The 103,788-nt window shown below is 57.7% G+C and overlaps 14 protein-coding genes across 14 annotated transcripts in view; 8 read left to right on the top strand and 6 right to left on the bottom strand.

The window, feature by feature from the left end:
- BESB_026580 (calcium-dependent protein kinase CDPK4A) overlaps window positions 1-1,545 on the top strand; it is a gene marked incomplete at both ends in the record, with an annotated part of 11,325 nt that extends 9,780 nt beyond the window's left edge. The window contains 3 exons of the mRNA XM_029361338.1: window positions 247-354; window positions 503-602; window positions 1,473-1,545. Coding sequence (XP_029215693.1) covers window positions 247-354; window positions 503-602; window positions 1,473-1,545 — 281 coding nt within the window. The remainder of the gene's footprint in view (window positions 1-246; window positions 355-502; window positions 603-1,472) is intronic.
- A 3,132-nt stretch (window positions 1,546-4,677) lies between these two features.
- Window positions 4,678-12,884, bottom strand: BESB_026570 (uncharacterized protein; the record flags this gene model as incomplete). Its single annotated transcript, XM_029361337.1, has 4 exons — window positions 4,678-5,690; window positions 5,823-9,505; window positions 10,114-10,723; window positions 11,336-12,884. The coding sequence occupies 4 exons, from the start codon at window positions 12,882-12,884 to the stop codon at window positions 4,678-4,680; spliced, it is 6,855 nt and encodes a 2,284-aa protein (XP_029215692.1).
- A 2,985-nt stretch (window positions 12,885-15,869) lies between these two features.
- BESB_026560 (uncharacterized protein) lies at window positions 15,870-27,580 on the top strand (the record flags this gene model as incomplete). Its single annotated transcript, XM_029361336.1, has 5 exons — window positions 15,870-17,787; window positions 18,272-18,930; window positions 19,285-19,371; window positions 20,068-22,071; window positions 22,361-27,580. 5 exons carry the CDS (start codon window positions 15,870-15,872, stop codon window positions 27,578-27,580), a joined length of 9,888 nt encoding a protein of 3,295 aa, XP_029215691.1.
- Window positions 27,581-27,943: 363 nt separating this feature from the next.
- BESB_026550 (cyclic nucleotide-binding domain-containing protein) lies at window positions 27,944-30,498 on the top strand (the record flags this gene model as incomplete). Its single annotated transcript, XM_029361335.1, has 6 exons — window positions 27,944-28,059; window positions 28,393-28,502; window positions 28,765-28,833; window positions 29,298-29,445; window positions 29,821-29,878; window positions 30,451-30,498. 6 exons carry the CDS (start codon window positions 27,944-27,946, stop codon window positions 30,496-30,498), a joined length of 549 nt encoding a protein of 182 aa, XP_029215690.1.
- Window positions 30,499-32,482: 1,984 nt separating this feature from the next.
- Window positions 32,483-34,934, bottom strand: BESB_026540 (ATP-dependent Clp protease adaptor protein ClpS protein; the record flags this gene model as incomplete). The annotated part of the gene is made up of 5 exons (XM_029361334.1): window positions 32,483-32,721; window positions 33,050-33,195; window positions 33,853-33,993; window positions 34,216-34,501; window positions 34,784-34,934. The coding sequence occupies 5 exons, from the start codon at window positions 34,932-34,934 to the stop codon at window positions 32,483-32,485; spliced, it is 963 nt and encodes a 320-aa protein (XP_029215689.1).
- Window positions 34,935-37,821: 2,887 nt separating this feature from the next.
- On the top strand, window positions 37,822-43,483 carry BESB_026530 (uncharacterized protein; the record flags this gene model as incomplete). Its single annotated transcript, XM_029361333.1, has 7 exons — window positions 37,822-38,997; window positions 39,632-39,894; window positions 40,186-40,852; window positions 41,156-41,414; window positions 41,722-42,002; window positions 43,081-43,187; window positions 43,252-43,483. The coding sequence occupies 7 exons, from the start codon at window positions 37,822-37,824 to the stop codon at window positions 43,481-43,483; spliced, it is 2,985 nt and encodes a 994-aa protein (XP_029215688.1).
- Window positions 43,484-48,544: 5,061 nt separating this feature from the next.
- Window positions 48,545-48,940, top strand: BESB_026520 (KRUF family protein; the record flags this gene model as incomplete). The annotated part of the gene is made up of 1 exon (XM_029361332.1): window positions 48,545-48,940. The coding sequence occupies one exon, from the start codon at window positions 48,545-48,547 to the stop codon at window positions 48,938-48,940; it is 396 nt and encodes a 131-aa protein (XP_029215687.1).
- Window positions 48,941-53,022: 4,082 nt separating this feature from the next.
- On the bottom strand, window positions 53,023-56,985 carry BESB_026510 (uncharacterized protein; the record flags this gene model as incomplete). The annotated part of the gene is made up of 5 exons (XM_029361331.1): window positions 53,023-53,170; window positions 53,901-54,180; window positions 54,355-54,980; window positions 55,149-56,084; window positions 56,504-56,985. 5 exons carry the CDS (start codon window positions 56,983-56,985, stop codon window positions 53,023-53,025), a joined length of 2,472 nt encoding a protein of 823 aa, XP_029215686.1.
- Window positions 56,986-59,839: 2,854 nt separating this feature from the next.
- Window positions 59,840-63,149, bottom strand: BESB_026500 (putative ubiquitin conjugating enzyme E2; the record flags this gene model as incomplete). The annotated part of the gene is made up of 4 exons (XM_029361330.1): window positions 59,840-59,901; window positions 60,185-60,343; window positions 60,704-60,896; window positions 61,473-63,149. 4 exons carry the CDS (start codon window positions 63,147-63,149, stop codon window positions 59,840-59,842), a joined length of 2,091 nt encoding a protein of 696 aa, XP_029215685.1.
- A 3,620-nt stretch (window positions 63,150-66,769) lies between these two features.
- On the top strand, window positions 66,770-68,310 carry BESB_026490 (uncharacterized protein; the record flags this gene model as incomplete). Its single annotated transcript, XM_029361329.1, has 2 exons — window positions 66,770-67,389; window positions 68,070-68,310. The coding sequence occupies 2 exons, from the start codon at window positions 66,770-66,772 to the stop codon at window positions 68,308-68,310; spliced, it is 861 nt and encodes a 286-aa protein (XP_029215684.1).
- A 3,738-nt stretch (window positions 68,311-72,048) lies between these two features.
- On the top strand, window positions 72,049-74,786 carry BESB_026480 (uncharacterized protein; the record flags this gene model as incomplete). The annotated part of the gene is made up of 5 exons (XM_029361328.1): window positions 72,049-72,117; window positions 73,083-73,297; window positions 73,703-73,913; window positions 74,390-74,625; window positions 74,753-74,786. 5 exons carry the CDS (start codon window positions 72,049-72,051, stop codon window positions 74,784-74,786), a joined length of 765 nt encoding a protein of 254 aa, XP_029215683.1.
- A 2,502-nt stretch (window positions 74,787-77,288) lies between these two features.
- On the bottom strand, window positions 77,289-87,289 carry BESB_026470 (uncharacterized protein; the record flags this gene model as incomplete). The annotated part of the gene is made up of 15 exons (XM_029361327.1): window positions 77,289-77,387; window positions 77,736-77,824; window positions 78,261-78,393; window positions 78,648-78,718; window positions 79,140-79,251; window positions 79,556-79,677; window positions 80,043-80,186; window positions 80,518-80,596; window positions 81,045-81,514; window positions 81,871-81,979; window positions 82,410-82,763; window positions 83,094-83,565; window positions 84,037-85,021; window positions 85,299-85,481; window positions 85,876-87,289. The coding sequence occupies 15 exons, from the start codon at window positions 87,287-87,289 to the stop codon at window positions 77,289-77,291; spliced, it is 4,836 nt and encodes a 1,611-aa protein (XP_029215682.1).
- Window positions 87,290-91,616: 4,327 nt separating this feature from the next.
- On the bottom strand, window positions 91,617-97,555 carry BESB_026460 (uncharacterized protein; the record flags this gene model as incomplete). Its single annotated transcript, XM_029361326.1, has 4 exons — window positions 91,617-92,252; window positions 92,497-92,740; window positions 92,902-93,430; window positions 93,697-97,555. 4 exons carry the CDS (start codon window positions 97,553-97,555, stop codon window positions 91,617-91,619), a joined length of 5,268 nt encoding a protein of 1,755 aa, XP_029215681.1.
- Window positions 97,556-101,925: 4,370 nt separating this feature from the next.
- On the top strand, window positions 101,926-102,660 carry BESB_026450 (uncharacterized protein; the record flags this gene model as incomplete). Its single annotated transcript, XM_029361325.1, has 1 exon — window positions 101,926-102,660. The coding sequence occupies one exon, from the start codon at window positions 101,926-101,928 to the stop codon at window positions 102,658-102,660; it is 735 nt and encodes a 244-aa protein (XP_029215680.1).
- Window positions 102,661-103,788: the final 1,128 nt, after the last annotated feature.

Here is a 103,788-nt window from a genome sequence, read left to right as displayed (position 1 = left end):
ATATATAGATCGATGTAGGCCGCTAGGAAGATAGGTAGATATATCGATAGAGACTTAGACACATAGACAGGCATAGACAGATACAGCCAGATGCGCGCGCCATACTCGCAGAGTGTGTGCATAGAGGCTCTGTGCATGTTCTATATGAATATATATATACATATATGGAGACGTAGGTGTGGTTTCCCGCGGGCATTTGCAGCACTGGTGCGGGCAATGCTTGCGGCGCTGGATTGTCTTTTACAGGCTACATTTCACTGGATGACTTGCGCGTGCTGCTGGGCGATCGGTACCGCGAGGACGCGCTGGAGGAGATGATGCAGGAGCTCGACGCGAACGGCAATGGCCATATCGGTGCGTGCGCGCCTTTTCTCTTCACACATGTTTTAGGTCGACATGTTAGACATTTTCTGCTGTTGTTTCTGCGAGAGAGTCGCGGTGGGGCGGGTGAAGCGGGTCGGGCTTGACGGCGGCCGAAGCAGGTGCAGCGGTGTGTTTTCAGATCTCGACGAGTTCATCGCAGCTGTCTGCGACGACGACTTCGACTCCGAGAGCCGCGACGATTCTTCCGCGTACCGCGCAGTGGGAGCGGGCGCGCGGCGGTAAGTCTCTCTTTCCTCGCTCGCGTTTTTTTCGCAGTTCATTGTTGTGAGTCCAATGTGAAAGTCTTTCCTCGTCGTGGTCACGTTTAGGCCGGTGAGGGAAAGACGGTGACTTTGCGGTTTTTCAGTTAAGGCTTCACGCGCGTTTCGCGTAGCCAATGAACATGCTGCTGACGCGCGGGGACGGGCCCTGCTGTTTTTCACTTTTTTGACGCCGCGGAGGAAGAAGCGAGAATATGAACACGGCTAGCTGTGTTCTCTTCTACGCACACTGGATCTCATCGTTTGCCGGCTCGAGACTCTGGGCGTAGGGAAGGCGTGAGGCGGCGCCTTCCTGCAAAGCAGAAAGTCATTTTTTGTCCTCTTGCGTTGTGGTCTCGTGCCTTGTGGCATTCTCTGTGCTGTCTATTTTTTCTCAAAGAAACACCTGCTACGGAAGAGCGTCTGCTTCTGTGTGGCTCTCTCCCGAAGTGGCATCTCGTCGTCTCGTTCGGCTGCATCGCGTGTATACTCAGGGTTGCATCTGCGGCTGCGCTTTCGTCTTCTTCCCTTCTTGATTTTTCTGTGCTGTTTGCCTTGTGGTCGTCGTTAAGCTCGGAGGTCTGTACGCTGTCTGCTCTGCGAGACGGAAGGCACTGTTTGCGAACTGTGTATGCCGTTTTTCTTCTCCCTCATCGCTTGAGTGACCTTGCGTGCTCGGTTTCCTCGTACCTCCCCGTCGAGCCCTCTGAGCCGTCGCGGCGTCCACTCTTCCTGCAGTGCCTTTGCTTTTTTCATAAAAAGAAGATACCTACGGAGACTGTCTCCTTTCGTGAGCCTGTTCGCTCCTCAGTAATCAGCCAAGTTCGTTTTTACTCTGTTTTTTTCTAGACCGATCCTGAACATCAGCGCGTCAGCGGAGAAAGCGCTGGTGCAGTATCACAGAGGGAGGCGACGTCGCTAAGGCCCGGCGCGTCGGCTTGAGTCCGAGATGTTTTCCAGAGATTCGAAAGAGAAGAGAACGCCCCGGTGAAGAAGAGAATAGACGAAAGCGACTAAGGGCAGGGGACGCATTCCTGGTCAAAAGACCACCACACGAAGTCGCCTTCCTTTTTGTGCGGCCTTGTGTCGCTGGAGGGCGAGCTGTATGCGCATTCGGTTTTAAAAGGCGAAACGCTTCTTGGCGAGTGCAGAGATTTTTTACTGTGTGGATATAGATGTTTGTATATCGGCTTTTTGTCGTGTTTCGTGCTTTGACAATGTATTCGAGGGGAGGGTGTATCCTCGGCTACGCGACAAGGCGTTGGCTGTCAACGTCAGGCGTCCACGATCCCAAGGGGCCCTCGGCTCGGCGGCGTCTATCTCTGCAGCCGGCGTCTTGTAGCCGCGTGTTTGTTCGGAGTATTTTGTCTCTAGTAGACTTGTGCGCCTGCGCGATTTGCTGCGCCCGCCCGGGGAGCCTGCCGTGAGCGGTGTATGTCGTTGCTAGGGGTCATTTGTCACAGGTCGACCTAAATTTTTACATTTTGGCTGCCCGCGCGCTGCAATGCATGCGCCGGAATCCGGTGAAGGCCGAAGTCAGTTGCATGGTTGTTTGGGACGGATGCGCTTCCCCGTCCTTCATTCTGAAGTGTTGTTCGAAAACGCGTGGGGTCTGTAGATGGCGCTCCGAAGCCTGTTTTGCTTCACTGAAAGACGAAATCGAAGCGAACAAGGGACGGTACCGCCGACTTGCTCTAGTGGAGGGCAGCTTGCCCTCCGCGCGTCTTTTTTTTCCCGAAGGAGGGCTCTGCGTTGTAGCAAGGGACGATCAAGCTGCCCCGCCGGCGTGGCTGTCTGCTTTTTGGTCGCCACGCACTTTGGAGAAGCGACTGTTAGTCGCGGGCTTTGGGCGAGGCGTTGAGGACGAACGAGAAGAAGTGCTGCCGCCTCTCTTCTCTCATCGCTATGGCAGGCAGTGCGTCACGCCAGCGCGCGCCTCAGCCCTCACGCACCGCAGCGGCGGCGCCATTCACTTTTTTTCGAGAGAAAAAACGCACTCGGCGGAAAGCTGAGAGGCCAGGCCTGCCGCGTGAAGCGTGGCTCTCAGAGACATGTTTCGCCACAGCATAAACAACAGGGGGAGGGAAAGGGAGAGATCCGCCGAGGATGGGGCGCACTCTTTGGCTTGCCCCATTTCTTTTTTTCTGATTTTCGTTTTTATTCGCGAACTGGCGAGGCCCCCGCACGCACCAGGGCCAGCCGGGCAGGATGCAGAGAGCAGCCAGAGCGGCAGCGGGTTCGAATTTTCTTTGGTTCTGGATCGGCAGAGGAAAGGGATTTCTCCCCCGCCTGCCCAAGGCAGGACGCAGCAAACTGGAGGCGCCTGCTGAACTGAAGGCATGCGTGTCGTTTTGAGAGCGTTTCGGGTTCAGGCTAAAGCCGGCTGCGAAATCCAATCCCGCACATCTTCATTAGCTAAGAGAAAAGAAAGCTGGTAGCAGGCCAAAGGAGCTTAGTCCACAGCTGCCTTCATTCAACGAAAAAGTGTATGGCAGTGGCGTGACAGCGGCTTTTACCGGAGAAGCATTAGAGAAATCAGGCTTTCCGGACTGGCCTCGTGTTTTTACGTGACGCTCGAGTGGGGTCAGGCTCACATGCATGAATGTATTAAAATATACGTTGTATCGGTATAGATACGTAAATATGAAAATGAAATGGATGCAAATAGACATTCAGATGGAGTAGTGAGTAGGTAGGCAGCTACTGAGAGGCAGAGAAACGTACGAGAGTGAACACCTTCCTTTTTCGGCTCTGCTGAAGGTGATGATGGAATTATGTTCATACTCGAAGTATCCATCGATACGTGCATGCAGCGCATGCGCGCGACTACCGTGAATATGTCTTTCCAGCGCTCTGATACAGTGGGTCGGTCTACTCTAGTTACACTGCTTTTTTTTTGGTCATGTCTGCTGTTGGGTCTCCTGCTCTCTTTCAACGTATATGTCCTTGTGGCCTTCGCCTGTGTTTTGCTTTGTATCTGTCTCCGAGCCTTGTCGTGCCTGCCTTTCCAATTTGTCCTCTACTTTACAGTCGCCCTCTTGTGTCGCAGCCTGTTCTGTGTATCGTCATTGCGTTTTGTGCGCCGGTGTTCACAGATCAGACACCACTACCAGCAGCTTCGCCTTCACAACGCTGCCTCTGGCTGGCAAGAGCGCAACCTTGAGGCCACAGCTGAGAAAAGGAAGAAGTCGAGTAAGACAGTGAAGCGAAGCGAAGAGCGAGGGAACGGATAGCGAACCGAGAATGGCCGCAGGCGCCCACAAACCGGATCGCGGAAGATCCGACGAAGGCGTGCTACCAGATCGAACTGCCTCCCTTTCGAGAGGACGAAAGAGGCAACCTTTCGCGCTTACAAAAAAGGGCGTCCACTGCTCGGTGTCAAATGTAAAGAATTATTGTTATATATAAAAGTATGTGTATTGTGTGATGTGGATGGGAGTCTGTCGAAATTACTGCCGCCGCACGACCCGGACATTCAGCTACGTGGTGTGAATGATCCCTGTGTGCGTGCGCAGGTATATATGCAGATATACATGTATATACATGTATATATGTATATGCATATGTACATATGTATATGTATATATATGGGCATTGACCGGATTGTGCTGGTACGCGTATGACGGGGTCCGTCGATATATATACATATATATGAAAAACTGTTTCCGTTCAGATTCGAGGAATTATCTAGTCACAGACCGCAGCGGGTGAGAGGTCGCAGAGACGCTTCATCTTAAAGTGTTTGCTGATGGACGCCAGCCCTGCTTCAGCGCGAGTTGATCCGTGGCCTGAGTCGCTGTTCCGCGGCAGAGTGAGCTGAAAAAGAATTAAAAAGAAAATTTGATCGTTCAGAATCCGCATATAAGGAACCATGCAGAGCCCCTGTCTGGGCTTTTCTCTGCGGGCGCGGGCCTGTGAAGAGACAACAGTGGCGATGCACCCGCCAGAGTACTGTCTCGCGGCTCCCTCTACCCTAGACTCGAAAATTTTTCTGTCGATCCGCAAAGAGAAATCTTCCGCTCTTGAGCACGTCTCAAGGTAGAGACTGCGGCACCTAGCCCGCATTCGCTGCTTCCGCCAGCTTCCTTTTGTAGAACGCAAACTTGGCTCTTGCAGAGTCCAGGTGAGATCGAATCAGGCGCTCTTCGAGCTCGCTGTCGCGCAGGTCGTCTCTTGTCTCCGCCCTCCCGTTTCCTTCAGTTTCTGCTTCCCTCATCTCGCCGTAAACGGTATTTCCACCCGTGTGTCTCTGCAGGTTGCACTGTGATTCGCGTGTGCGCTCGTTCGGCCGCCATGCAGAGAACTGCGCTTCGCTCTCAGGCGCCTCTCCGGCGAGCGGCTGCCGCGGCGCAGCTCTCGCGCGCAGCAGGTTTTCCATCATGCGGCGCTCCTGAGCGCACGCAGCGAGCAAAACGCCATAGGCCTCCTTCTCCCAGACGCGCTGCTGCACGCCGCCGGAAACCCCCACAGCGAATCCGTGCCTCTGCCACGAGGCCAGCGCCTTCTCCATGTGGAGCCGGGCCTGCAGAAAGAGCCGAAACACGTTGCACGCCACCGAACTGCCAATCAGGACGTGCATCTGAGCGATGCGCGGTGTACGTGCACCCCGCGAGGTCTCCTCCTCCGCTTCGCGGCCTCCCAGGGCTTCCTCGTCCGTCGCCTCTCCTGAGCGTGACGTCGGAGGTCTGCGTGGACCGAGCGGGACGCGAGAGGCGGGGAGCGACGAGGAACTCGACATCCCCGGCTCTGAAATCTCTGCCGAAAGCGCCGCTGCGTCGCCCGCGGTAGCAAGCAATGAGGAGTGATGAAACGACACAGCAGTGTCGCTGGAGTTGATTCCTCTCTCCGCTTCATTGAGAATGGAACCCCCCTTGGCTCGCTTCCTTCGTCGCGTGCTGGAAGACAGCACAGCCTCAGGCTGCAGTCCCCCGCCCTCCTGCGCAAATGCTTCTCTACCTGCATGGCTGCCCACACGCTCTCCGTCCTTCTCGTCGCCCTGCAAAGACGCCAGCCAGATCTGGCGGCTGCCGCACGCCGACGGCCGTTTGCGCACGCGCGTGCGCGGGCCTAAGAAAACCGATTCGCAGAGAGAGAAGAGAACGAACACGGAATGAACAGACAGAGGGGCTGAAGAGGGCTCGGAACAGCAACGAAGAGAATATCTGCGCTTCCTCGACGAGTCCATGGAGGGTCGCTTACCCGGGCTGTCTGGCTGCTGCGTGGCATGAGCGCGACGGGCGCCCTCTGCTTTCTGCTCAGCCAGGGGAAAGGCGAGAGGGCGCGTCCCGTGTGCTGGCGAGTCAGGAGACACCACAGAGGAAGCGGAGGAAAGACGCGCCGCCTCCTGCGCGTCGCCCTCTTGGTTTGCACCATACCTCGCGTCGCACACTACTCCCGCCTCGTGGCTCTGATGCGAAGGACCTGCTGGCGCGTCCTCGCCGGAATGGCTGCGCACGCCGCCTGCGAGACCTGCTGCTGTCAGGCCTCTCTCGCTGAGAGTTTTCTTCTCTTCGCTGGCGAGGTGCGCAAGAAGCATGCCCTTAACGAAGCTGAGCTCTCCCTCCCCCTCCCACGCTCCGCGCCGCCCCCTCCTCGCCACGCACGCCTCCAGAGGGCCAAGGAGAGGAAGAAGAAGAGGAAAGAGTCGTAAGTGCAGCAGCAGAAGAAGTAGCCGGAGATTCGCAGCGATAGCAAAGCACTCTCTGTCTGTCTCCCCTTCGTCGCCTGCGCCCTCCTCACCAACATCTTCGCAACCTTTCCTCTCTGGTCCGTCTTCTTCCCCGTCGCCTTCTGCGGCGAAGGCCAGCAGCCTCTGCAGCGCGGGGAACGCGCGCAAGAAGGAGAAAGAGTTTTCTCTCTCTTCGCGCGCCGGACGAGAGAGCGAGACACACCGAAGGTCGCTGTCGCCGCCTCTCAGCGCCAGCAGAGAAGCGGAGGACGCGAGAAAAGCGTCCATCTCTCTATCGGCAGCAAGGAGACAGCCGCGTCTGCTCCCCTCTCCCCGTTCGGTCCCGCAGGCGTCCTTCTGGCAAATGGAGTTGCGCGCCGAGGAGAGGATCTGCGTGAAGACGCTGACGGGCGCAGCAAACTGGCTAGAGACGTCCAGCGCCGCACCTTCCACCGCAGACTGTCTATACGCCGCCCGCAGACGGAGGGCCTGAGCGAGACTACACCCCGACGCCGGCTCTTCTTCGCAGTTCGCGATTTTTTTATCTCGTTCCCGAACGCCCGCCGAGGCTCCTGCGCCCGGTGCGAGGTCTCTTTGTCCTCTTCCTGCGTGTGGGACCCCGGGTTCGTTCCCCCGATCGCCTCGCGTTCCTTCGAGATCCTCCTCTTTCTTCGCGCTGCAAGGCCGCGCCACGCGTGCGCCCTCTCCTCCCCCTTCTCCTCGCGGCGATCCCAGCGAGCTGGTCCGAGTCGACAGCACCCCCGGCAGGCGCCTGTTGCGCGCGGCCGCCTCGCAAGCGTTCACGAGTCTGTCGAGGGAAAACGTTAGAATGAGGGCATCACTTGTTTCGTCGTCCGCCGCCCCCCTTTCTTCGGCGTCTCCTTGTGCTTCTTCAGGGTTGAGGGGGAAACATTCGCGCGCGAGTGCGAGGATCTCCAGGCCTTCCTGTCGACTGAGACCCGCTACGCGCGCGGCCGCCCAGAAGGCTTCGGGCTGCAGGTGAAGTGCATGCGTGTGGCGTCGGTTGCTGCCCCCTCCTTGTCGCCCGCGTTCTTCCTCAAGAAAATCGCTGAGAAGGGCGAAGATGTCGCCGAGAAGCTCAGGCTCCGTGCAGAGGCACAGCGGCGGCCGAGCCGCAGCGAGAACGTCTTCTTCTTCCGCGGAGACGCGCGCATTCTCCGCTTCCTCGCTCGCGGCTTCGCGCTGCGCCCGCGCCTGCGAGACGGCAACCAGTGCGACGGTCAGGCACTTCAGATGCAAGCGCCGCGCAAGCAGCTGGGCTGCGCTCGGTCGGAGCAAAGACAAAACATCTGCGCGCGGCGGCGCGGCAGAACAAAGAGAGAAAGCTGGCGGAGACTCACACGACGCAGAGGCGTGCATCGCGCGGGACAGGTCCAGGAGCTCGCAGCAGCGACAGCCGATCGTGAGGAAGAGATACGCCGCGACGGCCCCCGAGAAATTCCGTGGAAAAAACCCAGAGGGAGCTGAGGCGTCCCACTGCGACAGCGCGTCTTGCCGAGCTCCGCAAGATCTCGAGGTCGCTTCTTTTCCGCTTTCTCGTTCGCCTCCTCCGTCGTGTGTCGCGCTCGCCTGTCGCGCCGCTGCCCTGGCCGCGCGCAGCAGAACGCGCCTCGCGTTTTCTCTCTCTCGCATGACCTCGTCTAGCGCGACGGTCGCCTCAGCTTCCTCTCCCAGCGCTTCTGCCTCTCTTCGGTTCTTGCTTCCGGGCTCTTCGCAGTGTCTGGGCTGCGCCGCGCACGCTCCCTCGCCCTCCCCTGCGGTCTTCGCCTTTCTTGCTTCCTCCAGCCTTTCTCGGCGGCCGCTCGCGTTGGCACGTTCGCGTTTTCGCGCCTCCCGCCGCTGCGCGTGTCGCAGGAAGGCCTCGAGGGCGAAAGGCTGCAAACTGCCATACGCAAGGCTCGGTGCCTTTCGCAGCGCCTCCAGCCGCCGTCTCGCATACGTCGCGCGCATCTCGGCGAACAGCGCCGGGAGAGAGGAATCCGACAAAGCGACGAAGGACGACAGGGCCTGCCAGGACGGCGCCGCGAGCAGGCGGCAACCAGGAGACGCCTGAGACGACGGCAGATCGCCTGCGGCGCATGGGGTCTGCCCGTGGCTCGAGAGAGAAGGCGCGGCGGCGACCGCCGTCGCCCCCTCCCACAGCCCCAGACACTCAGTCCCAGGACCTGCGGACGCGAGCCTCGCGCAGGACTCAACTGTCTGCTCTATGCGACGAGTCTCCATTTTCCTCCTCTTGCACACGGGCAGCGCCTCGCCGCTGTGAAGGAAGCTCAGCTGCCGAGAGAGCGGCGCCAGCGCCGACGAAAGTGCGGAGGCCCGCGCCGCGTCCTCCTCGCGCGTCTCTCCTCTGACCGCCTCGCCTCGCGCGTGACGGTGTGCGTCGCCAGGGGCCTGAGCGCTGGGCGCGGCTGTCGCTCTCCCCCGAGAAGACGAAAACATGCAGGCGGCTGTCGAGAGATTGCGAAGAAGTGGAGATCTCACGTCGCCGGTCCGCGCCGCCAGGCTCCTCTCCGCTGCAGCGAAGGACCCGAAGGCCGCGTCGTGGAGAGGTATCCGGAGCAGCTCGGTGCGGCGCGTCTCCTCGTTATTTGTCTCTCCCGCGGCGTCGCCCGCAACCCGCAGCGCGTCGGGGAACAGAGGCAGGCAAGGCAGGCGAGGGAGGGAGCCCGGCGGCGGATAGAGGCCGAAGAGCGTGTCTAGCGGGTCGCACGAGAGAGAGGACAGTTCGCCAGGGAAGGCGAGGAGGAGCCGCGAAATGCGCAGACTGACGAAGCCGAGGACGAAGAGGCTCAGCGCGGCGGCGGCGGAGACGGGTGTCCCGCCGCTGAAGACACCCCACACCTCGCTCGCGCCTCGCTCCTCGCCCCCCCCGCCGCCTGCCGACTCCGGAGAAGGCACTCGCGGCGCCTCCAACGCCGCCAGAAGCCGCACGAGGAACTTGTTCTCCGTGTGCCGCGAAGCGGAGACCAAGGGCGCGCTGGCGACGGCGCCGCCCTCGCCCGACTCTGCACGCTCGGCTCGCGCCGCAGAGAAGGGAGAGAGTGAGAGCGACAGGAGCAGACAGGCGCGCCCGAACGCGAACGAAAGGAGCTCCAGTGCGTGGCTGTTGTCGCCCGCGTGCACGCCGACCTCGCTCAACGCCATCGCGTGCATCAGCTCACCGCCGTAAGAGGCGCACGACTGGAAGGCCCGTCTGAAAGCAAAAGAGAAAGTAATCCTTTGAGGACAAAGTGGAAAGTAATCCATTTGACACTGAAAGGGAAAAGCGCCTGGCAACGAAGCCGTTGACTTGCAGGCGATGGAGAGAAGCGCGACAAAGACGCGGACGCAGGCGGCTGAAAGACGCGAGAAGACACCGAGCGACGGGCGACGCAGAATCTGTCGCGGCGTCTGCGGAATAACGAAGCAGCCACGGACTGGCAGCGAGAGCAGAAGGGAGACCGGCCGGAAAAAAGAAGCAGAAAAGATTGGAGAACTCCCCTCTACGAGAAATTCTCTTCGGAATATGTGAAAATATTGATTATGCACCGGTCACATATCTTCAGCTATCTGGCTTTTACGTGCTCTATCCTGCATGTGCTTGCGTGCTTTTGTATCCCACCCCCGACGGCGCAGACCCACGCACATCGTTGCCTCCACATATACGTCTTCATATACATATATATACGTATATAAATTTATATATATATATATATATATATATATCCGCATATGAATGCATGTGAACCGATGCCACATGGCGGTGTGCGCGTTGCTTTGAGGCTGCCTTCGTCTGCGTCCATTTCTGCGCGGCGTGCCTACCGGACAAGTCTGGCGGCCTCTTTGAGGCGTCCGCGGCGGAGGGCGGCGGGGAGTCTGCCGAGAAAGAACTTCTGGCTGAGGACGGCGGCGCGCCCGATGAGTCGTCTAGTCTCGAGGCGCTGCGCGTCTTCGCCGTCGTCCTCGCCACAGAGCCAGCCGAGTGTGGAGACAGCCAGCGGCGGCAGAAGGCCCTCCGTGGAGTCTTCCGCGGCGTGCGAGTGCCCTCGTGTGCAGGGCGGGGAGGAAGAGGGAAACGCCGCCGAAGAGGGAGGCGCTGACGCGCCGAGCGTCACGCCCGCCGCTGCCTCGACGTCGCCTGCGCATGCAGCCTCGCGAATCGCAGCAACCGACGCGCGCCGCGCCGAAGAAACGCGCGGCGCGGAGAGGGACGAAGAGGAGGGCGAGGAGGCAACCGGAGGCCCGCGTGGCAGAGACAGCGCAGACGGGCGAGCCAAAAACACACTGGGGAGGGAGGAGGAGGAGGAGTCGGGGGAGGGCGCCGCTGCGACAGCAGGAAGGAGGAAGCGGAGAAGCGCCTGGAGCTGCAGAACGGCCTGAAAATCCGCCTCAACGTCGCGAGCCAGGCGCGGGAGGACCTCCACGCACCAGTCTGAAATCGAAAGAAAAATTTAGAACCCGGAAAATCGGCGAGGGAGAAAAACAACACCGGACGACACGCTCCGCCCCGAGCGAGGGTGGTCACTCCGGGGTTATCCAACTGCGATTGGAAAGGACTTCCTCGCGCTCCCCAATGCAAATTGAGAAAATCAAGAAAAATGCAGAAGCTGGCTCTGCGCGAAGGCGCTGGGCGGTGGCGGCGCAGGTGGAGTCAGACACAGTACACTCACAGAGCTGGAGACATGAAGCAACTCTATCAAAAAAGACAATGCTCAGATGACTCGAGTTCGCAGAAGATGCAAATAGATGATTATCTACACATATGAGTACACAAAGACATGGATACAGATGCCCGACTGCGCCGCTGCTTCTCGTGGCGGAAGTGCCGCGGCATGCAGCTACACCAGAGGGGCATTTAGATTCCGGCAGAATCTAAAGGCGAAGAGGAGATACAGAAGTAAACGACGGAGTCACTCATGCAGAAAGCAACATACGGCGCCTCTCCAGTGCGCGGTGTCGCGGCATACATACATACATACATACATGCAGACATTTACACATACAAATATATCTATGTATATATAGACACTGCGAAATCGCTTACCTGCGAATGTGAAGCCCTGCCGCGACCAGGTGAGTCTGTCGAAAGCCTCGCTGCCTCCCTTCTGCTGTCCGCTGCGCACGCCTCGCCTCGCTCGTGCCCTGCGGGCGTCGCGTGGGTCGTCTGCGTCATCCTGTAACTGGCGCGCGCCACGCCGCCCAGCGAGGCGCTCTCCGCGCTCGCGCTTCACCTTGAGTATGTCCTCCTCAAGCCCGCGCCGCCCCGCCGCACCAGGCGTCCGCCAGTCACTCAGCACACAGACGAGATCAATGACGACAGGGGAGAGGGCGAAAGCCGACGACGGAGCAGACTCGGCGCCGACGCAAGCGTTCAGGAGCGAGAAGGCGTCGCGAAGCACCGAGAAGAAGAAGGAGAGGTCCCGCGAGGCGCGCGAAACTGAATCCGCCAGCCGCCTCCACGCCGACGCGCCGGCAGCCGTTCGCGCCAGCACGCGGTGCAGCAGCGCAAGCGCCGGCGTGCACACCTGAGGCGAAGCAAGAGAGGGAGAAAAGGAGGACGACAGCGCCAAGGACGGCGAGCGAGACGCGCGCGAGGGGGCTTTCGCGCGCGCGCCTTCTGCGTGACCGCACGGGGGGAGGCCGCCCGCCGGCAGAGGCGCAGACGCCGAGGAAGCCGCGGGCGGCTGCGGAGATAGCGAAGGAGGCCACCGATGGAAGCGGCAGGCGCCGCAGTGAGAAGGCGAGCGGGCCGCGTCGCAGGAGTCATCCTCCTCCGCGTGGTCGGCGTCGTGTTCGTCTTCCGAGTCTTCTGTCGCGCTCGCAGATCCAGCCGCGCACAGATCGTCTGCGCCGAACAGAGCCGCGAGGCCGCTGCGGAGGGCGTCGAGCAGCGCCGCCCGCCGTGGAGGAGGCCCGCGCAGAGGGGAAGCAACGGGAGGTCCTGCGGGGGATTCGCGGTCTCCTCGGCGCCTCTTGCTGCCCGGCAGGCGTCTCGCCCCTCGTGGGTTCTGTCTTCCGAAGCCGCTGGAGCGCGAGTCCCCTGGGGTGTCTCCGCTCCACACATCCGCCTCGCGGGGGTCGCAGATCCCTGCTTCCCTAGGCGCACAGACAGAAGATGCGGATGCGGAGGAAGAGGAAGACAAGCGAGGAGATGAACAGGAGAGAGAAGAAGAAGCAGCCGGAGGGGCGCGGAGAGGCGGCGCATCTTTGCTGCAGTGAGATGCCGCTTCCTGAGACAGAAGAGGCTCCCCTGCCTCTTCGTCGCTCCCTCCGTCATCTCCTCCCTCTGTGAAGGCCTTCACGAGACAAAGCCGGATGAAGAAGAGCACGGACAAGTCATCTAGGCGCTTCTCGAACGCGGCAGTGGTCGTCTCATCCCAGCTTCGAGACGCACAAGTCAAGGCACGCAGCCGCCTCCTTTCGCCGTCGCCTGCGCTGCTCTGGCAGAAGCGGCTGCACGCGGGACAATACGAAGAGGACGGAAGAGAAGAAGACGGAAAAGACAAAGAAGAGGGAAAAGAAGAAGAGGATGAAAAGGCCACGGAAGGGAAGAGTGAAGCAGGCGGCGCAGCCTCTTCGACTTCGGGCTCCATGGCGATTCGTGGGGGAAGACGGCGCGAGACGAGCAGGAGGTGTATTCGCTGCGAGGCAGAGAGAGGTCAAGAAGAAGAAAGGGAGGCGAGCATACGTAGGGTCGCACCCGCGAAAGCGACGACATGGATTCTCGGTGAGGAAAAGGGGTACGAGGTTGAAAAAAGAAGACGCGTGCGACGGAGGCCCTCTCACCCCTGTCACGAAATTCATAAGCCTTATTTTCTGCTTTTCTCTTTTGTTCCATCACGTGTTGTCTTCGGATCTCGGCGCGCTCACTCCTTTCACGGCTCCCGCGTGCGGGGGGAGCTCGTGGAGGGGCTTGGTCGTGTCGGCGTCAACGATTAACAACGATAAGGAAGGAAGAAAAAGACAGAGAGCAAAAGAACGTTTTCTCTCCACTCGAAGCCTCGTTTCTCTCGTGCGTTTGCACGGTATAGTAGCAAAGCGTGACAGCTCGCTGTCGTCTGTGCGTAAAGTCGCCGCCCTCCCACCACCTTTTCGCCCCCCGTCGCCGTGTCCAGAGAGCTCATTCGCGCGCTAGAGAAAACGCAGACAGGTTGGAGGCACGAAAAGAAGAAGCCAGAAGGATTCACCAGTTCTCCTTCTCAGCGGTGCAATGTGCGGGGGCACGGGAGAGAACAGAGGCCTCTGCACACGCAGCGCAACCGGCAAGACAACGGCAGACTCACAGCAGAGGGGGGATCCTTCCCATGGGGCCCCAGGCGTGTCCCCTCGCCGTTACACAGCCCGCCAGGAGGTCGAGATGAGCCGCATAACAGGCTCGTAGACTCTCGGTTTTCAGCTGCAACGGAGAGCTGAGGAGTGGAGTTGCGTGCTCGTAAGTCTGTCTCGTCTGTGTCGATCTTCGCTGCGCTTCGCCGCCCTGGTCGCGCGCGCGAGGGCGCGGCAAGGCGCGACAGAGGGAGGTTCGCCGTCGATGGTGATGCGGCGAGCCAGGAGATCCCCGGCCTGCTGTGAAGGCCACGGGCTTTTTGTGTCGAAAAGCTCGTGCGTGTAGTTTCCTATTTCCCTTTCGCAGCTCTTAAAACGACGCAGGCGGTCAAAGAGACACCGGGCGTCGCTAGCGCTGCGCTCAGGCACCTGGAGCCCTGCCGTTGCAAGTTCGGGACGTGGAGCCCTTCGTGTTTCAGAACTGTCGTTTAGAACTCTCTCTTCTGTTTCCTCCATCTCCCTGTCTCTCCTCATCTTCGCCGCGCGTGTGTGTCGTGTGTCTGTGATTTTCAGCGTTTCAGTGCGTTTCTGTCGTCCGCGCTCTGGCAGATCCCTTTCGAGTCTCGTGTCCGCTGCCCCCTCAGGAGCCACTCGCCTTCGCTACATGAGATTTGTTTTTATCTTCCAATTCTGAATCGGTAGGGTACGCGGCTCCGCTTGCATTGGCACTGCGCATGCGAAGGCCTCCAAAATCAAAAAGAAAAGTGACGACAACCCTGCCGTGCGGACTCGGCGCACGCGTAGCAGACATCAGGCTGGTTCTGGGAGCTTGTCGAGCGTGCGCGCCTGCGAGGCCGACTTGTGAAACCCGGAGAAAGAAATCGACGTGTCGAGCTCCTTTCCCTCGTCTCTCTTCGGTGTTTATTTTTTCTATGATGGAGTACTCAGTTCCAGTGTATGTTTCTGGGGCATTCGTCCCCTTCTCCTGTGTTTTCGGGGAATACGGAGAGAGTGAGTCCGCGGAGAATGGACGTCGATGTGCGCGGCGTGACTGCTAGTGGTGTATGTACACTGCGCGGGACGAGGGATCTCGATGCTTGCGCAGGGCTCCCGATTCGCCGAAGATCTCGCGGTTGATTTCCTTCCTCGGGCGTTCTTTTTTGACTGAAAACGAGTGGACGGACTCGAAAAGAACAGGTCAAAGCGTCTTTTTCGTTCCGAGGCCCGGTGAGGAAAGGGGGAGCTCTAGCAGCAGGCTACGACTCAGAAGGTCCGACTGTGTCTAGCTTGCTGCAACACGGGTGAACGCGGGCTCTCCTTTCGCAAAGAGAGAAGACAAAGTATATTTCCACCGGAAAAAAACCGTGAACAGGCTTCTCCTGTACTCGGGAAGAGGCAGACTTGAGAGAGGAAGGCAACTTGAAAGGCACGGTAGCTTAGCGTGTCCCTCTGAGGTTTGCGCCAGTCAGAATCGACAGGCGGCGTGGTTTCTGCCTCTCTCCCTTTCCAAGTTTGTCTCGCGCTTTAAGGCTTGAGGGTGGTGTCTGTCGTTCTTCTATCCTTCATCTGTGTAGCTGTTTTTCTGTAGGTTTGCTCCTGAGATCCAGGAAGGCGTCCGACCTCATTCTGTATATCTTAGATCTCTGCCATGTTTCGTGGTTCTTCCTTTCCAACGGATACCACGCGTCGGGGCTGCTCAGGCGACTACTTCTGTTTCTTGCTTGTTCACATAATGTGTGCACTTCTCGAGTGAATATGCCCAATGGCCTTTGAGCCTATCGAATTATTCCGTTCTACACACACGAGGCGTTGGTGTCTGCTTTACACGCGCGTGTCGTGCGCAAATACCATTCCCGTGAGATTTTTTTAACGTAATCTTTATTCTTGATCCCTTCGCATCTCTTTCGCTTTCATGTCACGTTTTATTGTGGGCATTTTGTTCTGTCTCACCTCGATTGCGGTTTTTCCATTTGAAAAAAGTCGGGAATCCACTTCGCTCAGTTGGTGCGCTAGCCTCGTCTCGCGTAATGTGCTCGCGCCCCTCGCGGCATGGCTGGCTACAGATTTAAATGTGAATTCCTCTCCAGAAGTGATTGCTGGCTGTGTTTGGTGTGTGGGCTGTCCGTACACTCCAGACACGTACCACGATAGCGAGAAGCAAAGTCCGCCTCGCAGCTTCACACATACGTCTGCATAGTGTGTACTCGTGTGACGCTGTATCTCTGTCGTGAATGGGCTGCTGTTGAATTCTTCTTGAGCCTGCTTCCCGGCGCCTTTTCTGTCCCTTTCTACCCGTGTGCCCGGTTTTCGTGATGTCTTCGTCTCGGACGTTAGAGAGGGTTTTCTCGCGAAGCCGAGCGGATCTTTTGCAGCAGATGGATAGCGGGGACGGCGAGGAGCTTTTGTACGAAGCTTCCTCTGTCCAGCCTTCGGAGCGCGAGGTGTATCTTTCCTATTCATCTTGGTCCAAGCCGTCGTATTTCCAGACGTTTTCGCCTCCCTTGGATCCCTCCTCTCATCCCTCCGCGTCCGTTTCTTCTGCGGCGTCGCCTCTGCCTGAGACTCTGATCGCGCCTGCGTCGTCGCCCAGCTCTCTATCGCGTCCTCCCCTCGAGAGTCCCCGCGCCTTCGGCCCGTTCTCTCCTCCCTTTTCGTTTGCCGCCTCGTCCGCGTCCTCGTCTTCTCCGTATATTAGCCGATTGGGCGTCCCCCCCGCGGAGGTTTCGGCGTTCCGGCTCGAAAGTCGCGCGGCGCCGGCGCGTCTGCCGTCGCAGCCCTTTCTGGGGACTCTGCGCAGCATCAGCCCTGCGCCGAAGGAGGAGCGACGAGGCGCTCGCGAAGGCGGGCACCAGTCGAAGGAGACGCTGAGGGGCGGGAGAGTCCCGCCTCCAGGGAAGAGGCCGCCTCAAGGCGGAGCGAAGCCGCGCAGGTCTTCCTCGGCCGACGACCTCCACAAGGATCGTTCCTACGCGCGTTTCGCAGTCTCACCTCGTGAGGCGAGGTGCGCTCGGTCCCTGACTGCTGCGTCTCTCGAGAGGGTCGCAGAGAAAGACGGCGAAGGAAAGCGCGGCAGGGAGGGAGAAGGCCTCGCGGTGGAGACCGTCGACCGGCGAGACAGGAGAAAGTCGGCCGCTGAGCTTGAGAGCGACGCGTCCTCGCGCGGAAGCGAGAACTCACCGCCGCTCAAAGCGTCCGCAACGCTGGCAGAGCGCTTCTTCCTCATCTCTCCGCGCACAGCGGCCCAAAAGAAGAGGGCTGCGGAAGAGGCGAAGGTGAGTCGCGGAGCGGCGGAACAAGGCGAAGCGAGGCAGAGCGACCAGAGAGCGCGGCAGACGAGCGCCGCGCCACCTCGGGCCGCAGACGCGCGAGCCGAGATGGCTGTGCCTCGGGAGCCGGCGTGGGAGAGAGAGGAGAGGGAGGAGACGCGCCCAGGCAGCGCGTGGGCGCGTGCTGCTCCGCCCCTCGAGGAGACGCGCGACGAGGGCGCGCCGTCGTTGGCTGAAGCGCGGCAAGTAGAGGCGCAGGAGCTGTCGTGGGAAAAAGGCGAAGGCGGCGCCGAAGCGCAGAATGGGTCTGGCGAGCGCGGTAGGAGTCCCGAACGAAAGAAGAAAAAGCGACACTGGTGGGCAGGGTTGGCCTCGAGTCTCAGCCGCCGGAGCAGCTCTGCGGAGCCTTCAAAGAGCGGCGCGTCCGCGCCTTGGTATGGAGCGGGTGAAGAGGCGGAAGCCCAGCAGGAGCCGCCGAGAGAAGACGCGAAAAGCGAAAGGCGTGGCGACAGGACTTCCAGTTTTCTCTCTGACGACGCCAGGCCTCGCCGCGACGAAGGAGGCCCGTCTGGCGGCGCGGGAGGAGGCTTCGGGACCCATCCGCGAGGCAAAAGTGGCGGCATCGGGGGAGAGGAGAGAGCGCACACGCAGCCGGGACAGGCGCGCGCCACAGATCTCTTTCTGCGGCGACAGCAGGACAGCCACGAGGTGCAGGACAGGTCGCCGACGTCCACGGCGCTTGACCTCGGGACTGAAGGGAGCGAGGGCCCACAGAACGGAAGACGGCGGGCGGACTCCGTGGCCTCCTCACGGGCGAGCACGAAGCGGAGCTTGGGCAAGACGCTCGGAAAGGGTTTGTCGCGGCTGTTCAGAGGCAAAAAGAAACCGAACTGCGGCGAACTCGAAGGCGCAGCAGCGGAGGAGTTCAGCGACGGCGCCGATCGGGGCGACGATCTGAAAGAAGGTAGGCGTCTCCGTGAACTGCGTGAGTTTGAAGGGAACACGAGTTCACAGAGGGCCAGGAGGCTTCTCTCTTTCTCTCCCTCTCCGCGAACCGTAGTCGCGGCGCAGCCGGTGGACGAGGAAGGCCTCCGCCTTTCGGTCGCGCCGCGGCCTTCATTCTTCTCGTCTCTCGCTCGCCACGAATGCCCTGTGCGCCAGTCTCCCGCGTTCTTCTTTGCGCGTCGTCTCGAGTTTTGCTTTGTGCTTCTTTCGCTGGCTGGTCTATCTCGCACTGTCTAGGCTCGAGTGGCTAGACCTCTGCTCAGTCCTTCTTCTCGCTGCTTCTCGGACTCTCGTTTTTCGTCCTCTCGCCTTCGCCGTCGCACCTCTGCGCGTTCGCCGGTCGTCTCGCGCGTCTCGTCTCATCCTGCCTGCGGCTCGTTCCCCCTTTGCTCTGTTTCGTCTTGTGGATTACTCCCTCGTCGTGTCTGCGCGCGTGTTCTCAGACCTCGCCTTCACTGCCAGCCAGGCCGCGGCCCCTGGGCGTGCGACTCGAGGGGCAGCCGGGCCTCTCGCTTCCCTGTACTCTAGAGACAGCTCTCCCTCCTCGCGGTCTTCCTCTTCCTCTTCGGCCTGCTTTTCGGCCTCTCAGTGGGAGGAGGCCTTCGCGTCGCTTCCCGCGATCCCGCCGGGTGTCTCCTCGCTCTCGCTCACCTACCAGCGTCTGCTGCTGCGCCAGTTGACGCTGATGGAGCGAACCGTTCAGAAGGTCTTGACTCTGAAGGGCGACAAGTCTCTCCTCCTTTCTTCGCTGCTCGAGGACGCGCAGAAGGAGGCGGCGCTGCAGGCCGGCGGCCTAGGCCAAGTCTCCGTGGAGCCCGAGATGGGGGCGAAGGCGGGCGGAGAGAGACGAGGAGAAGACTCGATTTTCTTCTCGCCTGCAAAGGCTGAGGAAATCTGCGCAGACCAGCAAGTCCCGCGGGGCGTGGTCCGCCTGAGGGCGGAGCTCACAGAAGCGAACGCCAGGAGCTTTCAGCGGCTGAGCGAAGAGCGAAGTCGAGGCGTCCTCAGTCAACTTCTCCTGGGCATATCCCAAGTGCGAGGCCTCCTCACGACGCTCACAGACGTCACGCGGGAGGAAGAATTTGAGAGAGAGGAACACCTGGTAGGGAAACGAGCCAACTTCCGCCGGGAAAGGGAGTGGACCGAGCAGAAGCGAATGGTAGTGCGCGCCGCGGCAGGACTGCGCATGCACGTCGTATGCATGGTGTCAATAGAAATGTGTAACTGTATGCGTATATGAACTTGTGCTTGTAGAAACTCCCTGCAGGCCTAGGTGTGCATCGGGCTACGTGCGTTCGCGTCTCTTGGTAGCTCGAAAGACAGACCTGCGGCGGAGAGCTACGTCGCAGCGTCGTTTTTTTTCGCATTGAACGTCACCTGCGCCGTGAGCCTTCTTCGAGAGTTTAAGCGCGTGTCTGATGGCGAGCGCGGTGCTTTTTTCGATTCTTTTCTCCAGGCGGACGCCGCCCAGCTCCAGCAGTGGAGCGCGGCACACGGCGAGCTTGCCCAGGGGCGGGACCTTGTTGAGTACTACTACAGACAGGTACGCGAAAGCGAGGCTCTTCACTCGGGTCTTCCTCTTTGGTGGCTGGCGCGTGCATACATATCTAGGTGCGATATATCCTAGTCCGGACCCCAGATGCAAAGTAGCGTATTCGGACTTTGCCATGCGCGGCTGCTGCCGCTGAAGGGCCTTCCACGCTGCGTGCCGGTAACTGAGCAGCCGCAGAGGGGCAGCTCGACGTTGTTCACACGGTGCTCATCCGAAGCTCAAGGCACTGGCAGATTGGTAGATGAAGCGTGAGAGGGAGGCAGATAGATATCAGATATAGATAGATATAGACAGGTAGATAGATACACAGACAGATATAGATAGATAGATAGATAGATAGATAGATAGATAGATAGATAGATAGATAGATAGATAGATAGATAGATAGATAGATAGATAGATAGATAGATAGATAGATAGATAGATAGATAGATAGATAGATAGATAGATAGATAGATAGATAGATAGATAGATAGATAGATAGATAGATAGATAGATAGATAGATAGATAGATAGATAGATAGATAGATAGATAGATAGATAGATAGATATAGATAGATAGATAGGGCGTTGGGTTGTGCACCGCGTGTCGCTGCGTGCTGAATCGGTGAGGAACCGAGGATTCGGCGGGGTTACCAGGTATCTCGCGTGCCTGCGCACGGCGTTTTGTCTGTTGCGTATCTCCAGATCGCTGAGTCTGCAGACAGCGTGATCCGGGAATACCACCGGCGCTGCGTGTCGCTCAACTCCGACATTCAACTCATGCGTGACCATATCCGTCGCGTGATCCACGTGGCGTTTTTGGCTGTCTCGCGGCCGCCTCCGCTTGAGGACTTGTATTCGTCTGCGCCTTCTGCGCCGGCGTTCCTGTCGGCGCGTCGCCTCTCTGAGGCCTTCGCGACCTCCTTCTCCTACGCAGGCGACCCCCGAGTCTTCCTCGTCTCGCCGCCGTTCCTCGCGCAGCTGCAGCTCTACGCGGTTTCCCACGGCGTGGACGCTTCGCGTGAAGGACAGGAGGGAGGCGAGGCCGCTTTGCGAGAGTCGTCGAGCCGCACAGTCATCGCGCCGGTGTCTAGCGCGGCGTTGCTGTCGCGGTCGCGCTGCGTCCGCAGCATCCCCCCGGGGCTCTTGCTCCGCAGCTCGAAGGAGGACCTGCTGACCCTCGAGAAGAAGCTCGAGGGCAAATGGGGCAGCTTGAACTTGTACGAAGCCTGGCAGAGTGACGCCATGAAGTGGCAGTGGCGGGACGCGTTGATGCAGCGCGAGTTTCTCCGGGGCGAGGATCGGATTGAGCAGTGGCGCCGCGACAGCGAGTCGCGGATCCTCGCCGCCGTCGATCTGCGCCTCCAGCAGCTCTGGTCTGGCCGCATGCGGGAAAGCAAAGCTGCCGCGCAGCAGGCTCTCGAAGAGCACTTCATCGAGACGCTGGTGCGCCGAGTGCCCTCCGCCGCGGAAGTTGTGCAGCGCCTGGTGAAGCATCGGGAACAGGCGCAGGGGCCGCAGCGGCGCGCGTCCTTTCTCTCCGCGTCGCACGCGGCCTCCTCGCTCGCCTGTGAGGTGCGGAACGAGGAGGTCGAGGCGGCGTTCATGGCTGCGGAAGACATGCGCTCGCGGCTGGTCGCCGTCGGCGCGTCCGAGGTGTATAACCAGCTGGTGCAAGCACAGGCGCTCTTTCAGCGCCACAAGAAGGAGAGGAACCGCGGGACGCTCCTGCGAGTTCTCGAAGAGCAAGTCGAGAGCCAAATGCGAACTGTGAGGCATCTCCGCGAGCGGTTCGAGGAGGAAGTCGACCTCGCAGCGCAGCCCGACGTCGTGCGAGACGAGTGCGGCAAGACGGAGGCGGCGATCTCCATGCTCGAGGAGGAGCTCATCGCGCTGCAGGAGAAACGGACGCTGCGCCAGCAGAACCTGCTGGACCTCCGCGCGACTGCGCAGGCAAAGTTGAAGCGCATCACCGACCTCTTTGACGCCGAGCAGACCCTCTGCCGCAGCCTGGCGGAGGAGCGCGACCAGGAGATACGGCATGTGGAAGCAGTCGAGAGGCTCTGGAGAGAAATCGGCGTGGAGCGACTCGAGGAGATGAAGGCGGATCTGGCCAAGCTCCGCGAAGAAAAGATCGCCGCGCGCGCGGAGCTCGAGGCTGCGCGCGACGAACTGGACGCGAAGAAGAAGAAGGAGGAGCTGAAGCGCGAAGAGGCGCGGAAGCGCCAGGAAGAAGCTGCGCGGAAGAAGGAAGAGGCGAGGAAGCAGCGAGAGATAGACGAACAGCGAAGGCGGGAACTGAAGGAACAAGAAGCCGAGCGGAAACGCGAAGAGGCCGAGCGAAAGAAGGCGGATGCCGAGCGAAAGAAGGCGGATGCCGAGCGAAAGAAGGCGGATGCCGAGCGAAAGAAGGCGGAAGCGCAGAGAGAAAAAGAGCTGAAACTGTCAAAGTCGTCTTCTCTGCTAGGACGCTGGCAGCACGCGTTGACTGCGCCAGTGCATGCAGTCCCTGAGGCTGAGCCGCGCGGAGAAAACGACGAAGAGGCCGGCGATCCCCGGACGGGGGCTGGGCACGCCCAAGAGAAGAAAACGAACGAAAAGTGCGAAACGCCTACAGGTTCGGAGCGGAAAGGGCCGCGCGCGTTCACGTCTCTGTTTAAGTGGCGCAGCGGCAAGCGAAGCAGCAGCACGCCCGCGGCGATAAGGACTGTAAGCGTTGGAAAATATACGAGAAAGCAAACAGACGTCGACAGCCAGGCTGAAACACAGGCGATGACTCTGGGGATCGATGAGGCGATAGGTATGTACACACTTAGACGCATAGAGAGAGAGACTGAGATCTGCTTGCATGTGAGAGAAGCAGTGTAGGCTGCTGTCGCTGTCGCATCGAGACTCCGGTGCCTCGGTGCCTCTTCGTTCTCAACGCGCGGCCTTTTATGGGTTTCTTCCTTGTCTTTCTTGTCCCCTCTTCTTTCTTGCGACTTTTCTTTCTCTTCAGAGACTGAACGGGCGGAGTGACGGCAATCGCGCAGATCGCCGCACAAACGAAAAACGGGGCCAGAGGGAAGCGGACTCCGATGCCGAGTCCAGTCCGGATCAGCGGTCTTTTTTCCGTATGGCGTCTGAAAGTAGATCCGCGGCGACAGAAATGCACCAGCGCCCAGCCAAGCTCGATGTGACTTCGTCATCTGAGCTGTCAAGAGAGCGCGACCAGAAATGGGCGCCACGCGATGATACTGGCGGCCTGGACGGCCTTCGGTTGGACTCGCCCGCGAATGCGCCCTCCTTCGTCCGGGCGTCTACGGCTCCAGAGTCCCCTCGCGACTCTGACGAGGCCGGGAGCGAGAGCGACGCCAGGCGCACAGGGGTTTCTCCTGAGGCGCCGCGGAAGTCCTCGAGCAAGCAGCCGATTCGCCGCCTCTTCTCGGGAGCCCCTGGATGGGCGACAGGGATCCGCTCGCGGTCGTCGTCGAGGCGGCAGAAGGGCGAAGACGAAGCGACCTCGAATGTCTCCTTCTTCAGCGAGGGTGGGCACGTCGTGGACGGAGGCGAGTCCCCGGAGCAGGTAAATCGCGAGCAACGCGACGCGCGACGACGGGAAGAAGAGCGGGCGAGAGAACGACTAGGAATAAAGAGCGCTGCCTCTCCTCCCCGGGGCGGTCTTCCAGAGGAGGAGCAGCCAGGGGACGACCCTTTTCGACAAGTCGAGACAGCGCAGTTCCCGCAGAAGGGAGGCGCGGCAGTCTTCCCAGAACAGGACGAAAGAGGAGACGAGCGCTCAGACAGCCATAAAGAGGAGAAGAGAGACACGGACTGGCTGTATCACTCATCTTCGCTCTCGTGGCGGAACGCGGAGGTCCCCACTGTCTCGACGCGGATGATCTCGGCAGAAATCGCGGGCTCCCTGGCGGACGCGTCGAGAGGGAAGTCGCCTAGAGAAGCGCTCCGAGGCCCAGAAGAGCTAGGCGGCGGCGAGCAAGGGCCGCAGAAAGGCCTCTTTGTCCTCTCGTCTTTCTTGTCGACGCCCGAGATGCATCGCAGGCACGGGCCTTCCCAAGATTCCGGCGCGCCGAACCGCGTAGCGTCGCACAATTCTCGGCGGAGGTCGTCGGGCGTCTCGTCGGTGTTTCAATTCTCTCTCGCACAGCCGGAAGCGTCGGCTGAAGTCCAGGCCCGCGGTCACGAGAAGGAGGCGCGGCCAAAGGGCAGGCTGCTGGTCGCGTTCCCTTCAGCGTCTCGCAGGGACAAAGAGGAGGCCTCCAGCGCAGGCGCCGAGCCCGACGGCGACGGAGAGAAGCCGCGGCGGCGGACGGTGTATTCCAAGCTGCTGGAGTCCTTCTCCATCTCGCCACCGCTGCACCGCGAGCCTGAACGGAAGGTGGAAGAGAAGGACAGGCGCCCGGCGAGCAGTCGAGATCACGCCCGCAGCGACGACGAAGAGGGCAAGCTCTCGTCTCGGGCGCGGTCGCGCTCAGCCTCGGCCTCCATAGACAACCAGGCGCCGTCGGTCTCTGGCGAGGAGGGAACGAAGGTAAAGCACGACAAGTTGGCGTCTCCTCGCTCAAGACGCGAAGGGGCGATCGACGTCTTTGCGCTGAATTCCTGGTTCAGCGCGAAGCGTGCGTCGCTCATGATCCCAAAGTCCTCGCAAAAGCCGCAGACGAATGCCCGCGAGGGCGAAGAAGCTGCGAGGGAGCGAGCGGGGCGGCAGGAAGCCGGGCAGAAGGGCGACGGCGAGGCGAGCGAGCGAGGTCTCTCGGGCGAGGAGAGAGGGCGGGAGACGCGGGGGAGAAGTGAGTCGTCCAGCGCGCCCTGCTCTGCGCTGCCCTGCTCTGCGCTGCCCAGCTCCCTTGGGCTTCTAGGCAACGTGTTTGAGGAGGTGGATGCGCGACGTGAGGAGAGAAGCTGGAGCGACGTCTGTGTGGGAGGTGCGGCAGCCGCGCGCGAGGAGGGAGGCATCCGAAACAAGAAAGCGGAAGCAGAGGCCAGCGCGTGCACGCGGCCCGCAGTCCCTGATGGTGGCGCGCACGGCGGCAGCAGCAGCGAAGGGGAGCGTCTAGCGCCAGGGGGATCGGCGGCGCTGCGTCCCCAGTCAACTCCTGGCCTCGACTCTTCCTCTGAAAAAGAGACATCTCCAGAGCAAGAAAGTGAAGGTGGCTCCACGCCGGTGTACGCGGAGCCCCCCCCGAGCTCTGAGGGCGAAATCACGCCTCGCGCGCTTCGTGAGGCGCGAAGCGGCAGTAGCGTGAGCGAGGGCTGCGAAGGCGACAAGGTTCACACTGCGAGCAGAGGAGAGAGGAGTGATGGGGGAGAAGCCTTGGCGAGTCTGGGCGTGCGCGGAAGCGAGCAGCGTGGCGAACGATCCGCGAGCGACGGCGGGGAGGGGCTGGCGGGGGTCGAGGGATGGCGGAGAGAGGGCAGCGCAGGCGAGCTGGACGGCCGCCAGCGCCGCGGAGACACTCTCATGGGCCTCCAGGCTCTGTGGAATTCAGGCTCGCGTTTTTCAGGCAGTGAAGGGTTCCGCGCGAGCGGCAGCAAAAGCGACGAGGGGGCCGTTACCTTTGAGCGAGCACAGCGGGAAGACGCGTGGCTTTCGAAGCTTTTTAAAAGCACTGAAAGCAGCCGGGGGGGAGACGCGGCGGTCGCCCCAGCGGGCCGCGCCTCAACGCCGGAAGCCGACTTCATTCCCCCTCGTGCTCCAGAGCCCAGACCGCAGCACGGCGTTCCCTCCCCCGCTGGGGAGACTGAGGGTCGAGCTCAAGACGAGCCGGGGTCGCCAGCCCTCTCTGGGGACCTCTCCGATATCTCGCTGCCTTCTTCTCCTCAGGAATCCGCTTCTCCCTCTGTTTTTCCCGCTGCGGCCCACGCCGGAGGAGATCAGGCAGTGCTGTTCTCGCCGGCTTCCTCGGCCTCGTCGTCCTCGCTGTTCCAGGCGCTGTCTCTGCTGGGTATGAGTGACGAGAAAGACAGCCCGGCGAGGGAGAGCGAGAGGGAACCAGGCTCGGAGAGCGGGCGGCAGTCCGGCGTTCGTGCACGCGCGTCGGAGCAGCCGGTGAAACCCAGTTCTTCCGGCTCCGCGTTTTTCTCTCCTCGCTGCGGTTTTCGTCTACACTCTCCACAGACCTCGCCCCAAGGGGCTCGAGACGCGCGGTCGTCGCCGCTGCCGGAGGGGGGGGCGCGGACATCGGGCTTTGCGCCGGCAGAGGAAGGCCCGCGGGGAGCAGGCAGCAGCGAGTCGAGCGTGCATCCAGATTTGCTGGGCTCCAGAGTGGGTGAGAAAGACCAGGGGCCCAGAGGAGACCTGATGGCCGCATGGCACGCGGGACCAGAGCCAGCAGGTGCGACGCGCCTGCCTACGGAGCGGGGGGCCGGGGGGAGAGGGGGAGACGACACAGACGGGGCAGGGAGCAGTTGGCAGCGGGCTGGAGTGGAGACCGCGAGCAGAGAAGGCGGCGCAGCCGACAGAGGGACACCTGTCGTCCCTCTTCCTGTCGCCAGTCACGCGTCACCCCTGGTCTCCGTCGCAGCGTCTTCCGCGGCCGCCCGGTCCTTTGAGAGGGGTGGCTCAGTCGAAGGGAGATGGAGAAGAGACGACGGAGTCCTAAGGAGTCAGTCGTCCTTTGCGCCTTTCTCCTTCCCGTTTATCCGAAGCGGCGACTCGAAGGAGGAGACCCAACTCGAAGCGGCGGTTGCGGAAACCCCGAGCGTCCTCTCTTTGCCCCCGCCGTCTCTTCAGACGTCTCCTTTCTCTCCCTCTACGCTGGGCTCGGGTCCTGCGTTGTCGCCCCTTCCTGAAGAATCAGCGACATGCGTACAAGAGCGCGGAGGCGGCGGCCGAGGCGGCGCGGTGCTTCACTCCGCAGCGTCCGACGCGGAAAACGCCCCACCCAGCCAGCGTCTGCAGTCGGCCTCTTCTTCGTCTCGGGGCGTTTCTCGAGACTCCTATGCTGCGCCGCTTCTGCGTGCCTCGTCAGAGGATCACGCGTCCTTTTCGTTGGCGTCTCTGTTTCCGCCGTCGTTCTCCTTCGGGGGCGAAGGAAGCGACCGAAGCGTGCCGACGCCGGAGGGAGCGGAGCAGCAGTCTCCGCCGTCCCCCGCGATCGTTCTGGCGGAGGACCCCGTGGTGCAAGAGACGCTGGAGCAGGACGACGCCGCGCCTCTGCTGTCGGCGCCGAAGGCCCGCCAGAAGTTGGGCGACTACCGCGCGCTTTCGTCCGGATCTGAGGACAGCGATTCGCGGGAACCGCCAGCCGCCTCCGCGTGTCTGCGTGCACCTCCCGCCCGGGAGGTGCACGCAAGCCTGGACGACAGTGTAGAGACAGCCGTGAAGCGTCGGCGGCGAACGGCGGACTGTCCCTTCTCGGCGGCGTCCACTCTGAGGCGCAGCCTTCAAGAAGGCACTGCCTTTTTCCGGAGCTCCGCGCTCTTCTCCCGCAGAGGCGGCGAGGACAACGAGCGCGACGCAGCCCTCCAGCGGCGAGCGGGGAGCGTGGATGCCTGCGCGCTTGCTCAACGCAGCGAGAAGCGGAAGCGGCCCTTCTGGGCTCCAGTGCATCCAGTGCCGGCCACGGTCGACGCGTGGGACGGAGCAGAGGACGGAGACCTCATCTGCGAGGATGCGAAGGTCGAGACTTTCCAGGATTTTGCGGCAGGTTCGTCGGGGCGAGAACGTGGAGACCTTCGGCGCGCGGTGATGAACAGCCCTGTCTTTGCGTTGTTTGAAGCAGACGAGAAGCAACAGCTTTTCGATTGCATGTCCGTGAGCATGATTCACGTGCCGGGTGACTGCGTCCTCTTCCATCGCGGAGAAAAAGTCGACGTCCTTTACTTCCTCGAGGCCGGCGAACTGGCGGTGACAGTGGAGGCAGGCGCAGACGGCGCCGAGAAAAGCGACGCAGAGCGTGAGGGAGCTCCGAGCTGGACCCGCGAAGACACGAAAGGTGACAGCAAAAACGGAGAGCGTCTCTCCACTTCATCTGCCTCGAAAGCCCTCACATATCTGCCAGGTTCGTTTGTGCTTCCCCGCGCCTTCGTCAAGGGGGGCACACAGCCCACAGCGTCAGGGCTACCAAGCCCTCGGCTCTCTACAAACTCACTGTCCAGTCCTTCCACTCGACTGCAAACGGTAAGTCGCGGCGCGCATCCAGAGTCGCTTCTACAGGAGAAGTTCCCGCATGCGCACGTATACTCGTACATAGACATACGCAGGCGTGTGTAGAAATCCACGCGTGGATCTCGTTCGATTCGCGGTTTTGGAGTGCCTGGCCGTGCGACCCTGGGCTCCAAGCCCCATGTGTTCTACGTCTTGCGGTGGCTGAGCCCGTTCAGTCTTTACGAATGCAAATATATGTGGGAGTAGATGCGTCCGTGTGCGTGTCTGCCTGCTTCAGGCGGTAGGGCAGTGTGCGCCACTTGCAGATGATTCGCACGCAGGGATGCGGCGTGGGCAGTGTTTTGTGCGTGTTCCAGCTTCCTGCAGTGTGCGTCTTGTCAAATGACTTGTGAGATAAGGAGTCCCCGAAGCGCTCCCTGAGTCTGTTTGCTTTCAAATTTTGTCTGCGGCTTCTCTCGAAGCGCGGCCATGGGCTCGGTCTTTCGGCGTTTTCTGTCTGTGCGTCTTTCAGGCGCAGTCTTCCGGCGGGCGTCTGACCTGCTAGCCTATCTCTCGCAGTGTCCTATTCTAGATGCGCTCTCAAGGTTAGTCGGCGTTCGCGACAAAAACACTGTGTGAAAAGGCGGACCTTGACGCAGGGAAGCCTGAGTCTGCGGCGAAATTCTTTTTGACCTTTGAACGGAAGTGAGAAGCTGCGGAGACCAGACGAGGAGCGAGAATGGCGGGAAGGGAGGCGTGAGAGCGTTTGCAGAAGAACGGACGAGCAGCGCAGCATCCGACAGAGTCAGAGAACAACTGTGGTGGCAGGAAAAGCGTGTTAAGCTGCAGTTCCGCTCCTGGCTCCGCTCCAGTTCGGTCGCTGGCGGATCATCTGTTGCTCGACCGGCGGGTGGGGGTTGTCTTGTTTCCCTCGACAGGCGCGAAGCTGCGCAGGTGGCCCTGTTAATGCGTTGGCAGCAGTTTCTTCCCGACGAGGTCATTCTGCGGCAGAACGAAATGTGTTCTTACCTGCTGATTGTCATGAAAGGTGAGGAAAAGCTGCCTGGAAACCTGAGAGAGCGCGAATGGGAAATAGATTCTCCGCCTTCCTCGTACTAGTCTTCGTCTTACTTCGATTAGGTGTCTCAGGTATGCCGTCTAGACCTCGGCTGCGACAGAACACCCTGCCACACACTGAAGGAGAAAAGCTGAAGCAAGATGAAAGTGCTTCGTTGCAGACATGACTTGCCCTCTTTCCGCGCCTTCTCATCGTCTGCTCCGGCCGCAGCGCGTTTCATTTTCTGTGGCAGGTGGAGCGCGCGGCGTGCGACAGCTCTCTCGTGACGGGCCTTCAGAGACTCTCGAGCGCTACGAAGAAGGTGCGGGAACAGACGAGGCGTTGATAGAGAAACGGGAAAAGAGAGGCAGACACGCGGGTGGAATGTGGCAGGGTCGGGGGCACGTTCGAACCCCCGCTTGCCGCTCCTCTCGGCCGCGCCTCCGTTCAACTCCACCGAAAGCACCGCAGTATCCTATATGTGTATACATATATGTGTGTGGGTGTCAATTGACGGCCTGAGCTCAGTTGTTCACTCGCCGCGTGCATGCGTCCGCTTCTAGTCAGTCATAAATATATGTATATATACATAAATATATTTATATGTGTTCGCACGGATGGGGACAGTAAGACTTACCAAGCCATACAGGGTGGGGGTGTTGTTGATAGACAGAGAGATGAACAGATGAGCAACAGGGTCGAAGCAGGGGGCAGAGAGTCGGAGGTCAGCGAATATGGTGTGGGCGACTGCACTCCGTCTGCCGTGTGTTTTTCCCCCGTGTGCAGGCTCCTGCATGAACTACCTCTGCCTGCTTCAGGATCTTCCGAACTCGATGTCGGTAGTTGCGGAGCCTCCCCAAGGCTGTATCGTGGCCAAGCTGTCGCGGTCGCGTCTCGAAGGACTCCTCGGCAACGTTGAAAGCCTCCTTGACCGGTGCGACAAAAGTTTTTGATGTCTCTTGTTTGCCAGCTGCAAAATCGGCCGCGGGTGTATCTGTTCCCCGCTGACGAGGGACATCCTCACCCGATGAGACGTGAATTTTCGTGTGGCGTACGACAGCGCTGTCTCCACCAGAATCATTTGTGTTTTGTCCTGTTCAGTCGGCTGGGAGTCCGGCCTGGTGGCTCGCAAGCACACACTAGTCGATGTCGCACGTGCTTGGAAGGCGTTCCTCAAAAATGTTTGCAGTTGTCATGTTTTGTGAATGCCCACGGTACCGATTCCTCTACACGCCGGCGGAAAATTGCTGTGATCCCAGCTTGAAATATATTTGCGTCCGTCTTCCTCTCCTGTCGTGGTTCGCCTCAGACATCAGGGGGACGACGACGACAACGGCAAGGGATACGCCGAGCGCCTCGGCAGCGAGGTACGTGCCTTTCTATGGCGCGAGTGGGGACTACTGGAATTTCTGCTTCACCCGGTGTTTTAGTCCGCTTGCTCGCTGGACATCGAAGGCTTTGTTTCTTTCTTAAATTCGAGAAGGCGAGAGAGGTTGCCGAACGATATGTAAAGGGGAGGGGGGCTTGGGTATAATGTGGCGTTTCTAACTCTCCAAATGCGGAGTAGTACGGCATGTGAGCCAGTAGGGCGAGCAGCTGGTCCCCCACTCCCTTTGAGTGGCGTTTTACTGGTTTCTGTGTGTTTCTCGGCATCTTTGTCTGCCTTCCGGACTCTGTTGGTGTTCCCTAGTATGATCCTTCTTTTTTTGTCACGCGAAGTCATCTCTATCACGCTTCCGAAGAGCCGCGGTGTGGCATCTGCGTCGCATCAAGGCGCGCCCCCCGGTCCGAGGTCTATGGGCAGTTTCTGCCCTTGTTCTCTGAGGAAAGTGTTTTGTTTTCTTGTTTCCTTTGCAGCATCATGTTCTGAGTCCGCCGTTTCGTAATTCCGCATTCTCGTCATTGCTCTGTGGCATTCCCTGTTGTGTTGTGCCTTCAGGTCAAGAAAACATGGGCGAGGATGGTGAAGATGGCGGGGTCTCGATAGGGGCGACGCCAAGCAGCAGAGCGCACGTGGTTAGGAGCAGTTTTGTTGGTGTTACGGCTTTTTGTCTTTGATGCAGCATGCATATGAGTTACACTCGTTCAGAGTCTGGGTATTTATAGGGCAACCGTCGGAGGATGGCAAGAGCGAAGAGTTTCTACGTCGTCCGCATCGAGGACAGAGACCGCGACGTTGAGCGTGTCTCTTCCGAGACTCCTCCGTTGAGGTTAATCATGTAAGATTCACTAAGCGACAGTCCGTGGATATGATCAAGCGGGGGAATTCGTCATGGAGGGAGAAACGAGCGGAGCAGGGAGAGGAAGAAGCATTTGTGTCTTGTGTGTTCGGCCGTATGTTTGTGTTTCCCAGCTGTCATCTGCAGAAAGCGCTTTGAGTTATTCTCCCGTTGGGCTAATCTGCAGGCGTAGATCGGGTTTGTGCGATGCGTATTTTGTGAGGCTTTCTTCTTTTATCGAGATGAATCCGCTCTCGCGTGGCGTGTCGTGATGGACTCGTAAAGTCCACCCTATCTTTTGTTTCTCCGGCCTCGCCACGGCCGGTCCGCTTTGCCCATTTTCTTTTAGAATGCTTTGACAATGTTTAGTACCTGTACGCACACGGCTGATTCGTCTTTTCGAATGTGCGACAGCTTGCGCAAATACTGCGCTCGGTGAGTCTCAGCATCCGGTTTGGTGTTCCCTTTCCTGGCCTGCAGGGCCGTACGCTCTCAGAAAAAAAAAAGAAAAGGCTTCCCGTCTCAGTGTGGTCTCAAGTAACAGCGGCCTCTCCTTAAGCAGCGTTAATATGCAGGCCGAAAAGGAAATCATTTCCTACCAGTGAAACGCCGGGGCTTCGGCACATATACGTGAAGTCACGAGTCGCCACTTAACCTGGGGGAACTCCGACCCAACACAGAGGTCGTCTTTCCAAAGAAAAAGGCCCAGGAGTGTGTGCAAGACAAGACGATCAGGGAAAAAAACACTTAGAAAACGCTTCAGCGTAGAGATGACACAATTCTCGCCGTGGAGTCTGTATTGCGCGGGCGCCCTCCCAAACGCCGCGACCTAGGGAGGACGGAACGAACAAGGAAACGGTTTGACCACGGGTCGGCGAGCTGTCCGCATGTTGGATAGCGCTCTGCTGGCAGCATTGGGAAGCACAAGCATGACCCTAATCGCTATACCACGCCTGCTGCCATGAAAGCCACTGTTCAGGCAGGAGCGTACTTCACCGATGCCTGCAACGAACAGTGCCGTCCCTCCGCGCCTCGCACTCCGCACTGAAGGGACAGTCAACAGAAACAGTTCGCGTGCGAGAGCAAGGCAAGTCCACGGGCTGCGCTTTGCTCGCCCTCGCACCTGCTGGCATTCCTCGGCACTCTTGTCTACACACTCTCCTATATATATATATATATATATATATATATGTACATATACGGATATTCTTGGATAGACACGCGCATGCAACGAAGCTGGTCAGTCGTAAGAATCGACCGAGAAGGTTGCGTATTTCGATGAAGAACCTGCGAGCAGCGGGACTGAGGCTCGAACATCACGACTCGCGAGGTGAGCCTGCAGTTTTACGTGCCCGCGGCTTTTCGAACTCGGCCTAGGCTATCCTTACTGGCACTGCGCCACAGCAAAGAACAGGCTGAGTCTGATTCAAAAGCCGCAGCTGCGCCCGAACTTGAAGGCACGCGTATCTCTCAAGGGACTCCGAGAGAAACGAAAGACAGTCGCAAGCAGACGCGGTAGAGAAGGACAGCAGAAGCACGGCCCGCGAAGCCGCCTCGCGTAGACGTGGAAACATGCGGGCGTGTCCGCGCGCGCGAGTAGACCCCCCAGTCAAGTCGAGGCAGCCAAGGAGAGCCAAGCAAAGACACACGAGTCCCTAGGGCGACTCCAAGGCGGGTTTTTCGGACTGCAGTTCTCTCTCTTCTTCTCTGCCCCCGTCGGCTCCCCCTTTCTTGAGGATGGCGCTGCAGGGGCTATTCGTGGTCCCTGTCGCTGTCAGATCCGCCAACGTCTTCGTCATCGCCTCCTCCGTCATCGCCTCCTCCGTCATCGCCTCCTCCGTCATCTCCTCCTCCGTCATCTCCTCCTCTGTCATCGCCTCCTCCGTCGTCTCCTCCGTCATTGCCTCCTCCCCCGTCGTCATCGCCAGCTCCGCCGTCCTCCTTTTTCTTGCTAGGGACGAGCGAGATCGTCAGTCCGCTGGACTTCAGTTCTGAGGGAGCGACGCAGATAGCCAGACAGAGTCTTCTACCCGTTCTTCCTGCCGCCCCAGCAAAGGCACAGTAGGTACCGCAGGTGTGTGGGATCACGAAAAAAAATCAGGTTTAGGATTTGGCGGGCCGGGCCCAACGACGGCGACCGCATAGCGAAGCAAAGTGCGGCAGAGATGAAGGACAGAATCCGTCGTGAGAGTGGAAAGCCTGAGCTTTCCGAGGGCGCCAGAGGCAGTCCTGTCTCCGCGTCTTCCGCCTGGAAAACGCTGCGGCCCGGGCGCCCCCGCGTGTCCCTTTCCGCTTTCGGCTACACCCCGCGTATCTCACTTTGTTGGATTTCTTTCGCCTTTTCTCTCCACGTGCGCAGGATCAGCGCGAGGCCGGTTTTGTGGGCGTGCACAGTGATCGCGTGGGCCTTGGCCTTCGTTAAGGAGGGCACTGCAGCCACCAGCAACTCCGTCACGTGCCGAATGCTGAGAAAGAAACATCGACAGAAAAAAAACTAGGCTCAGACGACACACCCGTCTGTCTCAGAACGAGGGGGGGAGGAGGAGGAGGCGCCTCAGGCGACGCCGCCAGCGCGCGCGCCGATGAAATGGCCTCGCGCTCGGCGAGCGTCGCGCCAGGGCTCTGCGCCGCAGGCAGATGCTAAGCGGAGAGCGACGCTGAAAGCTCAGCGGGAAGAAACGCAGGGCTGGGCTCGGGGCTCAGGCGTTGGGTTAGCAGGCGAAGGGGCGCCGTCTTGAGGAAGAAGCGAGTGGGCGTGAGAAAGTCGGGAAACCAGCGGAAGCAAGAAACACAGAAAATTCAGCTGCGCCCCCTGCGTTGACGCTGCAATCATAAAGAACTTGGTTGTCTGTATCTCATAACCGGAGTCATCTTCAGTATTCTAGGAACTATAATGTCTTTGTTTATTCGATTTGAGTGAGGCGAGCTCCAGCGCGGAGACAGTCTACGCGCTCGGCGGAAGCTGGTGCGATACGAAGCAGAGAAGGGAAGAGCAACTGGAGTGAGCATTCAGCGACGAGCAGCACAGAAGGCGCAGCAGAGAGAACCTGCAGCAAGGGACGAGGAGAAACGAAAAGGAGCCGCATCCGTTCACCGTTCGTTCCTCGCAAACGAAGTCTTACGCGTGAATTTCATCATTGTGGAGCACAACCTGCCAAGCTTTCAGGCGTTTCCTTCTAGCATCCTGCTTCTTTTGATCTTCGCTTGATTCTTCCTCTTCCTTTCTCTTTTCCTGCCTCTTGTGCGTCTCTTCGTGTGTCTCCCTGAGAGAGGGCACAGGCAGCGGCGCCACAGAGTCTCTGGGTCACAGCGTTGCTCGACAGAAGACACAAGCACGAGGGAACGGAGTCTTTCCCGCTGATTCGGTGCCAAGGAAGTTGCCTTTGTCTATCCTGCTGTGGGCTCCCTCGTCTGAAACCCACACGAGCTCCGCTGCCGTGTCGCATGCATCTCTTGCGTCTTGAAAAGAGATTTCATGTGCGTACCGTTCCTCGATGCGTTCCCTAGCGGTCGCGGCGTCATCCGTGTCGGTGAGGTCGTGACCGTCTCCAGATGCGAAAACGCAGAGTTCACTTCCTCGCTCCCGTCCGCCGTCTGCTTTCCATCTTTCAAGGCACTCGCTACGCCACAGCGACGAGTGCCCCGTGGAGAGAGGATCGCTTCTCCAGCCAATCTCAGGAGAGAGCAGATGTGCTTTCGAGCGACCTCCGGCTGCAGGCACGCCCACCGCTGCAACAGCGGTCACGTATGGCGTCTTTTCTCCGCCTTCCCCTATCGAAAGAGGAAAAAAAGGCGCGCAGCTTCTCGAGATACGAGCGAGAGGTGGGCGGCGCTCGGAATGGACACGCGTAGCACGCCACCGCGAGTCGTGGAGGCGACCAGCTCCGGAGAGGCCACAGTGAGACAGCGGGACGAAGGGGCGATCTTCACAGGACGAAAAGCAGCGATGACTTCCACCTGGAGTAGGGCGGCCAAAGATTAAAGGAAAAAAAGACTGTGAGGGCGACCCCTGGAGGGCCGGCATCACAAACGCGAGGTCAGAGTTCTGCGCACCGCAGGATAGAAGGCGCGCAGATGAGACAGAGGAACTGAAGCGGAGAGGCTGCATGTGGAGGGCCTCAGACGGCTCAACCGGGAAGCAGAGCAGTAGCGCGGAAAAGCAGGCCAGCAAGAGTCCAGTGCGTAAAGCGTCAGTGTGCCCCATTTTCCTTCGAGGGGAGGAGACATGGGGGATCCGAAGCGAGTAAAGCGGAAACAAATGGAGAATCAATGTCCCGGTTGGGGACGAGGCCGCCGGAGGGCAGCCGATAGCCGCGTGGTGCGGAGGAATTCCAGCCGAGGGTGCCGGTAGCAGCCGCAGTAGTCTCTCTCGTCGCACAGCCGGAACTATGTACCGCGCCTAGAGCGCCGAATGGACTCACAGCGCTGTCCCCATCGTTCTCAGCGACTTGCAGGCAGTGTTCATGCATTGTCTGGGGCCACGTGAACCCTCGAGCTAAGTTGGAGCATGGGCGCCTGGGCAAGGGTGCTTTTCAGCGGCATGTCCGCTGATTTTCAAACAGTGCCTCGACCCAGGAAAGTACTGCACAAAAAGAAACCTGGCAGACGTTTTACAAGAGGAAAAACGGAATACCGTTTTCGTGAGAAGACCCTGGGTCCTGCAGACAGCCGGCACGAGCAAGCAGACAAGAGGGGACCTGGGCGCTGCACACAAACGATCCCTACCCTCTTCGCTCGCCACCGCCATCAGAGCGCCTCGTGAGGAGCGAAGGGAAAATGGCGGCAACCAGTTTTGTCAGATTTCAGCGGCCGTCAGTGCCAACAACGGCTCAGAGGACAAACACGCTTACCGCATGCAGCACGGTGTACCGTGTAGCCGCGTGCACGTAGCTCAAGAGAGACAGTAAGACGTGAACTAATCAGCGAAGGGGTAGGGGTACGCGATACGGCACAGCCCAAAAAGAAGCACCGACACAAGACAAACCCGAATGCGAGTCAGGCAAATCGTCTTTTAACGCCGAAGGTTTTCGCACCTAGTCCAGCGAAGATCGGTATGTCACCCGGGGAACCGGCAGTCACACATGCGCGACTAACCCAGAGCAGCACAACCGGAAAATCAGTGAAGCCGGACTTCCGCAAACCAATACATGAATTACACAATCCGCTAAACGAAGACACTTATCTGACCGGAAAGGCAGATCTCACGGAAACAATCCGGATGCTGGATTAACACGCCGAAACTACGCTTCGGTCATAGATCGTTTTGTCTCCATATGCCTTTCGTCAGCCGCAAAGGTAGAGGCCCGCAACACATCAAAATAATCATCGCAGCGGTTGTCGCAGAACGCATCAATCTTTCGCCTTTTACTAAAGATTGCCGTGCGACTTCCGCATTTAATGCGACTGTTGTAATTTTTGCCGGCGCTTCGGTGCCAACGAATGAAGGGTCCGCTACACCGCAGGTCGCCTTAATTCTCGGAAAAGCACGTCTGGGCGCGAAATTGGGTTGGTGCCTCTCTACCCGCTTTCCTCAACAGTTGTTTGTCAAACGTGCCTATGCATCCAGAGCCCGTTCCTAGAGGTAGCCATAAATGCGGACTTGCAGTCTGCTATATATTGTTTTCGAGTTCACACTAACGCTAAGGGCTAAAAGTCACACCCTATCACAAAGAAGAGTCCCCCCAACTACTACACAAGAGCCCTATCTTCATAACTTAATGGTGTGACACTCTTGATAGGTCTCTCTACAACGCACGCGTTTGGGCCAGCTTCCTCTAGTGCACGTTTCCAGCTAGCCTTACCACTTTACGCTAAATTTCGAACTACGCGAGAACATATTTGTATGCGCGAAAGATCACTCACTGTCCATGAGAAGGCGCTGCTCGTTAGCCCCAGGGGGCCCCAGAAATTGCCGCCGTCCCTTTCGGGACGACGAACGGGAATTGGAGTAGTTTTCAACTAGCAATCATCGCGCATCCGCTAGGCGTCACTTGCAGCGACATTGCCCCTACCGCAAGGATGTCATTTAGGTGTTGACATAGCGCCCCAGGCTTGCCTTGGGTGTCTGAGGCATGGGTGTGGGCGACGCGTAGCCGTTATGTCTCCACAAATTCTTGCAAAACAGCGTCGCCGGGGATATCCTCCCATGGAAGTAGGAAATGGGCTGTCATGCTTGTTTCTTCTTTGTGTCTACTTGTGTGTCTTATTATCAGTTTGTTGGGGTATGCGATCGACGGGTGGAGCGCAGGTTGCAGTGCAAGTAGTCGTTCCGCATGCCGGTGCGCGTCGCTTCTAGCGCGTAGTCTAGACAGGCACGGGCGTGAGAGGCGGGCGTCGGGGTGCCGTCGTTGCGGTACCACCATATCTCAGGAAATTCGTCTTGGTCCTATGCTGTTATGGGCCTATAGGCGGATTCTTTGCTGTTTTTGTCTATGACGACTGCAAACCCGTTGGGGGCGGCGGTGCGTCCCAGCGCTGCTACTCTGCTGAAGTTACGTCCATGCGAGAAGGTTCAGCGAACTGCCGCCTAGGCTCGGATTTTAGCACGGACAAGGAAACCTTGCTTCCTTCGCCAGTTGTTTACTATTCACCTGCTCTGGTCGAGAGTTTGCTCTTCCACGACAAAATCCAGACAGAGACTGAGGATTCATTCGCCAGATTAGTCGCCACGCACTGGTGGACCCGCCGTGAGTTCCGTGCAATCTGCGTCAGCCAGTTTGCCGTTTTCCGATTGCCGAAAGACTATGGCTTGCGATTTGCATTACATTCAGTGTGCCACGTGTGGCGAGTTTTTTTCAACTGCTTTTCCAAAGGCCTTCTTACGAATTCGCCACAGAGTTACCTCCAATGTTTTGTTAGCAAACGTGACGGTGCAGCTCTCTAAGGACCGCAGCTGCGTAGACTGTTTCTTTCAAACTCCTCTCCCACGTAGCGCCGGTGATCCACAATAGCTTTCCACATGTTTAAGCTGCTCACATAGTTCTCCGAGTGCGTCTGCCCCAGTGCTCGAATTCAGGCGTGTCTGAGCCAAGCGAGGCGAGGCCGTCTGTGCATCGCGGCACCCAGCTCATCCGTTTCAAACTTCAGATAAGATGCCAATTCCTGTCCAGTTTGAGTGGTCACAGTGTCCAGACGCGGTCGTATTCGCTCTGCGTATACCGTCGCTGTCTGGCTCTAAGTTGGCTCGAGCTCATAAAATAGTGTCACCGACCTATCTACGGGTTAGCGCGCCGCCGTACCTTTTTGAAGTGGATCTGTTTGACGAGATTGACGACACAAGCGCAGAGACGTCTGTATCCTGCGACCAGCTTTTTCTGAAACTGAAAAAGAAGACGCCTAAACTATGGAAGGCACCCTGCGCCAGCGACAACTCGGAGCTGAGCCCAGAGGGCCTACGGGAGAGAAGGGAGAACTCCATCCGAATTTACGAACAACGGCAATGCGAACGAAGAAAGCAGCAGAGAAACCTGAAGTATGAAAAACAGCGAACAGCGCAAGAAGAACAATGGCGCTTTGACCGTGAGGCTTCCCAGTGGCTCGACTCTCAAACAGAGCTAGAGAAAGCTCGGGCGCTCCAGTTAGTTTACGGCGCAGATTGCGATTATGGCCAGTCCTCGCTTGCCCCTGACGTAGAAAAAAAGGAGGATTCACACCGTACCACTGATTTTCAGTCCCAGCACACTCACAGGGTTGACGATGTGGAGAACTGGCCACACACTTTAGAGATTGAGAATGAAACGGAAGATTTTGTCGCGGGCCTAGTCAACCAGTCTTCACAAGTGTCATCTGAAGCTGGGCAGAAGCAGCAAAATGGCCACCACTTTGACATGGAAAACGCGAGTTTGGAACTCACTCCACAAAGTCAAGCGGAAGTTACCAGCGATGAGCAGCGCCGCTCCAACGACGCGGACACCGGAGAGTGCTGCAGTTCTGCTGGAGCAGAAGTGCCTGGGTCAGTACAGGAGAAAAGGAAGATTGTTCTAAGTTTCACATCTCGCAGGGATCCTCGACTTCCTGCCCGGGGCGACAAATTGCCTCCTTTTCCAAGAGACAGCGGGCATTCTGCGGCGCCAAAAGGGCCACCGCATGAGAAACCCCCTCGGGAAGGGGACCCGGACTGGCTGAGACGGAAAGGTGATAAGCTGCTGAAGAATGGTGACATCCCAAGTGCAATGGAAGCCTACAGTGAAGCACTGAAGCTCGCACCGAGTGCACGGTGTTTTGGCAATCAAGGTTACTGCCATCTTCTTCTAGGGAAAGTTGACGAGGTACGTACCAGTCACACGCAGTTTCTAGAGGACGTTCATCAAGCCGAAAGTTCGTGCGCTGGTCTCAGAAACCGAGAACGAAGCAGGCCACTCCCCCCGGCATCAAATGTTGTTTCGGCCCGAGATGCGAAAAGGAGCGCGTCCGGAAATGTGAGGAACACAATAGAACAATACCTTGAGATTCATGCAGACCGGGAGCACTGTTACAGCTTCCTTGTTTGGCTCTGACAGGAGATGCGTCTTTTGCACAGCTAAAGACGTAGACATCATAAATGGCAAAAGATATCTGGTGCGAAGACGCACACTTAGTTAAGTCTTTTCGACTGCGAGGGAGACTTCCGATACGAAGAAACAAGCCGCACGCACGTTTTTCACTTACAGGGGGTGCAGTGCAGCCATCAGCACATCAGACTATGGTCTAAACAAAACGGTTGGTCTTCGCATCCATTTGATTTGAAATCGTGTAAGGAGGCGTGATGTTGCTGCTCGACAGAAGGGGGAGTACAGGGCAGTCAGCAACATGTTGCATAGTCTTTAAGCCAGACCGACCATGCCTCTGTTACGCGCGCCCCACGAGGACCCGACACGAATACATGTTCGTTTTTTCTGTCCATTAACCTCAATAAACGAATAGGCAGACACTCAGAGCGTCGGATATCAGGGTTGGCTCATGGCGGCACTAATCATCCAAGCAAATGCCGCACGGTTTCGTGCTGTTGTTCCTCGAGGTCTCCAGTGTATCGAAGACTGCAAGCACGGCCTGAATGTTCTAAGCTCCACTCAGCAGGTGCCGGAAGGGGAACTCGTCCCGGCTCTGACACGTGAGGACGCCCGACTGCGGGCTATTCTCTATAACAGAGTTGCAGTTTGCTTCCTTGCGAAAGGACTGCTTGACCGGTACGTCTTCGAATGCATGCTGAACGGGCGAACGGCGACACGGTCTTGCAAAAGAAACGCTATTTCGCGGATACTGCACAGGTTCGTAGTACAAGCAAGCAGCATAAGAATCCCTCTCCATAGTGGACTCTTGCACACGCCTTCACCGCATTTTTCCCATACAGCGTCTCTCCGTGACAGTGGGACGCATGCTGGTCAGACGATGAATGCCCCGTGTGCGGCTATTTCCGTGCCGCAGACCGACTCTGCTCCCCTCGGCCTTCGCTTTCTGTGCGCATGTGTTTCTGACAGAGCAGTTTCAATGCTGGACGAAGCACTGAAAGACGTATCAGGGATATCTCTGGACCAAGCGAAGCTTCTTCAGAGCGATAAAGACCACATACACAAGTATGTGCAAACATCGTCTCGCGTGGCTGGCTTATCTTCCAAGCGTGGCGATGTCGCTGAATTCCTGTGCGTCTTTTCCTGCATGACGAATCGAGCAACGGGCCGCTCCGCGTGTTTTTGGACTCATGGCATTCGAGATGCCTTCAGGCTACAGCATATTGTCGGAAAAAAGAAAAGAGCCGATGGGTTTCTCCGCAGGGCCATCCAGTACAACAGGCACGCGGGGTTGGCTACTTGGGCATCGAAGGAGAGCTCAGCCCCGACCGAGGAGCCTACTGCAGAAGAGGCAGTTGAACTCTACACACAAATCATCGATGCTACAGAATGCAACGCCTTCTACAGCCTTCTACGTGCACTGCATTTCAGCAACAGATCCCTCGCCTTCCTGCACAGCAGAGATGCCAAAGCGTGCCTGCTGGATTGCGAAGCGGCCGCGGAGATCCTGAAAGCAGCCGGCATCACGCCAGAGCACTGGCCTCGACGCAACACCACACAGAAAGGGACTGCCGCCGTCGGGCGTACAAGTCACTTGAAAGTCCCTGGAAACTCAACACCAGTGGCTTTCGCTCCAGTAAGCAGGTCCTACATCGCTGCTACGCATCGTCTGTGTCCATGTGCGCAGGCAGCCAGGGAGTTTCTGCGGACGTTTGCAAGTCTGAAGGCCGGATTTACTTGGGGTGTCGAACGGCTGCGGTAGCCAAGTGTGCAGACGGCGCTGCGCCCCTGTTCCCCTCTGCCCGCGTCCCGTCCCCCACGATACCGTCCCCGGACGGCTCAACAGAGCTCGCGTTGGTCAGAGACAACAAATGCGTCGGCAGTTCTTCGCAGGCGTGCAACAAAAGTAGTTTTGCGTTTTTCTCTTTTGCCTCTGCAGGCGAGCGGCGACGTTCTGAAGTCCCTGTGGACGAAAACGCGTCTTCGAAGAGCTGCGGCTTTAGAGTTCCTCGGGCGCATGGAAGAGACGCTGGAGCAAGTGTCGAGTATTTTGAGTGCAGACGCAACGCATGCAGAAGCTACGGCTATTCTGACCAGGGTAGAATACAAAATGCGTCTCGCATCTTTGCGCTCCGGCGCAGGGCCAGCAGGTGCTGACGACACCCCGTCGTCCAGTGGAGGCAACTCGGGGACTCACGGTAAGTGTTACGTGCAACGGGCCTCAGTCACCCACAGCACGACTATGTGCGAAATTCCACGATTTCAAGTCGCCTACCCCGGAAGTTTCCACTCACGTAGTGCAATCTCTTCCGCGGTTTTTGGCTGCGCCGTGACTCAATGTATAGGTCTCGGTGCTGGGGTGCCGCGTGTAGTGTGAGGGAAGCATATCCCTCGTGTTGACAACTTGCCGGATTTCTGGATCAGGTCCAAAATCACGAGCCGGATAAAAACGAGTCCCAAACCAGTTTCCGTGCCGGTTTTGACCTGCTCCTCCCATTCTGTCAGGTAAAGAAGATGGCGCACCGCGGAGCGCCTCAACCCTGGCGCAGATGGAGTGTCTCGTGGCTGCCGCGGGAACTCACCTGCGGAGACACGAACACGAAGCCGCACTGGAGCTTTACAACCGTGCAGCCGCGATGGGGCGTTGCCAGCCCGATGCAAGCGATCCCAAGTCGTTGACAAGCTCCGTCCTTATGCGTGTCGAGCGCATTCGTGCTCTGGCGAACGCTGCACTCTGCCACCGGCACCTTGGTCACGAGGAATCTGTGGTCGACGTCGCGTCTCAAGTGAGCTCCAAAACGGGGGGAAGTCAAACCACAACTCAGGAATCAAAACCGAAAAGAGGAAACAAAACACAGTGACCCAGAAAGACTCTGCGGTTGTTGATATGAGATAATTCGCCGCACTTTGCGACTCCTCGGACACTATCGTTAGACTACTAACTACTAACAAAGTCTCTGTAACCATGCATCTAGCAGGAAGTGCTGTTTGGTGTTTTAAAGGAAAACCCTAAAACTCTAGCCTTTCTGAAAACCAAATCCTCCACATGAAGCAGCAACCGTAATTTTGGTTTTTGAGAAATTTATATCCGAGTATCTTAGGTAAATTAGTTTGTAGCAGTAAGCATGTAACCCTCAACAAAAAAACAGTGATCATCATGCAGTTGTCGAAACCTTTAGCATGAAGTGAGGAAGGAGGAGCTTAATCCTGGATCTGCTAGAGATGACCAGGTATATATAGAAAAACGTCGAGCCTATTTTATGATCGCCCGCCTGAAGCCGTACATGATAGTGCAACTAAACTAGTATAGGTATACCTTACGAGCACTAACTAAGTTGATAGTGCATTACTAATATTAGTAACAACATGCAGATTTTTCTGGTCTGCGGCGTTCACGTCCCCTCACAGGCTACAGTTGCTGCAAACACTGTGACAGGAAAAGTGCCAGAGCCCGTCACGGGCGAGCGACAATGGTGGGACAGCCCGCATCGAAATAGCTTTGTGTAGCTATATTTTCTTAGCTAGTAAACTTCATCGAACAGAGACGGTTCGATAAGGAACAGCTGTGTACATATATTCTGGATTCATTTGAATCCTAACCTGTGAGCAGCTTGTCAAAGAAGCGTTTTCATTCGTTGCCAGCGTATGACGATAGAAATGATCTAGAAATGCGGCAGTCGGTTGTCGTCAGTTCTCTATCTATGAAAGCTCGCTGATGGTGTCAAAGGAACCTGAGCGATGCCCACGGCAACAGGAGGGCGGCGTGGCAAACGCCAGCGCCCGTAAGGTGACATAACACGACACCCCATGCTTCCGTGAGAACCTCAGTGCTCGCAGGGCTCTTTCTCGAACATGGTGTTGCAGGCCCTTCAGGAGATCGGGGAGCTGAAAAACGCGAACAATCCTGAAGAACGCGTTTCAGTTCCTCACAGCGAACTTCTTAAAATTGAGTGCTCATGCCTGGCGCGACGGTGAGTGTAGACTGGACGCCATGGCCTGAAGTATACCACTGTTGCTGCCGCTCGCTGATGACAGCACGCCCTTAGTGTTCCCTAGGGAGTCATGCGCGCTCGGCTCTGTGACGGCCTCCCCTCAGCTTTCAGAAGAGACACAGAAGAGCAGTCACGTGAGCACAGGTGCAATCCGCAACGTTTTCATCCCTACGGGGTCTCCCCTTCTGCGCGTGCGCTGTTCAGACATGTGGCACAGCGTTCCCTCCGGCGTGGGACGCAGTCTAAAGCGACTGGGTAGCAGCCCCATCACGTGATCCCTCGGGTTGTTAGGATCGGCAGGACGGTCGCTCTAGAGCTTTTATACTCTGTTCCGTGCCTGCCGCCGACCCGGCAGTCGACTACAGACGTTCTCTCAAGTGCTCAGAGTGGATGAGGGGAACTGAAGACATAGCAAAACTCTGCCTCAGATCTTCCTTTATAGGTGGCATATGCGCCGGGCGGGCATTGCCAGTTCAATTGCTGCTGCGCTATTGATGTTGCTGACCCAACGCGACATGCCCTACAATATCAAAACTGCACGGCCACGTCGTCGGCACTTGTGAGCTGTCCTGTCTGCTCGATTGTGAGGCTCTGATCCAACTCATCTGATGTGCTCATTCCGCGTAGAATTGCTCTGTGCAAGCGAGTCTCGTTTATTCCGAGATTGACCGGGTGTCTCGGGAAGGAATATCATCTAATTCACCGAGAACACGATTCTCCAGTAGTCTCGACAAGTCCGCCAACAAAAATCATGCTTACAAACAAAGATGGGGTTCCATGGTTATTTCTGTGGGATGGACGTAAAAAGAGCGGACACCATCCGTAGGGCCGCTTTCGAAGAGCCCCTTTCCTTGGGATCGAGGAGCTCGAAACAAAGAGGCTCGCGCTCTCCAGTATTGCTGCACAAATCACGTGAACTAGACAAACGACAACGAGGCCGAGCTCACGATTACTGCCCAGCATTTTTGATGATAGGCGCGATGCTACAATTGCAGAGGTGGGGTGAAACAGCAGTCGTAGACTGCCTTTCCTCTGTGTGTATGATCCTCAGAACGTGCTGCTCGTATCACCTCGCAGCGCATGACCGCCGAGCTTATATCGCGTTGACCCACGTGTTGGCGGAGAATGACGTGCACCACCTCTCCCCGGTGCATTCCGTCGGATTCTGATACTGTGTGCGTATCTGTTCTAGATCCCACTGTGGCTCAGTTGCGGTATATAAACATGCACCGCGGTATAAAGACCCACTGGTTCTTACCGGTGCACTATAGTTTCTCCACCGTACACTCCTCGTTAATGCCCTCTCATGCGTGCCACTTTGCTTTGCTAATGCCCTTTATTCTTGACGGCCTGGGCCAGTGCGGCACGCTGGGTTCTCGGGCTCCCCAGTCGTCCTGTCAAGATTCTGCGCTTTCATCCGCAGATACCTGCCACTCCCGCCTCTGGCTTCGACGTAGCGGTATTCGAGGCCGTCCAAATCTCTCTCGCAGGGGAATCAAACGCAGGAATGGGTCCAGAACTATGTGAAGGGGACCTTGTCTAGTCGTCACGTTGGAAAGAAATGCGCGGCAGTAACTGCTGTGTATAACCGAAGAAACCTCCTCCATTGTTGATGAAAGTTGCGCACCCTTTGAAGGGCATTCCGCTGCACGGTCGATACGTAGGTGCAAGCAATTGAAGCTGTTTTTTAGGAACAGGTTTGTTGTTGTCGTCTGGCGTGTGAGCGCGAATGGCTGAATATCCTCTGCCGCATTACCTAAACTTTGTGGCCGGTCCCGCGGGTGAAGAAAACCGTCGGATTGATCCTATGAAAATACTCTCTTTGTTCAGATGTTGTATACGAGCAGGCAAGCATGGATTTGGGTACACCTGTTTCGAGCCGCAGACGCGCCTTGATGATACGCGAGTCCGTTAGCAAAGATAGAATGCCGCGCGTGCGCTGCGCCAGTCCAGTCAGGGGCGCACGCGCTCGACAGACTGTACAGAACTTTTGCATTGGCACACGCAAGTCAAGAAGGCAAGCCAAAAGCAGCGACGTATAATTGACGGCTTCGGGGGGCGGCTCAGCCACGGTTGACGTGTGCGTGCCTGGGGATTCGTGGGAGCCAATAACGAGATGTTTGTTGCGCGGAACGAGGTTGCGGGAGTTATGGGCGGAGGCCTTTGGTACTTGACGTACTTGACGCCTTTTGCTGGCAGCGCGGTGATGCCTCCGAGCCAGCCGGTTCCGAACAGGTACAATTGTGCCCGACGTGTCGTGGCGTGCTCCTCTGTATGCCGAGTTGCCGTCAACTGCTTTCAGTCGCGCACCGGTGCCCCGCTAGTCTATTCGCAGTAGAGTACGCATGAACGCTGGGTTAGCGTGGGCACAAGCCGATTCCTTGTTAACACCAAAATCAAGCATGAACCTCCAATAAACGGCGCAACTCAACTAGGGATTGTGTCAATTGCTGACCAGAGGCAGGCTCTAGACCTATCCCGCGGTGCGCCCACCTGAAATGGCAAGAAGTGATTGGCGCACCGTCAAACGAGGTGCCATAGATTGTTGTACCTGGTCAGCTTCATGACTTGATAGAACTCACGATTGCGGGCTCATGCCTTACCGTTTATACGTGTCCTGCTCACCATAGTGCCGCTGCCGCTGGCGACTTTCAACGCTGTACGCGAGCTGTGGCCGCGGTATCTCCAGGCGCGGCTCACTACGGCCAATTCGGTTACGTCGCCACATGGCGCCACATTTAGACTGGAGGCAGAGGCTTCAGAAGCCGGTCTGTATGAATATCCACAGCGACGTGACCTCTGCTGTGGGCCAGTGAATCGGTTTCACCTCCCCCATTATCCGAGGTCCTCCCGAATGGGGAGCGATTCTCGTGCATGGTGGGCTGCCTGGTTCAACGTGTGAACCCCATGCTTGAGGCGACCGCCTCTTCCGACACGTTCCTGCTGTTCGCCTGCGAGACGGTGGCAGTCTGGCATCTAAGGTTCACACAGCGTCGGAAGGCGGCAGTGACAGGCACGAGCACATATCAGATGCGCTACTTCTGGCCTCCTGGGACGTGTCTTCGTGTGGGAGGTCATCATTGCCACGGGACCGTAGACGATAGTTTCTGCATGATGCCTGTGGAGCGATGCATCCCACTGAGAAGTTTACCTCTCGGTCACCAGCTGGGTACGCCTCTATATTTGGTGTGAACTTGTCGTCGTCTGTTGTCTTCGTCTTTACTAAACGAGGAATGCAGAGACCGGGAGAATGAAAATCCGTACATACGCACAAACGCGCAGCCGAGAAGGCTCCAATTGGGAGGTCCTTCGTACCAGGCTTATAATTCTACTATACACGCTTTGCACGTTTCCATGGCTTGCTTTTCTGTAGGTATCTCTGCACATCTCACCGACTGCACATGCCTTCCGCCCTTCGCCTTCAGGATTGACAAAGGAAGGTAGTCCCCCGGCGTCGGTCACCGGACGGGTCCATAGCATTCCCACCGATATTTTGCTTGCCACAAATCGCGTGCCCAGCGGCGCATAGAATGCAGCTGACAGTTTTCCTATTCGTCAAAGAGGACCCCTTCGGCTGGAAGGCTGACCTCTTTCATTTGCGTTTGCTCTTTTTTATGGGAAGCTGACACTTCACCGGTAGCGTCATGTCATGTGACTGCCCGGCATGCTGCTTCCATTGAATAAGCGGCCTTCGGCACTGCTGTGGCCAACGCAGCCAGCTTCGTACATAACGCTGGTTCCCAGCGCCAGCCTCAGAGCCGTCCACAGCGTGCCGGCTGTGACGCCAGGCAGTGCCATGCTGTTTTCCCCTCGAGGCTAGTTCCATGTGAGCTTCTGTTAGCGTTGGGACGAAAGCCTGCATGGGGGACAGGAGATCAGCGGTGACAGGCCGACGGCCCCCCGTATTCTCCGCTCTCATGTATTCGCCTGCGTACTCTCTCTGGTTCACTTCAAGCGGTGTCCATGCTTGTGGACTGCTGCTGATGTGCAAGCCTTCTTTGCCAGCTGCCGATATTTCTCACTCAGGAAGGATGGCAACAGGGGAGGCAGTCAAGAGTCGACCATAGTCACCTGACTTATGCTGGTTGGGACAAGCTTTGCCGGCCTTTGCTGCTCCATAGATCAAAACGCGTTGTATCCCGTTAATCCGAGCAACTTCTTGGGGGCTTCTGCTACGAGCTCAGAGCCAGGCAAGTTGGCGCGTGCCGCTCTCATGTGCGTTGTGTCCTCATTCTACTTCGTTTCTGCTACCCATGCGCCAGCGCATAAGGAACCAGATGACTAAGGCTGATGCGACGCACCGTCGGCATCTATTCCGTAACAAGGCCTCTGTCCGCAGGACGCCCCCGTTGCCAGCAGTTGTATACCAGTTGTGCCGGACGGCACTCCGGGAGGCGCCTCAACCCATTCCTCAGATCGTCGAGCAGGCACTCCCTATTCGCGCAACAAATCGCCCCCGACCATCGACCCTATCGATTGAAGCTCGTTTGTGCATGCAACGGAGACGGACAGTTTGCGTATATGCCTGTCTAAACCCGCTGGGATCAGAACTACGGAGGCTTAGTCTCGTACCAGGGGAAACACCAGCGATCGTGCTTGCCCGTTCAGCGGCAGACGTAGAATCGGGTACTGCAGGGTGGAAGGCACTGCATTAAGGGTAAACAAAAGCCGCCAGGCACTTGAAATTTCCTATGAGACGAGCAAGGTGTTTGCTCTTAGACCGCGTAAGTATGCTGCCTTGTAAAGTGGTTTTATGCAAGGAGCACTCTTGACTTCGGAGTAGCCTACAGGGAAAGAGAGAGCATATTGTATTGTGAAAGTTTTTAAAAGCCCCGCGCTGGGCACTGCTAGCTCCCGGATCTATAAATGGTCGAAATCTTCTCGTGGATCAACCACGGCCTACTGCGTGGCGGAAGCGATGCGCGCGCCTGATGATCCGAATGTCCAGCTTAAAGTTCCTGACCCGATCTTTTGGGTAGATCCCTACGACTCTTTGTTTGCGAAGGGTTGTTCATTCGAATGATTGGACTATATCAGGACATTTCGAAGTCAGTTTCGGTCTTTCATCCTCGGCCAGGATTCGACTAGAAGCCAGAAGATAGCAGTACGGCGGGCTTCTCCCGCGAGGGGCACGTGCCACGAGTTTCGCCGCAACTCAGCAAGTCTCAGATATATTAGTTGACAACAGAAACGATTCGACCAACAAATCTGGTTCTGGGGAAGTGCAGTTGCTTGGGTATGCATAGCAAAGAACGCTCACCTGGCACAGCTACGGGCGCCTAGGCGATAATAAAGATTCTAACGTCCCCCTGTTTGGGATACCGAGGTGGCGTGCGATGGCAGCTTCTTCCTTCCAGCCAGCGTCTCCGTCACGCGGATGGGCTACCACACGTGAACCACAATGTCAGTATGCTCGGAGAAGCGCTCTGCCAGGACCGTTGGGATTCGCGCGTACTGTGGAACTTCCTGGCCTCGGTGTTGTAACTTACGGACAGCTTGTGATAAGGAGCATGCAACAACAGGTCAAAGAACTACGGGAGGACTGGGCGTCTGAAGCTCTGTTCGTGGCGCAGTCTCTAGGAGTCGAGATGCTACGCCGGGGGACTCCTCTATCAGCGGCAGAGATGCAGAAAGCGAGCTCCCTTGCCCGCAACAAGTTTCGGGCGCGCTCAGGGAAAGGCTGCAACTCGCCGCCAAGTTCGAGGGGTGGGCCGCCCATGTACGAGAACTGATCCAGGGTACCGATTCACAGCGGCAAGTTCCGGGAAAAAGCAGCGAACACGGGCGAGGCACCTGCTGCGGTGGTCGACCTGGTTGATAGGAATGAAACAGCTGATGAGCGTCGTATTCCAATGCGAGGTACGAAGCTTTTTATGCCGACACGCTCCACTCGTGAAGGGCAGTGCCTGTGGAACTTCACGCCGCATCGGAAAGGAGCGGGTTGCCCTAGAAGGACTTTGGTTTGCCAGTGCTGCATCTTCGGAGGATCTTTGCATTGAAGCCACGTGGAGATGGCATTGCCGCACAAGGTACTTTCCCATCTGGGCGACACTCGTTTGTGCGACATGTTATCAACGCATGCTTGGTCCGCCTGGGGCGGTCACGAGAAGTCAAGACCCACCCCATACATTTGCTGCGCTTAGCCCTATCCCAAATTCCAGTCCGGGTGTAGTCCCCTACACGCTCGTCAGAGTGCTGCGTGGTGTTGCGCATCAGGCGCCGGAGACGTGGGCGTCAGTGGGCTCAACTCAGTCGCGTACGTATCCTATCTGCAACTCGGAGTTGCGAAAGCTATAGAGGCCCGCTCCTGGAAGAGGGAAGCGATAGGGTGACCCCACGCGTATGTCCACATGGCATCTGCGGATTGTCTGGCCCCCTCTGTGGATCCGTGTGGCAAGAACAGGCGAAGACAACATTTCGGGGGAATGGGCCAGAACGCTCAAGACAGGCGACAGAGCTCGACGCCAGAGCGAGAATAGGGGAAAGCCGGACTGCAGCCAGAACGAATGACGGACACGGTCCAGCCAAGAGTGGCGTCCTCCAAGAAGGCACCGCGCGGTTGTCTGCTCCCTCCAACAAACACGCGGCGGCTTCTGGTGAGTTAATGCATGAGTTCTTCCAACACTAGCACAGCCGCGCAGAGGGGTCGGGAGTGAGGCAGCGGCAGCCATCCAGTGGCCGATGGGACTGACCTTTCCGGCAGAGCGAAATATGACACCGAGACTATAGGTTAATGCATAAAACATTGCCGCTGGGTGATCGGATCGGAACCGAAGGTTGAGCTCTACAGTGTTTTCTGATCAGAAGTGTAATTCTGTTTGAGTGTCGGTGAGGCCTGTTAGATGTTAAAAGAAACGAATGAACTAGGAGCAAATCCGAACTTCTGAGGCTGTGGCTTTTTTGTGACATCTCGGGAGACAGAGAAGGGACACGCGCGGCAGTGGAGGAGCATCTGACGTATTTCGTTTTTCGTAGTAGCTCGTGATTCCTCGTGCAGAGGCCCCAACATTGTAGTTCCCTGTCCAACCGAACTAACGTGCGTGTTTGCTTCGACAGTGAAAAGTTGTCTAACGTGCCGCGGTCGCCCGTTAGCCACGACACGCAAGGTGAAATTAGACACAACACGAAGTGCGTAGCCGCATATTTACCGAACAGCGCGCTTCCAGAGCGGGTTCAAGGCGTAAATGGAAAGCCAACGCAAGGACGAGAAGGGTGCCTCAGGTCAAATTGTTGCCTATCATCAATGGGGCGCACTGGGTCTCGTGTGGGGCACCGGCGTGAGGCCATTCACCTGGCTTCACCTAGATGTTTCAGGCGGCAAGAGAACACCAGAGGGCAGACGTCACGTCCGAGCCCCCGGCGTAAAGATATACACCATCATCCACTGGAATCCGCTGCAAAGTCAAATATATATTGGCACAACGCGAGCGGCAAGATGCACGCGTGCACACATATGATTCTACACATCAGCCAGTATTGTACATGCGAACAAGTCCAGACAACGTTGTAGACAGTCAAACAGAAGCCGAGGCCTTCCTAGCAAGGTGCAAGCGCGACCTTCTGTCACCAGTACTACAGCGGCATTGGATCGGTATTCTCGGGTCTTCCTCAACGGCGGAATCGATCGGTGGCAGGTTCCCTACATGTTGATGTTGCCACTTGCAGGTTGATGGCTGGAAAAGTTGGAGTGGGGCAAATGTGCTTTCATCGGCACGAAAAAACCAGCGTGTTCTCCGGTCTCAGGGCAGGTCGTTCAACTCTGACATCGCAGGCAGACTCCGGATGAAGAAACGGGCCTCCCGTCCTAGGCAGGTAGTCTCTCGCGCGTTGAACGATGGCCTCCGCTCCCAGCAGTACATACAATATCGGCAAGTCAGTCTGGCCTTCTGCTTCCACTTCGTCAACGTTATTGCAGTCGGGTACAGAACATAGATATGAAGTTAGTCACACGAGTGGACACTTATTCTCATCTTCTGGCCAGCATTTTCTCGTTTTTCTGGAAAGGAGCTTTTCGCCGTTCCATGAAAAATGCAGCACGACTGGCATGTGAACAGTGGCACGCGCTACGAGATGCAAGGGATCCACCAGAAACCCGGACCACGACGAAAGAAGGCCGTAAGTCCTGTTGCAGGGGAGCAAACGGAGAGAGGACAGTCTCCTCTACTATTCTTTCTGGATATTTTCTTGCAGGAAGCCGATGTATCTTAGAGAGAACCACCAAACCGCAAGAAGCACAGCACCGCATAGCGGTAACGGCTGCGGCTCGGACGAACCGTTTACGATACACCATGAATGCCAGGACTACAGTACAAAGGAAACAGAAAGAAAGCGGGAATCTGAATTCACCGCTTGCGAGTGCGGGGAGGTGGTCCTTGGTGGAGCGCTTGAGGAATTCGAAAGTGTGAGCTGAAGCAATTGCGCTCCGGAGACGCAACGTGTGGAGCTCTCTAGCGTACCGGACTGCGAAGTTTCTGACCGAGTCGTGGGGATCGTCTGGTAGACTGGCAAGAGGCGGCAGACTGGTGTTACTCTAGGCGCGCTCTTGGAAAATCAGCATGAGTCTGCTAATCTGTCGGTCCGTCTCTCGTTCAGACGTCTGCTTTTCTCTCACACGGTTTCAGCAACAAAGCGTGCCTCGCAGTCGAGTCGATGGTTGGGTTGGAGCGTTGCATAGACAATGTGCGCGGCCATCTGCTGGCGGCTATCTCATTCAGAACAACTTGCTCGAATGCATAGCGCAGTCCTTTGCTACAGCCCACCCTGAGAAGCATGCCGGCAGGTTCTCCATTTGATGTGGTATCTGAGGCTGGTAGCGATGATGAGGCACCCTAGGAAGTATAGAAGTGATCCTTGTCTACAACTGTTGTCTACCGAAGGATCCGTAGTTTCTCAGTATATCTGGAGTACTGGTGAAAACTCGGTCCAGGCGGAACGCAGAGCTTGCTTTGTACCGCGTCTGCTCGCGCCGTATCAAGGATGCCGTCGTACCGCTCCTTCTCAAGCACTGAAAGAAGCTCCGCCCGAAGCGGTCACGTGAGCCCTCCATCGGCGGCAAGAGTCCTCGTCCAACTACGTGGATGCGAACTCGCACAGCCGCTGCCTGCATCACTGTGTTTGTAGCTGCAGCGCCCGCTCTTCCACCCCTTCTCATTTTCCCCCTTCCCATTTGTAGCTTGACACTCTGACGCGCAGGGATATTTGTTCCATTCAACAAAGTGCAGCCACCTCCCTCCTCGCCTTGCGCACCCTGACCCGCCCGGCGTCAAGGCTCGACAGCCGACAGTCGGCTCCACCTTCTCACCGCCGGTGGATACAAACACTCGTTGCTCTTCGGGGGCTCTGCACGTAGGGGTCACGTACCTCACACACAACGGTCGCCATCTCCGCATGCAAAGAGTGTAGGCCAACGAGCGATGCGGTCGTGGCTCGGGTCTTCTGCCCGCCGTCTGCTACTTGGGCGGGGGCAGCGCGAATCAAGATCCCCGAGCCTCCGCCGCGCCCAGCAGCCTGCTGTTGCCAGCAACCTCGTGTGCAAGTCACAGGACAACCTGCTGAGCGGTGAGGGGAAACAGCGGAGAGGCGCGCGTGTGCTCCGCCCGCGCCCTTCCGCCACGCCGAAACGCTGCGCCTCCAAGAGTGATGCACGTTGAGATTTCACGTCGAGATTCGAAGGAGAGAGAGTGAGTGAGAACGAGAGAGTGAGAAAACGAACAATCCATGAGGGACGATAAGGGGGACTTTGGGCGGCTTGTCTGCCTGCCTCTCTCCTTCGCCTTGCAAACTGTCTAAGACGCGCACTGCTGGGGCACGCAGGTCAGGTCCCGCTCAAAAACGTTTGAAAGGCAAAGCGCGCGCGTGCAAATCTCCGGTGAGCTTCTCTGAGGCCAGAGAGACAGAACCGCTGCAGGAAGAGCAGAGGCACCAGGGCGAGGAGCAAGTACGACGCTGGGCCGAGAGAGACGCTGCGCACGCACAGAAAGCAGACGCGCGGAAAACCTAACCCTAGAGCGAGTAAACCCTGGCAGGACAAGTGGCCGCGGAGAACGGCAAAGAAGGAGGGCTGCCACGAAAGGACAGCGACAACGCGAGCGAGCCATCAGGAGACACAAACCAGGCGTAAGGTCGAGGGCTGTGCAGCACTGCAGCGCACTTCCGCCCCCGCTTGCAAAGAGAAACACGCAGTCCCAGTTCCCTTCTCCTTTAAAAGCTGGTGCACAAAAAGCTACGCGGCCGCACGCCCATCCAGCGGACCATGCACAGACAAAAAGACTCGCGTCGTGTCTCACACTGGTTTTCAGTATCAAGAAACGACAGTTTCTGCGCACTGTCGCAGAGCGATCAGCATAGACAAACACCCCACTTCGTCGCACAGCGAACCCACAAGGGTACGCGTATAACAGAGAAACAGGTAGGCACAGGCGCGCTCGTGGCTTTCATGGACACTCTCGCACGACCTTTATGAAACTCATTTTTGTTCGCTCTCTCCCTGCGCGCCAGGCTCGCAGCACTGCAATGAATCGTGGGTACTGCATCTCTGCAAACGGAAGCTCACGCATGTGCACGGCTCGCCTCATTCGGCCCGAATCCCTGAGGGCCAGCGTCTTTCCGCGGGTCACATGTTGCGCAGTTCTTCGAGCTCTCCTCTACGGACTCTCGAGCCCCGCAGGGTTGTTCGCGCGAGCTAAGACTTACCTGAAGTCCGTGAAGTTCTGTCGCGGCGCCTTTTGGGCATTCAGGAGGTCGTTCAGTCCATCCCTATACTGCGCGTTCGTCCCGCTGTCTCGAATGATGTTTCTGAGCATGCAATACTCGAAAACAATCATGCTCGAGAGATTGCATGCATTCAGGAGGCCCATGGTGGCGACTGTCCGCGCCCGGACAATCCAGAGCGTCAGCTGTCTGTCCTCGCCGCCCCGCTCTCCTCCGTTAAGTGCAGCAGCTTCACCACCTCTCCCGCTGCGAGTTCTTCCCTCTGCCGTATGCTTCTGCAGGAAATGACTGAAACGACCGCCGCGCGGCGAAGAGTCTTCCGCTGGCATGCTGACGTAGTGCGTGGCGTCGGTCTTCGCGTCGCCGGGGTGTAAAGTGATAGGCAGAACCGCGGAGTGTTTCTCTCTCGGGAACCAACGCGAGGGCAGAAAGTCGCTCCAGCCCCCCCCACTCGAGCAAAATGAAGGTTTCACTTCCCTTGTCGCGAACGCGCGCGACAGCTCGTGCTCACGTTCCGTCCCGAGCTCCGATGCGGCAGGCCGCCCTCCTGCGTGCGCCGGCATCATCACGGCAGCGTGCAGGGCGAAGGCCGGAGGAGCGGAGAAGGAAGGAGATGGACAGCTGAGTGGCGCAAGCGCCTGGAGGGGCGGCGCGCTCTGCGGAGCGGCGTAGGCGCACTCGCCGTCTCCCTGCATCGTCTGTCCTCGAGGCTGGCACGGGGCGGTCGGGGGCGGCGGCCGCAGACACCGCGAGGACGCCGAGAAGGGCTCAGCTCCGCGCGACTGGTCGCCAGAGCAGGCGTCGCGGGTCATCCCAAGTTTTCGGTCCGCGGGACAGGAGCGCCCGCCAGTCTCGCGCGAGGCCTTGCGCGTCTCCCGGTCTTCCACTTCCTCGGGAGAGCGGTAGACCGCAAAGAGGAACAGGAAGCCGCACATGGCGCAACTGCCGCACACCAGGCAGCAGAGGTACGCGCTCACAGTAACGTACGCAGTGCCCCCGACGATGAAGCACGGCGAGACGAGGAAGGACGAGAAGCACGAGAAAGAGAAGAAGGACGCCAACCTGAACAAAAAAAGAGACCGAAGCAGCGCGGACAGAAGGAGCCCGGTCGACAGGGCAAGCGCGGCGCTGTGCCAGGAAGCGCAAATCGGGCGAGCGACGCAGCGGCGGCGACAGGCCTACGTAAGAAGAAAGCAGAAATGCAGGGCACTCGGGTTCTGCGCCTCTCACCGGCCGTCGTCGCATGTGAATGCCTTGCACGCGTGGTACGAGGAGAGCAGGAGACTGACGCTTCCTTCTTGGATCTCGCGCTGGTGCTCCAAGTCCAGCTTGGAGAGTGAAGATGTCGGAGAGGAGGAGAAAGAGGACGACTGGTGGTGCGCCGCCTCTTTGTCCGGCGCCGGGTCAGTTGCCGAAGGCCCAAGTGAGGGGGAAGGAACAGGCAGCGAGAGCGACTCGCCTCCTGAAGATCTGCCTGCTTCTTCTGTGCTGCCACCGCGGGCGCTGCCACCCTCGCTGGAGATCGGCGACTCTCCAACGGCGGCTGAGAAGCCCGAGGACAGAATCGGCTCGTCCGTGACTACGCCGTCTGCGCCTACCTTGCGCAAGAGCCCGGGGCGGCTCTCTCTCTTGTCGGCCTGCTTCCTCCCTTGGAGGAAATTCGAGGCAGGTTTGGCTTCGTGCTCGGGCTGCGGAGCCTTGGGGAAGGCCCGCTGCCCTCCCGATTCACGCTTCGCGTGGTCGCGGAAAGGCGCGGCCGCCAGGGGCGGCGAACGAGAAGAGAAGTCGGCTGCGGCAGAAGAAGACGCAGCCGCGGAGGCAACGGAGACAGGAGACTGAGACGCAGGGGACGCGGCATGTGAAGCGCCTAGAGGCTGCTGAGGCTGCGACGAGAGAGCGGCCGCAAGTGAGGAGGCGAAGGAGGCAGAACCAACCTCGACTGCAGACAGCACACCCGGCGGCACCGCAGGCAGGCGAGGCCAATCGCTGGAAGACAGCAGGCGGCCCGCCGCGGAGGCGGGAGGCGACAGAGCGCGCGAAGAGGGAGCGGAGATGCGTGTCCACTGCGCGTCTTCAACTAGGGCTTGCCGACGCCAAAGCTTGGTGTGAAAGAAGGTCACGGTGTGGTGTTCCTGCGTAAAGACGTCGCGGCCGTCGATGACGAACCTGTGCGAGCCGCGCAGCAGAGGGCACAGACGGCGAATCCACCTCACGGACACGACGAGACAGCGAAGCAGAGAAGGGCAGCAGCCTCCAGCGGGGCGCTGCCCGAGGACCCATCGGCGTCCGCAGACAGGAGTGAGGACGGAGACACAAAAAAAAGACACACAGAACGGAAAATCCAAACGACGGGACAGGGGCAGGTGGGGGGAGGGGGGGACAGCGCCGCCGAGCAAGCACGAGAGACGAGAGATCGGACGGAGAGTAGCGGCAGTCGACGGGTGAGCGCACATCCGCCTTTCACACTGCAGCACCGGCTGCATGCCAGAAAAGTCTGTCTGTCTATCAAAGGAAAGGAGGCACAAGTTTCTGCCGGCAGGGGTCATCCGTCTTCTCTCGCTCAGCCTTCTCTCCGCTGGCCTTACATGGCATCGTACTGGAAGAGCAGCGCGAAGAGAACGAGCCCGAGAGTGGTCGCGCACGCGCCGCAAAAGACCTGAACCAGCCGTCGCTCTTCTCCCTCCGCTGTGGCGAGGGTGCGGCGGAGCTGACGCTTCGCGCGGGCGAGGCTCTCCGCCGCGTTTGCCGGCAGGGCTTCTCGCGGCGAGCGAGACGGCGGCGGATACCGCCCCGGCGGGGGCGAGCAAGAAAACTCCGTGCTGTCCTCCCGCGAGCCGAGAAAAGGTTCCAAGAACGCAGAGCCCTCACCCCGCGACGGTCTCCGCGGCAGTCGCGTGTACACGCCACCGCCGCGCTGGGGGTACGCGCCGGAAAAACGGCCGAGCGCGCCGGCGTCAGGGGGATGCGGTACGCGGAACGAGGGATCTGCGCGGCCCGCGCTGTGAGGCGGCGGCACCTCAGAGCTCCCTGGTGCGCGCTGCTGCGCAGCCAGGGGTCCCGGCGCCATGGGGATGGGCAGGGGGGGGAGGGGGGAGTTGGTAGGCAGGGTAGCCGGAGGCCAGTTTTGCGGATCGAGCCCGAGACACGCTACTAGAAACGAGTCAGCAGCCCAGTGCGGGGCGAAAAACAGGGCAAGGAGAATGCGAGACCAGTTCACCACGAAAGTTTGGGACCGGAGCCTGCAGGACCCGCCATGTCCCCTGGCTGCAGCAGGCGGCAAGCGAAGCTCTGCGAGAGAGGCAAGACGCGAGAAATCAGAGGAGAGGACGCTCGCGAGGCCAAGGAGAGGAGAATCGCCAGAATGTGTCCGGCAGGCGGTGAACTCCTGAGGCCCTGCGGTACGGAATTCGAAGGCGGCGGGTTACTGCCAAAGGCACTCTAGTGTCAGGAGAGGCCGCCAGCCAGTGCCGCACAACTTCCCAACGCACAAATGCAATAGACAAGCAGAAGAAAGGATGCGCTCCATAGGCATGCCGACAGTGGCGAGGAAAGGAGCAGCGCGGTAGGGTCGAGGTCCGGCGGGCGGGCGGCTGACGGCGCGCACGTCCTGTTGGCGCTGTGTAGACGGAAGGATTAACCCTGCGGAGTTGCAAGCGTGTAGAGGTGGTAAAACGGGAATAAATTCATCCGTGACGACCGTGAAAGCTCTCGTAACCCGTGAGAGTGCCATTCAGCACCGCCAGGTGTGCTGTAGCCCTGGGATCAGGGCTTACCGAGTGTCTGGCGCCCCGAAAATCAGCCGCGGTCACTCAAACGCGGAGTCCGATGCCTTCTGACAAAGGGAGGCGAGAATATGAGATTGGTGGGGGATTTTATAACAAGGGAGGAATATGACGAACGAGTTTTCTTTCTGCACCGCCAAGGGAACGTGGACGAAGTCATGGCCTTGTGGCGAGGCCCCAGTCTGCATGCGCTTGGAAAAATTGAGCCAGGCGTTGCATGCGTGCGATTCCGACCGCATCTTCTGTGTATTCACAACATATGAAGAGAATGTTTCTTGCAATCGCCAAAAGGGGTGACCGCACGTCCGTCGCTGTCAACTGTAGTCTGTAGAGCTCATACCGGGAACTGGCAGACTAGCCGTCAACCGTGGCAGTGCCAGGCAGCATGATGCATGTGTCCGCTTTTGGCTCAAAACGCTCCCGTTTCAGGGTCTGGCGCGGGAGCCGTCGCTCGCGAATTTTCCAACGACAGGCCAGCATTTGCTTCGAGCCTCTCCAGTTCTGTCGAGCACCTACAGATGCCTAGACTCGTAAGGCGAGAGAGCGAGGCCTCTGGTCTGTACGGACGCTAACAGCGAGATTTTGAGCAAAAGGTCACTTTCGAGCGTAAATGTGAGGCGACTAGGGTAGTCGAGAGAGTCATGGTGCCGCTGGAGGCTTCCGCTACCGCGCAACGCGAGAGTCCTGCCAGCGAGAAGTTGAGGAAAAGCATCGCAGATAGCACCACTATGCCACGATACAGGAAGCGAGGCCCCCCGGAGTCACATCGTCAGCGCATGCAAACGAGGTAGCATTCTTTATATAGTATGTGCATAGAGCGGCGCCGGCCGATGTCCATGCGCTCAGCGTCATTTTGGTGTCGTAGTTTGGGACAAGTGAGCCGGGAGTCCTTGTGCGAGGCTGATTTGATGCAGGAGCTAAGGAAAGGGCACGCTATACACTTCGCGAAGTGAATGCTGCGTTGCGTGTTGACAAAAGGTTAAGCCCTCCTCCTTCCGTTGCAGGGGATTTCTAGGCAGCCAGGTCTCGCATACTAGCATTACACATTGTCGTCCTGCAAAACACAATTGACAAGGTGTCAAGCCTTCTACTCAGAGAGGGTCGTGACAGTCTGTTTGCACGTCGTTCGAACATTTGAGTGTCGAAGCGAGTGTCTGCGGCTGCTGTCTGGGGGCGCCTGCGACAGTGGCGCGGTGGTGCCTCCGTTCTAGTTTGTGCCGTCGAATATCTCAATTTTCGGGTGTCTTTTGCATATCTAGTGACACGAGGGAGAATCAGCCAAAAGAGCTGCTGGATTTTATCTGCCACCAGAGAAGGCGGCACTCCGGAATCAAGTTTGCTGGGGCGCGGCCAGCTACGCAGAACTATCTATTTCGTGCGAGTTCATCGGCTGTCCCCGAGCGACCTGCTTTCGCAGGCCCACGGCAGGGCCTCCAGCGGCTGAGTTGTGAGTCGAGCTGATCTAGTTCGCCGAGCCTGGCACGGTGTAGGGGCTCTCCGCTTGCGGCGTGTAGCTTCGCGCTCAACTGAATTGCAGTCCAGTGTTTCTTGCCTTAATCTTTCTTAAGTAGGCTCCTAGGCTCGCAGCCACAAGAGTACGGAGTCAACAAATCGCGTGCCCAAGCTCAGCAGTTATCAGCAGCTCCGTATGAGGATATCAGCGTTTCCGCTGAAACGCGGTAAACCAAAATGCCGCGTTTCCGAAATACCTCTGCAGTAGAGTCGCACTCGAAAAATCTGTAGCTGCCTCAGCACCGGCCGGATTCTCAAGGGAGCCGACGGGCAAGGGCCTCACTGCGGCCTAGAGGGGGTTTTTCGATGGATTTTCCAAGTCTATCCTTGAAGGATGCGTCCACAGAGTACCGCGGCCGCCAGGTGCGATCCGACTGAGGACCCCACAATCCCCCTTTGCAAAAGACTCACACGCTGTCTCTCGCGCATTCGTTCCTCCGTTCTCCTTCCCCTCTATGGGTGTACCTGTCCCGCCCCCCTCACCCCCCCCCCCCCGATCCGCCCTCTCGAGAGCAGGGCACCCTCGCGCGGCAGCGCCACGAGACCGGCATCGCCAGAGTGGCTTTATTCTCTAGGCAGTCTTTTTTAAAGGTGGAAATGCAACTCTGGCCTCTGCGAGATGAGCACTCACACCTTGTCGTCGTGGTAGAGGAACTGGGTATCGCGGTGGCCGGCTGGGACATCCACATCTGCGTCAGCAAGCGTGTAACACCGAGACGGCAAGTGAAACGCGAGATTCAGCACTGTAAGACGCGCCGCAGAACCAGAGATACGAGCCAACGCTAGACTGGGCTTCCCCGTGTTTCTTCGCTCCTTGCTTACTCCTGTTCCACTTGTCTCCTTCTACTCTTCAGGTCTCTCCACGGCACACTGTTGCCCTTCGCAGCGACCTCTGCTTACTGCTCTCTACGTTTTTCGAAGTCTTCTTCGGCTCCCTCCCCGCTGCCCTCCCCCCCTCCCCCGCTGGCTTACGAGCAGCATTGTCCATGGGAAGTTGCTTCTGCTTGGCGCTGGTAAGCATTGAGAGGATCGCCACGGCGACGGCGCTGATCGACAGAGACGGTCTCCAGTCCGAGCCCAGGAGGTTGAGACAAATATCCCCGTTCGAGTACACGTGAGGATGAACAGGGGCTGAAGTCGCACCGAAAAGAACGAAACGTGGCACAGATGGGACGCAGGCAAGCGAATATCCGCAGGGCGACGACTCATGACTCGCGCAGTGTGAGCGGCCGCGCGAGCAGAATTCCCATGGCGCGCGGCGACAGCCGCAGTCGCGACAGCTTCCGAGGAGAGGTGAATGACGAGGGAGAGGGATCTGACAGCGAATGAGGAAAGCCTGCCGACGCGCGACGAGGGAGGGGCAGTGTGTCACTGACGGAAAGGGGTACCGTTGAATGTGGCTCCAAAAAACTCTGTGGCAGAGGCACACGGCTAAGTCTATGGTAGGTGTCCTGCGGTGCTCTCAAAAAATCGGGGAGCGCTGTTTCTTACTGGGTTGCAGGAAAAAGCAGGTGGGAGCCTTGAAGGGGTAATCGGGAGGAATCACAACTTTCAAGCGATATGTTTCGTTCTCGTAAGGACTTCCCTTTATGCCGGTCATCTCTATCAGCCACACGCGAATGTTCGAAGGGTGTACGTACACCCGACAGTTCGGCGGCGGGTTGGACAAGAATGCCTGCAGCTCCTGAAAAAGTTACAATGATCCAGAAGGCGTTTGGGTTCACAGAGAACAAGGCATCAGGAGGGACGGAGTGAGAAGCAAAACAGTGATGCAAAACTCCTGGACAAGCAGTAGACGTCACGCACTTGTATTGGGTCCATGTGAAAATATCTATACACGTACAGGAGGGAACACACACCGAACCGGACGCTCACGCCCAAGTGACTCTTGACTGTCGCCCCACCCCCCCCGTCCCCCTAAACCCAGCCTTGTGTCGGTAGGCACCAACCATACAAGAGGGAGCACGACCCTGATGGCAAGATCAGCGGAAGGAGAAGGAAACTGGATTCTTAAAGTCCAGAAAGCAGCCGATATCGACCCGAGACGCGTCCCGCCTGCAAAGCCATTCCTCGCAATTCGTCCGCGTGTACGAACTCGCCCATTCGACGCGGGAGACAGGCGCCTCCAGAGCGGCCGCAGGCGGGACGCGGCACCCCAGCACTTCGCCACATCAAGAAAAGCATCACGGATTCGTGCTTTATTTCCGCTCGGCTGGCGCCTTAGCACGTGCCTTTGAATGCGGTCTTTCCCTCCTCCTACCTTCTGAACGCGGTAATTTGCGTGACCAGGGCTGAAGCGCCGCTGAAGGTGACGCAGAGCAATCGCCTGTTGAGCTCCGTCGGCTTTCTTCTTTTCTTGCGCCAGACGTTCGCGGCCTAGTTCACCTCGCGCGTCTGCCGTCTCCGCCTCTTGTTCTCGGTCTCGCGCTGAGTCTTCGCCTTCGCCTCCTTCTCGCAGGCGATCTTCCCGCTGCGCTTCCTCGACTGCGTTCCCGCCACCCTCTCCTGTAGACTGTCGCCCGTCTCTGGGTGGAAGTGCGCCATCTGCGAGGCTTTTCCCAACTTCCTGCTTCCCGTCCCTCTCCTCAACGTAAAGCTCCCTTTTCTCTTTTAACTCGCGGTCAGCTGCTGCGCTCTTCTCACTCTCTTCTCTTGTGTCTTCGCGCTCCCCTATCTCTCCAGCCGTGGTGTTTTCGGTTCCACGTGCCTCTGAAGACGCGATCGGCGTTCTCTCAGCCCTCTGCTGCTCTGTGCAGGCAGCCTCCACGTCCTGCGAGTGTAGAGATCCAGACGAGGAAGGGATTTGCGGCCTTCCACCTTCTGTCTCCGTTGTCTCTTCGGCGCCCCGCGAACTGCAACAGGGCGGCTGCGCAGCAGCGACGCACCCAAGTGTCGGAGGCACGCATGCGGCCTGTAAAGGAGGCGCCCCAGAGGGCGAAGGTGCTAAGCGGGAAACCGAGGATGGAGGCCAGTCTCGCACAGAGTTGGCATCTAGCTGCGCGAGGTCGTCTGGGCTTCTTCTCATGGCTGAACCCGCATAGCTAGAGGGCGCGAGTCCCAAAGGACGCGAAAAAAAAGGCCCTGAAGCCGGCGCAGACGGCGACGCGAGGGAGCCACCACGCGGGAGGCCAGAAGAAAAAGAGACATCTCCCCCCGATTGGCATGCGGACGCGGCAGGGAGGGGCGAACGCGAGGAGGCAACCGGAGACGAGGCCGCGCCGCAAAACGGCGGGATGCTCTTGTCAGCCCTGTCCGTTGCAGGTAAGAGAGTTGCTAAGAAGAGAGATGGAGACTGCGATAAAGACCAAGGTCCAGTGCGGCTTCCAGTCCTCTCCCACCTGGAGACAAGCGGAAAAAGATGTGCATGGGGCGATGACACACAGGCGAGGTGCGTCACGTAGAGACGAGAGAGGGAACCTCTCGCTGCAGACGACGTTGCAGGCGCGCCAGCCGCAGTGGAAGCCCAGCGCAGAGCGCGCTGCGCAGCGGGGCTCGTGCGATCTCGCGGCAAAGAGGAAAACGAGGGCAGTCCTTCTCGACGGCCGACGAGCTTAGAATACTGGGGTGGAAGGGCGGCAAGGGCTCTGCTGGCCCTGAGAGCGGAAAACGAAGACATGGCGCACCGAGGGACGAAAACGCAGCTGTCAACTGTCGCGCCTTGATGACGAATGCAGAGAGCTTGAGAACGCAAGAGACCGAACGAAAGATACAGTGGAGAGTTGAGGGCACTGCTGGAGACAAAATGGAGAAGGACTAGAGACAAGAAAAAGACAGAGGAGCGGGCCTTCCAGAGGGATCTGGGGCGCGCCGGCTCCCCCTGCTCCATGTTGGGCCGCTTGCGGCGCCAGGGCGGAGGACGAAGAACGAAGCACCCGCCTCCCCGAAAGGTGTAGAAAGCTTTTCTGATGGTGAGCCCTGTCTTGTTTAGTCCCTCCATGGCGATGTTCCCCTGTGATTCGTTAGATAGACATAGAGAATGGCGTTCTTTTGAAGCTTTATGTTAGAAGTGCCAGAGCTTGTTGAGAGCGCATTATTCTTGTCCCCGGTGTTGGACTTTCCTGGCATGCGCAGGGAGGAAGAAAGACGGGCGGAAAAGCAGCACCCGCATGCCAGTGGCACGCTCCATGCGCGTTGAAAAGAGGAAACTGGATCTGGCGGAAGGCGAGGGAGACGAGGAGAAAGACGGAAGGCAGGAACAGCCGAGGAGAAGTGAGAGAAGCGAAGCCTAGGTCAGTTGGAGAGTGACGAAAGAAGTGAAGGGAATAGAGAAAAGCCGCGGATATTGTATTTTGCATGAGGAAACCTGGTATTCTGGGCTCGGTTGGGAGTGCGCAAGGCAAAGAGAAAATTCACCGGACAAGGATGAAAGCGAGAGATGAAAGGGAGAAAGAACAGCAGGCAAAAATACGAAAATTCACGGCGACCGGCACATGTCCTCTTTTTTTCGCCGCCCTCAAGCGCAGATGAACGCAAGTCAGAAGAAAAAAGAAAAAAAGAGACGAGCTGCTTGGAATCCGCAGAATCCGAGACATAACGGCCGTGGACGTCACACGCGCGGCAAACGCAGAGACAAGCGAGCTGCTTGATGCGAGAGTCGAAGGATGCAATCCGTCAAAGTTTAGCAGTGTCACTCGCTTGTAGAGGGAAGAGAATACTTTAATTCTACCTGCTTTACACAAGAGCCGGAAGGGAATTCACTACGGGTCACCTCAGGGACCGTACCTCCATCGTGTGCGGCAACGCATGCCTTCTGCGATGCCCCCCTGCGGAGACACCGACCGGCGCGCGCGGGTCCTCGCTGGAGCCCAAGGCGAGTGCGTCGGTGCGACTTTCCGACGACAGTATCTGTTCCGCCCAAAGTAGAAATGGAAGACACGAGGAGGCGACACTCCCCCCCCGCAGTCTGGTGTCCTGCTTTGAAGCTCGAACACGTTTCCAGTGAACCCTGCAAACCCGCGAAACAAGGTCAGCGGCGCTCAGTATGTCTGTACAGGGATGCACTCGTAGGATGCACAGTCCAGCAGAGCGGCCGCTTATCTGTGTTGTCTTTTCTCGAGGTCCAGTGGTAGTGTTGCGAGTTCCTGTGCCCTTCTCGCACAATCTGCCGTTGCGCTACCATCACTCTGAGGCGTGGCGGTCAGAGCGCCGCAGAAAGAAGGTCGCCGCTGATGGCTCACACTCAGAGCGGCATCACACAAGCTATAGGTCAATCCCCCACTGAAAGATATGTCTGTCGTCTAGACCATGCTGGCTTTCGCCGTGTCCGCCCCGCATTCTCCATGCCGGCGCCCCGGGACCACCTTCTGGAAACGCTCGTACGCCCCCGCCTTTATCGAATCAGCGGATGTTACAGTAGCTAGACACCGTCTACGTGGTGCACGCACCGAAAGTCCCCTACATGAGCTAAGGCAGACGCAGGTCCGATGCTCACCCGGTTGTCCCGCCGCACCCCCTACAGTATTGCTGTACAGGGGTCTCCAGTGTAGGCGAGGCCCCGGGTGAACAGCTGGTCGCGGAAGTCGGAGCCAGACTCCGCTTGCCAGTCAGCTCACAGCGTGAGTCTCAACAACGAGACGAGAGTGCTTGTCATAAACAAATGCACCAAAAGAGGGGCCTCGAAGCCATACGCCTCCTCTGTAACTGGGCGTCCTACGCGCTCCATCTGTGGCCAAATCTCTTTTGAGGTCTTGGAATTGAAATGTCTCAGGCGTCTGTTGCCAGAGGAGTACCGGAATTTTCTGCGCGTGGAGGAATGCTAGCCTTCCATTTACCGACATTCACGTTCGACATGAGTATATGAGTCTGTCGGCGACGATGCAGCCTCTCAAGAAGACTCGTAGCTTCGTCTGTCCGGGCCTGCATGTGGGTGTGGAAGTCACTTTGTTTGACGTCATGAGAAAAAAAACACAGGGAGAGCAGCCCTCGTGGTGGATGAGGGTCGATCGCTCCCCCCTTTTTGTGCCAGCGAACATGTGTCTTTTGCTTGACACTTTTTCTTCCTTCCCCGTTTGGAAGTTAACTTTCTGGCCTCCAGTTACCTTGAGCGGTCTGGAGTGTATGAGCTGTTCTTCGTCTCCTTCTTTTTTCGCATTTTAGTTTTGCGCTGGAGGCACAGTAGGCACTAGGACCCCGCTCTCGCAGTGACGGTAGCAGACTCCTGCAGGTTATGGCTCGCGTATTCTCTCTTCCTGTGCATTTTTCGAAAGGTCTGACAGGATTCTTCATTCCCATTGATGCTCTAGCGTCTCTGGTTCCTGTGTCTGAACGAGTAGCCCCCACATCGTCCCCAGCTTTCAGGTTCCGTCTGCCACCGACCAGCAGGCGAGCATCGCCCGCAGTAAATGCCACTTTTTGTAGCCTTCGAGTTCGGATCGTGTGCTCCAAGACATGCTCCCGCTTCTTCATAGGATATGAATGATTGTGAACGCGTTCCTCTGTATGAAACTGCGGCGCTTTCCGCACCTCGTACAGTCCGTCTAGAGCACCTGACACTCGGTGTTGGATGCGTTCCTCGCACGATCCCGCTCCCTCTAACGCCCTCAACAGAGTTTTTTCTCCACAAAACACACCCGATCTGCTGGGCCGTGGTACGAGTCTCCATTTTATGAATCGACAAGGAGTCCAACCCTACCAGCAAGTGAACTTGCTACGGTGAAACTCGATCGAGCATTCTCACCAGCACAGGGGAACCCTACAAAGATACTTCCGCCTTTCGTCGGCGACTGGATGTTGGTATCGGAGGAAGCAGCATTCGGGAGCTCAGTCGGGTATGGAAAAGTAGAAGGAATCATCAGTTGTCTTTATTCTCACATAATGTGTGGAGAGCAAAACTTCAGGTGGTACACTTGCATGCGGACGGCTGAGGTACTTTCTCATGGGCACCACGTTCCCGGCACATCGACTTACTGTTTCATGATGTGTGGAGTGTCGCTGTATGCACACACAAAAGTGGCAGTCACGTTGCTCTCTCTAGTCTCCATCTGTGCTTGCAGCTCCTGGGGACCTCTAGTCTCCGACACATTCTCCACTACCGCTCTGCATAGAGCGTGGGCCCTGAAGTTTCTCGCATTTTTTTCCACTCCCTTCGTCGCCTAAAAGCGTTCGGTCAAGCAGGAGCACCCGCTAGACGGAAGCGGGCTTGGCACGCGAGAGTACAGCGAAAGGTACTTGGCGTTGAGCAGCGACTGCGACGGTGATGACCTCAAGACGCCCTTCCAGTTTCACAGGGGCCAAATAGCCCGTATAACGGAGCCAGAAAGATATCTGTCATGAACAGAGGAACACCATCACCTCGATATATGCTTTCACAAAGGATGCACGCATATATCCACGGATACACCGCGATACCAGTTAGCCTCGCGTATAGTATCTGTATGTTTTTGTGTACTTCGATGAGCTCCGCTGTCTCGGCGCTCAGTTTGAAGTGCTACAGTATCTGCTGTCTTCGCGCCTGAAACGAGAATCGCTTCGAGCCCTGCGTGGGATCTGAGGCGTTTGCGCAATATCGTCATGTGCCCCGTCTCTCTCGAGCTCAACAGTTGCGGAGAAAAAACAAAGATGGAGGAACGGTCCGACAGCGATAGGGGCCAGGTTTACTCGTGTGACACAGAGGCAACAGCAGACACGAGTATTGCAAATCCTTCTCTTCCCCCTGTTTTGTCTCTTCCTCTTCCTTCTTCATCTGTGAGCAAGCACAGTCCTGCGCGTGCTGAAACAAAGTCGAAAATCGTAAGCATTGTTTCCTCGCCCCTTCCGAATCCAACTGACAACCGCCTCGCTCTGAGCGAGGATCTCCCGGCAGACGTTGAAGCGCAGGCGCATCCAAATGCAACGAACGAAACGACGATCGATCCGAGTCACACAACTTCCGTTCTATCTTCCTCGTCTCGGGAACGAGAACTCCCTCCAGATGCAGGGAAGCGCCTCAAATCTGGCTACGTGCCATACAATCCCTACAGCCTCTCTCAGACGACGCGGCAGCTGCTCGAGTTCACAGAGCTCCCCTTCATGATTCTGTGGGTATACTTGACCTACTTCATCGTCATTGTGGCTTTAACGGCATCAAAGGTCAAGAAACTCGTATGGGTCAGCGCGGTGGTCGCCGGCACCCTTGTTGGAGTTGGCCTCAACGCCAATGCGTACCGCGCAATCATGTACAGGGGATATCCGGACGTTGGGTAAGGACGCGGAGGGTCAACGCCAGAAAAGCGGTTTGCAAAGCAGTGTTGATTTCGACTGCTTTCAGCAAGCCCCCCGAAGCGGACTCGTTTACACACGCACTGCGCAAGTTTCGGCGGCCGCCTGCTAGATGCACGGGATGCCACATCGTAGGAAAAATCGAATGCGGTTATGACGTACCGCTTGCAACCGTGCCGAAAGTGTACGTTTTTCGGTCTGCTACCCTCAAATAAGAAGTTCCCGGCTGCGAGAAAGTCAGCGCCAACCGGGGTATGGGGTCAGCGCTTGCGTGACTTCCCCCTGCACCTCTGTGGAGGCGATCACTTTCGCATGCTTGACTAGTTCTCGTTCGCCCTTTTCAGAAGCCCGTATCGGTTGTGGAAGAAGAAAGACACGCAGTGTAACGGAAAGGGGGGGGGGGGGGACGCTCGCACCAGAGAGGTTCAGATGAGGCTAGTAATCTGAGTGGTTGACGCAGGCACCTGTCTCAGCACCACGACGCAGAATTCCTGTTTCTCCATACGTAATTTGCGTACATATGCCATACTCGATTAGGTTGATCAACCGCCATATCTGTAGGCCACGGTCAGGGGGCGGCTCCGTTTGCAACTTCCTCCCCCACACAAAACTCTCCTGTCTTGGCATCCCCCAGGCTGCAATGTGTCTCTTTTGCGTACAGGATGATTGTCCGTTTCTTCCTCATTCCTTTCGGTGTTTCCGCGCTCTCCGGATTAACAAATAGCCTAAGAGAGAGGTTTATGCTGGTGTTTCCGAAGGATCCCGTGGAACTGGTTATTGCCGTGGCATGCCCCACGGTTGTCGTATGTACTCTAATGCTGAGTCGCATTATCATTTTGCGGAAACACCGCGTGCCTATCACGCTGAGAAATTTTCTTCTCAATGGAAGAATTTACTATTAGGAAATCGTCTCCCATATGGCGCGTTCCTGCCCAGAAGAAGGGATCCAATTGTAGAGATGCATTTACGTGTATTCAACGATAACCGGCACATTTACATTATTATATACATAGATGTAGGTTAGCTTCACAAAAAAAGAATAAATCGGGCTGTGTTATGATACTTATTCAACAGATGTTGCAATGTGCACACCTACATGTGGAGAATGATATATGTACATTCTTTTTTCCCTCCCTGTGTCGGTGTCGAACCGATATCCTGTCCTCCAGAGGCTGGCTCTGATCCGGCCCACTGGAAGGCTGACACGCTACGAGAAGAGGCCTTAGAACGAAAGCAGATTCCTTCAGGAGAGAGAAGCACGTTGCCGGGGGAGCAGACGACTGTCGCTACCCCTATAGGTGGAACAGGGCTTCCGGCTGAGGTGGCCAAAAGGTGGTCGATCGTCGTATACAAGGAAGGGAAGGCACGAAGGGCAACGAGAGCAAGTAGGGACAAGGAAAAATTGGAAGGGACGAAAACTCCTGGTGCTCCGTTTTCGTTGGGCGACTCTTGGTTTTCGGGTGTGTCAATCACAATATTGATTCGCAATGAACTGTAAGTTTATTAAGAGTGCTTGGGCCCGCGGGAGGATGAGAAAGCTGTTTTTCGACTATCGGGCTCGACACGAAGAACCGTTTCAAAAGCTAGCGTACCTCCGCAAGCTGAAACACCTGAATCGCTGCTTCTTTCAGCGGATGGCCGCGGGCCTGCTGCCACCATCGTGCTATCACCAAAAGAAAAGACGCAAAACATATCGAATGCTAAATGTATCACGAGCAAACGGGGTTGAATGACACCTTGTGAGACAGCTGTATCCGGATTTATATGAGTGTTTACATCCGTGGTAGACTCTACGTCGGTTCATAAGGGACTTGCCCGGGCCCGCGTCTATCCGCGAGATATCGCTGCGACCCTGGAGTTGAATTTTGCTGTTGAAGTGAAGGAATTGAACTCTTTGTGAACTACATTGTGTCGTCAGAGGAAAATCAGAAAACGGGCGCGACTACGCTACTTCTTGTCCCTCACGCCACTCTTTGCCTTGCTGTATAGATACCATGCGAGGTACAGACGCCTTATCCCCAGGAATACACAAAAAATGCACCCTTCTGGGCATCAGGAGCAGGGCGACAAGGACCCATCAAATCCCAGTTCACGGGTAGATACCTCTGTCACGGGCGCAACAGGCACAAAAGCGGTCCACATACGGGCTCACACACGAAATAGATCAATATGAGCATGCTAGATAAATCGTAGAAGGCGCTAGCCCACAGCGGAATCAACCTGGTGATAAACAGTGGGGATTACTGGCTCAGATCTTTGTGTCAAAGGGGCACTCCCCGATTAAATCGGGTCCCTCCGCTCCGCAGGTGAGTACGGAAGCAGCACTCCGCTGTTCGATGGTCAGGGGGAGGGAAACACGAGGTCTTGCACATACCTGATTCAAGTTAAAGGCTGAGCACACGTTATTACCTTCCAGCGTAGTCGAAAGGGGGTAGCAGTCCTCCGCTTCAAAGTTCAAGCGCAACCCCGTATTCTCCACCACTAAAAATAACACCTCAACAATTCTGTTAAGCGAAGGAATTGCCGCCCCTAACGCCCGCTCCCTGCACACGTTGCGGAACTATTCCGCCACACAGCCAGTGCATGCTAGATCGAAGTCCTTCGTCCTATTGTTCCTTAAATCAATCCTGAAATTCAGCTACGAAAACTAGAAAAAAAAAAAAACTCCCTCCACTAGAACCAGGCTAAGACACCAACTGTTGAATGCCTGGTGTTAGCGGCAGCGCAAGCACTAACCGCTGATCAGAAATTGAGCTGTGGAGCCACCCACTAGGGACGGGCCTAGCCCATTACAGTCCACGGAATGCAATGTGCCGCTCCGAGCTACGACAGGGCGATACCGGAGCCGCCCCGAGCGCCAGCCAAGTAAGTTTAATGGACGCATAAAGAGGTGCCCCTCACCTCTTGCTGCGAATCACAAGCGATAGGCCTCCCCGCACTGCCCATTATCGCTGCCGTAGTAAGCGAAAGGATATGTGAAGTACCGAAAGAAGATCTCTGCAAAACAAGGCCAAGCGACTGCATTCATTTCCCTAGGGCTATTTCAAAGTGTGGACCGGCTGAAAAGGAGTTTAGCCTTCGCGCTGTCGGGTTCATGTCTGCATTGCACAGTGTGGCTTTGCGAAACAGCAACCTCTCGGTGCGCAGCAGCTACGCGTGTGACGCTGATGTTTCATAGCAAGCCAACTTTGTTTCTATTTGAAAAGCTTATTGTTCGAGGTCGCGTGATTATAACCATGTGACTCAACTTCTGATTCGAGATTGTTCGGGCGGAACCCATCTTGTCGATCCGTTTTGTCTCTATCTCGCCGTAGCGGCGGCGAACTGATGCGTAACGAGGGTGTTCACCGCATGCGTAAATCGCACAGACATGATGCACATGAAAGCGCGGGCGTTTTCTCTATAAAGCAACCACATTCACGGAACAATTTTTTCATCCTCCCCTCCTGGCTTCAGAATTAGTCTGTCTGCTTGTGGAGGTGCCACTGTAAGTTATCTCAGACATCGACTTGATGACCAGACATCCGCGCAAAACCGAGTGTGAAGCAATTCGCCGGATTTACGACAGACAGAGAGGCGACCGACGACATAATCGTCGACGCTAGTAGAGGACAACAGACAATCTCGCGAAGGCACGACATTTCCAAATGGTGTTTCTCTGCTGACATTCGTCGTTGCAGGCGTTTCGCGAGTGCGGGCCAGCATCGGCAAAAAGCCCGTGCCGCTCATTTGCGCGGTTTACCACCAAGCATCCGCTGCACCAAAACGAGTTCAGGCAGGACAGTAAACGAAACGGAGAAAGAGAGCACTTGCTATCCCGTTAAGAGACCGAGGACACTGCGTTCGCTGTGAACCGAATGGAACCGCATTTTGTGGCAGTAGGCGTGAGGTAATTCCGGTGCGTGTCTCCCGTCCCCTTCAAGTTGTGCAAGACCGCGCGGTGGCACTTTTTGCACTTCCCCTGCGCACATTAAGGCTGCCGCGGCGCACCGGAAATGCGGTAACAGTACAGGTGCGCGGTCGCCGCCTGCGGAAGGGGAACGAAACCGCGCAGAGAAAAGTGACGAAGCACGGTTGGGCTTCTTGTGGGTGAGGTCAGGAGATCAGTGAACGACCTTGCGCAGCAGCGGTACACTGCCAACCCATGCCAAGCGACCAAAAATTTTGGCAGATCGGGAGATGCTCACGACGAAAATAGATTCCGGAGCAGGTATGATGTGGTGCGACAGGATTCTACGTCGCAGGCTTCCCCTACTGGACTAGGTGACGTGTTCTGGAGGGTTTAGGGTTTATTTACCGCATTAGCTGACACCTGTAACAGGTGGAAATACCAACGGCCGCCGCAGCCTGCGAACACAAACGCAAGGGCGTCCTGACTACGCCCTAGGGAGCCGTCACTCGCCCCCACAACCACACGTGTACTGCCATTGTCCATCACCGGAAGGAACCGATACACTACACGTCTTTCAATGGCACATTCGTGTGGGGTGTCGGGGCACTTGACACAGTATCGTTTCCGATGGGGAGGTTTGTTGCCGCCTTTACCTGGCGTGGATTGTTGACGAGGCTGAGTTCTCGTGGACACTCCTCGTCAGCTGTCAATTCCCCTCACACACCTGGATTTGTTCGCGACAGACACGATGCTCTGGATATGGGGGAGTACGCGGGACATTGCAGAGTTTCGCGACAGGCCTCGGTACGCTCATGCGGTGCGCCAGGCATCCGCGAGCATGCAGCAGGACGCGTTGCTCCACGTGACACGGGCACTCTTCCCTTGGAACTCGAACACCCGTTTGGGACACCGTATACGTGAACTGTGACCTCCTCCTACTGCTATTCGACAACGAAACGGTACCGGCGGTCTGCAAGACCCACCGATTACCCGATTTCTCGGTCGAACATCGCCTGTTCGTCAACGTGGCAGCCACATCTACATGATAGGCCCGTGCAGGAGACTGAGCCCTGAATGTTTTCCAATACCCCCACTACGTTTGTCGGAGCAGCAGCGCTCTTGGATATAATACCTGCTACGTAAAATCCTCACATGGTCCATGGTCGTGCGCCTTTCTGGGTGTCAGTCAGCACAAAAATAATTCTGCACACATGTATGCGTTATTGCAGCCTAGTGAAGGCGCGGGGTGGGGGGAGGGAGTGGGGGGGGAGGGGGGCAGAAAGACTGAACGCGGGGAGTGCCCTGCCCTCGGTGGCCTAAGGGCATGGAGTCTAATGCAGGGCTGCGGATGGTGTCCGGACTTCAGCAGGGAGTCAGACCAGTTCATGCTGCCCACATGAGCCACTGAAGACGGCAAAACATGCCAGCTAGACACGCCTTGCAACTTGACGCAAGTCTTAGTCGTCTAGGGGGTGCGCTCGGGCATCACACGAGCCACTGGAAGCGCCCCTGGAACATACGAACGTCACCGACTCGCAGGCGATCACTCGAGCGTGTCTCGTTCGCCAGCGGGGCGGCACAGTCCATGAACTGCACCGAGAAAAGGACTCTAACCAGCCAGGGCAATTTCCATGTGATCATTAAGTCTTTTAGCCAGGAATCAGCCTCGGCTTTTGTCGCGTTGGTTTCTAAAGTACCTATTCTCCAGTAAGGTGCATACGAATCTTTCCGGACGACTATCGTCTGTTTTGGCTAGCCGCGGTGTGCGGGATCGTATTGCAGCGCCAACCGAGACAAGGGGGAGGCGTGTTGCGGTCCTCTATCTTGGCAGACACGAAGAATGCTTTGCTGGCCCCTCCGTCAAAGGATTCAGGTGGGAACCTGTTAGAGGGATACAGCGACACAGCGGCCACTCTGACCCCACAGCAGGACGAGGATGAAACGTACGGCGTTTCGTGGCTGCAGCAGGGCGCGCCTGGCAAGCCCCGGGTGAAGGGGTACGACAACAAAACGTTTTCAGAGGATCGCACACCCACTCCGTCTAAACCGAAGGATAAGTGCAGCCGGGCCTTCACAGGAACAGCAAAGGCGTGGTGCGCCTGTGCGGAAGCGGGTGCTCGAGCATTTGAACTGGCTGCTACTTTCGCCCGCTGCACTATTCCCGCGGCCGCGTCACGACTCGTCGCGCGCATTCCAGGAAGGATTAGGCCCAAGCCAACCCTGTACCCACCACGGCCTGACCCGCACGCAAATCCACAGTATTTCCACGGGCAGCACCCTGGCGACATCATACTCCAGAAAGTGCTCTCAACTGTATAATGGAGTGCCACGGGGACGAATCGAAGAGTGGGAGACTATCATCCAGTTCTCCGGAGCACTCTCTGGGCAGACGACGGACTCAGGGCGTACGTCTCCAAGGTGACGAATACCGAGAGAGAAGTGAGCAGGGGCCCGGCTCCCGGGAATGGCCGATACGGCCTCGTGGTGCAGGGGGAGGACCTCAAGAAACTGAAAGAGTTCATTGTGAAGATTCCACATTTCCACAAGAAGCCGACATGGATGGACTTGCAACTCTTGATGAATGAGACACAATGCCACAAAATGTTTCCGAAGGTTAAGAACCCGCGGCCAGTACATGCTATTCTACGAGTGTTGGTCCCTTTTGAAGTGTACTGTCTCTCCCAGGACACAGGACATCTGCTCATATCGAGTTCCCGTATTGGCACTCATGGATCGCGAACACTTTCTTGGTGGTGCCCGAAGCTCGGACGTCGCTAGAACGCGTCGTCAGGGCCTTGAGCGAGACCCCGCTGCACAATAACAATCTCGCAAATCACGCACGACTGCAACTAACAGCTAGCTTGATTGGGCTGGGGGCCAGTCTGCAAGACGAAAGAGGTGTCCACGGCAGCCTGAGTCTCGACAGTTTCCTGATCACACGAGATGGCAGTGTCTTCTTGAGCGACTGCGCAACCATGCAGAAAGTGGGCTCGAAAAGGCAGACCTCCTTGCTTCAGGTGTACATCCCGCCCGAGAGTGGCTCAGGCCGTCAGCCGTTTGCTGCTCGGTTTCCGCTCGACGCATGGCAGCTAGGCGTGATTGTATACGTAGTCTGGTGCGCGGCGATACCATTCTTTGAGGCCGGTGAGGCAGGAGTCAGGCAACTGGTGCCCAGCCACGCGTACGGCTTCGTTCCTGCAAACGTCAGGAAGCTGATTGAGAGGTTTCTTCACTCTTCGCCGCAGCAGCGCCTACTCCCTATTGCAGCAGTGCAGACGTCGGTGTTCAAGGATATCGAAAATTCGATAGCTGCAGCACTACAACTGTACGAGACACACGAAACGGAGTGTAGACATAGTATTTACGCTTGAATAACACTTGTTTTTTGGGGGGTTTTCATTATTTTCTTACGTGCTATATTTTTGTGTTGCGTGACACTGTTCTTCGAGTAGGAGCAGAGTCACTGAGGTCAGCGAGTGCCCGTGACACAGGCGCCCGCCGTCCGGCTCAAAATAGGCCTTGATGCTCCACAGAGTCTATGCAGCAGTGCGTTGAATCTGAGCGTGATTTCACTCTTGGGGGGGACTTTACATGAGTTGCGAAAGGCCGACAAGCGGCGGTTGCTTGCGAAGCGGAGTAAACCTGCGTGCTTCCAGGGCACCGATGATTCGTTTGCTGAATATGAAATCCAACCCGGTGTGGCCACTAGAGCGAACGCCTTAGGCCACTGTCAAACAATGCGAGTTTAGCTCGACGCGGGTGTTTAGTGGACTCCAGTATTCAGGCGTCACTATGCCCCATCGTCGCGGCTCCGCACGCTGCGGCAGAATTGCTCTGCGTCCACACCCATACTACGTATGTATAGCAGGCCGCGTAGCGTCCGGAATTATGCGAGCATAAGGACAATACTTGTGCCAGTCAGCGCGGAACAAATTCTGCATGCGTGTATGCTTTTTTTTTTTTAACGCAGTGAATGCGGCGCCGTGGGCAGCGGGGAGAGGGAGAGGGGGGGGGGGGGGGGGGCGGAAGGGCGCTGCAGGAAGACGGGTAAATATGTACTGGAACGAGAACTGCGTATGACAGGTCACTGAGGCGAGAGATGAGACTTTTCGTGGCTCCAAGTAGAGGCGGTAACGAGACTATTGGGACCTGCCACCATTCCGTTAGGACTATTCCGAGGTGGCTTCTTCGAGTCATGAACACAGCTGGATCGAGGTGGCGTTGAGCTGCGCATCACGCTCTGTTCTTCCCCAGATCTGCATCGAGGCTGTACCAGACTAGCATCTATCTCACTTTTCTGGATCCATCTGCTCTGACGAGACATTGGAGATGTCCACATTCGTTATGAAGTGCAAAGAGAACTGACATTCAATACGTTTGCTTGTGTGGGGAGCAAGCAGTCTCTATACTGACATGAATCCTCATCACGACAACACGCACGAATAGCTTCTTTCTGCTTTGGTATCGTTGTAGAGGAAAACATATCTCTGATCCCAGTCTTTTCTTGACCGTTCAGGAGGTGCAGCTTGAACATCGTACGAACCACGAGTATTCCGGCAAGGATTCACTTTGTGGGTGCGGAGGGGCTCGTTTCTCAGACAGAAATGAGCAGATGGTGGAGAGTGAAGACTTGTTCCCGAAGTGTTACGTACCGCCCCGACGACTGCTCAGTCTGCCCCGGGAGTGCTTCGATCAACCATCTCGTGTGGCGGGGAGACCCCACCGAACAAGCAGAAAACAGCCAGCGTTCCTCGTTGTGGAGGCGTCAGTTGCTGTTCCCGGTTTGCGACTCGGTTCTCCGAGGAAAATACATTCGGCGAGCAGGAAGCCATTCAAGTTTTGACGGTTCCTAGGACGAGCGCACACGCAGCCCAACATGGATTCACAACAAAGAGACGCAAAAAACAGACGCATCCGGCTCCGCAAGAACGAACAAAATAGATGCCAAAGACGGTCGCTCCCCCTTTTTCGGCAAAACTAGATATCTGCATTTTGTTTTGTCGCCAAGCTAGCCACACAGAAAGGATGGGATCACCCAAGACATCCGCGCACGGAGGAACCGTTCATATGCCACTACAGAAATCCTCGCCACAGCCACCTTTCGTTTCCACTCAGCCACTTCACGGCAGCTGAGGCGTTATCCTGCTGCCTGCGCGGAGCCTCGTCCCTTCACAGTGTAGACGTATTTGCACAAGCGACCGAAAAGCACGGAGGAAAACTACTCTAAGTGGGGTTTAGAGAAAGCGCCAACGTGAAAAAGGAATTCGGTCTTCTGTGAAACCCCCCTCCTCGTCTGCTTGTATCTCCTCGAAAGCCACTCGCCTCGAGCGAGTCGCTGGTTGACGTGAATTCGTCAAGTCTACACGCGCATGCAGAATCCACACGGAGAGAAGGGCGGGGGGGAGGGGGGGTACACGCAACGGAGCAAGAGCTAGAGGAAACCTGCGAATCGACGCGAGGTGTCAGAGCGGCCGCAGAAGAGAACGCAGGGAGGTTGACAGCGCATCCGCGTCGCGTGCCCAGGCAGTTGCTTCATTGAAAAACACAACGAACATTCCGACGGAAACTTGTTCGCGACTCTGTGCCCTCGTTCCTCCCGCCACGAGGCCGAGCCCACAACACGACGCGCAATTCCGCCGCAAAAGGGCGTGTCTTTTCTGAGGTCACTGCGCTTCATCGAGCCTCCTCTACACACGCCTTTCCCTTTCGGTGCATACCCCGCGCGTATTCTTGCCAATGCTGCGCTCTCGCCGTCCTCTTCCCGAAGTAGATTTCCTGTGTTTTTCTTCGCCTCGCGTGCAGCGGCAGCGGGGTGGATATTGCGCAAGCTCTCCTTCCGCGTGACCGTCTCCCCTGCGGCTTTCTCCCTTCTGCTCTCCTCTCATACCCCCCCCTTCCCCGCCCCGCCCCCAGGAAACATCCTACACGCCCCGGGAAGACGCCCTCCCTCGCGCGTCTGCGTCGTCCGCTGGCCTTCTCTGAGAAGCCTCAGAGGATCCCGTTGGTGATGCGCTGGAAGTTATCGTACTGAACCGTGCGGAAGTTGTTCACCGACGTCTCAATCAAGTCTACGATGCGCTCGATGCACTGAACAACACAACGCAGACATACACAGAACCGACACATACATGTATGTCCACCAAGATAGAAATCTGCAGCCCGACAAACGCTCATGCGCCCTCCTCCCCCCCCCCCCTCTCTGCAGATGCTAGTCTCTTCTGTTCCCGCGATTCTGCGCTCACGCGCGTTTTAGAACGACCTCGGGCGCGCTGCTAAACAACTTCTTCACGGCAATGTGGATGTGACTGTGCGCAGCGGGGTCTACGCCTTCTTCCCTTGTCCTCAGAAGCCCGCCCTGTTCGACTGGCCTCGCACCGCCGCGCGCGCCGACTCGCGTGGTTTCCTCGGTGCCTTTTCTCGGGGTTTCACGCTTACCGTGTCTTCGGGGAGACCGATCATGAATCTCTCTCGCAGCGAGTCGAGCGTATACTGCGGACCGCCGCTGAAGCAAGGCATCTTGGTCGCTGCACATCCGATGCACAGAGCGAACGGCACATGACGCGACGGAAGCGCGTGCAGACTCAACAGCAGACGCCGAGCTGCGCCCTCAACAGCAGACGCCGAGCTGCGCCCTCAACAGCGAGGCAGCACATATCCATCCCTAGACAGAGAAGTTGTTCCCAACAACCTGCTCATGTTGGCGAGGTGGCGGACGAACAACGTTTCACAAATACATCCAGTGAGGAAAGCTCCTCGCGGCTCGCTTCCCACTTCAGGTGAGAGAACGGAAGTCTCTCGAGTTTCAGCATCCTACAGATCCCGCGACGCCTTCCCGGCGGTCACGAAGGCCAGTCTACGCCTCCGCCGCCGACGCGAGGGCCGGCGGAGACACCCAGCAGATACGACTCCAAGAAAGACCCTCGGCGGGGACTAGCCCCTCCAGGTCGCGCGCAGACGCACCTGACAGCATCATCTCGACGAGGAGAATGATTCGGTCTGCGTGCTTGCGGGCCTCGAGGAACCCGCGGATGATCAACGTGCGGAAGTATTCGTAGTTGTCGCTCGTCTCGCCGTCCATGACGTCGAGAAATTCCTGCGAGGCACGCAGCACCACAGACGCCAGACAATCGCAGAGACATTCAGGCGCTGAAAGCCGCAACGCCCGCGTCCGCAGCTGCCTCCACGTTGCCACGTGCGTTGACGCGACACGCACGACATCGCTTGCCCGCCACCAGACTCGCTGCGTAAAACCCGTTCAGAACCTAATCGCGTTGCTAGACGCCGAGCAACGCGCTCGCAATCCGGCCTCGTGGACGCCCTCTCCTGTCTCCGCCCTTCTTCTCTCACCTGCGTAAGCTTGAAGGGCGACGTCTCGAAGTTGATATTCCCAGGCGAGTTGGAGAGGAGATATCCGTAATCTGCAAAGAGACACTCGACAGCACGCGGCGCGCTTGCCTCTCGCTCGCCTTCACGCATATATAGAACCTGTCTAACTCCGAGAAAAAGGGAGCAAAGACATATACGAATTCGCAAACTCGCATATACATTCAGAGAGCGAATACATCGCTTGCATGCATCTTTGCATATATGCAAACGAGATATCCACATAAGCGCACGCTGCCGTTTCTGCACACCAGCCCAACAAACTCGCCATCAGCTGCCAAGTCGAATAAAAAAGAGAATCTCTATGCCGGCTCTGTGACGCACTCCAGCAGCGCGCTACATCGAGGACCAAGCTACCAGACATACAAAACGTCCCTGTGACGGAAACGACACCGTTGCCCTCTGGAGCGCACAGACTCGCGCGAGAGCGACGCAGCGCTGAAGCCAGCAGCCTACCGATGTGGATGAGGTGCCCTTCGGCGTCGAGGAGAAGATTCCCGTTGTGTCTGTCTTTGACTTGCAAGAAGTAGGAGACGAGGGAGTACGCCGCATGGCTCTCAATGAAGTTCTGAAAACGCCAGAAAAACAACCGAAGGCGCGTGAAATCTCTCATAAACACCCGCTGTCTCTCCTCTGCACCGAAACTGCCTTCTCTCTCCCCCTCTGCATTCCTCATTCGCACTTCAAATAGACGCCTTCGGTACGTGTACGCAGCCCTCCAGGCGCGCTCCCTTCTCCCCGCAGCCGTTCTGTCGCCCGGCCGGCGAGCCGTTTCACTCCGCATTCTTTACGCCCCCCCCCCCCCCCCCCCCCCCCCCCCCCCCCCCCGCGCTCTTCGCTTAGCGGCTGTCGCCGGTTCAGTCGGGCCTCACCTTCTTGGCTTCAAACGGGTTGTCCGCGAAGAGGACATCAAACACTCTCGCAATCGAATCCGTGTTGTGTCGCTTCTTCAACACGTCGACGCTGCAAGTATCGGGCACGAACTCCATCACGCCTGAACGCCACAGAAAAAAAATCGAAACGGGATTTTAGACTCGCTCCATTCCTGAAAAAAGAGAACGCACCCGCAGTCAAACACGCAGCCCTCGTGCATCCAACTGCGAGAGAGAGTGAAAGAGGAGAAAAAGGAAGAGGACATACATACATGCAAAAAATGAAAATTGCCGCGTGCCGTCGACGGATGAACGTGGGCGTCCATCTCGGTAGGGCGAGCCGCGCCTCTGCGAGGCTCGCGTCGCGGCATACGTTTTCTCATTCTCAGAGACGACTTCCCCCCAGCGTGGATGTGCCTTCGCCCCCCTTAGGGGCGGAGAGCGTCGCGCGGCTGGCTGAGAAGTTTTTCCGCGTGAAGACACCTACCGGAGTTCGAACCCGTGACGAGAATCTCGTAAGGCCGCAGCCAGAGCGGCAGCCGCGCTTCATCGAAGATCGCCTTGAACTGCCGCACTAGTTGCGACGCGAGGAGCTCCTGCCGCAAATCGTCTCCTCCCTTCACCAACACGCCTGCGAGGCGGAAACACACACCGCGACCCGGGAAGTCAAAAACTCCAGATCCGAGAGCGGAGAGCCTCTCGACTCGAGAAGACACGTCGACGCAGACACGAGGAAAGCACTGCGCGTAGCCCTTGCCCCTCCTGATGACCGGATCTCGACCTTTCTGGCAGGCACTACACCGACACACGAGACACAGGTGTGCGCTGCACAGGAAGATTTGCCGAAAGGAATCTCGAGGGTCTCGAAACCTTCACTCGCGAGAAACCTGGTTGCCACGCACGGAGTGCGAAACACGGCTCGCTGTTCTTCAAACACGAAAAATTTCCCTTCCTTCACTTACAGCGAATGTCCCAAGACCGCAAATGTCCGTAGGGCGATCGCCGCCGCAGTCGCTCTCGCTTATCGCCCCAGAGTTCGCCCTGCATGGAGCGCCGCGCACAGACAAGAATGGCAGATGACGTCGAGCCGAGCGCGAGCGATTCCCACGCGCCAACGAACGCCAACCAAAGACACACATCCTGTTTTTCTGCAGGCGGAGGAGGGGGATCCACTTCGGGGCTCTAACCCCGCGACACATTTTCCCGCGCACTGCCGCGACCGCGCCGGAGCAACATCAGCAGCCAAAATGCAAACGACTTCCTCGCGCAGCAGACGGCGACTTATCGCTGGCGGGCACTCCCATGCACGCTCGAGAGACTACACACATACTCAAATACAAACATTTATATGGATAGACTTGTCCCTAGCTCGCGGAGGCGTCCCTCGTCCCCCTGAACAGACCCACAATATATGACGCGTCTCTGATTTTCGGCGAGCGAAAGCTCTCCCCCGCCCCCCGCAGAATTGATCCTTCGCGACCTGTCTCACCCAAAGTTGCTTTTTTTGTTTGGTCATTCGTCCGAGCGCCGTTCCCTGGGCGATCTCGACTTCCTCCGCCTCCTGCCCGTCTCCACTGTCTCCAGCCTTGCGGCCTCCCTCGTCCTTCTGACCGTCGGCTCCGGGGCTTGGAGCCCGCACGCCGAGGCCGGCGGCCTGCAGGAGCCCAAAGGAGCCGGACGTGGAGGAGGAGAACGCCGAGGAGGAGAAGGCGAAGGACTCCAGCCCAGCAAAGAAGCCCCGCGAGGCCGCGCGAGACGCCTCCGAGGGCGAAGGAAGCGACGCGCCCGCTGTCGAGGCCGCCGAAGAGGCTGACGACGACTGCGAACTCGAAGAGAGAGCGCCGCCGAGGAAAGACGACAGAAACAGCGACGAGCGATCCGAGGGACGTGTAGACGAGGAGGAAGAAGTCGAGGGCGCGGAGGCCGTAGACGCTGACGCAGAAGAGACTGACTGAGTTGCTAAAGAGAAAACAGGAAAACACACGCGACTCTGCTGGTTCCTGCACACTGGCGGGCGCGATCTACACACTCGTCCCCCGCCTAGGCGTCGGCATTCAGCTACCAACTAGCTTGTGAACCATGCTGTGACTTGAAAAAAAAAATCCATTTCCATGGCCACAGCTACGCAACGGAAGGAGGAAAAGCACCACAGACGCAAACGCCTATCAGACCTGTGTCTGCCGCAGCGGTTGAGCGCGCACGCCGGATCACAACAGCCAGATGAGAAGAGGAGAAAAAGCGGCGCCCGCCTCGCCTCTGTCGTCTACTCACGCCCTGTACGTTCTGTTTTCGTCACTTCTCGAGAGAACTCTCACCTGGAGCCGCCGTCGACGGAGCAGGATCCGATGGAATGAGACCAAGAGCCCGGCGGACTGTCGTCACACCGTCCTCGTCTTCCGCATTCGACACGAGGAGTTTCTGTTGCTGCAAGCGAAGAAAAGAACCAAAAAGCGTCGAAGTTCCAGACACGAAACGCTCTAAGCCCCTGCACCCGACGCACATGTTTACACGCTCATGCGCCCGCGCGGGACTCGCGCGGCCTTCACGAAGATTTGGCGCCAACAACATCCGCTCACAAACAACCAGAAGGAATCGCAAACGCGCTCATACGAAAATCAAAAAACGTCCGTACACATATAGATATATGTAAGTCGGTCTACTTCCTTGCAAGTGCCAGTCTCCTTGTACACGTACACGCACATACATACCCTCATATAATATATATATATATATATACGTACGCGTAGTTGTATGTGTGTTATGTATGCATGCATGTATATGTAGGTATATATATGTAAATATATATATATATATATATATATATATGTATGTATATTTCGAAGGCGTGTCTGACCTTGAGTTCCTCGACGATGGCCTCGTAGACGTAGAGCGACGACCACTGGAGGGCGGGCGGGGAGTCGGTCTGCCGCGCGCACGCGACCTCCCCGTCTTCGTCTCTCCGTCTGTTGGCCTTGCTGCTGTGCTTGTGTTCGTCGTCTCTTCGCGCAGAGCTCGACGGCGACGACGGCGAGGCTGCGGCACGCGACCCGCACCGCGAGTCGCCCTGCGCGTGGCGGTGCGAGCCGGACGAGGGAGACGGCGAGGCCGCCCCGGAGCGCACAGACGAACTGGAGCCGGGTGTGCGGGCTGCGGCAGCGGATTCCGACGAGGAGGCGAGGTCGGCGACGTCCTCGAACTGCGTCAAGTCCTGAAGGAAAAGGAGCGACGGCCCAGAAGGGAACTGATGCGGCAGAAAGCAAAGCGGCAGCGCACCACGGAGACAACCAAACCGTGTACTTGTACTCGAGGGAAGCTCGAAAATTCCTTTGCTTCCTCTCCCTTGAGCCTGAACGCTGCGCTCGCTTTCCACCTCGTCGCTCTCCTAGTCTCTTCTCCTCTCGCCTCCACGCTGCTGTCTGTCCGCTGCATCCTCTCCCCCTTACACCTTTTGAATGCACTTCCGTGTTTCAAGGCGCCGCAATGCGGCAACGCTATCGCCCCGTATGCCTAAACAGTTGTTCTACCAATTTCCACTCACCTCGTCGAGGTCGGCGACCTCGAACACGAGGAGGTAAGGCACGCGTTTCTTGGAGCTGAGGGCGCGACATTCCTTGACCTCCACTCTGAGGATTTGCAGCGAGTGCACTTGATCGTCGTTGGAGGCTACCGCGCGTCTGCGCTCTTCGTCTTCGCCGCGTCTCGCCAGCGCGGCCTGAGCACCCTTCTTCCGCGCATGCATACCGCCGTGGGCGCCCGCAGTCAGCATCGAGGCCGGCGCCGCGTGGAAAGCGGCGTTTCCCGACCGCAGCGAGGCGAAGGAGGCGTGGGAGGAGGAAGAGGAGGCGGCCCGCATCGTCCCGTGGGCGTCTTCGTTGGGATCGAAGCCGACCTCGTGGAACGGAATCGTCACACCCGTCATCGTCGACGTGCCAATCATCGCCGCGACGTACAGCCGCCGACACAGAATCCAGCTGTTCAGACTCTCCAAAAAGTGACTCAAAAGCGAAGGCCTGGGAGAAAAAAGAAGATACAGAGAAGAGACATGACTTTCTTGCCCCTGCAGGACGCGCAGCTACGCATCAGAATACACTCCACGCAACGGCGACAAATACACGTTTCTCAGCACCTCTCGGAGAAGACACAAGTCCGCACACGATTCGCAAAGTGAATCGGAAGTCGATGCAGTTCTAATCCGCTGGCAGGCCTGTCGCTCTCTTCACTATGACCATAGACACAACAGGTTTTATCCGGCAGACAGCGCGAAAGGCCGGGGAGGCCGCAGCGGCTGCGCGCGGCACAGATTGGAGAGGGAGGAAGGCGGGACAGCGAGTGCAGAGGGGCGACAGCGCACAGACGGCCGGAGACCGCCAGGAAACACTGAGAAGACGAAAACCTGAAACCGCAAAAGAGAGAGTCTCTCGCGCGGAAGACACCTTCCTGGCGAAAAAATCGGGTCAAGACCCCTCGGCCTCCTCGCCTACCTGAGGGATCTGTCGGGCTCGAGGGCGAGGGCGTTGGAGACGTCGATGAGGAGCGAGATGAAGTGGTTAAGCGTGTTAAAGTAGTCGCATCTTCTCTGTTTCATGATGAACTGCTGTAGCTCTTCCTCCATGCCCTGGCCGTCTCTCCCCCAGCCGTCGCTGACCTGCCTGCCTTTCTCCTCTTCGCGCGGCTGCGGCTGCGTGCGCCCCTCCCCGGCCTCGACCTTGCTGCCACCCCCGCCCTGCACCTCCCCCTCGCCGGCTGGGCGTCGGGCGCCTCCGCCGCAACGCGCCGGCGAGAGCAGCGGCAGCTGGAGCGTGGACAGCGAGAGGGGATTTCCCAGCTTCCCGTACACCGAGGGCAGCTTCACCTTGGCACCCGGTAGCGTCGTCGCGCCCGTGAGATGCCGCAGACTCGGCGGCATCCGCGGCAGCACGGTGCCTACAGGCAGCGTCCCGCGCGAGGTCGGGTCGCGCCGGCGAACACTCGCAGCAGGCGAAGGCGGCGACGACGGAGACGGAGACGGAGACGGCGAGGCGGATGAAGCGCCCGCGGAAGACAACAGAGACGAGCTTTCCGGCGACGCGCGCGACTCGGCTGGCGTCGGCGACGCCGACGAGGGAGACTCGCGGTCGCTCTCCGCGACAGAGAAAGAAGACGCGACGACAGACGAAAGAAGCGGCAACGCGTGACCCCCTTCCTCCTTCTCTTCGTCCCCCTCAGCTGAACTGCCCTCTCTGGCCGCAGAGGGATCGCCACATGCGCGAGAAGACGCGCTGGCAGACTCGGGGGACGGCGCGGAAGAGGGAGAAGTCCGTCCCTCCCCGTCGCGCGGCTCTCGCCCCGAGCCCGCCAGACGCTCGCCCTCAGCTTCGCAAGGCGCAGACTGCGGCGGCGCCGACGACGCAGCGTGCGAAGTCTCCGCGCTCTCGGCCTCTTGCTCCAGGGAACGCTGGTGCTGACGGATGAGCTGAACGATGCGCCCTGAACGAACGAAAAGGCGTGTGGGTGCACGCGAATGACAGATCATCAGGCGCCAAGCCGGGCAGACAGGCTACGGGAAGCGCCTAGTCTCCCTCCTTCTCTTTCCCTCTCCCTAAACTGCGTCTGCCCTTCTCTGCATGCCATGCCATTTTCGCTGTTTCGCTCGGTTCATCTCCTTCCCGGTCTTGGTGGTGTTTTCCACGAAGGCCCACACAAATGACAAGAAGACAACGCACACGCATCTGCACGCGTTTCGTCTTTCCATGTTTTGACTTACGTCTCTTGAAGAGGTCCACGGACAGCGCGTCGCTCTTCTGCTTCCCTCGTTCGTCTCGCTTCGTCTCCGCGTCTCTCTCTGGCTTTGCACTCCAGCCGTGATGCGCGCCGGCGCCCAGCGGCTTACAGTTCACCACTGCCATCTCCACTTCCTGCGTCATCTTCTGCGCAGCCTCTTCCAGGCCTGAGAATACGAGAAACAAAATATGCTGTCGGTGTGGCGCCCTGAGCAGACTGCGTGCCCTCTTTCGGCGCCTCGCAGCTCGCAGTGACTTGAACTGGGAGACTGACTGCCTAAAAAGAAGCGCCTCCTCCCCGCGCATGCCGAGGGACACGGGCGGGACAGGTCACAGTCCCCCGCCCCCCCCCCGCCCGCAGCATTCACACACACGAGGCAGGCCTAGACCCTAAAGACAAACGCGGTCGGAACATTCTTGCGTGCCATTCCGTCTCGCGACACCTTCGCAGCGTCTGTCCACAAGTTGGCCCCCGGGCGGGGCCGAGGGGGGGGGGGGGGGGGGGGGGGGGGGGGCTGCCGCTGGGGGCTGTCGCTGGCGACTCCTGCGCTCTGGACGTACCTGTGACTTTGTCTTCGACCATGGACTGGTACAGCCAGGAGGCCATGAGGGCGAGATGCATGCTTTTACTTGCTTTGTCGAGGAGGAAGCGGTGCAGCGAAGACGTTTTGAAGCGGACGAGCGAGAGCTGGACGAGCTGCGGCAGGTAGAAGATAATGTCCTCGTCGGTCCGCTTCACGTAGAGCAAGTTGACCAGGTATTCGTGGACGCCGGGCTCTTGTCTGTGGAAGAGGTAGTGCATGTGGAAGTAGGCGTCAAAGTACTCGGACTGGAAAAGGCGCAGCAAGCTGCCCTCGTCTCCGCGCCGCACCAGACTCGCGCTGCCGCTCCCACTCAGCACCTTCACCAGCCCCGCGGACGAGGCCGCGCGCGGCGAAGAAGACGTCGCTCTCACTGGGGGCTTCCCTGCAGCCTCCTCCGTGCCCGCGCTTTCCGCAGACGCCAGCGCCTTCATCTGCTTCGCCAGGATCTGTTCAGCCTCGCGCACTGCCTCGTCGTGGTGCTGAGACGGCGAGCTGCCTGGCGCGGGCGCCGCGACGAGCGCCTGCAGAACTCTCGCGGTCGCCGCAGGCGACGAGGCAGGCGAGGGGGAGGAGCCCGCCACAGGAAAAAGCCCCGCAGACGCTGGAGACTCTTGCGGAAGAGGCGCACGAGGCGGTGCGTCCGACGACGGAGACGATGCCACAGAGCGCCCCTCGCCTCTCCCGCGGGACTCTGCCGACGCGCCCTCCTTCTCCCACTCCTCCTCCGCGGTCTCTCGCTTCTCTCCCCCGTCACGCTCTCCAGCCTCGAGCTCCGCGGCCTGGGTGCTCTTCTCGTCCAGCGGTTCCATCCCGACGGGGTTTTCAGAGTGAGGAGCTGCGCCCTGCGGACTCCAGTCCTTGGCAGCCTCTCTGGCAGCGTTCACGCGCTTTTCAAAGAGCCTCGTCGCCTCGCGTGGCGTCGCTTGGCGCCCGACGTGAGGTGAGGACAGGCCGGAGGGCGGGGAGGAGGAGTGGACAGGAGGAGGGAGCGCGTCGAACTGGCTCAAAGAGGGGGGAACAGACGCTGACACAATCGCCGCCGTCGCCTTCAGCACATCTGCTGCATCATCTTCGACACTTGCGGCTTCCGACCAGGCCACACTTTGTTCCGCCGGCGGCGAGGGGCCCTGGAAGGCGCCGGGACTCGAGAGCGCTTCCAACGTCGCGCCCACAGGCGGCGATGTCTGCGACACGGCAGGCAACGGCGAAGGTGAAGAAGCGGCGACAGGCTCCGCAAACGAAGCGGAAGCCATGGAAGAACTCGATACCGTGGGAGAGGAGCCTCGCGACGGCGAAGAGAAGACAAAGGACTTGCTCGGAGAAGAGGCAGGAGAAGACGGAGAGACAACCACGGCACCCTCTGCTGGCGTACGCGAAGATAGAGAGGCCATGGTGCGTCTTGACTCGCAGTCCGCAACGGCGACGTGTCAAACGAGGCAGGAAAACTACTCGCCGTCCATTAGCTCCATCGAGCGCGCGCGAGAGACTCAGAGAGCCAACAGAAGAGGAGACATAAGAAAAGAAGCCGCTCACAGAGACCCGAACTCCAGCTCCATGGAGCTGGTGCAACCCTTCGAAAGGAAGGGAACAGGAAGCAGTGAAAAAGACGACAGACGAAGGCAAACGGCACAGCTTGAGAGCAGACCGCGGCGGCCCTGCCTGATGCGTGTCAAGCAAGACGCGCGACGACAGTGAGGGAATACGAAGAATTTTGGCAGAGATGAAATACCAGTGCGCGACAGGCACGACACTTCCCAAGGACGTGGCCGAAGGGGTGAACGACACGCGCAAACGAAAACACCAGCGGGCGGCGCCAAGTAGAGGCAGCGAAAGGGTCACCTCCGGAGTAGACAGAAAAGGCGAGTTAATGGGTATGTGGAAGAAGAGAAGCTGAAACGAAATCGCCCGCGGAATAGACAGAACCACGCAAAAAGGCGTTGAGTAGACCTGCAAGGACAGCAAAGAGAGAAGCTGAGAGACTCAATGAAGACTAGCCAGCTGTCAGGCGCTGCAGAGGGAAACGTGTGAGAGACGGACAAAACGAGTTCCTGTGGATTCTGGACGCTGAAGTGGCAAGCGCGAGATGCCTCACGCGCTTGCGGAGCGTCCTGCGGCACAGCTGAATTTGTTGAGGGAAATGCGGCGACTTCTCCCTGTAGGATGAGCGATCCTGCGTTGGCCTCCAGATATGGGCCTGACGCAGGCTGAAGCGGAAGACGAGAAGAGGAAACGCGGAATTTCCAGTTTTCGGCGACTAATATGAAACTAGGTTGCCAAACCTAGAGTAAAAAGGCGGGGACCCTTCCCGAGGCTGCTGAAGGGTAGCTACACCGCAGAATTTGCCAGACAAGCACACCCTTTCCACTTTCCTCTCGCAGCGTGTTTCCTGCTCCACGAAAGAACGCTCTGCCCTACGACATGTCTACCAGACGAAGGAAAGGAAAAAATCACAGACAATGCGGAAAGAGGGTTCGTGAATATAGAAGGCAGAAGTCCGTGACTGGTAACCTTGAAGATGCAGCGCTCGGGCAGGGCAAAGAGGTCACTCGACAGAATTGACTCGAGAGAAGCCACCGTTAGTGTCAGAAGCAGAGGAGCGGCAGTTGGAGAGAAGGGAGTTCCTCTGCAACAAACGCCTGGAAATCAGCTGCCGCTGAGCCCGAGAGAGTGGGAAACGGGAAAAAGAAAAAGCAGACTTCAGAGAGGGACGCCGCGTATTTTCTGTCGTGTCCCGCAGGCCAGAAATTGCGTTTTCTCTTCCCGGCTTTTTTTGACAGCGACCAAATCGGTGCAGAGCTCCAGTTCAGGCCACAGAGAGTAGGGGAAAAAAACTGAAGTCCGCGGACGTCTTGACAGAAGGAGGGACGGGGGCCTAACACGAGTTCCGCGAAAGATATGGACGGGGTCAGCAGCCTGTCATTAGCGCCCCGCGCAGAAAAGAACGACGAGAAGAAGAGCACAGATGAAAACTCCGATCCATTCTGGTTTGTCTTTCATCTCTTTCTCCAGCTTTGAGCCACTGGCTTCCTCAGACTCTGCAAGCTATTCGTCATCCGAGGCGCACGCGCATCACCCGCGCGCCGAGAGAAAGCGCACAACAGCCAGGTGAAAAGCGCGACGTTTTCTCAGCTATTTCTTTCTAGAGGGAAACGAACCCTTTCGAGGCGTGGAAGACGCAAGTCGCCACCCACAGGCCCTCCGGAAACAACTACGGCGAGAGGAAAAACACGAAACGCGCCCAGCGTCCTGCATGGTGAGCGAAAAAGCGTTACACTCAACCGCACATGCGCGGCCTCCTAGTCAAGAACCGTTTCCCTTCCGAATTTTGGCTTCTTCTCTTTGGTATTGCAGAAAAAAGGGGCGCGCGCACGCTTCTTCCACGATCAGGTAGCGAAACGCTTCAACCTCGTGCTACGTCCCTCCTCCCCTGTCTTCCATACGCTCTACTCGTCGCTAGAAGAGCGCTGCTAGGGCAACATGTGACCCTGCCCGAAGATAAGACTGCCAACGCGCAAGTCCTGCGCCGTGAGAGCGGCGCGCGTGCCAGTCACCTGGACGAAGAAAGAGGCAGGGACAGCAGAGCTCACCACAGTCAACGCCTGTCCCCGGAAATTCCTCTTCTGGACCTTCATTTCTCCCATTTTTTCCTGTTCCACCTGAAGAGCGGGCAGACTCCAGTGCTGAGACACACGAGGATTCAGCGAATCCGCTCGACTGCGGGCCCAAGCGAGGGTCAACCGCACATCGGTTGCGTGTGGGCTCCACAGTTACTTTCCATTCCATTCGATGGGAGGTCATTCAGAACAGAAAGGAGACTCGAGAGGCAGGCTGTAATATGCGGACAAGGAAGCGAGCGGGTTCATTTTTGTAGAAACTCTTAATCCGTCTGCGCCGCGTGCTCACGCTCTCACGATGCCAGGCTCGATTCGATTCCTGCAGACCGACCTGCCGCTACACCGCCACACATCGATAGACAACGTGAAACACTGCTCTGCGTGCATAGAGAGGTCTTTGACGTTCCTGTTTCCTGCATGCTCCGCGGCAAGGCCATGCACAAAAATATCTAACTCGGCATGTGACCACCGGTCGAGCCGACCTGACGACCTGCCCTTTGACGGGCAGACTGTGCTCACAGGGCCGCATTTGACTAGACGCGTATTTTACGAATTGCCAGGCCTCAATCGACACGGAAGCCGGAAGGCAGTGGAGTCCGTTAAGAAAAGACACTTTCTACCTTGTAGCGCTATTGACGTTCGATTAATAGTGGCTAGTCACGTGAAGGCGTCCTACCGGATCTGTGGGTTGTGCCGTTGCTTTCCTATAGAGGTGTTTGCCGCGGGTTTACACTTTCAGATATGAACATCAGCAACAGTTCCGGCTGGTCGGTTAATGTGCGGTAGAGAGGCCTTCAAACTTGTCGAAATGATGGCATTCCACGAACAGACAGTAGAGTCTAAACCGCAGAACGCATCGTGCCCGCTAGAGTGGTGTCGTTGCCCGCGTTTCCCTGCCAGTCACGTTTTTATCGGAAACCAAGACACGACATCTGGTTTTGAAGTGACAACGCAACTCGAGCGACTTTCCACAGCATAGGCTTCGAATTCTGAACGGCGGCCCCCAAGACGCTGCGTGCCCCTTCTAGCTTCTACAAAATCCTTATTTTGGCTATTCCGGTGGTGCCAAGAGGCAGTTGAGGTCAGAAACCGTGAGATACAGAAGAGACATGCTCCTCTAAAGGACGGACTGCCTCGGTATCCTCGCCTCGATGACCGCATGTAAGACGCACGAGCTCACAAGGAGCTGAGAAGCGCACTTTGCGAAGATAATTGAAAACCAATCAAGATAATAACTGGATTTCCAATTAACATAATTGGAAGCCAATTATTTTCGAGTCCGAGAGTTCAGATGTCCCTCTATTGACAGAGCAGTGAGCACACCTTCACATCCCCCAAAACCGTAGTTGATTCTGATCTTCACTGCGTGGTCAGCAGACGCCACCGTCGCTACTAACTTCGACAACACACTTTGCACTGGACAAAGAATCTCTCTGACACACCCTTTTCCCACACAGACGTAGCTTACGCTAAGCCCACACCACACGTTGTCTTTCCAATTGTAACTCCAAGGAGAAGGCTGCGGAATGTAATCGCTTCTCGCATTGCGCGAAGCTGGAGCCCTCCCTAATCCCTAATGCGAGAAGCTGGAACCCTCCCTGCCAACTGCCGGCGCGGCGACTCGTCCCGCGTACAGAATACTCCACTCTCACAGCCGGCATCACGCGAGAGACCGGGAGCCGGCGAGCGTGCAAAGAGTATACATGTAGATGCGCCTAACAGCGGGGATCGCAGCAAGCAGAGAAGCTGGAGAGAGCAGCCGTGCGAGAGGCCGCGGCGCGGAGAGACGACCTAGACGCGCGAACCGGAAAGAAAACAGAGAATAGCGGTGAGTCCCCGAAAGAGAGGGACAGCCGAGACAGCGAGCCATGCAGGAGGACAGCAAGAACGAAGAGAGAGAGAGGGTAGAAAGAGCGCCCTCGAACGGGAAGATGCATCACGTAAATAACGGAAACGAAAGGTCATGCGCCCCGAACTTCGCGGCTACTGGGAAGCCAAGAGAGTGGCGAACGCACCCCGCGACGGAAGAACAGGAAGTCGTCAATGTAGAGGGAAGAGAGACCAACACGATTTGCGGGGACACTCGCGAAGGCTGACAGTCTGCTTAAATGCCGCTCCCCCCCGCGCCGCTCTCGACGACTTCTTCGAGAACAACAACTGTCGAGGACGACGGAGCCCCGGCGCTAGCGAGGATCTCCCACACACGACTTGCTGAGAAGGCGAGCAACACAGAGCACCGAGTGAAAGGCGCGTAGGGGGGTGCGTCACCAGGCCCCATCGAACACGAAAACCAATAGAATCTCTCCACGGGTTTGCCACTGGGGTGGAGACTTGCCGGCGGTTCCACCTGCTTCTCGGCCGCCGCGTCACCAATCGAATCGCCCCTCCTTTCTGCACCACCGATCCGCGTTCCTTTCGCCTCTCTCTGCGTCCCTTCCTCAGCAGTTCGGGGCCCCCGTCGCCGCCCTGCCGGCGACGAGGCGCGAGGCTGTACCGCCGCCTCAGAGCCTGCTCTCTCAGCCGCACCCTCCTCCGCGAGCGCCGACGGGCTGAGAACCGACGCAGAAGTGTCAGCTGCACGCGTAGATTGACCAGACAACCGACACGACGCCTGCAGGCCCTGGACGGGCTTGGACGAGGCGGGATCGAGAGACGCAGGAGGCGAGGAGACAGAGATCGGCGTGAAGCAGATCCAGTGAAATGCAGTCTCCCCGTGCTTTCCGAGTTCCTTCTGAACCGCCTGCGACGGAAACAGAAAGACACACAGAGGAGGAAACCGAAAACGAGGCTAAAAACTGCAGAGGCCCGCGCACCAGCCGGAGGCAGTGTAGGACATGATATGACAAAACCACTAGGCCAATAAGCCAACAGGGGTGGGGGGGGGGGGTGGAGGGCGACTCCCCAAACATGGCGAGTGACGAGGAAGCAGAAGGGGGGGAGACACAAAGCGGTAAAAAGAGAGATGGAATGCCTGGATGAGTTACCTCAATTTTCGCCGGGTTTGCGCCTTCGACGGGAATCTCGAGAAGCGCGAGGACTGTGTGAAGCTTCAAGAATACATGAGCTATTTCGTCCCCGTTTTCGGTCAGCCTTCGTTCGTCGTCTCTTCTGCCCTCTTCTGGCGAGGCTGCGCCCCCCGATGACACACTGCCTCTTTCATTTTTCCCGGTTTCGCGTGCCAAGTCGCGCTTCGGCGAGGGCGAAGGCGGCCCAGACTCAACCCGAACTCTGCCGTATTTCAAGAGCCTCCGTAAGAAATTCGGGGGATGCGTCGCGGAGACCGCGACTCGTGCGCAGGACCAGAACGAGCGCCGCAGGGGCTTCCAGACTCGCCCGCTCTGCGCGGTGGCAACAATGTCTCCTTTTCGTTTTTGGCGGTGAGTGCGTACTTCCTTGGCGCTCTGCGCTTCGCAAGAGTCTCCTTGCTGCTGCCGGGAGGGCCGTCGCCCCCGTCCAGCGCTTCCGCTCCTTCTCCTCCTGCGCCGCGCGAAGAATCCGGGCCAGAATGGCGCAAAGGCGTCGTCGCTCGGCAGTCTTCATCTTCGCTGCCTCTGCCTGCCGTCAGAGATGCCGACGTCGCTCTGGAGTGCGCCGCGCAGCTCCATAAATTAAACTGAGAGACAGCAGGCGAGGCCGCCTCCACTTCATGGTCCTGCGGACTGCGGCCTCGTCGCGGCCCGTCCTTCCTGAGAGCCGCCTTGGCATCTCTTTCCGTTCCCGTTCGGCGTTCCTTGGCTGCGAAACCGGAAGCCTCGGCGTCCGCACTGCCCGAGCCGCTACCGCCCCCCGGCAGCGCCTCTGCCTGGCTGCACGCTGCCCATTCCCCTGCAGACGCCGCCCGCGGCGACCCCTGGGAGAGTGGCGCAAGGGCAGCCCCGTCGCCGTCCCGGCAGGCTTCGCCTTTTGACGCCCGAGAGTCTGAAGTTGGAGACACGCGGAAAACAGACAGCACATCGAAGGGCGAGTGGAGCCCTGCCTGCGCGTTGTCGAGCGAATTTGTCGCTCATCCGCCGAGATGCATTAACGCGTGCGCAGGACGGGTGAAGTAGTGGCGGGGGAAGAAGGCCGACGCTACATGACCCGTGCTGTAGGGGGGAACTTCACGTGCTCGCACAAACACGAATGCACGCATACACACACAGTCACCGAACTCTCTCACCGCATACGCGCATGGGGGGACGCACCTTTGCTGTCTTGGGTTCGCGCGCGCCTGCTTTTTCCGAATTCGCTGCGGCACGTGCCGTCGACTAGGAAAACGTGGAACTCTCTAGCGTCAGAGGCTCCTTTTGACCTGCTTCTATCTTCACCCGAAGACGGAGTAGGAGGCGCCTCGTCTTGGGCTGCCCCTCCACCGTTGACCTTTCCACTTGTTCGCTGCCTGTACCGCGAGCAGACCTCGAAGTCCTCCTGCAGTTGCCAGTAGACAGCCATGGCGGCGGTCAGGCCGCTGCGTTCTTCGTAGAATTTCTGTCGCCTTTTCCACTGGCGTCGCTCTTCTTTCTCTGCCTCGCTCTGTCCTACGCTTTTCTGCGAGGCCCGCGGCTCCGCTGACAGTCCTCGCTCCCGGCCGCCGCCAGGCTCGAGCCTCTGTTTGTCTTCAACCTCGTCGAGGTTCCCGCTCCTCAGCCTCCTCAGCTCTTCTCCCGATCCTCGGTCTCTGGGCTCGTTTTCGTCTCCCTCGCCGTCGCCGCACCGATTCAGAGCCTGCGTGCGCGACTGACGCCCGGTGTGCTTTGCCACAGTGCGGCGAAGCGACAGATTGACTGGAGGCGGATGAGCGTGCGTGATAAAGTAATCTCGCTTTTCTTCCTGCGCCTCTTGGAGTCTCTCTACCGCCAGACGAAAGGTGCCAAGTTCATCCTCGACAGAATGAGAGTGAGAACGAGAACTCTGGCGTGGTGGCATGCGTGAAGAAGCAAGTAGAGCGAACTGTGGAACGGCCGAAAGAGGGGAACAAAGAGGCACAGGCCCGCGCCGGAGGCGTCGGCGGCGACTGAGACAAGCGGTGAACTCGTGAGCGAAGCCACCAAGAGCGACGGCCATAGCGAAGTGCCCACACATCCAGTCGAGCTGCGGCATGCCTACCACGAAGGCAGTTTGTCTGTTGTTCAGCGGCTGGCCTTCTGTCGACACGCGGGAGCCATTCAGAAAAGCAGCAGATGCAGACGCTGGGGACTGGGGACTGCCGGGGGCCAATGCCGCAGGGTCTCGCCCAGGGCTAGCAGATGTGGCGGGAGACGTAGGCGCGTCCTCTTCCGTTTTCGCCCCTCCTCCGGTTTGCTCCCTGAACTGTGAAAGCTTCTCTGGTCTCTTCTGGAGAGACAGAGCCGCGGCAGAGTTCGCGGCCGTCGTATCCCATTCGTCGCGACCCGTGGCCTCGTCGTTGGAGTCATCGTAGACCTCGACATCGAGGGCGAGCGAGAGCGAGGAGGCAGACGAGGACGACACAAAAGAAATCAGGGGGGTCTTCTTTCCCCTGCGCAGACAGGAGGGCGCAGCCGCCGCGGACTGCGTGTCGACTGAGGCAAAGGCAAAGGAACGAGGCCCGCAGGGGTCGCTCACGCACTCGTCCCCCCCGCACCTCGCCTGTACGCTACCATTCAGACGCAACCCGCGACTCGGACTCGACGACGGCTGCGCGGAAAAGAAGGCATGTTGAGTTCTCGTGGACGACTCGAAAAGCGTTCGCTTGCATACCGCCGTGTGCGTTACCTTCTGCACACCAGAGGACGTGCTACCGACCTTGGCGACGGGAGCCTGACACGCGGCAGCTTTTGGCTTCTTTTCTTCTTTCCTGGCGGAGGCGTCCCGCCCCCCTCGCGGACGGCGACTTCCTTCTTTCAGCGACCCCGCCTCTCCGCCAACAGGCCCATCCTCAAGAGGCTCGTCGAGGCCTAGCTCCGCAGGAGAGACAAACCACAGGCTTCGGCACTGCTCTCCGGTCTGCCCGTCTTCGCTCGGCGCACGGTGAAGTTCTTCTTCGTCTCGCTGCGTCTGATTGTCTTCCCAGGCTTCTATGCACGTCTGCGACGGCAAAAACGCTGGACACGAGATACCCCTAAAGAGAAAAAGCAATCCGGCGTTGAGCAGCCCCTCCAGTGCGAGACGGGGCGCCAAGTAGTATGCCTCAGCCCGGAAGTGCTGAAGCACGAAGAGTGCCACACACGGAAGCGAACAGAACGCGATGCGCGGGCCTAGAGCAGTCGAAGGACGGCTGTCGCCGGCAAGCAACTTCCGCTCTTCAGATCTGAGCCTCTCCGAAGCCTCCCCGGGTAGCGGGGACCTCTTTGGCGCCTTCTCGGCCGTATCTTCTTGACGGCGACCCGAGCTAGCCAGCTGCGCAAGCGCCATGGGGCCGAAGAGGATCTGTGCGACAGCAGACTCTGTAGGGAGGCGCACTGGAAGAAAAGCACGCGAGACACAAAGATGTCCTGAAGCGCTGTTTTCTGCCGCTGGACTTAGGCACCCCCTGGAAGAGACCGGGCCGTCTGCATCCCAAATCTGTGGCTCAGAGACGGCGCTACCCCGTTTTCCTCCAGGTGGGGGGAGTGGAAATCGAGAGGGGGAAACCTGTGAGGTAGCTGTCTCGCCTTCCTCCTGGACGAGGCTCGAGAGCGTCTCTCTCTTGGCAGAGACAGCATCATGAGACAGACGCTTGCCGCCTCCATCCGTTGTTGACTCCCCACCGAATGTGAAAAACGAGCGTGGAAGAAAAGGGCTAGCATCGCGCCCCTCTTTCCGCTTGCCCCGAGACGCCTCGTCTGCCTGCACACGGCGCTGAAGCAAATGCAGCGTGTGCAGCAGCGCGACAACCGGGCTATGGTTTATGAGACAGCGCGTCCCTCTGCGGTCGCTGTGGGGGAGAGGCGGCAGAGAGGATGGGGGTATTTCGGGGGCGACATGCAGAAGCAGACGAAGTGGAACCGCGTGCGACGGCCAGCCTGGAGAGCCCAAGAAGACAACGGAGGAAGAGTGGGGGAGTTCCTCCGACTGAAACGAACACCAGCACCGCTTGTCGGAGGGCCCGGTGGCAGTGGGGGGGGGCGAACAGGCTGCTTTTTCTTCTCCGCTGCCAAGTGGACGCCGCTCTGGTTCACAGACGCGCCTCCCTGGCCTGTAGAAAGCCGTTGGCGAAGTCTCGAAAAGTTCCCCGGCCGCGAAAAAGGCACTCCCCGAGATGGTTTTTTTCTCAGAGCTGACAGGCAAACGAAGGGAGACCGAACGAACGTAGTCCCCGCAAAAAGCCTGATCCAAGAATGCATCCGGCCTCGTGTCGCGAGTGTTTGTCACACCATGACGGGTCCCACTCTCCGCAAGCGAGCCTGCGGTGGAACGCGTGCAGCCGCCAAACAAAGCGGAGGTACTCTCGACGCAAGTCAGAGTCCTCTCCGTTTGGGGAGTCTTAGCCGTCGCCGATCGACGCTTCTTGCCTCCTTGAGGCAAGCTTCGGGGCCTGTCAGCTGTGTACAGGATGGGACACGGAGTCTGCTTTGAACTGTTGAGAATATCTTCGAAACTCGGCGCCCTTGTGCTGCCACCTTCGTCCTCTACAGATGGAGGCGAGGCGTCGCTGACCTCCGCCGCGTGTCCCCCGATGAGACAGTTCATGTGTGCAGAGGCCAGCTTCCTGTTGAGAGTCCGGCCTTCTCGCGCAATGGTCGAGCGCCTGCCGAGACACGACGCATTGTACCTGGCTGACGGAGAGAGGGCGCGAGAGATGGATAAAACACCCGGAGAGGGCGAAAAGACTTCTCCGCGGCAGTGAGACAACGTTTTCCGTCGAGTCTGTTCAGGTAAATCTGAAGAGAGACCGTGTCTTCCCGAGTCTTCACTAGATCTGTGAGGTGAAATTTTCGAGGGCAGCTGTTGAACAAGGACCCCAGCATGGCTGTAGCTCTCCAGAGCCGCGGCATCCAGGCCATAGTGCCGCCCCACAATGCTGGAGCGAAGAAATTCCCAGTCGGTAAGCTGCTTCCCTGTGGCAACTGCCACCTCAATAGGTTCCGAATCATCTTCCTGAAACGTGGAATTCGTTGCTCCCATGGTATTTACGGATAAGAACTGGTCACCCTTCAAAACGCGGAGGGGGGGTAGGGGGGGTATGGGGGGGGGGCGGCACTCAATGGTGCACAACCGAACACGCAACGCCGACCGTCAACAGGTAGTTGTCCAGTTGCACTGGATACGTGCCTTCGCGTGACACCCTTTCATTCAGTGCTCTCGGCTCGCCAGGTTCGTCGGGGACGTAGAAATGCCGGCCGCCGCACGGATGCCCGCGCGTTGGCGACGGCGCCAACCATCCGAAACTGAACCCGAGAAGTTCCACGTCGTATGTGCCACCCGCGCGCCCACAGAGCTGACAGACTGCCTTTTGGTGGAATGCCATCGAGATTACACGAGATAGAGAAGCGCGAACTAGGGATTCGCCCACGGTCTCGAGATTAGACGACGACGTGAAGGCGGGAAAGACACGGACTCCTGCAGACCTTCTGGACCCTTATTCGCGGAGAAATTGGGTGCAGATGACCCCAGGCCATGCAATACGATCTTCTAAATTCGGCAAACAAGTAAACCAAACAGTGTTTGTGCCAAACAGTTCGACGTGGCTCTGCGTAGCCCTGTACGTGACCTCAGTGCCACGCAGGCGCATTCCTGCTTGCTGGACCGACAGGCCTCACTTAGTCGGTAACCTGAATCGAACTCGATGAGGTAATCACCATGCACTGACACGAGACAGAAGCACAAAATTGGTACAACTCACATATTGAATTACAGGCACTTACTTGCATGTGGAAATCGATTAGCGGCGGCGGCGGGACGCCAGCTTCAGCCAGCACGGGGGCGAGGTGGCACCGAACTCCCTCAAGATACAGTTCCACGCCACCAAGACGCCATTAGTCGGTGCTCCCGCTTCCGTTGTAATGCGAGATTTACAGCCGGACGCATTTGCAGTAACGCGTAGTTTTTCCCGTGTAAGGTCACCCGCCACCGATACATCATCCCAGCACCATGGCGGCCGTCTGAGGTCAGCGGACGACGACCGCGAGGCCTAGGGCAGAGACACACGAGCAGAAGCCATCCTCTAACAGAAGATGTACATATTTTGAAAAGCGAAGCCCCGAGTGGAATGAAAAGCAACAGTTTCAACGCGGGAGACGGAGAGAGAGTGGACTGCATACGGCGGTGTTTTGACCGGAATACCGCCGTCGGTCGAGGTGCTGGTCGCGCGTCACGGGCCCCGGACCGACTAGCCTGCTGTTCCCCTGGGGGCACAAGGATACTGCCGCGTTAGTGCACAAGTAGATACAAGCAAGCCGCCCTCCAAAAAGACTATTTCCTTCCTTGCGAAACAGCCATGACGGAAATTGGACGCCTTGAAGCCTTGTCAGAGCAAGCAGGAGGAGACGGATTTTGAGTGCCGCCGACGCTGCGGTCGGCGAGGCTGGAAAGACACGAGTGACGAATGCGCATGCTGCATGAACTGTATTAGTGACGGCTATCTGACAAAATATGTCATGGACTACGTCTTGGCCTCGATATTTCTTGCAGATAGCACTTCTTCAGGAGTATGGTTGCCTTGATATCCGGCATTTCGTGCGTCTTGACCTGCTCCCTGGCGTCCGGTTTCGGCCCTATTTGGCAAGACGGTTGAGAACTGCCGTGCTAGCCTGCCTCTGGTGGCGCTGTGTTGCGATATCGCTGGCAGCGATTAGCACTGGTGACGGATGAACCAGAAAAGAGTCAGGTGCCGTAGACAAAACTGAATACCAGAAAAAGAGTCGCTAAGAAAGAGTCGGCATTGCGAACGATGACACGAAGTGCGTTGGTTCATCCATAGTAATACAGAGAGAGACCCCCATCAAGCGTCTTTTTTTCGGAGCATGCTCAAGGACGGTCTCACGCCAGTGTCTGCGCCTCATGAAACGCAGTGCTCTGCTCCACACAGAACGACCAGACGCTTTATTTGCATCTCGGTTTCGGGAAGCCTGAGATAGCTACGACCGCCAATCTCGTGCCGCCAGCCGTCAGCAAAGAACGAAGTCGTCTGCGAGGATGGGAATCGAGATATCGCACTTGTAGCAAATGCCGTTGCATGTGAAATGTGCTTGAAACTGAGCTCTGAATAGAGATATCGCACCTGTAGCAAATGTCGTTGCATGTGAAATGTGCTTGAATCTGAGCTCTGCTTCGCTATTGCGCATCTCGCGGCATTCCCTTCCAGCAAAATGCTATATGAGAGCAGAAGCAGATACCCATCAGCCTCACGATACCGAAGTCCCGGACAACTAGCATGAGGGTGCCGCTGGCTCTCCCCAGGCTGAACGTACGTAGGGTCATACTGCCGTCGGCTCTGTAGCAGTGCTGCCCCTTCTGGGCAGGAAATACATGAAGCTGTGAATAGAGTTGTGCGGCAACTCAACTCTTCCTGAGTTCTACACCCGCCAGTGAGAGTCGCCCGATTCCGGCGCATCCTCACCGTACTCGAAAAGACGAGGGTAGGAAATGACACACGGGACTTCGAAAGAGGCTCGTTGGGAAGCGTTGCTCATAGCGGTGCCCTAAAAACCGTAGTTCGCGGTTTCGATTCGAAATTTTCGTTAGAAGGGGAAAGACGACCCGGATGCGATCGGTGGCAGTTCTTCGCGGTGAGCGAGAGACTGAGGCAGATTTTTTCAACGGCTAAGGGTGGCCTGATTTCTTGAAAGAGAGCAACGCTATCGTTCGTAAGGCCCCGTTGTGGTTGGGCGTGAACCTTATATGCTTCCTGTAGAGCAACAGAACAGACATATGCGCATGGGCGAGGAGAGCTAATTCTTTACTGCAGCCTCAGAGTACGTAACGCGCACTCGCGGTACACCTGCCCATATGCACTAGAACAGCGCGACTGGCATGCAGCAGGGATTGCTCTGAGGTCCTTGTGTGCCACTACGGCAGCGCTTGGGATTGCCGTGCGCACTCCAGAGTCAAAAAGAAGCTTACCGGACGGCGGCGCCCATATCCATGGAAAGCCCAACAGCAGCGCCGCAACACTGCACCCTCGTTCACATCGCTACGTGACTAAGGCCGCCCTCGATCGAGACGTTTGTGTCAACCTAAAGTGTCAGCACGCATAAAAGCGATTTCTTCCGCTGTCGACAGGATCGATTTCGAAGCCTTTCTGTTCCGAAGCTCTCGACTCTCCCTGCCGCTATTGAGCCACATCGAGCTAGCGAGCCAGGTGGTGCTTGCCGTGCCCATCGTGTGGAAACACACCTCGACAAAGAAACCTGACAAAAAACAAATGTAAATGAAGCTAACCACACTAGTCTCAAACCTTGGTATGTGGGTGCGCGTGTTGTTACAGCGTTATCTATCTGATATGCCCTCACTTCCGTCATTCGAAAATTATTTCCTACAGCAGATCTGTGGCTACCTCATCTTATGATGTCCACGGATTATGCTTTGGTTGCTATCTGCTGAGCCCCCTTACTTGCTGAAAGTCGTAATTCCGGTAAGCCCTTCGACCGTGAGATGATGAACGCTTCAGCGCCCTGAAAAGTGTTGATCTTCTGAAGTCGGGCTCCCAAATGTGGCAAAGGTTGTTGAAAGCTCGCTCATTCCGGGTCCGAGTTACCTTTCTTCCAACTGTTTGGGCATGACTGGCGTGGGAAAAAGCTTCTGGTGACTTCCTTTGGCTGACTGCTGCTCTACCTTGATGGAATATGTAAGAGTCAGATTACCGACTTTCTACCTAGAGCTGTATCGAGACTGCCGCTGCATCAGCATGTCCGATATTGCGGGAGGGTTTCGTGCGTAGCGGTACTCCGCTTCGAACATTTGTTTGTGGAGGTCACGACTCTATTGACAGCTGCCTGAAGCAGAAAGCTAGCAGTGTGTAGTTCCTGATGGTGCCTGTCTTCGATTTATCCCGGGTTGACAGCCTCATAGTCCCTGGAATCGAGCCCAGGCCTCTCAGAGGTGGATTCGTGTGCCGTTCCTGTGAAAACTCGGGAACTGTCGCCAGTCGCGAACTCATGTCTAGAGCGCCCTTGCTACTGCTCGTGGGCGAATTCGTGCAACTGTTGCCGCTGCATCGAAGCTCTACCTGTAAAAGCATTTTATCCTGTGCCCGCCGAAATATCGAAGGGAGGAGGCGAGGGAGTAAGCCGACCGATATAAGAAAGCGGCCTGATCCTCGCGTATGGCCGTTTTGCCATTTGGAACTTAAGAACTGCATCGATCTGCGTGCTTTGACACTCAAAACAGGTTTTTCATTCGCCGTGAAATGGTGCACCTATGGTCAAAACAGACGCGTAAATTGCCACGATATGTCTGTGTCACGCAGATCTGCCGCCATGGGCTGCTTTAACAGTAAAGATAACCACCCGAGGTTGACTTTGACTGAAGAATTTCCTCCCCACCCTGAGCACAAGATGCAGGGACCCGGCTCAAAAGATGCCGAGGAGGGGCCCTTTCTTACGAGACCTCCAGCAGCTGCTGAGGACGCTAAGGCAGTCCCTGACTCAGGAAAGCGTCACTCACAGTCGACCGTTGGAACCTTGGATTTGGCAACTGATCACGACATTGGCGATACGCACGCACCGAGTACCTCTGCGGATGCAGCTGCGCGGCCCCACCATAGTGAAACCTCCCCGAACACGATCGCTCATGCAGTTCCACCTTTGGCGAACGTACGGCCCTCGCCTGCTACGACTGAGGCACCCGCGACTGTAGCGAATCCTCCGAAGGACAGCGTGCCTCCAGCTCCAGCGACGGGGGCTGAATTCGATGTCAAGCGCCCTAGCGGACAGGAAGGGGTTCCTCCACCTCCCCCCCACGGAGACAAGGCGCCTCCGCATGCCACAGGACCGGAGTTTGATGTCTCTGATGATTCACCCTCAGCACCGGTGACGAGGACTGAACGGCAGGGAGCTCGTGACGAATCCAACTTACTACAAGAAGAACCTCCGACGCCTCCCCCAACACCTGCTCCCGGTGCAGCCGCGATTGATTCCGGCATAGGTGTTGCAGAGATGGGGCGACCTTCGCCAACCCTTGCGGCTGCGTTTGACGATGGGCCGTCTTCTGAGGCACCCGTTTCAAGAGAGGGCTACAACACTGCAGTGACGGATACAGCGGATGGCGACTTGCCCTCTCCGAACAACTGATGCTCTTCGTCGGTAAGCCGCACCGCGTAAATCCCGCTGCCGGATATACTCTCTGCGGATTACCTTGCCTGCCCCTAGGGTCTGCTCATGGCGCATTCATGGGAGAGCCCCCAGCGGCGTTCTTTCTGCGACAGGGTCGCAAAGAAATGTTGAGCGGAAGTGCAGAACTAGAACGACACGAGGTGGGATGAAGAGCTGAGCACAGGATGCGCTCAGATTTCATTACAGCGGAAGCAACTGGGCAGGAGGACGGGGAGGGCATGCCTGCCATGACGCAGTTGATAAGGTACTGGACTATAGGGGAAAACGCAGGGGTTTTGAACACTTTCAAGCAGCGTGCGTTCTTGCTTGCCTGGTCTTAGCAGGCACAGAAGCGATGAACTTTGCGGGCATGAACTTCCACAATTGCTGCCAGGAACGGGAACTTGAACGCGTATGCTACATTGCTTCTGGTGGTCTTTAACGAGCTGTTGCACCATCGGTTCTTACAAGGCAATCAGCTACCAGCACGAAGGAAAGGGTTGATTTTGTTGCATGAGAAGGCTATCTCTTGGAGGGTGGCGTGAGATTCCTAATCGATGAACTGGAAGTCGCAACGAATTGCGGCACCGCCGTAATTCAACCTGGTTCCATATGTGCACAATCCTGTCGGGAGCCTAAACACTCTAGTGTTCCACAACTGCGGCATTCCAGGACTCAAGGGTGCAGCAACTCTGGAATGCTAGACGCTTGCAGAAGTCTGCTTCACGGGATCGACAGGTACCACTGCAGTAATCTTAGTGTCTTCCTCTGACGTGGGGAGATCAGTTGGTGCCGCGTCTTGAAAGCTACCAGCTGCGTGCGAGAACTCAGCTCGTTAGCGAGCGCCCAAAACTATCACTTCTTGGTGATTCGCGAGAGTACCCTCCCTTGTTTAGCCAACCGCTCGGCATAGACAAAATGCCCGGCTGCCGCTGCGAAACTGCGTCAGCCTGCTCGTCGCGCGGAGGCCACCCCCGGATACGTGTGCCTCCTCAAGCGTGCGCGTTGTGAAAACACACGCCTCAAGCCTGAAACACGGACTCCTCAACATCCGTTTTCCCGTGGTTGAGGCGAACAACGATTACATCCGATATGATGGAAGCATGG

Source organism: Besnoitia besnoiti (genome assembly GCF_002563875.1).
Source record: "Besnoitia besnoiti strain Bb-Ger1 chromosome Unknown contig00014, whole genome shotgun sequence".
Lineage (NCBI taxonomy): Eukaryota > Apicomplexa > Conoidasida > Eucoccidiorida > Sarcocystidae > Besnoitia > Besnoitia besnoiti.
Note: the sequence above shows the minus strand (reverse complement) of the source record. Positions and strands in the feature narration are given on the sequence as shown.